Genomic DNA, 144,179 nt, shown 5'->3' on the forward strand with positions numbered 1-144,179 from the left:
TCATGCTACCACTAGAGTGAAAGCACCGCCAGCATTCAAAAGTGACCAAAACATCAGCCAGGAAGCATACGAACTGAGAAGTTGTCTGTGGTCACCACCTGCAGAATCACTCCTTTATTGGGGGTGTCTTGCTAATTGCCTATAATTTCCACCTTTTGTCTATTCCATTTGCACAACAGCATGTGAAATTTATTGTCAATCAGTGTTGCTTCCTAAGTGGACAGTTTGATTTCACAGAAGTGTGATTGACTTGGAGTTACATTGTGTTGTTTAAGTGTTCCCTTTATTTTTTTGAGCAGTGTATATATATATATACACACACACACACAAACACCAAACATTAGGACACCTTCCTAATATTGAGTTGCAGCCCCACCCACCCACGTTTACTCAGAACAGCCTCAATTTATCGGGGCATGGACTCTACAAAGGTGTGAAAAGCATCCCATAGGGATGCTGGGACATGTTGACTCATACACTTTTCACACGGGAAACTGAGCATGAAAAACCTAGCAGTGTTGCAGTTCTTGACACACACAAATCGGTGTGCCTGGCCCCTACTACCATGCCCCGTTCAAAGGCACTTACATCTTTTGTATTTCCCATTCATCCTCTGAATGGCACACACACACGGTCTCAACTGTCAAGGCTTCAAAATCCTTCTTTAACCAGTTTCCTCCCCTTCATCTGATTGAAGTGGATTTAACAAGTGACATCAATAAGGGATCATAGCTTTCACCTGGATTCAACAGGTAAGTCTATGCCATGGAAAGAGCAAGTGTTCTTAATGTTTGTATACTCAGTGTATGCATATATATATACATTTATATAAAAAAAAAGAGCAACCGTAATTTGATGTGTTTTTATTAACTGTGACATGAAAATAACATTCTAGTGTTGCTCTCTGGGTGCTGCTGTGAAGAAACAGAATATACAGTAATCGCATCAGCAAACCTCTTCACACTGAAAAAGATATACAAGTCATGCAACCCTGTGCCCACGCATGCCATCAGACGTCCTATAATATGATACTGTATATTGTTCTATCAAATAAACATTTACAAACATTATTATATATCACATGTATCTTTATATTCCCTTATCCAACAAAAAGCAATAAGAAAGCAAGTAATTATTTTATCATTCCAACTAAATTGCAAAAGGAAAACAAACAGGCTTCTGGCTGGAAAGATGAATCCACTAAAACCTTTCAATAGTGAAACCAGTAGCAGGGGAAATGGCAGCAATTCAGGCACTTATTAAACCATCACTTCAAAAGGAATTATCAGAACTCTTGCTCAAGTTGAAACACACACACAACTACAGTACAAACTTTGATGTAGATGAAATTTCCCCCTTTGTAGTTTGTCTTTTGTTTTTCAGACACCATGTAATTCAAATGAAGAGTTGGTTTCCATTCTTCTGAATGGGTCAGCAGGAGATTCAATGGGATTTAAAGGATTAAACGTTACGCTCCATCATTGATCTGATCCATACACCAGCAGGAAACCAGTCCTGTTGTGTAATAGGTTGGTGTAAATGTGTCAGGCGTAACCTACTAAGTGGTCTGAATAAGATACAGCTGTACATTAGAGCTAACAATAAACCTAAATCAGAAGGGCCTGGGAAAAGAATGTTCCATCCAAACCTCATCCAATTACAGGAAAAGTAAGTAACTGAATGCTATAACTGCAGAGTATAGTTAAATGCTATAGAAATGCCGCAACATCTGAAGTGTTGGCCCTCCCACTCCTGTTCCCTAGCCCATGGTCTATAACTGTGAGTCAGTAGAGGTGGGGTGCCAGCCCTCAGAGGTCCAGGGGAGGGGAAGCTGGGTGTCGCGGAGCCTCAGTGGCGGGGCGAGATGGTGGCACGTGGGGCAGTGCCCAGGCCCTGGTAATTCTCGTGGGCATGCTTCTCACAGAACATCTCCTCTCCCACCCAGAAGTGACCTCGCATCTTCAGGTTGAGACCGCACTCTGGTGTAGAACAGGTGTAGCACTCTGGGTGGCGGAAGCGGTCGTCCATGATGCGCACCGCCTGTGTACTGCAGACAGATGGACACAGTCATAAACACAAACATTGTTTCTGAATCTTTTAATCTTTCTACATTATGTACACAAACACTGCGTGAAGGCTCATTAATTCAGCTCCTCTGTGTTTATGAGGAACATCCTGCACCTTAAGGCAAGTTATCATTGTCAGAGCTTGTATTCGTCAGCTGCTTATTCATCTGTTATGCAATGACACGTCAAGTTACTCCTGTGGACAGAGAGAACATGTCACAACAGGTGACGTGTCATTATGGACTCTTACACAATGCTGGTGCCACACTTCTCACAGGTGTGGTACTTGGGGACTCCACCCCTGGGAGATGTGGGTTTTGGGGGGGTGGGTTTGGGGGAGAGCCCTGGGAACCGCACAGCTGCCTCTGCATAAAACAACAAAGTAGAGCACAGTCAGTCAGTGCAAATAGCAGATGGATTCACACACACACACACACGCAAGCAGCAGGGAATCAAGGCAGAGTTATGCCTCTGTCAGCCTGGTTATCACAACACTTTTTCATCTTTACTGCCTTGTGTCAGGTCTGTCCATCCAGTAGGAGACACTGCTTGTCTGAACACCACTAGTTTATGACCCGGTGTGAACAGTGTCCACGCGCTGGTCGTTATCGCTTCATAAAACTCTTATTACCAGCTCCGCTTGTTTTCTTTGCCAGTCCTCTAAGCAAAGTAAAAACACTCACACTGCTCTCCATCGAAAACAATGCTCTAAGTCAACTCTGGCCCAGGTTATGGCCAGATGCATCTATCGATATCAAATAACTGTCTTAGTAGCCAGACAGAATAAAAGTTTGATGAAACAATTCAGTAAATTGTGGCAAATTCTGTTGAATTTGCCATAATGACCTCTAGCCACCTCGGAGTTGACATCCAGTAGACCCATCAAATAGGTCTCAAACGGGACGGAGAAGAAAGCAAAACACAAAACACTTATGGCTCCAGTCCGTCCCACACAGCTGTTTATTACAACAGAAATGCAGCCTGACACAGAGACCAAGTGATGACGAGTGCGTTTATGGGAAGCTCTGCTCACCCTTCTCATCGGCCTCCAGAACCTCCTGCAGCATGCGGAAGGTGTTGGACTGTCGAGGGGCCGTGCGAGTCTCCTTGTTCTCCTGGATCATCTTGTAGACCTCTGAATCCCGGTCAAATCTCTGCATGGTAGAGTCAGAGCTGGAACTGCTGTGGGAGAGAAAGAGAGGGGATGTAGCCATTACCTATTACGTAACCACTCCAATAGACTATTCAGCCAATCCATATCTATGTACGTTCCATGTACAATCTGTCACATCTATGTAGCTACATATGTACATTCTGTGTACAGTCGATGGTGTAATCATGTCCTTATATGTTTAAGGTATATTGTGGAGGATGCATGTGTGGTTGGTTTGAGATAATCCAGAGGGTCGTTCCATGTCATTTCAGCAAGCTATGATGCCATCGTTAGCATCTGGTAATACCAGGATGTAGGATGGGACATACACCTAACAACTTCAATGACTAATTTCTCTGAACAGGGGGGGAAAACATAGCCAAATTCACTGGGAATACATTACATACATAGGATGAAGAAACGATACTCCGAGCAGCTGCTGCATACAACCTGGCAGACAGAGAACTGATACTATATACTTGTTGTTGGGGTGGGATTGGTGTAGGGGGTGTGTGAGTGGGATTGGTGTGGGGGGTTCGTGGGTGGGATTGGTGTGGGGGGTTCGTGGGTGGCTTTTGACCACTCCCTTGGACTCCTCATGTCTAACTCATTGTTAGAAATAAAGTTTGGTCCAAATCATATGTTAGGTACTATATTTACTGAATATGATATGAATCCTATTATTACAAATAGCACATTTGGATGCACTCAATTAGCTTAACTTCCAAAAATAATGTTGCAGGAATGCTAATGTTATTTGTTTCTAAAATAAAAGATTTCAGAACAATCTGAGCTGGTGGGTGTCGAAATCCTCGTGTTTGAGTTGGAACAACCCCAGAGGAAATGAAGACAGTGGCAGCAGTCAGCTTTGTGACTGACCTTGAAGCCCAAAGTCTACATTGCATACTGCAGGCAAGTCGCCAAACCAGCCTCTAATCTCAGCCTATACACTCATAACAGAGCTGTATCACCTTCCTATCTGCTTACAGCACGACCTGCTGAAGACATAATAATTTAGAAGACGCCATGTTATCAACTAGCTAGCATACATTATTGGTGTAGTGTTTGGGTATTGAGGTGAGGGCATTCCAGCGAATGGCTGCCTTTAGAAAGCCAATGTTATTTCTAGTAAAGTAGCACTGTGGCTAAACCTTCCCTGATACCCACCACCACAGCAGCCATGATTGGCCAAATAAAAGTGGGGAATCCTGCTGTTTGACTGCAGGCATTTCTGGATGAAAAAAAAAATATTTCTATCATGTACCACTATCCATCCCTCTCACACCATCACTATATTTATGACCCACTAGAGCCAAATGGGGACCTTTTAGATTTGAAGCAAGAGAACAATTCATGGTGTGGCTACTTTCGACCAATAGGAGTGCTTGTGGTGGGAAATAGTCTACAGAGAGTTGACACCTCAGGGTAGTTTCTCTGATGCCTAGCTAATTAGCGGATTAGCAGCAGCACAGTAGCACTGCACTTACAGGTTTATGAGCAGCACATTCTTAGCCACTGGGGTGGTGGAACGGAAAAGTGGTTCACTTTATTATTCATTCCATAGTAACTGTGTGTGGTTGCCATTGTTATCTTTGTCGCTGCCTGTCAACTGAGAAAAAAATAATAAATGGACCGAAAGATGACAGTCAAATGTACACATGGACACACACACACACCCACACAATGCTCTAGTAAACATTGTTTGCCTGGAGGGAGCCTTTCAGTCAGTCAGGTTGTGTGAAAAGTGAAAACCGGTCAGACAGACCTTCAAGTCCCTAGGTGCGGTGTGTTGCCATTCACCTGCAGCCAATTGAGCAGAACATCCCTGCTAAGATGTCAGTAGATGTCAACCAACTCACATCAGCTGGATCTAGCGCTCTGTTATCATATGCCAGGTTACGGTGTATCTGCCAAAATATTGACCATATAACTTTCTCCTATGCTGGTCAAATCTATGAAAATACCATGGAAAATAATGATCATTCACATGGCTAAGCCTGATTGGGTCACTATCAAAATTTAGAGATTATTTCATAGCATTTAATGTACGTGTGTGGACTGGAGTTTTGTGCCTGCCTTTCATCAGCATTTGGAACTTAGTTCCCAGTGATGTAACATGGCTGAAACAGGAGAAGACAAAACAATGAGACAATAAATCTCCAAGTGAACCCAATGCTCAGACCCTTTACATCACAGAACATGGTTCAAATTGAAAACAGACTCCCAAAACACACCCTCCAAGGCCAACTCATGCTACACTCCACCCTGCTCAAACCATTTCCCTTATTATTGACATTACATCTTCAAACCAATGGAAATACTGGGTCAAATGTACTAAGAGCACAAATGCATAGCACGCCAGAACAGCGAATGGCAAAATACAATATAGAGGGAGATCAGTTACATAAATAGCCATAACTTGAGGAAAGTGGAAACATGCCTAATCTATATCATAATGTATGCATACTCATACTTCTGAAAATAATATTGTCAGCTAGCTTTCATGTAGTACTGCAAGTTTTCACAACAGTTTGAATGTATTTAAGAAACCACTCTAGAAATGGGTTCATGGAAAAAGCCACCTTTTCATGTTTCCACAGCCACAGAGAAATCCTGATTACAGGTCGGTAAAGAATCCTCAGTCAAAACAGATGCTGTCAGCTCCAACAGCATTCTCCAATGTGAGAACAATAAGAGTGATGGTGTTGTTTACATTGCTTCCTATCATTTAAAAAAGCATACTAAATCAAAGCCAGTGTTCCCTAAACTCATGACCAAATACAATAAAAGTCAGACAACTTACCTCAGAAACAATGAGGGAACAAAGAGAGGAGAATTCCTTTACAACTAGCTAATCTTTGCTTTCGGATAAACAGTTGTTCCTGGCTGCACGCCTATCCTAAGCTGTGGTAACCCAGCAAGCAAAGGCACACACCTTTATCTACACCAGACCAGACACAGGAGAAGAGCGAGTTTCAGACTAAAAGCTGTGCCTTTTGACTGCCACTCATTGGACTGGAGAGAAAAGAGTAGTCTCAAGGGGTGTCTCTAAGCCTGTGATTGGCTGAGTGGGAGGGGGGAGAGGCTTGGTGTGTAGGCTGGGGACTACAGAGTGGGGGGACAATTAGGGGAAGAAGTGAAATAAGACATTTTGGGGGATAATACTAAGAGCTGGGTCTGATGCTTAAATCAGTTTTACCCAATTTTTACCAGCTTGTCACATGTGCAACCCGGGAAAAAAAAAATCCTTGACCACCTTTACTCCACACACAGATATGTATACAAAGCTCTCCCCCGCCCTCCATTTGGCAAATCTGACCATTATATCCTTCTGATTCCTGCTTACAAGCAAAAACTAAAGCAGGAAGTACCAGTGACTCGCTCAATACGGAAGTGGTCAGATGACGCCGATGCTACACTACAGGACTGTTTTGCTAGCACAGACTGGAATATGTTCTGGGATTCATCCAATGGCATTAAGGAATACACCACCTCAGTCATCGGCTTCATCAATAAGTGCGTCGATGACGTCGTCCCCAGTGACTGTACGTACATATCCCAACCAGAAGCCATGGATTACAGGCAACATCCGCATCGAGCTAAAGGCTAGAGCTGCCGCCTTCAAGGAGCCGGAGACTAATCCGGACGCTTATAAGAAATCCCACTATTCCCTCAGGCGAACCATCAAACAAGCAAAGCGTCAATACAGGATTAAGATTGAATCCTACTATACCGGCTCTGACGTTCGTCGGATGTGGTAGGGCTTGAAAACTATTACTGACTACAAAGGGAAACCCAGACGCGAGCTTGCCAGTGACGCAAGCCTACCAGATGAGCTAAATGCCTTTTATGCTCGCTTCGAGGCAAGCAAAACTGAAGCATGCACGAGAGCACCAGCTGTTCTGGATGACTGTGATAACGCTCTTGGTTACCGTTGTGAACAAAACCTTTAAACAGGTTAACGTTCACAAAGCCGCTGGGCCAGACGGATTACCAGGACTTGTACTCAAAGCATGTGCGGACCAACTGTCAAATGTCTTCAGACATTTTTCTCCCTGGCCGAGTCTGTAATACCTACATGTTTCAAGCAGACCACCATAGTCCCTGTGCCCAAGGAAGCGAAGGTAACCTGCCTAAATGATTACCGACCCGTGGCACTCACGTCGGTAGCCATGAAATGCTTTGAAAGGCTGGTCATGGCTCACATCAACAACATCCTGCCGCACACCCTAGACCCACTCCAATTCGCATACCGCCCCAAAAGATCCACAGATGACGCAATCTCAAATCGCATTCCACACTGCCCTTTCTCACCTGGACAAAAGGAACACCTATGTGAGAATGCTGTTCATTGACTACAGCTCAGCGTTCAACACCATAGTGCCCATGAAGCTCATCACCAAGCGAAAGACTCTGGGACTAAACACCTTCCTCTGCAACTGGATCCTAGACTTCCTGACGGGCTGCCCCCAGGTGGTAAGAGTAGGCAACAACACATCTGCCACGCTGATCCTTAACACTGGGGCTCCTCAGGGGTGTGTACATAGTCCCCTCCTGTACTCCCTGTTCACCCACGACTGCGTGGCCAAACACGACTCCAACACCATCATTAAGTTTGCTGACAACAACAGTGCTAGGCCTGATCACGACAACGATGAGACGGCCTATAGGGAGGAGTTCAGAGAACTGGCAGTGTGGTGCCAAGACAACAACCTCTCCCTCAATGTGAGCAAGACAAAAAGGAGCTGATCGTGGAATACAGGAAAAGGCGGGCCGAACAGGCCCCCATTAACATCGAGGGGACTGTAGTGGAGCGGGTCGAGAGTTTCAAGTTCCTTGGTGTCCACATCACCAACGAACTATCATGGTCCAAACATACCATGACAGTCGTGAAGAGGGCACAACAAAACCTTTTCCCCCTCAGGAGACTGAAAAGATTTGGCATGGGTCCCCAGATCCTCAAAAGGTTCTACAGCTGCACCATCGAGAGCATCCTGACCGGTTGCATCACTGCCTGGTATGGCAACTGCTCAACATCTGACCGTAAGGCGCTACAGAGGGTAGTGCGAACGGCCCAGTACATCACTGGGGCCAAGCTCCCTGCCATCCATGACCTATATAATAGGCGGTGTCAGAGGAAAGCCCATAAAATTGTCAGAGACTCCAACCACACAAAGTTAGACGGTTTTCTCTACTACAGCACGGCAAGCGGTACCGGAGTGCCAAGTCTAGGACCAAAAGGCTCCTCAACAGCTTTTACCCCCAAGCCATAAGACTGCTGAACAATTCATAAAATCGCCACCGAACAATTTACATTGACAACCCCCCCCCCCTTTTGTACACTGCTGCAACTCACTGTTTGTTTGTTACCTATGCATAGTCACTTCACCCCCACCTACATGTACAGATTACCTCAACTAACCTGTACCCCCGCACACTGACTCGGTACCGGTGCCCCCTGTATATAGCCTTGTTATTGTGTTACTTTTTATTTTAGTCTACTTGGTAAATATATTCTTCTTCTTGAACTGCACTGTTGGTTAAGGGCTTGTAAGTAAGCATTTCACGGTAAAGTCTACACTTGTTGTATTCGGCGCATGTGACAAATAAAGTTGGATTTGATTGATATCCTGACACATTATTACAGGGCCAGCCGGAGTAGCCAGAGGAAATAAGCCAAATTAAACCCAGCAGAATAGAAAGGTTCCTAAAGAACTGCACACAGACACGCTCCAACCTCTCCAGGAGTAAGGAACACTGAGTATGGCTAAAACAGATGACCTGAGAGGTTGTTAGGAAAAGTTGAACCGGTTTGAAGAATCTCTACTTTCCTCTAGCTGGTCTTCTTCACCGTTGAGTAAATAGCACTGTGAGAATAATGACTCTCAGCTTAAGGTACAATCTAAACGTGAATTTGATAAAGTCAGTGTTATTTCACAGTTGAATCCTCCAACACACATTGAAAAAGTCCGACTTGTAGTGCCAAGAGAGCATTTGCTGCAAATATCAGCCACATCTTTTGTGGTTAGCTACGTGCAGTCTTTTACATGTTCCACTGAATTGCTAAAGGAGTTTGATTTACCCTTAGCCGTAATTATTTCTAGTTCGACAGAGTTGTTAAATGTGTAGTGTACACCATGGTAGATCTCTAGAGGAGCTGATGGGTGAGAGACTGTTCTTACCTGCGCCTGGGGGAGACAGACAGCTCGCAGTCGACAGGGCTGTGGGGCGAGTAGCATCCTGGAGGGGTGGGCGTTCGACTGGACACAGAGTTACTCCTGAAGTCTGAAGAGGAGAACTCCTGGGGAGACAGAGCGAGATTAACAGGACGTCAGACTGGTCCGATGTGCATGGAGCATCTTCTGTTCAGCCAAACCACCTGTAGATGCTGAAACCCAGACATATACTTCATAGAGTAGAATGAGTTTACAGAGTTGAGCAATCTGATGAGAACATGAGAAAGAACCATGTGATGGAATATCGCCATAAAGCAGTCAGACAAAAAAAAAGAGCTATGTTCATTTGAATGCCAGGAATTGTATTAATGTTTGCGTCATCAAGGGTGGATTGGCATTGAAGAGAATGTTCTAAGCTGAGAAAGCACCAGCATAACTCGAGAGAGAGAAAAGGAGCTGGACACATGAATAGGGCCAGTCAAGGTCACAGACGGAGGGCTCTATGTGAACAGGTGACAGAAACTACCTGTTCAGGTGGGCTCCCTTAGAGCATTCAGATAGAAATGTCTTGTGTGGAACAGATGTGATTGTCAGTCAAATCAACATTTATTGATTGCGTACCCAGATTAGCAGATGTTATCGCAGTATTACATTACATTATTACAATCACATTATCCAAAAAGTAAAAAGAAAGAAATATCAGAATGAGCAGTGTCAGAGTCCGGAATATACAGTGCCCTCTAATTATTGGGACAGTAAAGCATTTTTTCTTCATTTGGCTCTACCCTTCAAAAATGTGGATTTGAAATCAAACAATGACTATGACGTTAAAGTGCAGGCTGTCAGCTTTAATTGGATGGTATTTTCATCCATATCGAGTGAAACATACAGTAGTCCCCCACATTTTAGACGAGCAAAAGTATTGGGACAAATTCACTTATGTGTATTAAAGTAGTCAAAAGTTGAGTATTTGGTCCCATATTCACAGCACACAATGATTACGTCAAGCTTGTGACTCTATAAACTTGTTGGATGCATTTACTGTTTGTTTTGGTTGTGTTTCAGATGATTTTCTGCCCAATAGAAATGAATGGTAAATCATGTGTTATTTTGGAGTCACTTTAAACCGAAAACATTTCTACATGAATGTTGATGCTACCATGATTAAAAATAATCCTGAATGAATCGTGAATAATGATGAGTGAGAAAGTTAAACACGCATGTACCATACCCTCCCAAAAATGTTAACCTCCCCTGTTATTTAAATGGTGAGAGGTTAGCATGTCTTGGGGGTATGATATGTGTCTAACTTTCTCACTCGTTATTCCCGATTCATTCAGGATTATCCGTAATCAAGGTAGCATCCACAATGTAGAAGTGTTTAACACAAATTATATTCTTATTTACAATAAAAGTGACTCCAAAATGACAATACATTATTTACAAAATAATCTGAAACAACCAAAACAAAGAGCAAATGCATCCAACAAATTTGTAGTCAAAGCTCGATTTCTAAATGGTTCACCCGATATGGATGAAAATACCCTCAAATTAAATCTGTTAGTCTGCACTTTAACCCCATAGTCAATTTCGGACTTCAAATCCAAACTTGGAGTATCGAGCCAAAAGAAGATAAAAAAATGCTTCAATCCTAATAATTACAGAGGGCACTGTATATATAATGGTGTGTAAAGAAAAGGTGTACAGCAATAGTTAAAGGAAGGATTAGCCATGACTAGAATACAGTATATACATAAGTGGGTAAAACAGTATGTAATCTTAGTTAAAGTTACCAGTGTTTAATGACTATGTACAGTGCATCCGGGAAAGTATTCAGACCCCTTGACTTTCCACTTTGTTACGTTACAGCCTTATTCTAAAATTGATTAAATCGTCCCCCCCCCACCCTCAATCTACACACAATACCCCAATACCCCATGAGATGCAAAAACAGGTTTCTAGAAATGTTTGCAGAAATACGTTATTTACATAAGTATTCAGACCCTTTGCTACAAGACTCGAAATTGAGCTCAGGTGCATCCTGTTTCCATTGATCACAATTGAGATGTTTCTACAACTGGACTGGAGTCCACCTGTGGTACATTCAATTGATTGGACATGATTTGGAAAGGCACACACCTGTCTGTAAAAGGTCCCACAGTTGAAAGTGCATGTCAGAGCAAAAACCAAGCCGTGAGGTCGAAGGAACTGTCCGTAGAGCTTAGACAGGATTGTGTCGAGGCACAGATCTGGGGAAGGGTAGCAAAAAAATTCTGCAGCATTGAAGGAACCCAAGAACATAGTGGCCTCCATCATTCTTAAATGGAAGAAGTATGGAACCACCAAGGCTTCCTATAGCTGGCCGCCCGGCCAAACTGAGCAATCAGGGGAAAAGTGCGTTGGTCAGGGAGGTGACAAAGAACCCAATGGTCACTGACAGAGCTCCAGAGGTCCTCTGTGGAGATGGGAGAAACTTCCAGAAGGACAACCATCTCTGCAGCACTCCACCAAATCAGGCCTTTATGGTAGAGTGGTCGGATGGAAGCCAATCCTCAATAAAAAAGGCACATGACAGCCCACTTGGAGTTTGACAAAAGACACGTAAAAGGACTCTCAGCCCATGAAACCAAGATGGAACTATTTGGCCTGAATGCCAAGCGTCACATCTAGAGGAAACCGGGCACCATCCCTACGGTGAAGCATGGTGGTGGCAGCATCATCCTGTGGGGATGTTTTTCAGCGGCAGGGACTGGGAGACTAGTCGGGAAAGATGAACAGAGCAAAGTACAGAGAGCTCCTTGATGAAGTCCTGAGTGCTCTGGAGCAGGTTCCCACACTGGGGCGAAGGTTCACCTATTAACAGGACAATGACCCTAAGCACACAGCCAAGATGACGCAGGAGTGGCTTCGGGACAAGTCTCTAAATGTCCATAAGTGGCCCAGCCAGAGCCCGGACTTGAACCCAATCGAACATCTCGAGAGACCTGAAAATAAGCTGTGCAGCGACGCTCCCCGTCCAACCTAACAGAGCTTGAGAGGATCTGTAGAGAAGAATGAGAGAAACTCCCAAAATACAGGTGTGCCAAGCTTGTAGACTCAGGCTGTGATCGCTGCCAAAGGTGCTTCAAAAAAGTACTGAGTCTGAATACTTGTGTAAATGTGATAGTTTTAATTTTTTCTAAAAAACGTTTTTTTACTTTGCCATTATGGGGTATTGTGTGTAGATTGATAAGGGGGAAAAACTATTTAATCCATTTTAGAATAAGGCTGTAACGTAACAAAATGTGGAAAAAGTAAAGGGATCTAAATACTTTCCGATTGCACTGTAGATAGGGCAGCAGTCTCTAAGATGCAGAGTAGAGTATCGGGGGGGTAGCTGGCTAGTGACGGTGTCTATGGTTCAAGGCAGGGTATTGGGTGGAGGCCAGCTAGTGGTGAATGTTTAACAGTCTGATGGCCTGGAGATAAACACTATCGGTCTCTCGGTCCCAGCTTTGTTGCACCTGTACAGTCTCCACCTCCTAGATGGCAACAGGGTGAACAGGCTGTGGCTTGGGTGGCTGAGGTCCTTGATGATCTTCTTGGCCTTGTGACACCGGGAGCTGTAGATGTCTTGGAGGGCAGGCAGTGTGACCCCAGTGAAGCCCTGTGGTTGCGGACGGTGCAATTGCCGTACCAGGTGGTGCTACAGCCCGACAGGATGCTCTCAATGGTGCAGCTATAGAAGTTCATGGTCTTAGAGGCCAAGACAAATTTCTTCAGCCTCTTGAGGTTGAAGAGGCGCTGTTGCCGTCGTCAAGGACCTTGAAGCTTTAGTTGTAGAACTGGGATTTATGTTAGCTCTATTCATTTTGTTCTACAGTATCTGTAATGTTTCACCCTACTGAAAAAAATCCCAGATGTTGCGAATAAAAACACACCTATAAGCCTTCACTTCCTAAATATGTAGAGTTAAGACCGTACAAACTCAAACATCTCCAAACAGCAGGAGCTTGTTTTTCCCCTCCACTATAATTCTGGTGCCCATAGCAAAGGCTTATCCCAGTCATCACGACTAGTGCTAATACATGCTCTGATTTGTCATGGTTTTGCTCCTGCTCCTCCCATACTGCAGGTTTCAATGGAGTGATCATGAGACACACCCAGCATTCCTGTCCTCTTACTAACTTGTCCCTCCTAATCAATCTCACATTTATCTCCCAGCCCTAACTTCATGTGTAGGCTGCCTGCGTCAACCTTGTTAGCTCTTGATTGCTATTTATATCTCAGCTGGGACTCAGCCCCCAGGCCTGATGACAGAGATGCTGTTTGCATGGTAACAGATGTTTGGCTTTGGCTCCCTTGTTCGTTTGAAGAGAATGGGAGAGCCAACATATACTTCCATCATGGACCCCAGATGTCCGACAGTTCACACAATTAGGCATGGCAGTTATGAACCATTATATTCTGACGGGAAAGAGAAAATGCCAAACTTCATTTACCTGGGTGCCAATGGTTTACTGACAATGCTTCCTACTTGAATTATCTAACTGCTCACATGAGGAGCTACTGCTTCTATTTGACCACAAGATGGAGCTAGAGTAACATCATTGGTGACAGCCAAGCAGTAGAGCCCTAGAGATCCTGAAACCATAGGACTGATTGGATATATACACTGAGTGTAAAAAACAACATTAGGAACACCTGCTTTTTCCATAACAGACTGGCCATGTGAAAGCTATGCTCTGTTATTGATGTCACTTGTTAAATCCACTTCAAAATCAGTGTAGATGAAGGGGAGGAGACAGGTTAAAGAAGGATTTTTAAGTCTTGAGACAATTGATAGATGGATTGTGTATGTGTGCCATTCAGAGAGTGAATGGGCAAGACAAAATATTTAAGTGCCTTTGAACAGGGTATGGTAGTAGGGGCCAGGCGCACTGGTTTGAGTGTCAAGAACTGCAACGCTGCTGGGTTTCACTCAACAGTTTCCTGTGTGTATCAAAAATGGTCCACTACCCAACGGACATCCAGCCAACTTTTTACATTTACATTTAAGTCATTTAGCAGACGCTCTTATCCAGAGCGACTTACAAATTGGAAAGTTCATACATATTCATCCTGGTCCCCCCGTGGGAATTGAACCCTGGTCCCCCCGTGGGAATTGAACCCACAACCCTGGCGTTGCAAGCGCCATGCTCTACCAACTGAGCCACACGGGACCACTTGACACAACCATGGGAAGCACTGGTGTCAACATGGGCCAGCATCCCTTTAGAATGCTTGACATCTTGTAGAGTCCATGCCCAGACGAATTGAGGCTATTCTGAAGCCAAAAAGGAGTGCAACTCAATATTAGGAAGGTATTCCTTATGTTTTGTACACTCAGTGTGTGTGCATGCATGCATGCATGCGTTTGTGCGTGTGTTTGGTATGCACACGTGTGCAAGTTTAAGGGTTTCCTGTGTGGTGTCGGTGTGTGTTCGTAGTGAATTTGACTCCAGGGACATGGGGCACGCAGAACACAGGGCACACCTGGTCCACTTCTGAGCAACTCATAACTCAGCCCAGACACTTTTACTGTCAGGAATCCCAACAAACTAATATATTTTATTATAGAGCTATGCACTATGACCACCTGAGATCCTATTCTAAGCGGCTTTCAGACACACGCAACAAAATATTTATTTTCTATGGGGTATTTAGCTAAAAAGAGTGAAATGAAGGTTGAAAAGCATAAGCTACAAAAAAAGAGATCAGTTTAGATCGGCAGCTGAATGAAGAATAAAGAGGAGATACTTCAACAGACTGAAGTCATTACAAAACACACTGCTGATGTTATTGTGGTTCAATGACTACTGTATTGTATACAGTTGGAATGAACAGCAGGTATGAATAAGATGGCTTACAGACTTTCCTAACCAGTATTATCATCTGTAGCTTTATGATGAGACTCCCTGTCCAGATTTGTCATCAGCTGGCATCAATGCCCTCAGAAGCCCATCCAAGAAAAAGCTGCGTCTCCACCCCACTCCAAACCACCCCACCTCCCAGCCCAGAACAGGCCTGGGGCTGACTGAGGCATGGGCACTGGTGGAGCCAGGAACTGTCTCCATAACCAACAGCACCCGCTTCCAATTCAGCAGCTCTTTGAACAATGGCTCTGCTCTCAAACGGTCCAGCATTTCCTTTTCCAGGGCTTGGGTAGATCACTGCTCAATGCCAGGAAGCTTTTACCGGGAACGATCAGTGAGCACTGAAACAGGGCCCAGATATTGTTAGGTTTTCACTCCCTCCATATCATCTTTGAATAAGTGCAGAAACCCTCTCCCTTCTCCTGCTATTAGCTACAGAAGTCAAAATGTCAGTCTTGTGACGAACATTTCCTATGGAAATACTTTCTAATGGCTACATGTCATCTTAGGCCAATCTGTAGTTGTACTTTTGATAAATCTTGCTAATGAAGTAGTAAGAGTCCAAATCAAAGATGGTTGCATCTTTCAGAACATAGTTATTCTCTCTGAGAGTCAATGAAGTCTGTCAGCATCAGTAAACAACTGAAGGCATGTTTCAGTTTTAGCCAGCCCAGTGATTGAGTGCTTTAATCACAGCTGTGATCAATGAGGCCAGAGGGGAATGAAGGAATTATGAAAAAAAGTTCAACAAAAGCAACAAACAGACAGCTGTGATTAAGTTGACCTTAGATGGGCTCAGCAGCTTGGTCTGGAGAAGCAGTGGAGTTTGGGCATCAACAACACTTTTCTATTATCCTCTGTGCTCCTGACCTTTTACAAAAGCAGCCATGGCATCTCGAATGGCAGCAATGCCCCCTGTGGATGCCCCAGGGGAGGCCACTCACTGGCAGAGGGGCACCGCCAGCCGGGCACAATGGCTGTGTCTTGGAGAAGGTGAATGGTGTTGTGAATGTCGAGAGGGAGGGGAACATAGAATCAACAGGCAATTAGTATTGGTTTCTCTGACTGGCTGGTTGACTGGCAGGCAGGGGAGGAAGCTCTTAACGAGCCCTGGATCACCAGAGACCACCGCTGTCTGCCTGTTGCACAAAGCCTGAGGTGAGCACAGGACAAATAACACTTCAAAGCCAACTCTGAAGTTAAAGGCCCAGTGCAGTCAACAATGTGATTTTCCTGTGTTTTATATACATTTACACACCGAGGTTGGAATAATACTGTGAAATTGTTATTATAATAATGCCATTAAAGTGTAAGAGCAGTTTGAAATGTCAGCCTGTTTTGGTGGGAGTTTCGGCCTGCCTGGTGACATCCCCAGGTGGTAAATTAGTTAATAGAGCAATAACCTCTGCCAATAACAGCTAGTTTTCCATTTTCCCCTCCCCACTCAGACCACTTCTAGCAAAATTCTTGCGTCAGGCACTTCGTTACCCAGAAATTATTTGAGAGAAACACGGCTGCCTTAACATTTAATCCACATGCCACTCGCCTTGCTACTATTTTCTGTTTTGCCACCGAAATCTGCTGTCATACTTGATTAAGCAAATCAACTACTTAGAAAACATTTATTTTCCCAAATGCTCTCGGAGAAATGGCTTACCCAAGCTATACTGCATCTCAATTCCAGGGCATGGAAGGAGGATGGAGTGAGTGAAATCAAGCGTGAGAACAAACAAGAGGGAGCACAAAGGACAAAACACACCTCAGTCTAGGATTGGAGACACAAACAAACAGAAAATGGAGAAATGAAGCGGGGGCAGCTGTTTCAGACAGGGCCAATGGGAGACGCGGGGGCATTGGCATCTCTTTTACATTTTGGGAGCGGAGGATCTCTCCGTCTGGCTCCAGTCGCAGCCACTCTGCATCATCTTCATCATCATTACCACCCTGCAGCTTCAATTACAGGGCATGGGCCAGCAAACAGAGGCAGGCTGACGCACACATCACTTTATTTTGGGGACTGCTGTATGAAAATACTTTACATGAACATAAATATGGGACAATCATCCAGGGGATGGCAGGAGTCCTGGGAAGGAGCAGAGTGAGAGATATGTATCGTATTTCCTCTCCAGCAGTGTACATGCATGGAGGACTCTTGTAAAGACCTGAGATACTTTATCCTCAGTCACTGCTTCCCCTACTTCACCTTTACAGTGTTCAGAGTGGAACTACTGTAAATAAGATATATGATCATGCTAAGTATTTGAGAGAAATTAAGTTATTCCCAATGTTTACACACAACAACATACATTAAGGATCAAAGCTTCCTTAGTGATAATGGCAGAACCCGTGCTGACTGCTGGTGGATTGAACGTTTCAGAAGGATGTGGACTCTGGCTGTGCTCTGACACTGCAGGGTGTGAATTCCCATTAACACAGCCACCATAGGGCCTCCACTATGTCAAAACACACTGAACCCCCATACCAGCACTGCTACAGACGTTACACTGACAGAACACAACCACGCTGAACTCCCATAGAGCGGCCTCCATATACATTTCATACACAGTACGTTAAGAATTCATAAGCTACACATTCATAAATGCTACCCACAGATAAATATGGAATGGGCTATACATTAGTGTTCAATAACACAGCTTACAAGTGCCAGAGATCCCTACAGTAGATCTCTATTACGTCAGCACTAATTACAGGCCTGCCCGGAAGCCACCCCAACCAAAGCCGGGCTGGGCCCCGGCCCACAGACACAGCGACACTGCCACTTGTCAGGGCCACACAGCCTGGCAGACAGCTCTGAATAGGAACCAGATGGAGGAGATTAGGGGCCAAATGAACAGTCGAGACAATGAGATGTCTGAGAGCTGACTTCAGATCCACTTCATGTGCTGTTGCAGTATATCAGTTCTGACAGAACCCTTCTTAGTCACAATGAGAACATGTTTAAAGGGCTGCTGGACTTGAAAGCCTGACACCCACCTGAGTGAGGCACTGCAATCTTTTCAGCCAACAAACTGTCTGTGTGTGGTAGCTATAGTACTTTGCACGTTTGTTCTATTACCATCATCAAGGTAGTATCATTACACTCCGTGATGACAAGGGGCCTTTCAGATCATAAATCAGTCCTTATGGGGATGATTACTTTAATTTTGCCCCAAACTTTGTGGCTAGCTTCTCACACACAGAACTTGAGCTCCCTTCAAACTCCTGTGTCAAGGCAAAGCCTACTCATGTGATGGTGAGATCATAGGTGGTCTCATAGGGGGGGCAGTGCACCCACCCATCCAGCCAGCAGTCGGCCAACAGGCACAGATACAGTGAGACACCGATGCCAGGCCGAGAGAGAGTTTATTTATCCTTAGAGGGAGCTATGAGCAACACATTTTTCATCCCTATTAAATTCCCCACAAGTCTCCAACTGGAGCTGCATATCAAACTCATTAAACATCTGGAGTTCATTATGGTTTTGTTAAATCGCTGGACTTCACGATACATTCAATTTATTATTGGCAGAATCCACCCTTTCATTTACACTGCATAACAATGAGAGGCACCATGGAAGAAAAACAGCCAAGTTGCAAACCTAACAATTTAAGATTTGGGAATCGTGCTCATGTGTTAGGAGGTCGGTTGAATAATTATTCATTTATCTGGACACCTCGTCAGAGGTGATAATGTTATCTAAACTAAGCTAATCGTTAGTGACCCCTAATTAGAGAGCTCTCGCTCCCTCTCTCTCCCTCATTAATCCCATGGCTAGTATTTAACTGGGTGGACATTTACAGTCTATGACTGAGTGTAGCAGCTCTAGATTTGTACCAGCCTAACAATTATGCTCTACGACAAACAAATGGAGCCATGGCAACCACTATACAAAACTCAAGTTGATGTCCCGCATAAAAAATAACAACCTAGCATTGACTTTGCTGATAGCTACTTTGACGAAAAATGTACTTACTATGACTGAGATGTGGTTTTCCCACCTAGCTATCTTAAGATGATAAAACGTACAAAATGTAAAACTGGACAATATACGCTTACGTGTCAGTTTCTACTGGACCGAATATATGAAGGTGCAGTTACCCACACGATTACCTTGCCAACTAGTTACAGAATTGTTTTTCCACTTCAGGGAAAAGAAAAAACGGTGCTGATCAATCAGTGGGGATGAGGAGAGGCATGCTGTCTGCCGAGTTGCCACAATGGACACCAGCTTAATGTCCACGTGAAAAGGCCAGGCTCTGTCTTCTCACAGCCCTCACTCTGTGGAGAAGAGAAAACATCCCCCCCTTCCCCTCGCCTCCCTCCACCACCCCACACTGTCTAGAACATGCCCCTGTCAGAGAGCACACCCCAGGCCTGCCAAGCCAAACAGCAGCTCTGCTCATGTCAGACGACGTCTTCTCAATCTGTTTGGATATGATACGCTTTCTGAATATTATTTTCTCGGGCTAAAGAAAGCAGAGAGAGCAATTCCAAGTAATTTTTTTTTACTCTACTTGAACAACATCTAGTGATATTCCTACTGCTGCATGCCAAGCCTCCATCTCTGCTCCACAGCAACAACCACAGCGCTGCACTCCAACCCGCCACACCCCCCCAAAATAGACTGGGGTGAAACCAGCGGCTTATGTGCAGGCTGGCCTGCTGCGAGCCTGCCTGCCCATCAGGACGTACAGTATGGGTTGAATGGATATATTGAGGGATGGGTTGTCCTCCCCTGGATAAAGAGCTTAGTGATGCATGTCATTTGCCCAAGGTCATACTGCCTAGTGTGGTCAGTGTGGGGCCCATGGTGAGTGTCACAGTCAAGTTGTCCATCCTCCAGTATCATGGTTATTTATACAGTAACTGTCCCATCCCCTACACAGGATGAGGCAGCCCACCAAGGCTACCCTCAGGAACCTCAGAGTACAACTGGAAACCCAGACTGGTGATCCTGCCCCTAATGGCCCAATGACAAGCCATGCATTCTGAAAAAGCAGCTTGGTTTTGGCCCCACTCATCTCAACAGGGATCCTGTTGTGGTCACTTCCTGATGTTATAAACAGATGCAGTGCTTCCTTCTGATTCCTGGAGGTGGCCAGTCGCGGGGCCAGCTCATCTACAGCTCCAGGCTTGGCTCAGGGTATCATAGGAGGAATGTGGTACCAGATCCAAGTTTGCCCTCTTTAGTAGGCTGGCCTCTTCCTCTTGTCATGGTGGTGTGCCGGGACAGCAGATAGGCTAGCTAGTAGCTAGCACAGGACACAATGGAGTCATGTTGTTCCATGGCGAAATGAGGCAACAGAAGATAATACTAAGCCCACTACTCAATTCAATGTCTATTCAATGTTGGTTCAACGCTGTTTCATTGAAATGACGTGGAAACAACATTGATTCAACCAGTGTGTGTGCTCACTGGGTAAGATTGCACTAACAACTCTAGTTAATTTTCATGTACTTATCTCCATCCATCAATTTGGGAGTAAGGCGATTGAACCATCCAACCCAAAACAAATAAAAAGAATGAAGCTTTTTTTGTGCATTAACATTACTGTATATTTGAATAGTTTTATTCCAAAACGCTATATACACACACCAATTTTTCAAATGTGTGTTTTTCATCAGAAATGATTGCTTATGTTTACCTTCATGTGTACTGTATGTAGAATATTACTGCTCCAAGTATTCAGACCCCTTGACTTTTCCCACATTTTATTACGTTAAAGCCTTGCTCTATAATTGATTAAATTGTTTTCCCCCCCTCAAAACTGCACACAATACCCCATAATGACAGCAAAAAAAGGTTTAGAAATGTTTGCAAATGTATTAAAAATATAAAACCGAAATATTACATTTACATAAGTATTCAGACCCTTTACTCAGTACTTAGTTGCAGCATCTTTGGCAGCGATTACAGCCTCAAGTCTTCTTGGGTATGACGCTACAAGCTTGGCACACCGATATTTGGGGAGCTTCTCCCATTCCTTGCAGATCCTCTCAAGTTCTGTCAGGTTGGATGGGGAGCATCACTGCACAGCTATTTTCAGGCATCTCCAGAGATGTTCGATGAGGTTCAAGTCCAGGCTCACCTCAACCCTGAGTAGTGTCCCAGTCCCTGCCGCTGAAAAACGGCAACATCATGCTGTGAGGCTACCACTATGCTTCACAGTAGGGATGGTGCCAGGTTTCCTCCAGATGTAACGCTTGGCATTCAATCTTGGTTTCATCAGACCGAGAATCTTGTTTCTTATGGTCGGAGTCTCGTTTCGGTGCCTTTTGGCAAACTCCAAGCGGGCTGTCATGTGCCTTTTACTTAAGAGTGGCTTCAGTCTGGCCACTCTACCATAAAGACCTGATTGGTGGAGTGCTGCAGAGATGGCTGTCCTTCTGGAAGGTTCTTCAATGCTGCAGAAATGTTTTAGTAACCTTCTCCAGATCTGTGCCTCGACACAATCGAGTCTCATAGCAAAGGGTCTGAATACTTTTGTAAATAAGGTATGTTTTTTTATTTGAATAGATTTGCAAAAATGTCTAAAAACCTGTTTTCGCTTTGTCATTATGGGGTATTGTGTGTAGATTGAAATGAATGTTTCTTCAATCAATCAATATTAGAATAACGCTGTAACGTAACAAAATGTGGAAAAAGTCAAGGGGTGTGAATACTTTCCGAAGGCACGGAGTGTATGCATGTACAGCACCAGTCAAACGTTTGGACACACCTACTCATTCAAGGGTTTTTCTGTATTTTTTTTTACATTGTAGAATAATCAAAGCTATGAAATTAAACATATGGAATCATGTAGTAACCAAAAAAGTGATAATTAATATATATATATTTGAGATTTCTTTAAAGTAGCCACCATTTGCCTTGATGACAGCTTTGCACACTCTTGCCATTCTCTCAACCAGCTTCATGAGGTAGTCACCTGGAATGAATTTCAATTAACAGGTGTGCCTTGTTAAAAGTACATTTGTGGAATTTGAGCAAATCAGCTGTGTTGTGACAAGGTAGAGGTGGTATACAGAAGATAGACGTATTTGGTAATAGACCAAGTCCATATTATGGCAAGAACAGCTCAAATAAGCAAAGAAATGACAATCCATCATTCTTTGTTTGGGAATGGTAGAGGCCCTCCCATGTCCCTCTACCCTTCTCCACCCCTCCTTGCCCATCTCCTACAGCTCCCCAAGCACAACGCCAGGCCTTGTAAGGCTGGGGAAAGCCAACACTAGCCTCCCACAACCCCTACCATCAGAGCCACCATTATCTTGACAAAATGACCTGTACATCTAACATCCCGCTAAATGGGGGATCCAGTCGCACATTCCACTCTCCTCACTTGGAATCAAACGAGGTTTGGAAAATACTTTGACGCTTTTCAGTTGGACTAATCACCTGATACAGCAGTACTCTGCACCTCTCAGGCGTGTCAGGGGAGCAGAGGCCCCGCTGCTCACTAGGCTGCAGTGTTACTGCCAGTCAGTCCGGAGCAGCACAACACTACAGAGCAGTTTGTCCATACCAACAGGGCAGGCCTCTTCCCAGCGGTTTACCCGCCGAGCACACTGAAGGGCTTCACTCACTAATCGCAGATCCAGGGTGAGAGGCTCGTCTCCTCTTCAGAACCAGAGATACCTCCAATGGAGGAAGAGCCCCGCCAAAATCACCCCTCATCCACTGGCCCTGTATCTCAGTAATTTAAACGTTTTCAGGCTTAGGAGGACGGGACAGAGAGAGCTCTCCAAGACGGGCTCCAGCAAAGCCACAGTGGAGGTGGTGAGTGAAGTAGTGACCGAGGGCTCCCAAGATAATGTCTTTAGACAGTAGGTCAGCCCTGTTAAACCACAGCAAGGGGAGGCCAGCGATACTGTTAACATGTGTTAGATGCACAGGTCTGACAAACTAAAAACATCTATCTGGCCTCTCTAGAATTTAATGTCTCTTCAGTTCAGAAACACAGTAGTGTGTGACTCCTAAAGAATTTGGTTAAACAGGGGAAAAAATAAAAAACATGTTCAGTGGAGTGAGACAGAAGGAATGTGATGGCTCCCAGACGGAGTGAGAGAGGGGATATGGATTCTAAAACTTGAGATGAAGAACAAGGGAGAGCTGATCTCCAAAATGTCAGAAAGTTTAAAAAAATAATCACCCCCTCAGAGTTGTGAGCAAAGGTTCCAGGCCGTTTGGCCCACCTGCCTTCATAAATACCACAAACATGTATGGTCATCCCAGACAGCCACGCATGATGGAGGAGCGTGTAAGTCAGTGCATTCCTAAAAAGCTGCTGATAAAGCTCTCAGCCAACTAGTACAGCTCCTAATAGTCTCCACTCCAGTATGCCTGAGGTACATAGCTTCAAAGCTCTCCACAGAAAATGAACATCTCATAACACAAGTGTCCTTATGAACTGTCTGTCTGCACAGAGATCCAACCAGGCACCCTCCCCCCCTCTCCTCCAGACAACTGTCCTGTTCTAGAAACAGGACAGACAACCCGAATAAGGGAAAGGATTGACCAGGCCCCCAAAGGAGTGTTGATAGACAGCTTGATACTGATGATACATACCTGTAATATCTGTCAGCTACGAGCTCTGAGATCATTAAAATACACTGAACAGTATAAGCTGCTTGGCTGGCGGGACCACCCTCACCATGAAAATATTCCATATTAGACAAGACGTTTATACTAGCCTCTGATCAAGTCATCAGCTCCTTAGATGAAGAGTTTAAATCTTCATTCTTCCGGCCAGAGAGGCCATATTTATCTAACTCCATGTAATGTTCACACAACATATAAAATTAATGGAATTCCATTCCCTGTCCCCCGGCCATTAGGGTCCTGCATGTTTTTTTCCTGCTGTCATCTCCCATGGTGTGTCTTGTGTGGGACCAATACTTTGGACTGGGGCAGTAAGACATAGCTGGAATGTCTCATGAAGAATTTTCCCACAACATTCTCTGTCCTCTAGCTTATTGAAATCTTTCCAGACACCTTCCGCGCTTTCCTTTTGTTGCTGGAACAGTAAATAAGCGAAGTGAATTCAAGCAGAAATCTGCCGATAACCCCAACCACATATTTTATTTACTGCAAGTGAGACAACCAGTGGCGATTACACTAATGAGTTTCATATAGTAGACCACTAAAAGGTCAAGTCTATTGTTTTACGGAGAGCTAAATCATTCTCCTCCTTAGTGATCTTTAAACAAACCGCTTCCAGATTGTATTCCAACTTAATGTCAGATCTTTAAAAAGTGACCTTTCAGTTCCCCGGCAATGAAAATATCAAATGCTGTCTGCATCCTGTCTTTCTCGCTGTAAAGCAATTACATGTAATGCATTATGGCCTTGGAAACTTACATCGTCAAGTTGTGCAGTTCTTTGGAGGTCTATGTTTATACTGATTGGTTACGCATGTTGAAATCACATAGGAAGTAAAGGGCCTGTGCAATGGGAAGACCTACCTGTGACAGTGGTCTGGACAGTTTGTAACTAGACGTCTTCTCTTCTGGAGACCACGAACACAGCTGGATGCTATGAAACGGCAGAGAAAGATTACACTGATAATGGTGTGTGCCATCTCATGGAAAAGAACCATAATGGTCTCAATGGAATACTTGACAAAATATCATAAACAAGCCATAACACTTCTCATTACCGTTCATATTCATTTATGAAATGTGTGTGTTCAAGGTCATGGGATCATATTTTTACTAGCTCTGCAGATTACTAGGACAGGAATATATAAGGATAGTCTAGCAGTACTAGACAGGCATTTGAACTGTGACCTACAAAATGATACAGGTGAATAGCAGCTAGGCTTACAGACAGAGCAGTGCAGAGTAGCGAATGTTCCACGGCCTGGCCCATTGATGCTGTCAATGAACAGGGTGGAATGTGATATGCTGTGCACATCCTTTGTTACTACCACACAATCCCATGGCTCCATTTTCTGCCAGTTACTATTGTACCAATTTAACTCTGGTCCAGTGTAGGACTCAAAGGAGCACTTACAGTAAGTGGATGCTCTAGTAGTCTACCCTACGCCCAACCAACTTAAAGGCCCAGCACAGTCAAAAAACATGATTTACCTGTATTTTATATATACACATTTCCACATCAAAATTATGATAATGCCCTTTAAGTGTAAGACCTGTTTGAAAAGACCACCTGAAATGTAAGCCTATTTTGGTGGGATGGAGTTTTGGCCTGCCTGGTGACATCACCAGGTATTAAATTAGTTAATAGACCAATAAGAGAGTACCAAACCACTGACAATAACAGCTAGTTTTCCATTCACAACTCAGACCACTCCCAGATAGTCCTAGCAAAATTTGTGCTTGAGAAATTACTCTTCGCTAAGAAGCGATTTGTTTCTTTTTGCCCATTTTAATTGAAAACAAATTGTTACCCATAAATTACTTGATATCGAAGTAAAAAATATTGCAGTGGACCTTTAACTAAAACACCTGGATAAATGTAGTAACCTCTCACTATCTATCCATTCTGGTATCTATCCACTTTTCATACTCAAGCAACGCATGATTTTCCTGGTCATTTAGAGGAGGTCAGATTGTGGTGCTGGTGGATGCTGTAGTGTACCTCTTGGTGCTGGTGGGTGTGAGCCTCTCTCTCTTCCCCTCAGGGCTGGAAGGGGGCTCAGGGGAGTAGGGCCCAGGTGACAGGGATGCTGGGCTGGAGATGGAGTACTCTCTGTAGTTCTGGTTCTCATCTCGACTCACCAGCACTGCTTCCTACAGAACAGAACAGGGCATGATCAAAACATTTAATGCATGTATCCACACACAAAATTGTGACAAACTGCTTATCCGTATTCCTAAAATAACTTGAATTGCAAGGATGTTTAAAAAATGTATTCACAATGTACAGTTGAAGAAGTCGGAAGTTTACATACACTTAGGTTGGAGTCAATAAAACTTGTTTTTCAACCACTCCACAAATTTCTTGTTAACAAACTATAGTTTTGGCAAGTTGGTTAGGACATCTACTTTGTGCATGACACAATACATTTTTCCAACAATTGTTTACAGACAGATTATTTCACTGTATCACAATTCCAGTGGGTGAGAAGTTTACATACACTAAGTTGACTGTGCCTTTAAACAGCTTGGAAAATTCCAGAAAACAATGTCATGGCTTTAGAAGCTTCTGATAGGCGAATTGACATCATTTGAGTCAATTGGAGGTGTACCTGTGGATGTATTTCAAGGCCTACCTTCAAACACAGTGCCTCTTTGCTTGACATCATGGGGAAATCAAAAGAAATCAGCCAAGACCTCAGAAAAACAATTGTTGACTTCCACAAATATGGTTCATCCTTGGGAGCAATTTCCAAATGCCTGAAGGTACCACGTTCATCTGTACAAACAATAGTACGCAAGTATAAACACCATGGGACCACGCAGCAGGCATACCGCTCAGGAAGGTGACGCGTTCTGTCTAGAGATGAACGTACTTTGGTGCGAAAAGCGCAAATCAATCCCAGAACAGCAGCAAAGGACCTTGTGAAGATGCTGGAGGGAGGTAACAGGTAAAAAAAGGTATCTATATCCACAGTAAAACGAGTCCTATGTCAACATAACCTGAAAGGCCGCTCAGCAAGGAAAAAGCCACTGCTCCAAAACCGCCATAAAAAAGCCAGACTACGCTTTGCAACTGCACATGGGGACAAAGATCATATTTTTGGAGAAATGTCCTCTGGTCTGATGAAACAAAAATAGAACTGTTTGGCCATAATGACCATCGTTGTGTTTGGAGGAAACGGGGGGAGGCTTGCAAGTCGAAGAACACCATCCCAACCATGAAGCACAGGGGTGACAGCATCATGTTGTGGGGGTGCTTTGCTGCAGGAGGGACTGGTGCACTTCACAAAATAGATGGCATCATGATGATGGAAAATTATGTGGATAAATTGAAGCAACATCTCAAGACATCAGTCAGGAAGTTAAAGCTTGGTCGCAAATGGGTCTTCCAAGTGGACAATGACCCCAAGCATACTTCCAAAGTTGTGGCAAAATGGCTTAAGGACAACAAAGTCAAGGTATTGGAGTGGCCATCACAATGCCCTGACCTCAATCCTATAGAAATTTGTGGGCAGAACTGAAAAAGCGTGTGCGAGCAAGGAGGCTTACAAACCTGACTCAGTTACACCAGCTCTGTCAGGAGGAATGGGCCAAAATGTACCCAACTTATGGAAGGCTACCCGAAACGTTTGACCCAAGTTAAACAATTTAAAGGCAATGCTACCAAATACCAATTGAGTGCATGTAAACTTCTGATCCACTGGGAATGTGATGAAAGAAATAAAAGCTGAAATCAATCTCTACTATTATTCTGACATTTCACATTCTTAAAATAAAGTGGTGATCCTAACTGACCTAAGACAGGTACTTTTTACTAGGATTAAAATTCAGGAATTGTGAAAAACTGAGTTTAATGCATTTGGCTAAGGTGTATGTAAACTTCCGACTTCAACTGTAACTAAAACATTTGTCTCCTTGAACTTTTAGATGGTGCTCAGACGCTGTTGACAAGTAGGCGCTTGGGATATATGCTTCATTAAAGTCTTCAAAAAGACGGAAATACAGTCAGTACACGTTGAGGTATAATGTACAGTCATGTTAGAGCTGCACATCCGGAGGTAAGTGAAACCAGGTTTGTGGGAATGAGATATGTAATATCACCATGTGAAAATGATGACAGTGAGTGTTCGGTCCTAGCCTTCAGCCTTGTGCCCTGCATGGGCTCGTATTCTGCCAGTGTTACCACGGAGACCCAGCAGTTGTTCTGTTACCATATTAAAAACAGAAAACTCTGCTGATTTACAGCATTCTCTGGTTCCTCTCCCATGTTTCTCTGTCCTATGGCCACAGAGTTATGGAGTATCTCTACAGTCACACGAGGATGTCTGCTTCCGGCTCATCTGGACCTCCAATAAATCATTGATAAGTGATCTGTAAATATGAAGCAGACCCAGCATCTACATGGCTCTCAGGCATCAGCCATTACACAAACCATTAGGACAGGATTCATCATGTAGAGATATGTTGCTGATGTAACCAGATACTGGAAGATATTGGGATAAACACTGTAGGAAAGAATGTCGTCTCGATGGGTCATAAAGTGAAGGCCTACGGAGTTTTAATAGGCCTTACATCCATCATATGCCCATCAACAAAAGTACTGATTCACAGATAATGTTTAAATACTTTACAGTGAGACTGTTTAGGGTGATAGCTGTCCTAAAGGGAACTTGCAGACCAAAGATGGAAGCCCCTGCACAAGGAGATAGAGGACATGATTGACTGACCTGGAAGCGTCCAGTGAGCTTTTCTGGGGTGGTAGTTCCATTGGTCTGTTCAGGGCTGGGGGGCTCAGGCCTGTAGGAAGACACTGGAGATCAATGGACTACACACACACACACAACCTAACCTGTAATAAATCAGGAGAATGGTATACACATCCCAGGAGAGTGCAACACTGGCCCAGTAGAGTAACACCGTCTTCAGTACCACATAATTCACCCATGTCAAGCCCTAAACAAGTACCCAAAACCACAATTGCTTAAAATGAGTTGTTAAAGGATAATGAGTAAGGAAGCTTGCATACGTCAATGCATTACAAGATACAAGCCAAAACCCCCACATGAGTTTTACTTCAAAGACATGGACCAAGGTCAACTACAGTAATTCTCACACTAATGATTCAAAATCAGGTCTGTTAGATGACTTGAGCCATGTCAAAGTATTCCCTACAATGATAGACTGGAAGCTCTGATAACATCATCTAATGTAATGTCTCATATTATTCATCAACATTTTAAGTAGAATGGTCTGATTTGATGTGGTTCGATACATTACACAAAAGGTTCAAATCAGATATTTTGTGAGCGCCGGAGGACTGGTGTGTGTACTTGCGTGCATATTAGGCAATATACCATTTATACCGTATACCGGGGTATTTCGAAATACCGACAGCGGTGTTGAATACTTGTTTCAGATTGGCTTTAAGGGCCTTCTAGAGCGTGCATTATTTCCCTATAATGCACGGTATATTTGCACAGTAGAAGTCAATGGCTATAGTTCAGATAATAAGTTGATTAGAGTTAACAGCCTCAGACTGCAGCCCAAATAAATGCTTCAGAGTTCAAGAAACAGACATCAACATCAACTGTTCAGAGACTGCGTGAATCAGGCCTTCATTGTTGAATTGCTGCAAAGAAACCACAAAGGACACCAATAAGAAGAGACTTGCTTGGGCCAAGAAACACAAGCAATGGACATTAGACCGGTGGAGATCTGTCCTTTGGTCTGATGAGTCTAAATTTTAGATTTTTGGTTCCAACCACCGTGTCTTTGTGACGCAGAGTAGGTGAACGGATGATCTCCGAATGTGTGGTTCCCACCGTTAAGCATGGAGGAGGTGGTGTGATGGTGCTTTGCTGGTGACACAGTCAGGGATTTATTTAGAATTTAAGGCACACTTAAGCAGCATGGCTACCACAGCCTTCTGCAGCGATACACCATCCTATCTGGTTTGCGCTTAGTGGGACTATCATTTGTTTTTCAACGGAACAATGACCCAACACACCTCCAGGCTGTGTAAGGGCTATTTGACCAAGAAGGAGAGTGATGGAGTACTGCATCAGATGACCTGGCCTCCACAATCACCCGACCTCAACCCAAATGAGATGGTTTGGGATGAGTTGGACCGCAATGTGAAGGAAAAGCAGTCAACAAGTGCTCAGCATGTGGGAACTCCTTCAAGACTGTTGGAAAAGCATTCCAGGTGTAGCTGTTCCAGGTGTAGCTGAGAGAATGCCAAGAGCGTGCAAAGCTGTCATCAAGGCAAAGGGTGGCTACTTTGAAGAATCTCAAAATATTTGTTTAACACTTTTTTGGTTACTACATGATTCCATGTGTTATTTCATAGTTTGTCTTTACTATTATTCTACAATGTAAAAATGAAGAAAAACCCTTGAATGAGTAGGTGTTCAAACTTTTGACTGGTACTGTATATGTTTTTTTAAATAGCACCCCTTGTGTGCACTTCCGGTAATACCGTATACACCGATATGGTATAGAAACGGTATGTCGGTATGAAAATCTGATTACCGCCTCCGAAGTGCGTATATGTCACAAGAGATCGGAGCGCAAAACTGAAGACTAACAGCAAGTATGCACCAATGTGCAAGTGCGCAGCTGCAAAAATCAACAGCGGATCTTCGAATCAGACACCTTGTTTTGGTTTCCCCTATGCCAAAGTGCTGTCAGTACAACCACTGGTATGTCGTTTTGATTAAAAATGCCTGCAGTCGACAGGTAGTAGAGAATTGTTTTGAAGATTCTGATGCTCTTTAACATGACGCTCCTAGCAGTCATCTTTCCAGCTCTTTCACTGTGCTCGCTTTAATAAAACATATACGCAGTTCTATCATTGAGTTCGGAAGGGAAATATGTAGGGACTGTACAAGCCAATGTAAACAACTAGTGACCCCCCACTGTAGGGCTGCCTGCCTCTCCTCTCAGCTGAGCCTCAGCCCAGGGTAATGAGGCGCACAGGAAGACCCTGGATGCCTGTGGTAAATCGCCCAGAAACACACCTCTAACAGCAGGAACAGAGTCTGGGCTGTATCTGAATACTCCACATGTGCAGGCACAAATCCAACCAGAGGAACAGCTGAAATAGAAAAACAGGCTCCTCATGCTACAGCAGTCAGAAAATATTACACTTGCAGGATAAAATGGGACATAATGGATGGTTAATTGGAGTTCAAAATAAGTTCCCTGTAAGGGAAGGCCTGTGTTCACTTGGAATGCCAACAGTTCACAGAAGAAAGCTCCTGTGGTTGAGAGAGACGAGGATAAAGTTAACTGATGTCCTTCAGACAATGAGATGCATCCAAGGTTAACTGCTAGGCCTTATGTAATGTGACCTTTGCCCTCTACCACAGACCTCATGTACAGCAGTAGATGGGTAGATGAGCATGGGCTGAGAGCAGTGGCTGTCTGAGGGGAAGATGATCGTCTCACCTCTAGAGATCTGATCCCTGCACGGAACTGGGACTTGTATTATGATCCAAAATGGAACAGTATGTTTATCTTTGTCATGTAGGGGACTTGGTAGTTTGCCAACCATGCATTCTTCAGTTAGATAGGAATCTATGCAATCGATTGTGCCTGCCGTCTCAACTTCACATTAATAATGAAAACCGAAAGAATGGCGACAATCCAGTGAACTAATATACAGTACATACCAATGTCTTGTCTTATAGACATCTTGACTTCCATTCGAACACTGTTCACATAGACCATGGCATGCCACTACTCTGGACAGTTCTGACTTAGAATGTGGACAATTACAAATACCTAGGTGTCTGGCTAGACTGTACTCTCCTTCCAGACTCACATTAAGCATCTCCAATCCAAAATTAAATCTAGAATCGGCTTCCTATTTCGCAACAAAGCCTCCTTCACTCATATTGCCAAACATACCCTCGTAAAACTGACTATCCTACCGATCCTTGACTTCGATGATGTCATTTACAAAATAGCCTCCAACACTCTACTCAGCAAATTGGATGCAGTGTATCACAGTGCCATCCGTTTTGTCACCAAAGCCCCATATACTACCAATCACTGCGACCTGTATGCTCTCGTTGGCTGGCCCTCGCTACAAATTCGTCGCCAAACCCACTGGCTCCAGGTCATCCATAAGTCTTTGCTAGGTAAAACGCCACCTAATCTCAGCTCACTTGTCACCATAGCAACACCGACCCGTAGCACGCGCTCCAGCAGGTATATTTCACTGGTCATCCACAAAGCCAACACCTTTTTTGGCCACCTTTCCATCCAGTTCTCTGCTGCCAATGACTGGAACAAATGACAAAAAATGTTTTAATAAAAAAACATCACTGAAGCTGGAGACTTATCTCCCTCACTAACTTTAAGCATCAACTGTCAGAGCAGCTTACCGATTCGCTGCAGCTGTACACAGCCCATCTGTAAATAGCCCATCCAACCAACTACCTACAGTTGAAGTTGGAATAATACACTTAGGTTGGAGTCATTAAAACTAATTTTTCAACCACTCCACAAATCTCTTGTTAACAAACTATAGTTTTGGCAAGTCGGTTAGGACGTCTACTTTGTGCATGACACAAGTAATTTTTTCCAACAATTGTTTAGACAGATTATTTCACTGTATCATAATTCCAGTGGGTCAGAACACATACACTAAGTTGACTGTGCCTTTAAACAGCTTGGAAAATTCCAGAAAATGGGACATGGCTTTAGAAGCGTCTGATAGGCTAAATGACATAATTTGAGTCAATTGGAGGTGTACCTGTGGATGTATTTCAAGGCCTACCTTCAAACTCAGTGCCTCTTTGCTTGACATCATGGGAAAATCAAAAGAAAATCAGCCAAGACCTCAGAAAAACAATTGTTGACTTCCACAAATATGGTTCAACCTTGCGTACTATTGGAAATTGCTCCCAAGTGTAAACACCATGGGACCAAGCGACCGCCATACTGCTCAGGAAGGAGACGCGTTCGGTCTCCTAGAGATTAACGTACTTAGGTGCGAAAAGTGCAAATCAATCCCAGAACAACAGCAAAGGACCTTGTGAAGATGGAGGAAACAGGTACAAAAGTATCTATATCCACAGTAAAACGAGTCCTATATTGACATAACCTGAAAGGCCGCTCAGCAAGGATGAAGCAACTGCTCCAAAACCGCCATCAAAAAGCCATACTACGGTTTGCAACTGCACATGGGGACAAAGATCGTACTTTTTGGAGAAATGTCCTCTGGTCTGATGAAACAAAAATAGAACTGTTTGGCAATAATGACCATCGTTATGTTTGGAGGAAAAAGGTGGAGGCTTACAAGTCGAAGAACACCATCCCAACCGTGAAGCACAGGGGTGGCAGCATCATGTTGTGGGGGTGCTTTGCTGCAGGAGGGACTGGTGCACTTCACAAAATAGATGGCATCATGAGGATGGAAAATTATGTGGATATATTGAAGCAACATCTCAAGACATCAGTCAGGAAGTTAAAGCTTGTCGCAAATGGGTCCCCAAGCATACTTCCAAAGTTATGACAAAATGGCATAAGGACAACAAAGTCAAGGTATTGGAGTGGCCATCACAAAGCCCTGACCTCAATCCTATAGAAAATGTGTGGGCAGAACTGAAAAGAGTGTGCGAGCAAGGAGGCCTACAAATCTGACTCCGTTACACCAGCTCTGTCAGGAATGGGCCAAAATACAACCAACTTATTGTGGGAAGCTTGTGGAAGGCTACCCGAAACGTTTGACCCAAGTTAAACAATTCCAAGGCAATGCTACCAAATACTAATTGAGTGTATGTAAACTTCTGACCCACTGGGGATGTGATGAAAGAAATAAAAGCTGAAGTCAAAATCAATCAATCATTCTCTCTACTATTATTCTGACATTTCACATTCTTAAAATAAAGTGGTGATCCTAACTGACCTAAGACAGGGAATTTTTACTAGTATTAAACGTCAGGAATTGTGAAACTGAGTTTGAATGTATTTGGCTAAGGTGTATGTAAACTTCCGACTTCAACTGTACCTCATCCCCATATTTGTTTTTCTGCTCTTTTGCACATCAGTATTTCTACTTGCACATCCTCATCTGCACATATCACTCCAGTGTAAATTGCTAAATTGTAATTACTTCACCACTATTAGCCTATTTATTGCCTTACCTCCTTACTTCATTTGCACACACACTGTACACAGATTTTTCTATTGTTATTGACTGTACGTTTGTTTATTCCATGTGTAACTCTGTTGTTTTTGTCGCACTGAGCTTTATCTTGGCCAGGTCGCAGTTGTAAATGAGAACTTGTTCTCAACTGGCCTACCTGGTTAAATAAAGGTTAAATAAAAAAAAAGAACTTCTCACTTGTAAACTAGTCAGACGTGAGACTTTGGCGCAATTTTTTAAAGAAAAATGACTATAGGGCTGCCTCTATAGTCACCTATAGAACAGCTGTTAGACAATTTCCGATGCCCATCTGCAGTTGCTCAGTAACATCACATTACAAGGACCAGCGGTACAAGACATGCACACAGGGTCAGTGAACAATTGATTCATTAAGAGACAGCTGAGGGCAATGGAGGCTAAATGACAAGATACTGCTGGTGTTTTTCTATTGAGCGTAACAGTAAAATCTCCACTGAGCTGCAGATTTCAAACTGGAATCAAGAAGTACAGCGAAGAGTCCACAAATCTGGTTATTGCACAACGGGTTGTTTGATGGGTTGAGCACTGGCAAGTGCATCTGCAATGGAGCAGTTCCTCAGTTTAAGACAGGCACGCCCTTAACCAACACTCCTATTCTAAGGGTGGGCTGATGCCAACCTCTGCCCATGTGCAAACCCAGCTGCTGTGATCAGCAGGGCTGTAAACCCATTTACCAGGGTCCTCTCTGTTTACACTTCAGATTATTAGGCATTACACTGCAGTGTGTGTGTGCTTTGAATGATGCCTTCTGGGAGTAAACTTCCATTTAAGAACAACATTGCATAATGCTGCAGGTTGACCCTACATGGGACCACATACTGTAGTTGATTGGAGGTGGCTAGAGAGGTGCTGGACTAGGATGGGTAAGAGAGACATGGTACTGCCTACCATCTAAAGACGGTAGGGCCTTGATAGTGCAGACCACCCTTCACCACCTTGCCCATCCTGTCTTCCTCTGCCAGTAGAACAGTGGGACTTGGGGCAGCTGGCGGAGCTACAGAGTGCCATTGTCCTGGGCAGCTAACGAGTCACGGTGTGTTGTCTCTGGCTCGGAAGGAGGCATGGGGTCAGCAGGAAAAAAATCCACTCACATGGGCCAGGGACAAGCAAAGAGGAAGTGTGTGCACGTCTGTCTGTATCTCACGGGGTGTGTGATATATATATATATATATATTTGTAAATGACTATTGTAGCTGGAAACAGCTGATTTTTTTATGGAATATCTACATAGGCATACAGAGGCCCATTATCAGCAACCATCACTCCTGTGTGGCACATTGTGTTAGCTAATCCAAGTTGATAATTTTAAAAGGCTAATTGATCATTAGAAAACCCTTTTGCAATTATGTTAGCACAGCTGAAAACTGTTGTTCTGATTAAAGAAGCAATACAACTGGCCTTCTTTAGACTAGTTGAGTATCTGGAGCATCAGCATTTGTGGGTTCGATTACAGGCTCAAAATGGCCAGAAACAAAGACTTTCTTCTGAAACTCCTCAGTCTATTCGTGTTCTGAGAAATGAAAGGTTATTCCTGGCGAGAAATTGCCAAGAAACTGAAGATCTCATACAACGCTGTGTACTACTCCCTTCACAGAACAGAGCAAACTGTCTCTAACCAGAATAGAAAGGAGTGAGGCCCCGGTGCACAACTGCGCAAGAGGACAAGTACATTAGTGTCTAGTTTGAGAAACAGAAGCCTCACAAGTCCTCAACTGGCAGCATCATTAAATAGTACCCGCAAAACACCAGTCTCAACGTCAACAGGCGACTCCAGGATGCTGGCCTTCTAGGCAGAGTTCCTCTGTCCAGTGTCAGTGTTCTTTTGCCCATCTTAATCTTTTATTTTTATTGGCCAGTCTGAGAAATGGCTTTTGCTTTGCAACTCTGCCTAGAAGGCCAGCATCCCGGAGTCGCCTCTTCACTGTTGACGTTGAGACTGGTGTTTTGCGGGTACTCTTTAATGAAGCTGCCAGTTGAGGACTTGAGGCAAAAAGGTCTTCTAATGATCAATAAGCCTTTTCAAGTGATAAACTTGTACGTTGTGTTAGCTAATCCAATTGGAACACAGGAGTGATGGTTGCTGATAATGGGCCTATGTATGCCCATTGTCTACACTGTCTTTTTGATCAATTTGATATTTTAATGGACCCAAAAAATATTTATTTGAAAAACCAGGACATTTCTAAGTGACCCCAAACTTTTGAGCAGTAGTGTAGGTAGAAGTTGGTGGGAGAGAGACACAGGAAAAACAGACTGAGCCATAATCAAAACACCAGCCAAGAATGGTCTCACTTCACAGGAAAAGGTCCAATGTGGAGCCAATTCTCTGCCACCCTAACAAGGTCTCAGCTAACTTCCAAACAAAGTTTATTAACATGGAAAATGTAACAGACAGTACATTTCGGCAACATCATTCTGACCCATTCTGGTATTTCCCCAGAATGAAACCACTGGTCCTTTGTAGGGAGAGAGAGCTGGGACATCTTAAGACATTAAAAAACAAAAAACAGCAGACAAGTGGAAACTCGGAAAGAGGATGTGGCGACTGTGGAACTGGCACATATACAAGCAATCAGCAGATCTAAGCTGACCAGAAGGCACAGATGTGGCCTCTATGCCACGTTGTGGTGACCCCATCTGATGTTTGGATGAGTGTTTCCATGACCAAGCTGTTAATGTAAGGACTTCCTACAGAATAAAAATAATCTAGGCAGCTAGCCTAGCAATTAAGAGCGTTGGGCCAGTAGCAAAAAGGTCACTGGTTCGAATCCCCAAGCAAACTTGGTGACAAATCTGTCAATATTCCCTTGAGCAAGGCTCTGGATAAGAGTCTACTAAATGACAAAAATGTAAATCTACGCCAAGATATGAAAACATCTTGACACTCTTAGATACCGTACATGAGGATACATCTGTGCAATGTAGTGAACCCTACCTCTCCACCAGCAGCTGCAGTTGAGTCTTGGAGTTCTTGATCTTGTTCTGGGCCTCCACATTGAGCATGTCCACTGTGTTCTCTCCATTGATCTCCAAGATGACATCACCAGGCTGCAGGGCAGCCAGCTCGGCTTTGCTGCCCCCGTTGACCTGTGGGCCAGAAGTAAGAGCTGCAGTCAGACTCGCTCTACTGCCTGTGGACTTGGTGCAGACATGGTGCCATCAGCAATGTAAATAACCAGCATGCCTGAACGAAAGGCTGCACATCTTATGAGTGTTGGACTATTTGTCAAGGGATGACAGATGTGAACGGTCATGACTGTAATAACATGAGGCCCAGCCAGGTTATGTGGCTGTTGTGAAGAGATGGGCTGTTTTCCTCAGTTTGCCTTCCAGGTGTCAATCAGGTCTTGCAGGACTCTAGCAAGTGATTCTAATGTTTATTGCGACCAAAATGTAATAGACACCACGGCTCGTCATGCGCCTGGAACACCTCAACAGTGAGGATTTATGACACCCGGAGGGAAAAGTAATCAGTGGGACAGTACTGGGGCTGTGGGGTTCACTACTCTGGCCTAACCTTTGATGCCAGCCCCCCCCATGTCAAGGCCAATGGGGTCTACTGCCTGCATTAGGGGGAATTCCAGCCTAATGGAAGGGTACATCTATTTGAATTCAATACCTTTGACAGCATCTCTTGATTTAAACAAACATTTCCCATACATGTCTGCTCATGAAGTGGCCAGAAAGTGACTTTTTGGACATGAATGCCAAAACATCAAATCAGTAAACTCTTCAAGCAGTGTGTGTTTGCGTGTAAACTAGACATCACATTCTTGCTTTCTCTGTCCTCCTTGCCTCTTCTTAAAAAGTGCATTGGAGCCTGAGGGGAGGAACCTCCTCTCCCCCAAATGTGCTTTGAGAGAGTTGAGGAATGGAGGAAACAAGGGGAGAATCTCAATTTCATTTCCTTCATTCCTCAAAATCCATTGGATAAGAAGGCGAGAGGGGAGGGACCTCTGACCTTCTTATCCAAATGGGTTTTGAGAAGGATGAGGAGAGAGGATGCAATGAATCAAGGAAATGCAATTGAGGACAGATGCAAGTATTTGACAGCAATTTTGGGGGGGGACAGTGCCAGGCTGAATGAATTACTGAGCTAACATAATATCTACTGCCTGTCCAGAAACAACCCCTAGCCTACTGCCCAAAGGAATTGATAGATGGTGACATGATGAGAGATCTACCTTACCCTCTGATACGCTTGGTGCAATTTTGGCCGTATTGCTTAAACCTGTCCAATTTTCTCATATTTCTATTCTCTCATACAACCTCCAGGTGTGTGGTGGACCTACAGCACTACACTTGCGGCATTGGTTAGATGTTTAATTCCTTTGATACACACACACAGATTTGCACAGGTGTATGCTGGACACACCCATGGCACCCGATCAGACAGGTCTGGCTAGCTGAGGACCTACTGTAAACAGTGAAAGGATACATTTACTATTTACACCCTTGCTTCATTCCAGCTAGTTAGATCTGCTCACTAACAAACTATAAGCTAAGGCAATATATACACTGTTTGGGCTGTATAGCATCATTTAATAAGATTACCCATGGTTAGCTAGATAGCTGGGATATATCAGTCAGCTAACCATTTACAGTAACAGTTCATTAATAAGTCAATACACACTCAATTGTATGCAGAAATTGAGAAATCTGCCCTCATCTTGGCACTGGTTGGGCAGCCATTAATCAATTCATTCATAGATAGATGTATAGAACAGTGTTAGGAGGGTGACCACCTACTTTGAAAGGACAGGTGTTGGCTGTGCACCAGGCATTCCACATTTAACCCCACCCACATTTGAACATCAAAATATCAGGTTGGTTTTCACATGCAATTATATATATATATATATATATATATATATATAAATAAAACACACATAGAGTACCAGTCAAAAGTTTAGACACACCTACTCATTCAAGAGTTTTTTTTATGTTTACTACATTGTAAAATAATAGAAGACATCAAAACTAGGAAAAAAAACATACATATGGAATCATGTAGTAACCAAAAAAAAAGAAAAAGAAGTGTTAAACAATCAAAATACATTTGAGATTCTTCAAAGTAGCTTTGCACACTCTTGGCATTCTATCAACCAGCTTCATGAAGTAGTCACCTGGAATGCATTTCAATTAAACAGGTATGCCTTGATAATTTGTGGAATTTCTTTCCTTAATGCGTCAGTTGTGTTGTGACAAAATAGGGTTGGTATACAGAAGAGAGCCCTATTTGGTAAAAGACCAAGTCCATATTATGACAAGAACAGCTCAAATAAGCAAAGAGAAATGACAGTCCATCACTACTTTAAGACATGAAGGTCAGTCAAGCTGCAAAATTTCAGGAACTTTGAAAGTTTCTTCAAGTGCAGTCGCCAAAACCATTGCGCGATGATGAAACTGGCTCTCAAAGGACTGCCACAGGAAAGAAAGATCCAGAGTTACCTCTGCTGCAGAGGATAAGTTCATTAGTTACCAGTGTCAGAAATTGCAGCCCAAATAAATGCTTCAGTGTTCAAGTAACAGACATCTCAACATCAACTGTTCAGAGACGACTGCCTGAAATCAGGCCTTCATGGTTGAATTGCTGCAAAGAAACCACTACTAAAAAGGACACCAATAAGAAGAGGAGACTTGCTTGGGCCAAGAAACACAACCAATGGACATTAGACCGGTGGAGATCTGTCCTTTGGTCTGATGAGTCCAAATTTTAGATTTTTGGTTCCAACCGCCGTGTCTTTGTGACGCAGAGTAGGTGAACGGATTATCTCTGCATGTATGGTTCCCACCATGAAGCATGTAGTAGGAGACGTGAGGGTGCTTTGCTGATGACACTCAGTGATTTATTTAGAATTCAAGGCACACTTAACCAGCATGGCTACCACAGCATTCGGCAGCGATAAGCCATCCCATCTGGCTTGCGCTTAGTGGGACTATCATGTGTTTTTCAACAGGACAATGACCCAACACACCTCCAGGCTGTGTAAGGGCTATTTGACCAGGAAAGAGTGGTGGCGTACTGCATCATATGACCTGGCCTCAATCACCAGACCTCAACCCATTCAGATGGTTTGGGATGAGTTGGACCGCAGAGTGAAGGAAAAGCAGCCAACAAGTGCTTAGCATATGTGGGAACTCCTTCAAGACGGTTGAAAACGCATTCCAGGTGACTACCTCATGAAGCTGATTGAGTGAATGCCAAGAGTGTGCAAAGCTGCCATCAAGGCACAGGGTGGCTACTTTGAAGTATCTCAAATATATTTTGATTTGTTGAACCCTTTTTTTGTTGCATACTACATGATTCCATATGTGTTTTTTCCTAGTTTTGATGTATTCACTATTATTCTACAATGTAGAAAATAGTAAAAATAAAGAAAAACCCTGAAATGAGTAGTTGTCAACTTCTGACTGGTACTGTAAATCCAGAAATTTCATAGGATCAAAGACAATGTTTAATTCAATTTTTAAATGTTTAGTATACATTGCAGTCAAAGTATTCAGACCCCTTGATTGTTTCCACAATTTGTTATGTTACAGCCTTATTGTAAAAATGTTACACAAAAATAAATAAAAATCCCCCCCCAATACCCCATAATGACAAAGCAAATACATGTTTTTAGAAATGTTTGCAAATGTATAAAAAAAATGGAAATATCACATTTACATAAATATTCAGACCCTTTACTCAGTACTTTGTTGAAGCACTTTTGGCAGCGATTACAACCTTTAATCTTCTTGGGTATGACGCTACAAGCTCATAGCGTATTTGGGGAGTTCCTCCCATTCTTCTCTGCAGATCCTCAAGCTCTGTCAGGTTTGATGGGGAGCGTTGCTGCACAGCTATTTTCAGGTCTCTCCAGAGATGTTCGATCGGGTTCAAGTCCGGGCTCAGGCCCTTCTCCCCAGATTATAGAATTGGCCGCCCGGCCAAACTGAGCAAAGAGTCTTGGTTGTTCCAAACTTCTTCTATTTAGGAATTATGGAGGCCACTGTGTTCCTGGGTACCTTCAATGCTGCAGAAATGTTTAAGTAGCCTTCTCCAGATCTGTGCCTCGACACAATGGGAGCTCTATGGGCAATTCCTTTGACCTCATAGCTTGTTTTTTTTCTCTGACATGCACTGTCAACTGTGGGACAGTTATATATAGTTATATAAGACAACTTATATAGACAGGTGTGCGACTTTCCAAATCATGTCCAATCAATTGAATTTACCACAGGTGGACTCCAGTCAAGTTGTTGAAACATCTCAAGGATGCTCAATGGAAACCGGATGCACCGGAGCTCAATTTCGAGTCTCATAGCAAAGGGTCTGAATACTTACATAAGGTATTCTGTTGTTCTATTTTAATACATTTGCAAACAATTCTAAAAACCTGTTTTCGATATGTCATTATTGGGTATTGTGTGTAGATTAATGAGGAATAAAATATATTTTATCAATGTTATAATAAGGCTGTAAAGTAACAATTTGGTTCTAAACCCAACAATGAAGTAATAAATAATAAATAGTAATAAATAAACAAACAAAAAAATAACAAAAAATAACATGAGACATACAAATTTTGCTGGTACACCATTGAAATGTTCAATTCTAATTACTTTCAATATGTTTCCCCATGGAAGATTGACAGTATAATTTAAAAACAGACATACCCATTCAAGTCAACATTCTCTGATGTGTGGACCTATCTTCTTTGTAGTAGCATTTGAGAGTTAAAATTTAAATTGTATTCACCAGCCAAAATATGACACCCACCCGGTATTCAAGAGCATGTTGTGTCTCAACCGATGGCGGGCACAACACAAAAACATCATATGAAAAAAATTGTTTACGCTTTTAGATAATTTACAAAATATTATAGAAATTATTAAATAGTTTAACAACCCTGTTTGTAAGCTTGTAAAATTATATATCAATCTGAACTGTTTATGTCACATGGTATGGTAGGCAAAAATAGGTCAACTTTATCGCTTGAATGTTTTGGCATTCAGGTCCAAAAAGTCACTTTGAGCACTTCTACAACAGGCAAATATATGAATGGGAATATTTGTTAAATTCAAAAGAGGTGCTATCAAAAAGTGATTGAATTCAAATGGAGTTACCCGGAACAAAAACACACCAGCAAACACTCAGATTAACTCGGAGTATTGAGCACTTGTGAACAACGGAGAGCAGCCCAACTTTTGCGATCGACAAGGCTGGCGCACAATTAAAGACAGAAATAGGGAAAAAAACAAAACCACATCAGTGAAGAGAAGAGGCCACCTTCATAAATCTCCAGCAGAAACATGGAAGACTGCAGAGAGAATGACAGGCAACAGGATGTTTGTCCATTTTGCAAAGCAAGAGGGCAGAGGTGCCATGTCTGTGGGTCCACTCGAGTGGCAATTACGTGTTGCTGTGGCGACCCACAATGGTGCCTGCCTTTTCTGATCAGGGCACGCTTCAATTCACATAAACTAAGGATGCAGCTTTTCTCAGGGGCTATGCCCGACAGAAAAAGGGGCAAGCTCTCTATTCAGGCCAACAGGACGGGAAAAGGAGGGGCCATCCATGTTGTTTCAGTGCCAAGATGCAACCACTTCAGACAGACCAAAGCCATAGCTGCATAACCAGAGAGGAGGGGGGGGGGGAATCCTGCTTCTCCAATAGGTTTGACAACCACTTTCACTGATGAGGTCTCCCTTCTCAGCATGGGTCCCTGTTTTTTACGTGACTGTTTGATAGTTGAGACAATTCCCTGTGTTTCCTGCATGCTGGTGTTGTTGACTACTAGAGTGAGGAAATTAGAAGGAATGCCCATCGTCACAAGAAAGTAGCTATTAAATGGGCTGACAAGAAATGATGCCTTTGAAGTCAACAACAGTACCCCAAAAACACTACAATTCACTTGCATTCAAAGGTTTGAGGAATGATAGAGAATTCCGTGGTAGTGAGGAATCAGGATGTGCAGTGGGCAGAGTGGCTGTGGCAGGCAGGGAGCAGTCTGCCCTGGGTTTCAGAGTGGCTGTGGCAGGCAGGGAGCAGTCTGCCCTGGGTTTCAGAGTGGCTGTGGCAGGCAGGGAGCAGTCTGCCCTGGATTTTCTGATTTGTTTTCAGAGGAGGAGAACTATATGCTAATGTCTTCCCTTCTAAAGCTCCTTCTTCCTGTTGCTTCCTCACAAGCTTGGAAAATCAAGAATAGAAAAACAAACACGTGCACACACAATGGTCTGACACTCAGCAGCACCCCCCCCCCCCTCCCCTGGTTTCCTCCTGATGTAGCTTTCATTCCAATCTGACTAAATACAGTAGTCAAGGAAACAGGTAGAAGGCAGCCAATGAAGATAAACAATGAGAGGAGCAGAGAAGTACAGCAGAGTGAGGAAGTAGAGTTGGCATGCCATGTTTTGCTTTACAGAGGATAGGGTGTGACAGACTAGCCGTAAGGTCATTAGCAATTACCTTGGAAATGGTTATCGCCTTCTTGAAGTCCCTTCCTCCGTATATTCTAAACCCCCATGGAGACGGACCAATCAGGTTCACTGTCAGCGCCATCACGTGACCAGAGGTTGCCACCTACTGCCTGTTCCAACCCGAGAGAGAGAGGAGACGTGAGAACTGCTGTCACCTGACATCCACTTAACATAACATTGTGTAACCACATCTAAAAGGAATGGAAGGAATCCGAAACCCAAAAGGCACATGACTGACATTGTTGAAGTTCCTGCAAACCAACAGTTTCAATAAATCCTTAAAATATCCTTATGACTTTTTTTAATAACATAGCAAAATGTGGTATCTTACCACAGGATACAAATCAAGTCAAACATTTCTGTTCAGCAGATATCTAATTTATTTTTCACCATGGACTTATTTCCATCTTATTTTAAAAGGGATCATAGCACAGGGTGCTGCCCTTTCCCTTAGGAAGTGTGTTTCACAGTATGTCAATGCATCCAATGGGTACAGTATACAATTGGCCCCCATAACTCCATGCCCTTCTCATGCACAACATTACTGTAGTGTTTATCATTTGCACATGTGTTTATCTTGAGACAGTGACAGCCCCCTCTCCTTTGTAATTCATGCTGTGTTGAGAAACAGCAGGGGCTCAAACTTTAGAACCCAGTTCCTACATTTTAATATAAAAATGTATTTTATCAAAACTATGCTACATTTTATCTCTGGGACACTCACGGAACCCAAACCGGCTGCGCGCGTGCGCCATCATGCATAAATGTATTTTGCCCCCCCACACCAAACACGATCACGACACACAAGTTAAAATATCAAAACAAACTCTGAACCAATGACATTAATTTGGGGACAGGTCGAAAAGCATTAAACATGTATGGCAATTTAGCTAGCTAGCTTGCACTTGCTCGTTAACATTAATTTGTCATTTTTAGCTAGCTTGCTGTTGCTAGCTAATTTGTCCTGGGATATAAACATTGAGTTGTTATTTTACCTGAAATGCACAAGGACCTCTACTCCGACAATTAATCCACACAAAACGGCCAACCGAATCATTTCTTGTCATCTATCCTCCTTCCAGGCTTTTTCATCTTTGAATTTATATGGTGATCCATCTAAACTTTCATTGTATTACCACGACAACCGGCAACAAAGTTAGTCTTTCAATCACCCACGTGGTCATAACCAATGAGGAGATGACACGTGGGTACCTGCTTCTATAAACCAATGAGGAGATGGGAGAGGCAGGACTCGCAGCGCGATCTAAATCAGAAATAGGAATGAGTTCTATTTTAGCCCTTGGCGTTGCAGACGCTCGTTGGCGCGCGCGAGCAGTGTGGGTGCAATAATTGAATAACATGGATTTCAAAATGTATTTTGCGACGCTCGCGCACGCGACGTGTCCGGTCTGGTCAGCATGAGGATGACAAATCAGAGCAATATTATTGAATATAAGTACATTGAATATAAGTGAATGTATAAAACCAGTTGCCATGATAAGTTTGTTGTTATGCCCTAAACAATAGCGTGGTATTTTTTCACCGTAATAGCTACTGTAAATTGGACAGTGCAGTTAGATCAACATGAATTTAAGCTTTCTGCCCATAAGACATGTCTATATCCTGGGAAAGTTTCTTCTTACTTACAACGTCATGCTAATTACATTAGTGCACGTTAGCTCAACCTTCCCGGTGGAAGGACATAGATCCCAAAGAGGTTAAAAGTTAATTTGTGGAATTTATTTCCTTCTTAATGCGTTTGAGCAAATCAGTTGTGTTGTGACAAGGTAGGGGTGGTATACAGAAGAGAGCCCTATTTGGTAAAAGACCAAGTCCATATTATGGCAAGAACAGCTCAAATAAGCAAAGAGAAACGACAGTCCATCATTACTTTAACACTTGAAGGTCAGTCAATACAGAACATTTTAAAAATCTTTGAAAGTTTTCTAGTGCAGTCGCAAAAACCACCAGGCGCTATGATGAAACAGGCTCTGAGGACCACCAGAGGAAAGGAAGACCTAGAGTTACATCTGCTGCAGAGGATAAGTTCATTAGAGTTAACTGCACCTCAGAAATTGCAGCCCAAATAAATGCATCAGAGTTCAAGTAACAGACACATCTCAAAATCAACTGTTCATAGGAGACTGCATGAATCAGGCCTTCATGGTTGAATTGCTTCAAAGAAACCACTAAAAGGACACCAATAATAAGAAGAGACTTGCTTGGGCCAAGAAACACAAGCAATGGACAGACCGGTGGAGATCGGTCCTTTGGTCCATGAGTTCAAATGGGAGATTTTTGGTTTCAACCACCGTGTCTTTGTGAGACGCAGAGTAGGTGCACGGATCTCTGCATGTGTGGTTCCCACCGTCAAGTATGGAGGTGGTGTGATGGTGTGGGGGGCTTTGCTGGTAACAGTCAGTAATTTATTTAGAATTCAAGGCACACTTAACCAGCATGGCGATAAACCATCCCATCTGGTTTGTGATTAGTGGGACTATAATTTGTTTTTCAACAGGACAATGACCCAACACACCTCCAGGCAGTGTAAGGGCTATTTGACCAAGAAGGAGTGAGGGAGTGCTGCGTCAGATGACCTGGCCTCTACAATCACCTGACCTCAACCCAATTGAGAAGGTTTGGGATGAGTTGGACCGCAGAGTGAATGATGTGGGAACTCCTTCAAGACTGTTGGAAAAGCATTCCAGGTGAAGCTGGTTGAAAGAATGCCGAGTGTGCAAAGCTGTCAAAGGCAAAGGGTGGCTACTTTAACGAATCTAAAATATATTTTGATTTGTTTAACACTTTTTGGTTACTACGTGATTCCATGTGTAATTTCATAGATTTGATGTCTTCACTATTATTTCACAACGTAGAAAATAGTAAAACTGGTACTGTGTGGGCACACACACATTATTTGTTTCCTGTTTATTTTTGGCATTAATACGTGTCACATATAAATTTGCAAACAATGTTTAAAAAAAAAAAAAGAGTTAATAAATCCATATACAAACATTTCATGGTCTATTTTATACTTTATTGAGTAAGGCAGCTCCAAAATACAGGTAGTTCAGCCTAGCTCAGTGCTTTCTGTGGTGGTGGGGCAGCCAACGGAAAATACGGAGCGTAGGGGTTGGTAATGTTCTCTAGTCGCACCGGGATTGGCTCAGTGTTCTGTCACTCATGAGGACACTACGTCGCCGCAGAATCTACAGGGAGAGCTCAAAAGGGAAGCCCCTTGGGTGCTGCCACAGAATTACATTTGCCAGAATTACAAGTGCCCATTCAAGAAGGCTCAATGTTATTGCCCACAGATAAAATTACGTCAAATCACGTTAATCTATCTACCGTAGCTTTGATTGGCCTGATCATCTCAACATCATTCTTTCAAAATCTTAGCTAGATAAGCAGTCATCATGAATCAAGTCTACTGGCAAATCCTTTTTCCATCCTTATCATATGAAGAGAAATCATAGATAAAAACATATCGGTGCTCATCAGCCATTAGACAAACATTACACAACAAGTTGGAAATCACAAATTCAACAATGAGTGGTTTGGAAGGAATCAGTGGATAACTGCAAGCGTTGCAAAGCAATCACTAGCCTGCTATTCAGTGGTGTGGGTGTGTGGTCCAAGTCTGTGTTTAAGGGTCTCTTTTCCAAGCTTAAAAGGATAAACATTCACATGCCATAAAAAGGTTGAATACATTGACCAGTCGGTCAATCCAGCATAACTTCTGCCGCATTCAAAACAACGGGAAAGGTGCACCGTCTGGGAAAATATGCTTTGAACGGTCATCCAACTCGGAACTCCAACTCAGAAGTTGGGAACTCGGGCCTCTTTCTTCAGCTTCGACCTGAAGATCACTGATGTCTTGATTCAACAAAGTTTTTTTTCCAGGTTCCAAGTTGTCTTGAAAGCACCATGAATCCAGAGAACAAAAAGAGTCACACTCCAAACTCCACTATGGCCAAGACCAAAGAGCTGTCAAAGGACACCAGAAACAAAATTGTAGACCTGCACCAGGCTGGGAAGACTGAATCTGCAATAGGTAAGCAGCTTGGTTTGAAGAAATCAACTGTGGGAGCAATTATTAGGAAATGGAAGACATACAAGACCACTGATAATCTCCCTCGATCTGGGGCTCCACGCAAGTTCTCACCCCGTGGGGTCAAAATGATCACAAGAACGGTGAGCAAAAATAACAAAGCCTACCATCAGTAACACACTACGCCGCCAGGGACTCAAATCCTGCAGTGCCAGACGTGTCCCCCTGCTTAAGCCAGTACATGTCCAGGCCCGTCTGAAGTTTGCTAGAGAGCATTTGGATGATCCAGAAGAAGATTGGGAGAATGTCATATGGTCAGATGAAACCAAAATATAACTTTTTGGTAAACTCAACTCGTTGTGTTTGGAGGACAAAGAATGCTGAGTTGCATCCAAAGAACACCATACCTACTGTGAAGCATGGGGGTGGAAACATCATGCTTTGGGGCTGTTTTTCTGCAAAGGGACCAGGACGACTGATCCGTGTAAAGGAAAGAATGAATGGGGCCATGTATCGTGAGATTTTGAGTGAAAACCTCCTTCCATCAGCAAGGGCATTGAAGATGAAACGTGGCTGGGTCTTTCAGCATGACAATGATCCCAAACACACCGCCCGGGCAACGAAGGAGTGGCTTCGTAAGAAGCATTTCAAGGTCCTGGAGTGGCTTAGCCAGTCTCCAGATCTCAACCCCATTAGAAAATCTTTGGAGAGAGTTGAAAGTCCGTGTTGCCCAGCAACAGCCCCAAAACATCACTGCTGTAGAGGAGATCTGCATAGAGGAATGGGCCAAAATACCAGCAACAGTGTGTGAAAACCTTGTGAAGACTTACAGAAAACGTTTGACCTCTGTCATTGCCAACAAAGGGTATATAACAAAGTATTGAGAAACTTTTGTTATTGACCAAATACTTATTTTCCACCATAATTTGCAAATAAATTCATTAAAAATCCTACAATGTGATTTTCTGGATTTTTTTTTCTCATTTTGTCTGTCATAGTTGAAGTGTACCTATGATGAAAATTACAGGCCTCTCTCATCTTTTTAAGTGGGAGAACTTGCACAATTGGTGGCTGACAATACTTTTTTGCACCACTGTAGCCTATAGCCTGTTTTAGAGTAATGTAATCATTGGATATTCTAAGAGCATTCATTGTCTGCTTATATGCCCCCTTTATTTATCCTACGGTTCGAACTTGGTGTACAGGGAGAGTACTGTATGGCCCATGTTCTGAATTCTGTCGCTGTACATTTAAAAATAACTAATAGTTATATTGACTACGTCCGTCGTAAAAGGCACAAGATGAGGCTGAATGATCTGTTTCGCTCCCAGACAAGACTCCGCTGATAGCCAGGTGTAGCGGTTTTAAGGATTCACTCCATGGTGCTGAAAAGAAGGCTCTGCTGCTGGGACAGCTTTATGTAGACCCTAACCGTTTGTGGGCAACGTTTGTCACCATTATAGTGCAATTAATGTATTGTTGTGTAGTGCCTTTGCTGGCATGCATCAACATTTTGGGGGAGCTTGCCACACCAAGATTTAAAATGCCAAAATCACCAGTGGAGGGCTCAATGAATGCAACTTCACTTAACTGACAGCAACCTAAATTGCATAACATCGAGATAAATATAGAAAAGAAAGCATGCTCAGTCTCGCAAATACTTGTCTTGTGTAATTAGGAAGTTATTGTGTTCAAGTCCCTGTTCAAATCTGTTCTATATACAGCCACAGAGAGTTGGAGTGGACTTGTGACTAAACATGTTTGACCCAGAAACAAAATGCTGACAAATCCTACATCAAAAGGCTGACATTTCCCAATTCTGGATTCAGAAGTCGTTATGCAACTATATAGCATTACTGTGTATGTAGGAATTTGAAATGAAACTTGGACATATCAATATCTGAACCTTGGCACACCACGTGGCAACCTTCCTAATCTTATGTCTAGCAGGACTGAATGAACAACTGATCGGTGGAGAACGCACATGTCGTCGTCCCTGGTCTTAAATCTTCCTGTAAATATGATCTGTCTAGTTCCATATACCATAGTTTTACATTTGAGGTGGTCATCCATCTTTAGGAGCCAAGGCTGGTTCCACAGCCACCCAGGCAGAAGCATGGCAGACAGTGAACCCAGTCAGTCAGGATCTGGGACATCTCTCCCTCCTTAAACTGGCCCATGTCAGCCATCTACAGCTGTCTGTACATTCCACAAGGTTTTGGGACAAGCAGCACTAACCAACCCAGTCATTAGCACAGTCAGGCAGTTAGTGGGGTTACCAGGCTCGCCATCATTTACAGGCCTTAATTGCTGTGGCCATGAGAAACAGCAGAGGCCCCTGCTGTTGTTCCTGCTGTAGTCCCTGGGGACAGACACTAAGGTTCCCAGCCTCTGGGCTGTTCAATTAGTCCGACGGACCAGGATCAGCAGCTCTCCCACTGGAGCCATTATCAACAAGGCACAGCGCTAATTCAGTGTTAATGGACCGACTTCTCTGTAAAACTGCTTGCCATTGGCAGCGTAAGGGTGATAACTGCTTGCTATTGATCATAGCTGTTTGCTATCTGTATAGTCTGTAAGTTATATCAGTTGAGGTGAACGTGAGCTATTGACCTGAAATTCTGTTGTTGGTAAACAGATCATTACAGTAATATAGTTACACTTCAGGTGTTAACCCCATCAGTCCAGAGACACAAGAATATATTTTTTTTTTAAATAAAAAAAATGATCTGCTTTTCATTTATCTGCATGTCCAGCCCTTATATTTAGCCACACAATGAAGTGTTTTACCATTTAAATGTTTAGGACAACCAGGGCTACAAGTAGAAAACAAAAAGCTATAAAAACAGCTGCTTTCAAGAGTTTTATTGACAAATGTCAAAACAAATAAGGGCCGCCAAAGCAAAAACCTGATATAAAGGAATTTATAGGAATGCTGTAAGTACAGATATTGTTTCCTGAATGGAAAATGAATATCCAACTAGTCAGTGACAACTGTGTGGAGTTTGTGACAGCAACTATAAGCTTATAACAGTTTTAGACACTATGTCCTGTGGTCTATGTAGAAGAACCCCTTCTCTTCAAAACACTCGTGTAGCTTGTGTGCATAATTGAGCATAACATGTTACATGTGCGTGTTTGTGAGGGTCTCAGCTTTCCATAAGTAGCTTTTAATAGTTTGTAGCGCAAAATCATTCGGACTCTACAATAGGGTTGGGCGGCATTCAGACTTTCATACTGTCCTCTCATTCCGAGAGTTACGGTATTACCGGCTTAGTACACACGGGGGTGCCAAAAACACAAGAAACATTGGCAGTCTTACCAGAATGTTAACAAAATTAGCACAAGTAATAGCGAATATCTGGAGGCTTAACGAGCACAAAATGAAAATAAACAAAATTGCAAAGACAGGCAATCCAGCTCATAAAGTTATACATATATTAGGTAGGAGCTACCGAATGTGATTTTTGGCGAGGTTGGACATTTACAAGCGAATGTAAACGAGAGACATTGTGCAAATTTACAAAATAGACGACTGAAGGAGGAACAGTACTGGCTCTGGAGCAGCACGTGTACACGCGGTGTCTGTGTTGCGTCTGACGTCGCTAGGGAAACAGGCATCCCTGCACTGCTCAGAAAAGATAGGGGAGAAGCAGACAGGGACGAAACCAGAGAAAAAAAACACAAGGAAATCAAAAGATTGCAGTGGCAGCTGTACAGATAACTCATCCAAAGGGCTTTGACTTCTCAAACACGGCAAAATGTGTACAATATTCTTCACCTAATTAAATTAAGCTACTCAGATAAGTAGCATGTTAAATTTAGGGGTCGCGTTAACGCAGAATAATTTATTTTTCATTAAGGAAAAAAAGATAAAACGCATAAGCAATACCTTGCTGCGTTTCGTAAACGCAGCTCTAAAATGCTTCTTATTGTAATTTTTGTTCCGCATCAGACTAATTTAGTGCTTCTGTTGCACTTCACTCAGATGAGAATTCAAGAACGGGCAGTCTATCAGCAGACGGTAGTGATCAGTGTAGCTACTTTTCTCAGTGTAGACAGCCTACTTTTCTCCAGTAAAATGCAAGATTAACTTTAAGCAAAACATTAGGAAATGTAGCTGGCTACATTCTTTCCATGATAAAGCTTCCCGAGACAGTTTCTGCAGAAATTCTTCCGTTGTGCAAACCCACAGTTTCATCAGCTGTCCGGGTGGCTGGTCTCAGACTATCCCGCAGGTGTAGAAGCTGGATGTGGAGGTCCTAAGCTGGCGTGGTTACACGTGGTCTGTGATGGGGAGGCCGGTTGAACGTACTGCCAAATTCTCTAAAATGACATTGGAGACGGCTTATGGTAGAGAAATTAACATTAAATTCTCTGGCAACAGCTCTGGCAGACATTACTTCAGTCAGCATGCCAATTGCACACTCCCTCAACTTGAGACATCTGTAGCATTTTATTGTCCCCAGCACAAGGTGCACCTGTGTAATTATCATGCTGTTTAATACATTTCTTGATATGCCAAACCTGTCAGGAGGATAGGTTATCTTGGCAAAGGAGAAATTATATCTAACAGGGATGTAAAAAAAAAAGTGTGCACAACATTTGAAAGAAATAAGCTTTTTGTGCGTATGGAACATTTATGGGATCTTATTTCTGCTCATGAAATATGGGACCTACACTTTACATGTTGCGTTTATATTTTTGTTCAGCGTACATTATGAAGCTTACCATAGTCCCTCAGAACATCTGAACTAGTCACGTGTTTTTTGTTGTTGTAAATAGCACAATGGGAGAAAGCAGGAGCAGGTGTATTGACAGGGGTCGTGTTTTATATTGAACTTTTTTTTTTTTTTTTTTTGCTTCAATTGAGTGACTATAGTTGCCATCAAAGAAAATACATTCGGCAGAAAATAACTTAATTTTCATCAGATGACAACAGAAGTACAACGTTACTTGGCTGGGAGCCACACAGGTAAAGGAGCTTACAATGAAAAACCAAGGTATTTTTTGAAAAGATTATGCATGGCCATCATATTTCTAAATGCAGTTTGCTGATGTCAAAGTTGTGAACAGAGTACCCCATGGTGGCAGTGGGGTTATAGTATGGACAGGCATAAGCTACGGACAATGAACACAATTGCATTTTGAATGCACAGAGATAGAAATATCGTGCCATCACCTCATGTTTCAGCATGTCACAAGGATTTGTACACAATTCCCAGATGCTGAAAATGTCCTGCATACTCACCAGACATGTCACCCATTGAGCATGTTTAGGATGCTCTGGATTGACGTGTACAACAGCGTGTTCCAGTTCCCACCAATATCCAGCAAATTCGCACAGCCATTGAAGAGGAGTGGGACAACATTCCACAATCAACAGCCTGATCAACTCTATGTGAAGGAGATTTGTCACCGCTGCATGAGGCAAGTGGTGGTCACACCAGATACTGACTAGTTTTCTGACCTTTTTTTAAGGTATATGACCAACAGATGCATATCTGTATTCCCAATCATGTTAAATCCATAGATTAGGGCCTAATGAATTTATTTCAATTGACCAAGTTCCTTATATGAACTGTAACTCAGTAAAATCTGAAATTGTTGCATGTTGTGTTTATATTTTGTTCAGTAAAAATAAATGTGACAGATTAAACCATACTGTGGCTATTTCCAAATCCCCTAGTATGCCACCCAAGCCTACTCTACAGACGTTTTTGTAAATAGACCTGACCCCGGGCCCCTTCGGGATCTGCCCAAGTCTCACAAACACCACTCTAGCTCAGCCCCTGTTAATCACAGACTTATATCGAAGGAATAGACAAATCCAAATGGTACAACCCAGAAGTATAGCTCTAAAACAATGTCTAAAAAAGGTGTTAGTAGTCCAAATCACACCCGTTTTGCGGGGGGTAAAAAAACAATGTGGATTATTTTATTCTGGTGATATCTCCCTGCAATGGCGGTGCAATAAAAAGCACCCACACTACGGGGAGGAATTAAAGTAACGAAGTAATACATCGGGCTCACATGTCTTCACTCATCAGGTAAACAGGAGTTCATGATTAATTGGCGGCAGAGTGTTGGTCCAGTAACAGAAAGGTCGCTGAGAAAGGTCGTTCAAATCCCTGAGCAGACTAGGTGAAAAATCTGTCAATGTGTCCTGTAAATCACTCTGGATAAGAGCGTTTGCTAAATGACTAAAATGTAAATGTACTTACAGTAGGAAATAGAAACTGGTAGGTCCAGCGAGTCAAATACCTCTCACTTCCGCTGTGCTACACCTGCCTACCAAATACCAGGGACATTTTATCAGCACTTTATATGCAGTATCATCCAGAGTTTCAGTTGTGAAATCTAGAGTCAAAGGTGAATGAAGCAATAATGAGTTTGATAAAGGCTGTGGAAATCAACTGCACAGACAGACTTGAAGGCTGCATTCAGTTTCCAAGTGGGGAATGATCCATCTGAGGAGAGTTAAAACTGTCATACTCAAATGAAAAAGCCCCCCAGGCACTTGTCATGTTTTTGAGTGAGCAGCCCCTCAGGGTAAAGGTAGGAGACACACACAGGACAGAGCAGAACAAGTATCTTGTGTTGGACTCCAGACTGTTCCTCACTGCTCAAACATGCACTGCATGGTGCCAGCGGTGTTCACCAGACAGGCAGATTAAAATCAATTAGCTTTAGCCACTGGTAAGCCTGGGTTACCGACGGTACACTCAGTGACTAGCCTCTTCTATACACAACATGGAAACGCTTTCTAGTACACAACATAACACCGGGGCAGGAGAGGGTCACTGCTGTCGACTTGGTAGAACGAGATACAGGAGTGTTCACTGGTGGCACTGAGTCTGGGGCTTGGTCTTGGGATGGGAGTAACCTGGAGGCCAATTCACCACCACAAGTGCCATACCTTTGACACAATGCAACTTGTCTAAAGTACTCCCTCCCTGTGAATTCTTTGTTTACCGTCACTTCAAAACTACGTAATTGTGAAAGTGGGTGTGGGTCCTGCTAAAACAGGTCTGTGATATCATCTACAGTTTAGCAGAACTAAGTATAGCAAGATAATGCTAACACACCTTTGGGTGAGTCTTTGGTTTCATGTGCACGTCACTAAACAACAATTATGCCAGGGTTTCTCTATTCTGATTGATGTGCTTTAAAGAGGAGTCTTGTTGGCTAGCACAGAGAAGATGCCAGGCCTGGATATGAACATGTCTGTTTATGCGCCATGCTCAGCTCACACTCCTCACCTTTCCCCCTGGTTACTACAGAACCAGGTTTTACACAGGCCTTTTTCCTGGAAGTCAGCGACAAGATTCATTGGAGCAGAACTTTTTTTGTGCTAATGCAGAGGGAATGGCATGATTCAATCTGCAGATGTACTTCATCTCAACTTGCTTCTGGCTGAACTTTAATGCAGAAAAACACACACATCCACTGCTGTGGTTGTAGCAGAATGGTCTGGGTATGATTCACACATGAAAATCTCTCACTTGTGGCAATTTAGCTCTGTGAACTTTCCATAGCCTTTGTGAGTGTTCTTTTTTTTGCTGATGCCCTGTAATGTTTTCAAGCACACTCCTTCGTGAGGACTGTGGCTGATGGACACCCGTCCTGCCGCCTGCCCCGACACACACCCATTGAATAGAGAGAGGAATGCCATGGAAAGCCTCTCCCTGTGTTAAATGTGGAATTACATTCTCAACATTCTAACACTAATCACACGCAGTGACTTCATCAAGTAAAATTGCCATCACTAGGGTGATGAGGACATATAAAACAATAACAGAATAGATAAGAAAAGAATGGGGTGTTGTTGAAGGGAGATAAGTGACTAAGATCTTCCTAGGTTGTGTGAGACTTACATTACCATCTAATACTGAGCTGCAGGTTACTCCCTCTTAAAAGGAAAACTTGACCGCGTTTATATTTAGCCTAACATATCTCCAATACATCTCTGGAATTTCAATGTCATTATGAATTTAACCTTCTACGCAAGCGACATAATTATTTTATCAAGGTTCTTTATATGCTATCCTAAAAACGACCATACCACATATCTGGCAGCTATTGTTACTACTGTACTTGGTACAGTAGCCATGGTTGTGTCAGTTGTGTGGCTTCAGAGTGCACTGGCTGCACTTCTCACTCCCTCTCAACAGCATCCTCTGAGTATCATGTTACTGGTGTTATCACTATACAGATTGCTGTAGGGAGTCAGACCCCCCTCACCACATCCCCTACACAGACCATATTAACTAGTGCTGTACACACCTTTTCTATTTTTATACTGTCCATACACAGTGCTCTCAGTAATTATTGGAACAGCATTTTTTATTATTTTGGCTCTGTACTCCAGCGCTTGGAAGTTAGACAGTGACTAAGGAGTTAAAGTGCAGACTGTCAGCCTTCATTTGAGGATATTTTCATCCGTATCAGGTGAACCATTTAGAAACTAAAGCAGTTTTTGTAAATAGTCCCCCCATTTTGAAAGGGACCAAATGTTTTGGGACACACATTTACTTTTTTTTTTTTTTTTTTTTTTGGGGTGGATCAGCTTAATATTGCGGAAAGAATGTTGCTTCCAATGTAATTGTCTGCATCATTTCCAATCCCCCATATTTTTTTGGGTAAATATATATATCCATACACGCATGCATACATATATACATATATACATACACATACCTATATAGACATACATACTTTTTTAAAGAATATACCTTTATTATTATTCCCCGCAACCCTACCACCGCTCCCCCAATTGGAGTAAACTAATAAACACTTCTGCTTTTACCTTCAATTTATACATCTTATACCTATTTTACAGACACAGACTACTTTATAATAGTTCTCTCTTGTTTGTTCTTAGTCCTTCCTCTATTTCTGTTGTCCATCCAATTTTATTTCCACTTGTAACTGTGCTATTTCACAAAAGCTCCGCACCTATACACATTTCACAGATCCCGTATGCCCTACATTGTTTATCTTGTTATTAGTCCCACCCTTCAGTTCCACTCAACCCTTCCCATCTATCTTCCAACATCATCCATTTCGGATTTTTATTTGCCATATATTTTTCAACTGTGCTGTGATGCTTCACAAAAGATTTGAACCTTCCTATTCTCATAGCTTCTACAGATTGTAAATTAAAAATAAACATTTTTGCTAAAATAATTATTATATTATTGATTGATTGACTATGGCTTTTCAAATCCCCCAGTATTGCTATCTGTAGCGTTAGTTCTAGGCAAATGTTGCAATTCTTCAGCCATTCCTGGACCTGTGACCAAAAACGAGCTACATATGGACAATACCAAAATAAATGGTCTAATGACTCTGCCTCCTCACAGCAGAATCTACAGAGCTGGGAAGATTGTATACCCCATATATATAACATTCTATTAGTTGCAAGAATTTTGTACAATAATTTAAATTGAAAAATTCGAAGTTTTGAATCCGGCGTTGTTTTGCGTATCAATTCATAAACCATGTGCCATGGAATGGGTACATCGAACATCTCTTCCCAACTATTTTGCAATTTATATGGCACAGCTGTCAGTTTTTTGGTCCTTAAATGAAATTGGTATATGTTTTTATTTATCACACTTTTCTTTAACCATTTATGTTCTTTAATACAGGGCCGACATACAAGTTCCTTACTTTTTTCCCCTTCTACTTGCCTCTTCCATTTTTGTGGTAATGCTGCAATTAATTGGTTGTAATTTTGGGTAGAGCAGACATTTCCATATGTCTGTGTGAGCTGCATGTGTGACATAACTCCACCAGTCCTATTTATGATATCATTCACAAAAATTATACCTTTTTTAAACATTTCTTCGATAAATACAGTTTTTTTATCAATTACTATATTTGAATTTAACCACAATATTTGTTGTACTATTTGTTCCGTCCTTTCAGGTGGATTAAACTGAAATTGCAACCAACTTTCTAAGGCTTGTTTAAAAAATAAGGATATTTTGGAGATTATTTCCTTTTCAAACAACCGAAAGTGAGCAGGTGTAATCTGAATAAAGGGAAAAAGGCCCTTCTTGAACATAGGATGAGACATTCGTACCAATTTACTAGAGAACCAGTTTGGATTTAAGTATAACTTTTGTATGACTGATGCCTTTAGTGAGAGGTCTAATGCTTTAATATTTAATAATTTCTGCCCTCCGAATTCATATTCGTTATATAAATAGGCCCTTTTAATTTTATCTGGCTTGCCGTTCCAAATAAAATGGAATATTTTTTGTTCATATAATTTAAAAAGCAGGTCACTAGGTGTAGGCAAAACCATAAGCAAATAGGTAAACTGTGATATGACTAAAGAGTTAATCAGGGTGATTTTTCCACAAATAGACAAGTATTTTCCTTTCCATGGTAGCAAGATCTTATCTATTTTTGCTAACTTTCTATAAAAATTTATTGGAGTGAGATCATTTCTTTCTTTTGGGATTTTTATACCGAGTATGTCCACATCTCCGTCAGACCATTTAATTGGTAAACTACATGGCAATATAAAATGTGTATTTTTTAGTGATCCAATACGTAATATGGTACATTTATCATAATTTGGTTTTAATCCAGAGAGGATAGCAAAGGTATCTAGATCCTCTATGAGGCCGTGGAGAGACTCTAGTTGTGGTTTTAAAAGAAAACATGAATCATCAGCGTACAATGACACCTTAGTTTTTAAGCCACGGATTTCTAATCCATTAATATTAATGTTTGATCTAATTTTAACAGCTAACATTTCGATGGCAATAATAAATAGATATGCCGATAGTGGACAACCTTGTTTTACTCCTCTAGATAGTTTAAAACTTTCTGAGATGTAGCCATTATTTACTATTTTACACCTAGGGTTACTATACATAATTTTAACCCATTTTATAAGAGATTCCCCAAAATTGAAATATTCTAGGCATTTATATATAAACTCCAGTCGTACTTTATCAAAAGCCTTTTCAAAATCAGCTATGAAAACCAGACCTGGTGTCCCCGATATTTCAAAGTGTTCTATTGTTTCCAGTACTTGCCTTATATTATCTCCAATGTATCGTCCATGTAAAAAACCTGTCTGATTAGGATGAATAATATCTGACAAAACTTTTTTTATTCTATGCGCCAAGCATTTTGCTAGGATTTTTGCATCACAACACTGAAGTGTAAGAGGTCTCCAATTTTTTAATTGGACTGGATCTTTATATATACCACTTGGGTCCTGTTTCAGTAATAACGATATCAGACCTTCTTGTTGCGTGTCTGATAATCTACCATTTATATAGGAGTGGTTAAAACAAGCTAATAATGGTCCTTTGAGTATATCAAAAAAAGTTTTGTATACTTCCACTGGTATGCCATCCAGCCCTGGAGTTTTCCCATCCTTAAAGGCCCCAATTGCATCAAGCAGTTCCTCCTCTGTAATTTGGCCTTCACATGAGTCTTTCTGTACAGATGTTAATTTTACATTATTAATAGGAAAAAAATCCATACAATTAGTTTCAGTTAGTGGAGATGGAGGAGCCTGAAACGAAAACATATTCTTAAAGTACTTTACTTCCTCTTTCAAAATATCATTTGGTGAATCATGCGTGACTCCATCATTTGTAACAAGTTTTAATACATTTTTTTTGGTAGCATTTCTATATTGAAGATTGAAAAAGAATTTGGTGCATTTTTCCCCATATTCCATCCAGTTCGCTTTATTTTTATAATGTATTACACTGGATCTTTCTTGAATAAGTTCCTCCATTTCTTTTTGTTTTTCCTCTAACTTATTCTGTGCCTCTATGGTACTGTTTTTATTGCTATCTAACTGTACTGTTAGTCCTTCAATTTCCTTTGTTAATATGGACTCTTTTGATCTAAATTGCTTTTGTTTTATAGATGAGTACTGAATTGCATGGCCTCTAAAGGCACACTTAAAAGTGTCCCATACAATAAGGGGATCTGCTGTACCTATGTTATGTCTGAAAAAGTCAGTTATAAAATCTTCTGTCCTAGTTCTAAACAATTTATCATCTAGTAGACTTTGATTAAATTTCCAATATCCTCGCCCACGTGGAAATTCTGTAAGAGAAATATATATGCCAATTATGTGATGATCCGACCGCATTCTGTCCCCTATCAACACTTTTTTAACTTTTGGTGCCAGAGAGAATGGTATAAGAAAGTAGTCAAGACGACTAGCTTGATTCAGCCTCCGCCATGTATATCTCACTAAATCAGGGTATTTAAGTCTCCATATATCCACTAATTCCAATATATCCATGACATTCATGATTTCCTTAAGTGCCTGAGGGTGATAGTTTGTAGTGTGATTTCCTTTCCGGTCTATAGAGGTATTTAAGACCGTATTAAAATCTCCCACTATAATAATAGAGTCTAGTGTTGCTTGTAGAGTTGATAAATTCTTATATATATTTTCAAAGAAGCTTGGATCATCATTATTCGGACCGTATAGGTTAACAAGCCATATTTGTTTATTGTCCAATAACATATTTAAAATAATCCATCTACCTTGAGGATCTGTTTGGACAATTTGCACATTTGGATCAAAATTATTGTTAATTAAAACCATCACCCCTTTTGAATTTCTTTGCCCATGGGAGAAATATATTTTGCCCCCCCAGTTCTTTTTCCACAAAACTTCATCTAAAACTGTTGAATGGGTTTCCTGTAAACAATAGATATTATAATCCTTCTCTTTTAGCCAGGTAAATACTGATCGTCTTTTCTTATTATCTGCTAAGCCATTACAATTGTAACTGGCTATACTTATTTCACCACTTACCATAATGAGACACACCTTTCATTCTTTTAATCAGAATATATTTTTGTAAACGTACTATTAAAAAGTAACATAATGATTGAGTGTCTATATAGTTGTACCATGATATTTGCATTTCTACTAAGTAAACCTCCAATTGGTCCCTACTATTCCACCCGCTAAAAGGCCTCATCTCGAGATGGCTTGTCATCCCAATGCCCGGTAGACCACCCTCGACCCCCTGTATCCCATAGCCCTGAACCGACTGGGATCCATTCTTTGAAAAGAGCATACAGTGCCATTTACCGAATTGAAGAAGATCAATTACCATATGCATTTCCATTGCCCTCACCTCGATTTGTATTATATATATCTGTGGATCATCCTCTATTGTCCCTAACATCTTTTACTTCTTCCTTCGCAACAGTTGTGGGATACACACATACACCCACACACACTCAGCCCTTACCCCCACACAACCATAAGCTCACTTTCTCAACAATTGCACCATCCCAGAGCCCAACTCAAGATGGGTCATGATTTACAAATGCACTTGCAGTTGCAGCTGCATGAGAAGGCCTGCAAGACCGCACAAAAAATTAGCAAAAATTGAGAGATTTATTTACCATTGTCATATCCTAGATAATGGAGGTCAAATGTACACCTTATTCCTGAAACACCCACAATACGGCCACCCGTCATGACCATGTCCCCACGCATCTCCATGCAGTCCGACTTTGATTTTGTGCCGCCAGGGCCACGATAATATACCCCCTCTCTGAATGTCCGAGTGTGACCCCCTCCCCATGGGTTACTGCAGCTAGTGTTGCCAGCACTGCCACTGCCTGGGTGGGGGCACCCCACCGGAATCCCCACCGGCTAGGTACAAGGTCGTCAAGGTTCTCATTAGCAGCTTTGAGAATTTCCTTGTATATTATGCTCTCCCTTATTGGGGCTTTGGCTTTGCAGGACCAACCCTGCCAAGCAGGCTCAGAATCTTGAGGGGGCAGTGCTGCTCTTGGTCTCTGACCTCATTTTAGCTGCATACAGACCGCTTACAGCGGGCACATAAAACAGTTAGGGACTTCTCCTTAGTATCTGGGTCATTCAGGTGGGTGTCTAGGGTATAGTGCCATGGACCGTACCATTAAAATAGGATAATAAATAATTAGATATAATTTATAAAAAAATAAATAAAAAATGTAGTTCTCCATGATAGGACAATAAATAAATAAGACGTATAATTCATTATAAAAGTATATCCATCATCTGAACAACATTGAAAGCCCTCTCATACCCGGCTCACAGCAATACATTGGCTCTGGGATATGCAACCATTTCATTACTCACTCACTCAACTTTCCAAACATAACAAATAAAATAAAAAATAAACACAAACCATACCATCCACACATACTGTGCCTTCTGTTTACTTAGTTTTTATCTTCACTATGTTGAATTAGTGCTTGTGTGTTCAATTAGTTATATGTGAAGATTTATAGAAAAGCTATATTTTTTATTGTATTGTTACAATCAGTAACCGGGCTTGAATTGTGTTTATTTCCCTCGTCTATGAGAACTTTGTAATTTTTAAAATAACCATGGAGTAGTCTTTGTGTCTCTGAACAACTGGTTATCAATATATAGTTTATCAACGACGAGAGCTACTCGTTTCGCTTTTAATCTATTTTCTTTGAAAATTGGATACAGAACTTTGCGCCGTTCTGCAATTTCCTTCGGAAACTGATCATTCATGCCAATTTTGGTCCCAGCAAGTCTTTTACCCAGGCTTTTAACCATTATTTTATCTTTAAATGAAGCAAATTTGGCAACGATTGGGCGTTCGTACCTCTGCCCTCTCTGTCCGAAGCGGTGAACGCGTTCAAGTTGGATTTTGTCGATAACTTCGCGTGGAATCTGAAGCGCTGTAAGGAGGAACTCTCTAACTATAGATTCAGGAACTTCTCCTTCTTTTTCTTGGATACCTGTAAGTACCAAATTCTCTCTCATGGATCTAGTTTGTATGTCTAGTAAGGTTTCCTTCAGAACGGTGTTCTCCTTTTTAATTCCATTCATTTCGGTTTCAATCTTATTGACTGTCCCTTTTAGCGCGTGTGTTTGCTTCTCCAATGTCGCAGCTTTTTCATCACTCATCTCTAGGCTTGCCTTCAACTCTTTTATATCCTTACTAACTAATTCAAGTATACCCAGTTTGTCATTTATTGATTTTAACAGATCGGTTTCGACCTTTACCATTCCGGGTGGTGAGAATATTAAATCATCAGTGTCTGTAGAAGAGTCACGTTTTCGTTTTGTAATCGGTTCCCCTGTCTTACTCTCCGTCATGTTTGGTTGTTGCCTGTTTTCGTAATATTTGTCGATAAATGTCTCTAGTTTTAGGATTTGTTTTGTGTTATTGTCCAGATTGAAGGTTATCACTCACCAGATTAAGTAGTGCTAATATTTTAGTCTAATTTAGCAGATATTTCGAATATTATGTTTTATCTTGAGGTGCTCTACATAAATCCCTTCAGTCCGCCATTACCCTTACGTTACCTTTACGTCATCTGCAGGTCATTTCTTTGTGAGTATGATTACAGGGAGTGTAAAGGGCCTGGGACACACATTTACTTATATATAGTCATTAAAAAGTAGTCAACATTTTCTATTTGGTCCCATATTCCTAGCACGCAATGATTACATCTGGCTTGTGACTATAAACTTTTTGGATGCATTTGCTTTTTGTTTTGTTTGTTTCAGATTATTTTGTGCCCCCCCAAAATTATTAATGGTAAAATAGTATGTTTTAAAACACTTACGTTAATGTGGATACTACCATGATTACGGATAGTCCTGAATGAATTGTGAATAATGATTATTGAGGAAGTTCGACGGACAAATATCACCCCTCCAAAAATTTTAAAATTAAATGCTAACATCCAGTTATTCTAATGGTGAGAGGTTAGCATGTCATCATTACTTGTAATGGTATCTATCGAACAACATTTCCACTAGATGTTGGAACATTGCTGGGGGGGAACTTGCTTCCTTTCAGCCACAAGAGCATTAATGAGGTCGGGCGATCAGGCCTGGCTCACAGTTGGCGTTCCAATTCAGCCCAAAGGTGTTCGATGGGGTTGAGGTCAGGGCTATGTGCAGGCCAGTGAAGTACTTCCACACCAATCTCGATAACCCATTTCTGTATAGACCTCACTTTATGCATGGGGGCATTTGTCATGCTGAAACAGAAAAGGGCCTTCCCCAAACTGTTGCCACAAAGTTAGAAGCACAGAATCTTCTACAATGCCATTCTATGCTGTAGCATTAAGATTTCCCTTCACTGGAACTAAGGGGCATAGCCCGAACCATGAAAAACAGCCCCAGAACATTATTCCACCTCCACCAAACTTTACAGTTGGCACTATTTATTCGAACAGGTAACGTTCTCCTGACTGCCAGATGGTGAAGCGTGATTCATCACTCCAGAGAACGCTTTTCCACTGCTCCAGAGTCCAATGGTGGCAAGCTTTACACCCCTCCAGCTGACGCTTACCATTGCGCATGGAGATCTTAGGCTTGAGTGCGGCTGCTCAGCCATGGAAACCCATTTCATGAAGCTCCTGATGAACAGTTATTGTGCTGATGTTGCTTCCAGAGGCAGTTTGGAAATCGGTAGTTAGGACAGAATTTTTTACGCGCTACGTGCTTCAGCGGTTCTGTTCTGTGTGCTTGTGTGGCCTACCAATTTGCGGCTGAGCCGTTGTTGCTCCAAGACATTTCACAATAACAGCACTTAGTTTGACCAGAGCAGCTCTAGTATGGCAGAAAATTGACGAACTGACTTGTTGGAAAGTTTGCACCCTATGACAGTGCCACGTTGAGTCACTGAGCACTTCAGTACGGGCCATTCTACTGCCAATGTTTGACTATGGAGATTGCATGGCTGTGTGTTCAATTTTAATACACCCGCCAGCAACGGATGTTGTTGAAATCATTGAATCCATGGCCAAAGTATGTACGTACATACATACATACTTTGGCCATGGATTCAGCTTAGAAATGTCCTTGTTTTTGAAAGAAAAAAAATGTGCTTTTGTCCATTAAAATAACATCAAATTGATAAGAAATACAGTGTAGACATTGTTAATGTTGTAAATGGATACTGTAGCTGGAAACGTCAGATTTTTTATGGAATATCTACATAGGCGTACAGAGGCCCATTGTCAGCAACCATCACTCCTGTGTTCCAATGGCACGTTGTTAGCTAATCCAAGTTGATCATTTTAAAAGGCTAATTGATCATTCGAAAACCATTTTGCAATTGTTAGCATAGCTGAAAACTATTGTTCTGATTAAAGAAGCAATAAAACTGGCCTTTAGAAAAGTTGAGTATATGGAGCATCAGCATTTGTGGGTTCGATTACAGGCTCAAAATGGCCAAAAACAAAGACCTTTCTTCTGAAACTCGTCAGTCTATTCTTGTTCTGAGAAATGAAAGCTATTCCATGTGAGAAATTAGCAAGAAACTGAAGATCTTGTACGACGCTGTGTACTTCTCCCTTCACAAAACAGCGTAAACTGTCTCTAACCAGAATAGAAAGAGGAGTGGGAGGCCCCGGTGCACAACTGAGCAGGAGGACAAGTACATTATAGTGTCTAGTTTGAGAAACAGACGCCTCACAAGTTCTCACCTGGCAGCTTCATTAAATAGTACCCGCAAAACACCAGTCTCAACGTCAACAGTGAAGAGGCGACCAAGGCATAGTTGCAAAGTAAAAGCCATACCTCAGACTGTCCAATAAAAAGAAGAGATTAAGATGGGCAAAAGAAGACAGACACTGGACAAAGGAACTCTACCTATAAGGCCAGCATCTCGGAGTCGCCTAATGGGCCTCTGTACATGTTTCCAGCTACAAAAGTAATTTATAACATTAACAATATCTACACTGTATTTCTGAAAAATGTGATGTTATTTTAAATGGACAAAAAAAAGTGATTTTCTTTCAAAAACAAGGACATTTATAAGGGACCCCAAACTTTTGAATGGTAGTATGTATGTAAGTTGAAGTCGGAAGAATACATACACTTAGGTTGGAGTCAATAAAACTTGTTTTTCAACCACTCCACAACTTTCTTGTTAACAAACTATAGTTTTGGGAAGTCGGTTAGGACATCTACTTTGTGCATGACACAAGTCATTTTTCCAACAATTGTTTACAGACAGATTATTTCACTGTAATCACAATTCCAGTGGGTGAGAAGTTTACATCCACTAAGTTGACTGTGCCTTTAAACAGCTTGGAAAATTCCAGAAAATTATTTCATGGCTTTAGAAGCGTCTGATAGGCTAGTTGACATCATTTCAGTCCATTGGAGGTGTACCTGTGGATGCATTTCAAGGCCTACCTTCAAGCTCAGTGCCTCTTTGCTTGACATCATGGGAAACTCAAAAGAAATCAGCCAAGACCTTAGAAAAAAAAATTGTAGACCACCACAAGTCTGGTTCATCCTTGGGAGCAATTTCCAAATGCCTGAAGGTACCACGCTCATCTGTACAAACAATAGTACGTAAGTATAAACATCATGGGACCACGCAGCCGTCATACTGCTCAGGAAGGAGATGCGTTCTGTCTCCTAGAGATGAACGTATTGTGGTGCGAAAAGTGAAAATCAGTCCCAGAACAGCAAAGGACCTTGTGAAGATGCTGGAGGAGACAGGTACAAAAGTATCTATATCCACAGTAAAACGAGTCCTACATCGACATAACCTGAAAAGCCGCTCAGCAAGGAAGAAGCCACTGCTCCGAATCCGCCATAAAATAAACCAGACAACGGTTTGCAACTGCACATGGTGACAAAGATCGTACTTTTTGGAGAAATGTCCTCTCGGATGAAACAAAAATAGAACTGTTTGGCCATAACGACCATCGTTACGTTTGGAGGAAAAATGGGGATACTTGCAAGCCAAAGAACACCATCCCAACCATGAAGCACGGGATGGCAGCATCATGTTGTAGAGGTGCTTTGCTGCAGGAGGGACTGATGCACTTCACAAAATAGATGGCATCATGAGGCAGGAAAATTATGTGGATATATTGAAGCAACATCTCAAGACATCAGTCAGGAAGTTAAAGCTTGGTCACAAATGGGTCTTCCAAATGGACAATGACCCCAAGCATACTTCCAAAGTAGTTGCAAAATGGCTTAAGGACAACAAAGTCAAGATATTGGAGTGGCCATCACAAAGCCCTGACCTCAATCCTATAGAAAATGTGTGGGCAGAACTGAAAAAGTGTGTGTGAGCAAGGAGGCCTACAAACTTGACTCAGTTACACCAGCTCTGTCAGGAGGAATGGGCCAAAATTAACCCAACTTATTGTGGGAAACGTGTGGAAGGCTACCCGAAACGTTTGACCCAAGTTAAACAATTTAAAGGCAATGCTACCAAATACTAATTGAGTGTATGTAAACTTCCTACCCACTTGGAATGTGATGAAAGAAATAAAAGCTGAAATAAATCATTCTCTACTCTTATTCTGACATTTCACATTCTTAAAATAAAGTGGTGATCCTAACTGACCTAAGACAGGGAATTTTTACGAGGATTAAATGGCAGGAATTGTAAACTGAGTTTAAATGTATTTGGCTAAGGTGTATGTAAACTTCCGACTTCAACTGTATGTGTGCATACACACATATATAACGCTATCCCAGACTCTGACAATGCTCATTCTGACAATGCTCATTTTCATATTTCTTATTGGTCTGTGTGTATTGTTAATGTGTTTCTAGATATTACTGCACTGTTGGAGCTAGAAACATCAGCATTTCGCTGCACCTGCAATAATGTCTGCAAATCGGTGTACGAGACCAATAAACTTTGATTTGATTTTAAGACTTCTGAACCACTGAGGTAGTCACAGGAAAGTTTACCACTGCTTTGTCAAGTTGATCACATGCACATTTTTTTTAAATATCCTGTTGCAACGACAAGTCTCCACAGCTCATTCAAAGTCTAAAGCCATCTCAGGCAGTGGTTTTACACACACAGCTCTTACAGAGAGCAGAAAATGCTCAGAAAGGAGAAACAGACCGAAAGACATGGCAATTGATGTTTCAATTCAATAGAAATGTCTAAGTATTTAAAGGATGTCAACATGAGCCAGTCAGTCACCCAGTGACACTCGTCTGTTTCAGCTAAAACAGCAACTGAGAAAACCACAATGCTCGAAACAAGAGAACAAGCAACAGTGAAGCTTTCATCATACAAACTCCACCAGATTACATCTGTGTGTAACTTCCTCCAGAACTGCAACTTCATGCATGTTGCTTCTTGTGAGTCAGGAGAAAAGCTCTACACAATAGAGCCTATAGCAAACATCATTAGTGTTGTTCATATAAAGAAAAACAAGAGGAATGGCCAAATATATATATAATGTTTCCACAGCAGCTAAATTAGATGGCTACTGTCCTACATTCTCCAAAAATGTAGGCTACTACTTGTCCAAAATTACTGTGGTCTGTTTTGTCCCTGGACTGTTTGTCTGAACTGTTTGTGCCATGGCCCTGCACACTAAGAACAGCAGAACCATCAGGAAATAGACACAATTGAAAACAAGAGGGGAGTTGGGGGCAGCAAGCACATGAAAGGTTGCAGAGAACAAACACAATGGAGAGTTACAGGTACAGTGCAAACAGCAGGGAGGGGGAATGGGGCAGGGGGGTTGAGTGGGGCTTGGGTTGAGAGCAACAGTCCTGGGAAACACTTCCAGCTTTTTCCCACCCATTCAAAATGCCCAATAATTAAATCTACCAGTGTTAGCGGGGTAAAACATTTTTTGTGGCAATGGTCGCAGGCGGGAAGGGGGTTGTGAGTTTGGCTGAAAAATCAGTCCAGCAGAGAGAAAAATTTCAGTTTTTCAGCAAATTTCCTGCAACTCTACATATTTTGCCATGGCTATTTCTGTGTTCTTATGCTCAAACATAACAAAACCAACAGGGACTCCAATCGGGGCCCCTGGGCATGTACCCTGCATGCCCTGTCAAAAATACTCCTAAATTCATCATTAGGGAATTTTCATATCTCCTTGACTGTCTAAATTTTATTTATTTTGGTTATTTCTAGTTCTTAAAAAGATGACATTATTTCAATATATATATGCCAACTATATTTTTCTACACACTTTCTGTCTGGGTTAAGTCATTTAAGTTTACACTGAAGCCTTTTTCTATCCCGAAAATGTGTGTGTGTGGGGGTGCAACAATTTAGCAGTGGAAGTATAAATGGTAGGGTATAAATCTTAACTCAAAATATTAGATTGCATTTGTGTTTACACAGAAAGCAATCAGATTGGTATCAGATACACCAAAGAATTGGCAAAATATCTAAATTAGGCCACCTGTGTAAACACAGCCAATGAAATCTAAAATGATGTTGGTGGCAACAATTCCTTCTTTTCAGTGACAGTTAAGAAAACTCTGTCAAACCACTGGGTGGAGGTATGAGACAGGCACAGTCAAGCCTGTTGTGAGTTCAGGTATAAATCCAAGATACACAAAAGATTGTTCAGGTTCAGATGGCTTGGGGCACTGTGGCTACATTAACACAGGCAGCGCAATTCTGATCATTTTTCACCAATTGGTATTTTGACCAATCAGATCATTGATTGGACAAAAGTTCAGAAATGGGCTGCCTGTGTTAACGGAGCCTTAAATTAGCAATCAAGTGAATAATTACATAAACCAAGGTGTACAGACAATTTGACAGCATCAACAAGAACACTTGGATCTCATGTTTATAGGTATAGGCCAGCATAAATTGCATACATGATTTCTTATCGTTTGTCTAAATAAAGTGAATTGAGGCCTAATTGAATCAAATGATTGATTCCTAGCCGATAGCCTAGTGTGAATTGACCGGTAATGGGAGACATACAGAAAGTAGCCTATTACACTTACCTAAATCAATGCAGTTGGTCAATAAATCAGTGTTAGTCGAATTGTGTCCGTACACCGGCAGATCCAACACCGGGGCTCTCCCGATGAATAGCCTATCACAAGTCAAAAACTCATAGACAGACAGCACTAAACTCACAGACAGTACTAAAAGAGCGCAGGACCAGAAACACTCCACCCCTTGCGCGCAAGTCGCCTCCAAAAATACAGAAAAAATGAGGTTTTCAATGTCCGTTCTTTCTGCTCACATGTATCGCAGCCTTCTCTGAGAGCAATTCGCGCTACTATGTTGTCAATGTGAAAAGCCTCTGGGTCTGAAAAGACTTCTGAAATGTACTCCTATTGCTGGGTATTGGATACAGAAGTGATATGACACCACCTGTGGTCACCCATATAATGGCTCATAGTGCCACGTGCTGTTATGAAAATAAAGGTATGAGCGCGCTGGGCGTGTCGGGGATACTGGAAGGGTGGGTGATAATCGAGATATTACATAGGGTAATGGCTAGAAGAGATCCAGCTTTTGTCAAATGAATGCCAAAAGGTGCGTTTTAGCTAACCCTAACTATTTTTCTAACCTTAACCCAATTCTCCTAACCTGCTGCGTAAATTCGTCTAATCTGCTACGAAAATTTAAATCAGACTTTAATTTGACAATAACTGGATCATTCTAGCCGTGACCAGGCCATAGGGCCTTGCACATTTGTCTTAGTGCGCCATCTGCAGATAATACATAGCATTACAAAATTCAACTGATCCATAGGGATCCCAAAATACAATAGGCCTAAATATGCCTACGCCTACACATGCCATCCAGCCATAGGATAACCTTGAAGAACCCTTTTTGGTTCAATGTAGAACCCTTTTGGCTTCAGGTAGAACCTTTTTAGCTTCCATGTAGAACCCTTTCCACAGAGGAACCAAAAATGGTTATCCTATGGGGACAGCCAAAGAACCCTTTTGGAACCCTTTTAAGAGTGTAGGAAAGCAAAACATGACAAACACTATTATGAGAATTGCAAACTTTTCTCAAAACTAACCTCCCCCTTGGCTGCAGGGACAATGGATACGCTGGCAATCCCCTGGAGAACAAAGAATGTCCAAAGTGATTGGCCACTAGATAATTAAAGATGCGTTCCAGATCGAGGTTAGTTTGACTTTTAGCCATTAGTTCTGAAAGTAGGGCACACGAGCCAAAACAGACCCCCGAAAAATTGTGCACAATTGTGTATAACGTCATCCATTTTGTATGATATGTTACATCCTGCTTTTTTTTGTGTGTGCATGACATGTTACGAATTCCAAATTGTACAATATGTTCAGAATTTGTAAGTGCATTTGTACAATATGTTACTAATTTGTGTAAGTGCTTAAGGTCCCATTCTACTGTGTCTTGAACGCTTTTCTTGAGCCGCCTACTGTAATGGTTAGTGAAATTACTTTCAGAGTGGTTGCAGATCCCACTTTTCTGGACCCCTCTTCCCAACAGCCAAAGGTCCCGAAGCTTCTGCTCATGTGTGGGATTCTCTACTTTAGTTTACAGGCTACTCTGGCAATTGGTGCATAATTTAATAAAGTTAGATGAAAAATGAATCAATGTCTACAAGTTCCCATAATGATAGTATGCCTATTCTACATAACAGAACTGAATATAATAGCATAGTGTAATGTCACTGTATGAAGAAAAAAGAAAAAAATAGATTTTAGGATGTTTGTGTGAATGGTCGCATTTTTCTGGCATGCTGCCAAACCACCGTCGCGACCCGCTACCAAGGACTGTGGGCTCTCCCTCTCCGTGGCCAAAGTGAGTAAGACATTTAAACGTGTTAACCCTCGCAAGGCTGCAGGCCCAGATGGCATCCCTAGCCGAGTCCTCAGAGCATGCGCAGACCAGCTGACTGGTGTGTTTACGGATATATTCAGTCTCTCCCTATCCCAGTCTACTGGCCAAAGTTGGCCACCATTGCTCCTGTACCCAAGAACGCAAAGGTAACTGAAATAAATTACTATCGCCCTGTAGCACTCACTTCTGTCATCATGAAGTGCTTTGAGAGACTAGTCAAGGATCATATCACCTCCACCTTACCTGTCACCCTAGACCCACTTCAAGCTGCTTACCGCCCCAATAGGTCCACAAATTATGCAATTGCCATCACACTGCACACTGCTCTATCCCATCTGGACAAGAGGAATACCTATGTAAGAATGCTGTTCATTGACTACAGCTCAGCATTCAACACCATAGTACCCTCCAAGCTCATCATTAAGCTTGAGGCCCTGGGTCTCAACCCCGCCCTGTGCAATTGGGTCCTGGTCTTCTTGAGCCGCCCCCAGGTGGTGAAGGTAGGAAACAACATCTCCACTTTGCCGATGCTCATCACTGGGGCCCCACAAGGGTGTGTTCTCAGCCCCTTCCTGTACTCCCTGTTCACCCTTGACTGCGTGGCCATGCACGCCTCCAACTCAATCATCAAGTTTGCAGACGACCAAACAGTAGTAGGCTTGATTACCAACAATGACGAGACACCCTACAGGGAGGAGGTGAGGGCTCTCGGAGTGTGGTGTCAGGAAAATAACCTCTCACTCAACAAAACAAAGGAGATGATCGTGGACTTCAGGAAACAGCAGAGGGAGCACCCCCCTATCCACATCGACAGGACAGCAGTGGAGAAGGGGGAAAGTTTTAAGTTCTTCAGCTTACATATCACTGACAAACTGTCAGGTCCACCCACACAGACAGTGTGGTGAAGAAGGCGCAACAGCGAAATTTGGCTTTGCACCTAAAACCATCACAAACTTTTACAGACGCAGAATTGAGAGCATCCTGTCGGGCTGTATCACTGCCTGGTACTGCAACTGCACCACCCACAACCACAGGGCTCTCCAGAGGGTGGTGTGGTCTACACAACACATCACCGTGGGCAAACAACCTGCCCTCCAGGACACCTACAGCACCCGATGTCACAGGAAGGCCAAAAAGATCATCAAGGACAACAACCACCCGAGCCACTGTCTGTTCACCCCGCTACCATCCAGAAGGCGAGGTCAATACAGGTGCATCAAAGCTGGGACCGAGAGACTGAAAAACAGCTTCTATCTCAAGGCATCAGACTGTTAAACAGCCATCACTAGCACAGAGAGGCTGCTGCCTGCATACTGACTTGAAATCATTGGTCACTTTAATAATGCCACTTTAATAATGTTTACATATCTTGCATTACTCATCTCATATGTATATACTGTATTCTATTCTATTGCATCTTAGCCTATGCCACTGACATTGCTCATCCACATATTTATATATTCTTATTCCATTCCTTCCTTAGATTTGTGTGTATTAGGTATTTGTTGTGGAATCTTTAGATATTACTTGTTAGATATTGCTGCACTGCATTTCACTACACTCACAATAACATCTGCTAACCATGTTATGTGACCAATAACACGAATTCAAAACAACACTGTAGGCTACTTCGAAACAACACTATGACTCAAGAAGATCTAAATGCATATCCCCATGAAACTGAGACTCTGTGTTTAAAGTAGAGTCCCGCACATGTGCAGAAGCTTCGGGACCTTTAGATGTCTGGAAGAAGGGTTCAGAAAAGTCGTATCCGTAGACTCTGCCAATTCATTTTGGCAGGGAAATTATCTCTAGCAATTTGCTGTAGGCCTAACGAGCTAGGTGACAGGGGATATGGCTGAGACATGAATATGTTTCCAAAACGCAGTCTACTCAGACATGAGTCCCATTTGCGTTTTCAGAAACGTCATTTGCAATTGCAAAATCAATGCAACATGAAATCAACTACATACACGTTAACGGAAATAAACGCTGCAAAAAACTAGAGAATGTCCAACTGTATTTAGCAACATGAGATAACAGTCACGTTCCTTTACTCAGCCATTGCTGATGGATGCCAGATCTTATAACACCTGGATAGGCATTTTACGTATCAGCTAAGCACGTGATGGTCGTGTTTCTCTCATCAGACGTTGCTGACCCATGCCAGATCTTACAACGCCTTGATAGGAATTTTAGATATCAGCTCATCACATCGTATGTTATAACAATCTGGTGCCCGGCAGCACTGTTGATGACGTGGCACCCATTGGTTGATCCACGCAACTCCTGAGCAGGGAACACGGCCACTTTGTAAGAAGAGGAAATGGAGCGCTAGCTATAGTCACATGTGCTGATGGTTGTCTCTGTGTTCATGATCACACTTTGGAATAAAATAGTCCTCCTAGAATAGGCCTACACATTTGTGGGAAATCTGCCTTTTAAGAGAGCAGAAACAGACTGTAAACTCATATTTATGAAGGAACTAGAGGTAGGCCTAGCTCAGGGCTCTCCAACCCTGTTCCTGCAGAGCTACTGTTCTATTGGTTTTCACTCCAACCCTAATCTAGCGCAGCTGAATCTAATAATTAGCTGGTTGATAAGGCGAATCGGGTTACTTCCAAATGGGGTTGGAGTGAACACCTTCAGGAGTGTAGCTCTTCAGGAACAGGGTCGGAGAGCCCTGGCCAAGCTACTTCACAAACGTCAAACCGCTCGGGAATCAATTCGAGTCACACATCAAAACCGTTTTATGACTTGATATGGTTTATTTGAATTACATAATGTATGTGTATCATAGATTGAAGAACATTGGTTGGTATTAAATGAAATATATTATGTTTAATCTGATACATGGTTAAAACCCTGTACAATCATATGTTGTGGCTAGAAAAGGTATGTTGCATTTCGACAATACCGTTAATGAACAAAGCAGAGAAACATTTAATTTGGCAACATAATGATAGGGGTTCGGGTAAGTACATAAAATTGTTTAGTTGTTTCGTATTGACTTACAAACGTATATTTGGCATTGGTTACACTTGTATGCAGACCTTCGATTCACTGTTTTAATGTATACTGTATGTCAAAGCAAATTGGTTAATTTTTAAAGCGACAGATTATAGAAACAGTAGTAAACAAACACAGTTTGCAATAGAATTGAGCTATCAAATCAAATGTACAGTAGCCTAAGGAATCAATCTTCTGGTCCATCTTACTGTTCACGCCTTTCTTTCTGAAATGTTTGAACACCATTGTGGGTTTTGATGTTGTAGTTGACAAGCAGGATACGTTTCAGAAAAGATATGTGCTCCAAAGTGAAGCAATGGCATCTCTTTGCTATCCCTTAGGTCATGGCCTAAAAATGTCAGTAGTTCCACTGAATTGATACAATTGGTGTAGCTCCACTTCTGCTCTGTCAAGACATTCCGTGTTGCATTCACTTGGGGGTTAACGTCAACATACCTCCTCCTCCTCTTCTCCACCATCACATTCAACTTCCACTATAACACTCAACACCTCCTCTGTTCCCAACAGAAATACAAGCTGCACAAATGGCTGGCTGAATCATTACATGTGAGATTAATTAAAGATGTAAGTAGCGAACAATAACACACTGAAGGACATGAAGACGTTGCCTTGATTGTATTAGTACTCTATGCAGCAGAGCAAACAATCTTGAACAAATGGAGAGTCAGCAGAACTATTTTGTAACCAAGCAACAAATATTTGATGCCATTGTTTGGAATAATAAAGTAAATGATCCATTCATGTATATTGGACGGTCATATCAGTGCTGTAGCCTCGGCACACCCAGGATGCTATTATTGATCTGAAATCAAAGTGTAGGAAGACATTTAAAAGGCAACATTCATTCTGTCTACGTTATAGAGAACATAACATTCTCAGACATTTGTGTCTGTGACGGCACTTGGGTGACAAAGTGCAGCAGGTGCATGCTAAGCCGAACACATAGAAGTAGCTGAACTGTACTGAAGGAATGTCATTTTAGTTGTAGTCAATGAGGACAAAGTTCTTTCTTTATACTGTACCTGGAACAGTATCATCAGCATTCATTCTATCCATTCAAGCAGTGTCTGTGAAAATCACTCCAAGACTATTCAGTGATGGACCACATGCTGGGGGTGAGGTGTCAAACCACACAGTGTTCCTACCTCCAGACTAACTGCACAATGGTCAACAGCTGTGGTCACTGGCTGATGTGAACATGCAGACCTGACTAAACCAGGTTGGTGACAGTGGGTGTTGGGGTAAGGGGTTGATCATATGGCTGCTGGAATGATCTGATGTGCTGGTTTATCTAATAGTCATGTGTCCACTACAGTCCATGTGGTTGTGGAGTGGACAGGTAGAGTGAAGCAGTTACACTGGTGTCACATAGTTCCCCGGGAAAGTCCCAAAGGCATGTGTCCTTTCTGACGTACCTAAGGAAAGAGCAGAGCACATTGTAAACCAAAAGTTCCCTCCTACTTTACATCATATAGCCAAGACAACCCTGGTCCATTCATCTGACTACATAAGTAATACTTGTAATATCATTTGATGCCCGATAGGGGGCACACTTGTATTTCATTTGACTTAACTTAAAAGTGGCAATCAGCTGCCGAAACAATAACAAAGTGTCCTCCCCAGCACATTCTGCTAAAAAGCTGAGGGGTGGGGCTGGAGAAATGTAAGCACTCTAAAATTCATAGACAGAGCTATGGATGCAAGGACAGACCATCCATGAAATAAACACAGTTTTAACCATGTTTTGAGGCTATATAGTGTTTGTTTACATTTTAGTTTGTTTACAAACATTTGTGTAAAACAAGCTTATATTTTGGGTGCTGATGGGGTATGATAGTTGAACTAAGCTCATGAGGCATTTATAAGTTACATTCTTCAAGAATCAATGGGTACATATCATTAATTTATAAAGTCCAAAAATAGATGTAGCTACTGCAGATTGCCCCTTTCAAGTCTTGTGTAAATGTCTTACCTACAAACCAGCCATCATCACACTTCTCCATCACTTGTACGATGTCCCCCTCTCTCAGTTCCAGCTCATCTCTGTTCTGTGGGTTGTAGTTGTAAACTGCTTTGTATCTGAGTGAGAGCACAGGCCAGGGTTTGGGATTTGATTTTTGGCAAGGTGAGTAGACTGTGGCAATGAAAAATGAGATAAACAGTACCTCAATCACGTTATATAAAATCACATTTTCATTGACAAAAACATTTGACTCACGGTTGGCGTTGCACTACTGTTGAGCCAGCATTGTTGGTAGTTCTTGTTTTGGGGATGTTGTTCGGGGCTGCTCCTCCCCTGTGTGCAGATGGGGACATCTGATTGGACGGTGAATCAGCTCTGCCAATGGAGTTGTGCAAAGCCGGTTGTGCTCCTCCCCAGGGGTTGTTCTGGGGGGTGGGGGAGGCAGGCCATGAAGTGGGGTGTGGCCAGTGATTGGGTGCTTCTTTGGATAGTGAGGGCTGGAGGGATGAACGTGAATGGGAAGCTACTGTCCCATGGGGTATGGGTGAGGACGGCTTCAGGGGGGAAAATCCTGGTTCAGGGCTGCGGGAGGAGGGGGTCAGACTCCGAGGCGAGCGGGTCAAAGGAGAGCAGGGTGAGTGTAGAGGGCGCCCTGGACTCATTGGCTCTGGGGATGTGGGTGACATGGGGCAAACTGGGTAGTCGTCAGAGGATGATTTGGTGCGGGGCAACTTGTTAACCTGGACGTAGTTGGTGGGGAAGATGCCACTCCTGGTAGTCCCTGGGACCCGGCCCTCCAACCACCTGTCATCCACACGCCTGGTTACACTGATCACCTCGCCCTGAGATAGAGGAGCAGGGACATCATGGTTCATGACAAAAGTACCATAACTCTCACGTAATACATTCAAACCTCAGGTAATTGTCACTATCTATGTAATTATGAATACAGCTGTGTATCAACCATAAAGAAGAAAACACAGGAGGTGTGAGAGAGACACAGTAGAGGGAATACTTTGAATGATTAAAATATTCTAAAAGAACAGTCAACATCCTAAAGCTAAAGATGAGAGAGTATTACTATTAATCCCAATTTGGGAAATTGTTTTATCACAGCATGCATCAATGACTTACAATTACAGGACACGCAACAATCACCAACACATGATAAAAAACAAGATACAGAAAGGCACATGTACCATAGTATCCCAAAAAGAATAGTCTGATTCAAGTGCTGTTTTCTAACCTACTCTGGGGAAGAAAAAAACAGGCAACAACATTTTCCAATAGGAAGACCTCATAAAACAGTTAATCAATTACACTCATTAAAAAGGCTGTGGGTAGAAATGACCGTCTAAACCTCTATGTGGAACTGGGCAGGATGGACCTACAACTGAAGCTGCTCCTGTGTTGCATTACTGTGCTGTGGTGTGTCATGGTCCAGTCATGGTGTTTTTACTTGCAGCCTTTTTATGAACATGTCCTGCATTGATTCCAGGCTGCAGCATGTAGCACTGGCTTTCTTCATGATTTAATACAGGTATTAGGGTGTTAAAGATAGAATACATAGTAGGATGCTCACTTTACGGAAGGACAGCTCAACAGGCAGGTCTGCATTGAAGGTGAACAGAGCCACTGCTTGTCCGTAATCCAGCACCTGGATGGTGGGAGACTTGATGGGTGTGGGCTTCTCTGTAGGAGGGACAATCTGGGGCGGAAATGAGTGAGGTTCAGAATGACATGTGGAGCGCATCACATAAATCGACACTGAGGTTAGTTGGATGCACACCCACCTCCACATAGGTTGTGGGGAAGATACCGGCTCTCCCATGATGCTCTCCTTCAAACCAGTTGGCGTCTACCTGCCTGAGGATGTAAACAATGTCTCCCTTCTGTAGAGACAGTTCCCTAGGAAGAGGAGGAGAAAAGTCAGACTGTGGCTCGAGGGACATGCATTAGATTAATTGAAGAGCTCAGCTTTACTAACTCGATATTAACATTATTGGGCTTTCTGAGAAAATCGGTTTGGTCAAATTAGGTTTGACTGGCCTAAATGTGATATAATTACATTGAGTGTGTTTCTTTTCACTGACAATACAGTTAAACGGACATGTGAGAGGGAATGGTTTGCAGCCGATCAGCAGGAATTATAACTCACTTGGGTGACTGAGCCTGGAAATTGAACTTGGCTCTTGCTGCTTTCATCTGCACAAACAAACACAAAAAAAGTGTATTGGTGAGATGTGAAAGTCTGCTTCTCACAAGGGCACAGGCCTGTTCCAGCTTGCAGTTGTTGATAGTTATAGCAAGATCCTAATCAGGGCAGCTAAAAGAAAACAAAATGTTCATATATACAGATTATTTTCAGACCACAATACATAAAGCACTAAAACCTTCCGATGAACCTCACTCCTCAAAGATCAGAGATACATTTTCAAAATGTTTTCACATTGTGTACAGTATACCAGGTATGTATAGTAATTGCATATCCCAACACCAAGAAGGAGAAAGACATCTACCTGCTTCTCCGGTCTTTTGGGTGGGAACTCCATGACTTCAGGTGCAGGGGAGAGGCGTTCTATTGTAGAACAGCATGGAGACATGGAGAGTAACAGAGATGAGAGTGAGGAAACAAGACACGGGTCAAAAGAGTGGAGCAGAATCACAAGGTTTATCAGGAAATTGTATAGCCTCCCAATCCAGCTTTTGATGCTTTAAGAGTAATTATATCAAGTCGGTGGGAAGATATGTAAAGATTGAATGAACCCTCTCCAGTTCAATGTATGTTCTTCTAAAGAAGCCAAACCTTTGGGCTGGTTCTCAGACTAATCTCCAAGAAAAACAGTTGGATAAAGCTGATCTATAATCAACGTTTCCGGCCCGCAGTCCCTTTTCTGTGCTACCTCCCCACCCATACACTACAGCTCTTTCCATGCTAAAAGTAAGAAACATCTCCTCTCACTAACCCATATCAGTTTTATATCAAATTCATTCAGACAGATCAGGAAAGTCTGCAGGAAATGACAAGGAATCACAAGACTTCAACAGTAGTCCCAATTACTGTATTCCGTTAGTAGAGGCTGTTTTTCCATGAAGTGTCACTGATTAGATTTTAAACATTACCCACTATTAAAATGAATCAATTCCAACTACAGCATTCAAGTACACAGCAGTATTATACCTAACCTACTGTTACTAGTCTTTACTGGGCCATTTTACTGAGACTGCATGTTGAGTGGCCTAGCCTTAGCACCACTCTTTCTGAATAAAGGTTTTCATGTATGGATTGGATCCAGGATCAACTCCTACATAGCCTTACCATGTGTGGGACTAGGGTCTGCCCTCTGAGCAACAGCTGTTGTGGGGACAATGGGACGATGGAGAGGTTGCTTTGCTCCAGTCAAAGAGCTGGAAAAAAATACAGGAAAAGAGAACAGGTTTACTGTATGACTGTATGCTCCTACAAACTCCAGTCAATTAGATGTTTCCCAACATTAACAGCCCACATGGTGGAGCTCCACACTGTATAAGGACAGGGTACTGTGTGCAGTAGTATATACATTTGTCATGCAGATTTGGCCTTTGGCCACAGCTGCTGGTTTGCATATAAAGATCAAACAAAGTTGAGAGAGCGAGAATTACTCTGGGGACCTTCTGTCTTTGGAGAACTTATAGTCATCATCATAGTCGCTGACTTTATTACCATGTGTAAATGACAGGGAAACATCATGCAGGGTTCTCCAATAAATGTGAAGTTAAAAGACATAGCAGCATGAGCAAATCAGTATCATTATTAAACAAACATGTATCTGAGAAAGTGCATTAGATCAGTAAACAGCTGTCCACTGTCTGAACCAGATAAACACAGTCACAGAAAGGCATCACACCTGCCTGTTGATCCAGTCAGAGTCTGGCAGCTGGCTGTGTCTGCCTGCAGCCAAGCAGGAGGCCTGGACAACAGGAAGCCGTAAAAACCTGCCATATTCTTACTGTTGTATGTTTCCATTTTACATCTCCTTAGCAACCGTCTCAGTAACCGGACTCTGAGGTCTCGAGGTAGGAAGGAGGTCACTTGGCCAAAACACATGAGCTCAGTTTAGCAAACAACAACTAGGAGAGATCTGTCCAAGAATGTATTACACAGTAGGAAAGAAATTAGCTGAACTTCAATTTGTTTAAAAGGTATGTAGCTCAACTATTAAGTATTCTATAAGAGTGTCTACTAGGCAGCAAGACTAACTTTACTTTGCTATGTTTTCTCATTTCTAACTGATAGGGAACCAACGACTGTAAAGACTGTAACGTATTGCAACAGTTGTGTGATGGACAAGTGCATGTATCCATAGTGGATGAAGAAATGTGTAACTGGATTAAGAACGTGGGAGTTGGGCTCAGAGGAGGTCTGGTATGTGGCCTCCAGCCAGCCTGGGGCTCAACCATTAACCTGGCATGTCCTGGTGTTACCTCCCTCTGCATTTCACACTGGCTTCATGCTGAACATTAACCACACAATCTGGGATCATTTTGGAGAATATCTTTAGAAAGTCACAAGCTTTTGAATTGCATTATCTTTAAAAACGGTATTGTTACTGTAGGGCGGTTATTTCACATGCCTGCAAAACTGCATTGACTGCAATAATTTGAATCATGGCTTAGACTTGCTTCATCTCTCTGCACTGGTCATCAAGCCGCAGTCTAGCTAGACTCTTCAATGACCAACCTGCCAGTGCACAGACACAGATACAAGCCTGGGGAAGTGGGTCCCAGCTGTTAGTATCAAGACAACAGCAATCCAAATGGTTGTAAACAGACTTGTAGATGCTTAGTCACTGAAGAGGCATCAGTCATCCAACTGTAATGCGCAAGCAATAGTCTCAATACCATTGACATACATGTATCTTATAGAAACAACGTGTGGATTTTCTACTCATACCCAAGTGGTGTGTTGTGTCAGAAATGATGCACACAGGTCAATAGTGCATTATCTGTAGCCTCTGTGGGACAATAAAGTTGTAAAAAAAAACCTTAATGGTCTAAAAACAAAGCACAATTCATGTCAGTGAGACCAACTGCCAGATTTGATCTTTGTCCAAAACAAAATATTGTCTGGATAAGGAAGCTTAAGAAATGATTTGAAAAAAGGCTAAAAGATTTGCTGAGTCAATCCATTCTGTCATGAACAGATTTGTCAGAGCAAATGAAATAATGGTGCGTGAATCAGTTGATGTTGACATGGTTTTGGGGACGCAACTATAGTTAGAGGATACAACAATGAACAGTATAATAACTGTTTCCTGTATCGACAACAATTCCTGTACATATTTCTCAACATCAGAAAAGTGATGCAGCTACACCCAATGACCTACCCTGTACAACTTGAGACATCGTTTTACTGAAGGGATAAAACCATTGTATGTACAATCACACCAACAGACAAAGCAACAACGTTGTCCCATTACTCACCTGTTGTCCTGTGTTGTCCCTGTCCCTGTCCCTGCAGCAGTTCCTGGATCAGCGTTCCTGGCACCCTGGAAGCAGAGATCACATTGAAGGCTGTTCTCTTTTGGAGGAAATCTCACAGCTACTCAGACAGAGCAGAGGTGGTGACCACTCCCAAATAAGCCAGAGGGAGAGAGAACTCCCCTGGGTCCTACACTCCATTGAATACAATGACAAGGTTGGTAACAGTATCTTTCTGTGGCATCTTTGATTGAGGAGTGGCAGTATACAACCACATACAGCTGATTAGATGAGGTGCAAATTAAGGTTGTGAAGAGAATCAGCATCAACTTTTGAAGAGCGAAATGAAATCCTTCAATTCAGCATTAAAAGCATACAAGGCATACAGTGTTGCAAACAGTTAAGTTCTTCATTGAATTGAACTTCTGTTTCTACGGAAAGCGTGAGGGAAAAACATAACAAATGCTTATTGGATTTGCAGTCTGATTTAGGTTTGTGGGGGGTTTAGATTTGTAGGCGTGTGATTTGAGGCAGACACATCCAAGTGCAAGGCAGGCAGGTCCTGGGGGTAGCAGGGTCACAGGGCAGTGTCGGGGTTGGCATGCAGGGCTGTCTGTCTTTCAAACAGTCCTCACAGGAGGGGGAGATGGGGAGATAACAGGGAGGTATGGTATTGACATTATCCATGCAAGCAACCAGACCTCCTCTCAGTGTATTTCTAGAGGAGTGTGAGAGTGAGGAGAGGGTTACAGGCAGGGTAGCAGGGAGGAGGGTTGCTTCAGCAGAGTCACAAGGGGGGCCTCAGTACCTCACCCCGGCCTCGCCGCGTCTGCTTCTTCTGGGAAAGCCTCCTCTCCAGGCCCTGGATGTCCGAGTCCAGCTCAGCCTCAAAACAGCTCAGCTCAGAGAGCAGAGACTCCTGGTCAACGCAGCATGGTGGTTGGAAGGAATGAATGAATCAAATTTCCAACTAAATACAGTAACTCATGGTGGCCACATACTTTCATGCTCCTGGCATGATTCAATCTGTCCATGCTAACTTTTCCTTTTTCTTTGCTAGCTCATTAAAACAATCACTGCCTTTGGCCATCATGGTGGAGGTTATGACAACTATCATATCACTGTGAGCACTCACCTCGAAGGCGGATGGCTTAGACGGCTTCTCTATGGGGGACCAGGGTTTCTCTGTGGGTCTGTGCTGTGGCGGCTGCTGGGCCAGCTGTATGGGAGGGTGCTGGGCCAGCTGTATGGGAGGCTGCTGGGCCAGCTGTATGGGAGGCTGCTGGGGCTTCTGGGCTGGCTGACCCTGAAGCTGGGAAACACAAACATATAGACTATAGACTCTGAGCACACAGTCATACAGGGAGACCTGAGAGTTGGTCATATAGATAGATAACAGTTGGTCATAGTAGATGTATTGAACAGTAAACGACTGTATTGGTTATTTATAGCTTTCCCATTTGATCCAACTGATATCTAACTCTTCTAAAAGTTCTTAAACCCTGCAGTTTGATTTACAGTAAAGCATGATCATAGTTTGTGATACATACAAAACCTGTATTTTTTATGTGAGCCCAGCCAAACACAGAAGTGCGTTCCTGTAGACTACTTTATAGTCAGTCAATCTCATTCACTTCATTAACTCTACATTAACATAAACAATTTAACAGTCAGATGAAACAGAACTCATTCCCTCATTAAAGGCTCAATGCAGATATTTTTATATCAATATCAAAAAATTTGGGGTAACAATTAAAGGTCCATGTCACCAGGCAGGCCAAAACTCCAACCGAAACAGGCTGAAATTTCAGGTGGTCTTTTTAAACAGCTCTTACACTAAAAAGACATTATCATTATTTTCACAATTTCACAGTATTATTCCAACCTTAAAGTGTGGAAATATATATAAAACACAGGAAAATCACATTCTTGACTGCACTGGGTCTTTAAATACCTTACTATAATAGTTTTCCAATAAAATTGACAAAAAGCTATTTCTCAAGCAATAATTTTGCTAGGACTGTCTGGGAGTGGGGACGGAAAACTAAAAACGACCTGTTATTGGCAGGTTTGGAACTGTCTATGTTATTGGTATATTTACCAATTTACCACATTGTGATGTCACCAGGCAAGCCGAAACTCCAGCCCAAACCTGGAGATTGTGTAGATTGTATTTTCAACCAGCAACTATCGGGAAATAACAGAGATCAAATTTTTTCACACTTTTACAGTGTAAGTGTCATCAGCCAATGCAAAACACAGAAAAACTGGATTTTGACTGCACTGGGCCTTTAAGAAGACATATGGCCCAGTAACTTACAGTAGAAAGAATTGCTACACTACTTTAAAAGGGTATAAACTTAAGAAACCTTCAACTCCCAGCCCCTTTTTCATGTTCCTTGAAATACCTTGGCAGAGTGAGATCCTGTGAAAGCCAAAGTATTCTCTTAGTCCATAGTCATCACTACAATCACAGGCAATGATTGTGATTGATATTACAATCACAGGCAATGATATTACTGAACTCAGGAGTTCAGCACTTGATTTGGTCTGTCCTCTGTAATTGTGTGATTCTCTGTACACAGGCTGGCCTGAACTGAGGAGAGGAGTTGCTGGAAGTAGAAGCTGTACCTAACCACAGATCTAGAATCATATTACACTACCTCCAATCCTTAACCATTAGTGGTATTAAACACATCTGACCCTGTATCAGTTGGTGAGGGACAACTTCTACCTAATCTAGAGCAAGCCTGGTGATGACCTTCAGAGTAAATGAAATACGCTTCCATACTGTGAAACATTACGCACCACAAGAGGTTAACAGGCATAATCAGTATCACAAGACGCCTGGGCCCCGTATTTATTTTCTTCCCGCTGTGAGACGCCAGGCTCAATTTGCACCAGATCTGGGGCTTGGCGACAAGAGCCATTCAAAACGTCAGCCCAGAGACAAACACACTCCTCTCTAAATCACTCAGGGTATTTTAACAGACAGACATACAGTATTCAAAGGGCCTCATGCATGCACACACACACACACACACACACACACACACACACACACACACACACACACACACACACACACACACACACACACACACACACACACACACACACACACATACACACATACAGACAGACAGACACACACACACTCATGGGTAGTTCCGAGTCACTTACTCATTTTAGTAAGGGCAGAAAAGTTAGATACATTTCCAAGGGAACACATGCATCACAGACAGCAATACATACACTGTTGACCATCCAGTAGTTTATGGCAGTTCATGGTTAACAAACAATGTCTTCATGTTCTTTTGTTTGTTCTACAAATTATGATCTCAAAATTAAGAAGAAAGCCGGAACACAGCTGGTGTGGGTTTGCCATTGTAGCAATGATCGCATTAACAACTTCCTGATTACCTGGCGTGAGATGCTTTCAGCTGAGAAGCATTCCAGGATACTGACACAAACTAATCCTAATAAGAAAGGGATAAGGTGTTTGCCACCACGAGCAGCTATTGTAGGCAGCCCACTCCACCCTAACAAATACAGTACAAAGAAAAACTCTCAAAAATAGTTCTGAAGCTAAGCCACAAATCTTTTGAAAACCTCAATGAAAAACATCTTGCTTTAAAATCAGGAATTATTTGCCACAGTGCAACCTTTAAATACAAACAAATATGTTCAATCCATGTACCATCTATATTAAAATGTGTGGTATTGCTCCATGTTAAGCACCCTGGTAAAGGAGGGCAAGGCCTTACCTGGCTGTGGACCTCTGAGGTGGTGCTCTGTCCAGGCTCAAAGTCAAATATGCTCCTGGGTTGTGGTGGCTCCCCCCATCGGTCTGAAAGCTTATCTTCAACCCCCAGCTCACTCCTGAAACACAATCCCCAACAACATGCATGCACGAACACGCACGCACGCACGCACGCACGCATGCATACACACACACACACACAACACAACACAACTTAATCATGGTTTCATTGCCAATGCCTGTAGGAACAGATCCAAACGTGTCTACCTGGCACTTGTTTTTGTCTCTCCCCACACTCCTTGTCTTGGGTCTGGGTTTGGAATTCACACTTATACCATTCACCCAATTACCAGGTTGACTCAAGTAGCACGAACTAGGTGTTTCACAATGACTGACCACATACTTCTGATATGCTGTGAACTTGGTCATGGTTATACAGTAACAGAAACAAATACATTCTAACATTCTCAACATGAGTTCTTCCACCTCACTGAGCTCTACTGTTGGTTTAAATGAGGAGGTCTTATTCGTCAATCTCTCCCAGTCTCACCAGTCAGGGAGGGCTCCGTAATTGTCCATATGGGTCTGAGTCTGCTGCCCACCGGCTGAGTCAGCAGCAAGGGCCCGGCTCCCTGAGGATCAGTCAAAATTAGTGTTAGCAAAGACTGGCCATCTGACAGAGTAGATAAGTTACACCCCAGAACATGGCTATGTTATTTCCACTTTACTCACTTTCAGCAGACCATCGCTCAGAGTCCTCGTCAGTTTCTAACAAATGGGCAAAGATAGCAAAGAGAGTTAGAGGGATTTAGAGAACATTAATCATAACTAGTACACTCACCCCAACTAAGGGGCCTAGCCCGAACCATGAAAAACAGCCCCAGACCATTATTCCTCCTCCACCAAACTTTACAGTTGGCACTATGCATTCGGGCCGTTCTCCTGACATCCGCCAAACCCAGATTTGTCCGTCGGACTGCCAGATGGTGAAGCGTGATTCATCACTCCAGAGAACACGTTTCCACTGCTCCAGAGTCCAATGTTGACTTTACACAGCTCCAGCCGATGCTTGGCATTGCGCATGGTGATCTTAGGCTTGTGTGCGGCTGCTCGGCCATGGAAACCCATTTCATGAAGCTCCCGACGAACAGTTCATGTGCTGACATTTGAGGTAGCATGGAACTCGGTAGTGAGTGTTGCAACTGAGGACAAACAATTTTTATGCGCTACACGCTTCAGCACTCAGCGGTCCCAATCTGTGAGCTTGTGTGGCCTACCACTTCACGGCTGAGCTGTTGTTGCTCCTAGATGTTTCCACTTCACAATAACAGCATGTACAGTTGACCGGGGTAGCTCTAGCAGGGCAGACATTTGACGAACTGACTTGTTGGAAAGGAGGCATCCTATGACAGTGCCGCAATGAAAGTCACTGAGGCCGTTCTACTGCCAATGTTTGTCTATGGCGATTGCATGGCTGTGTGCTGGAATTGCCTAATCCAGAAATGTTAAGGCATGTCCATGTACTTTTGTATATATAGTGTATATTCTTTTCGGTAGGGCCCTGATTCCGAATTCCGACTCAAATTAAGCTCACGTAAATGGAACGTTATTTCCTTTTTATGCACTTTTCTCTATATATGTGTATTCTGACGTTAAACTTAAGCATGAGAATAGTGTGCTATTCATCTACTATTAGTTTGGGGTGGAGATCAAATAAATGAAGTAGTGGCGTGTGTCTACAGATACGCCGTATTCTGACCTTGACTTAATTCCCTCATAATTCCACCACCGTTACACGTGAGGAAACCATGAATAAGGTCGAGCAATCTGCCGGATCCAGGTAGAAAAAGCATCTACTTTATTTTTTCTGATAGAAATAACAGCATTCTCCATGCACTGTAATTTACAACTTGATAAGAGCTATTGACAAGAGCTATGTAAATGAGTAATCTGATTGGATAAGGGAATTGTAAATATAAATGACACTTGTGTTAGGTCTATTTTACCTTATAATTGCTGGAGACGTGAAACAGTCATATGGCAGCAAACTGAAGCATATCAACATATCAACTTTCCCACAGTAAAGTTTGTGAAATGCTGTGCCATTATGCTGAATTTAAATTGTACGACCTTTTAACTTGCAAGGATGGGCACTTTCAAATGTCTTAGTTATAGACTACCCCGACTTTCTCTGTTTCCTGTTTCTATCATGTTAAATATTAGCCACTATCGGTACCGACCGTCAGTAGGCCTAATAACAACATATATTCATGTCACGTTCCTGACCTTATTTTCCTTTGTTTAGCTTTGTTTAGTTGGTCAGGACGTGAGCTGGGTGGGCAGTCTATGTTATTTGTTTCTATGTTTAGGTTCATGTTTAATTAGCCTTATATGGTTCTCAATCAGGGGCAGGTGTTTGACGTTTCCTCTGATTGAGAACCATATTAAGGTAGGCTGTTCACACCGTTTGTTTGTGGGTGATTGTCTTCCGTGTCAGTGTATGTACCACACGGGACTGTTTCGTTTGTCTAGTCTGTTCCTGGTCGTGCGTTCTTCGTGTTCTGTAAGTTCTCATGTTCAGGTCGGTCTACGTCGTTTATTGTTTTGTAATTTCTCAAGTGTGCTTCGTGTTCGTCTTGTTTAAATAAATTCATCATGTATTCCACACAAGCTGCGTTTTGGTCCGATCCATGCTCCTCCTCAGACGAGGAGGAGAACAATCGTTACAATTCAACTGCCAATTTATCATTCCATTTAATTACATTGTTTTAGTTAACTTCATTTGCTTCCTCTGTAAATGCCATCACGGTCATGTGGTTGTTGCTGAGGATGATAAGTAACAGTTAATAATATAAATATATATATATGCTAATTGTATTGTTTATTCCATGTGTAACTCTGTTGTTGTCTGTGTCACACTGCTTTGCTTTATATTGGCCAGGTCGCAGTTGTAAATGAGAACTTGTTCTCAACTAGTCTACCTGGTTAAATAAAGGTGAAATAAAAAATCTTCTAACATTACCATGGGTCAAAGAAGGGAATATGGCCATTTTCAGAAGGAATCAAACCACTGTATCTTTGATTCATCAATATATTTTGTGCGTAAAGGCTCTCCAAACCATTTTTTAAAAATTCTTACGTACTTTCCTAACCCCAAAATTTGCCTATATAATCTACAAGATCAGATACTTTTTTAAAAATCTAACAGTTGGTGTTGAAACGGAGACGAATATGCATATATTTGGATTTCTTTCATTGACCCCCATTTTCTGAACCCGTTCTCTCGATGTTTTCTAGTCTGACAAATTTCTAATTAAAGGTACACTGTATTTAAAGGGATGGCTTAAGATAAATGCACTGAAAACCCAATTGAATGAAAACTCAATGAGAAAATCTGTTGGCCAGCTAGTGGGAGGGTTATCACCGGTTCAATTACATTTATTCAGCGGAGCAAGGTAACCACACCTGCAAAGCCCGTTACACACCTTCATAAGGTAAGTCTGAATAACAACTACTGAGAAGGGCTGAAAGGCGTGCCTACGAAAGGCGTAATTTCCTAAGTCAGAATCGGGCCCTATTGACATTCCAATGCAATTATGATATGTGACTAATGCAAATATTTTCTGTACTCTGTCAAAGGAATCCATCACCTGCACATTAATCAGGTTGGTGCCTATGGCACAATGAACCGGCACACTAGACACTGCTCTCAGGAGGGATCAGTGGCTGTGAAACCTGTAGTGGGTTAAAAGCCAACTGCCTGGAGAGTGGTGACACCTGAGAATCAGTTTTAAACTCCATCCAGGCCATTTCTGTCCTGTCACTCTGAGGACCTGAGTGCTGCCTGTCAATACCACCAAGCAGACACATAACCAGAAATAGACTACTGATATACAACTGGATATAAGAACTGGTATGAAGGAATACATTTAGGATGGGGCTAGATATGTGGAGATACTGTAGATAAATTGGAATGATTGGGTATAGATATCAAAACATCTTGAGAGTTCTCCTGTCCCTGGAATAATCTGCCTTCTGGATCAGCTCTCTGGAGGCTGATATTGATAGAAAGGAATTCTCTGTCTGGGCTGGTGTGTGTGTGAGAGAAGGTGAGAGGGAGGAGAAGTCATACCTTCTGGTTTCTTGTGGATCTGCCTGAACATGCTCCTGTACCAGTCTTTGGGCTTGTTCACGCTCTGGTGTGAGAAAAGAAGGAAACATGACAAAAACATCTTGTTAGACATATGAGAAAAAGCTCTCAGAAGTTTCAAAGTACATGAATGAGGACATTTTGGCTCCAGGTAAATGACAACTACAGATGTTGGATTTTAATTTGACCACTCTTTTGTTGCTGAGCATTTTGCTGTACTGCAGGAAATGCAGATGAGCTTCATGTTTTACATAAATTCACTGAGAACACCCAATAACACATTTTTTAAATGTATTTTTGTATTTCTCCTTAATTTAACTAGTCAAGTCAGTTAAGAACACATTCTTATTTACAATGACGGCCTACCCTGGCAAAACTCGGACAACGCTGGGCCAATTGTGCACCGCCCTATGGGACTCCCAATCACGGCCGAATGTGATACAGCCTGGATTATATTAACAGTATTGCACTTTTCATGTAGCTTCATTTTGGACAGCTAATAGCCTAACCATCGATCAAGCAACATTATAGACTAAACGTTTAAATCCTGTTTCTGCAGGATTATTTTGCTGCGACAACACTGGTCAAATTAAGATCCTACACCTGTTTGAGTGTACCAAGGAGTTTTTATTATCTGCATGACCAGATTAAGAAAAAGTCTGGGCCCTAGGGCGATATATGGTTATAATATAATATATAACAGTAATATATGCCACTTAGCAGATGCTTTTATGTATGGTTATGCATGCTGCTATCTGTCTGTGTTCATCTTACTGATCTTGAGGCGATGGGCATCCCTGTTTCATCCACTGGGCCGATCCCAGAGAACTTGATGAGGCGCTCCTCCCTTGTAGCAACACTGCGTGGCAGAGTGGAAGAGCCCCTGGTCTGGACTCCATTAGAAAGACCCCCTGTTACAGAAAGACAGGACAGATCTGTTATCAAAAGCAATTCTAACTGTCCTCATTTTTCTATTACATTTCAGCTGAGTAGCAGTATGAACAGTCAAGCCTTCTTCACCACCATTGCCACTGGGTGGCCACAGAGTGCCACTGTGAAATTGAGTTTGTTTTAATGTATTTATGTGTGGTTAATACCCTGCATCATATAATACATTTTAGGGTGATAATAACATGATTGTGAAGGCTTCATTAAAGCTGATGATAAAAAATATATTATATATACATTAACCCTTGACATTTGAAACACAGAGTTCTGAGAATCTTTTAGCAGAAGATTGCAGACTGCGACCGCAGCACATATCAGTCATGTCTCCATTGAGGGTATTCCAGAGTGTTCTGTATTCTCTCCCACCAAAGATCCCATGATCCCATGAAACACAGAGTTCTGAGAATCTTTTAGCAGAAGATTGCAGACTGTGACCGCAGCACATATCAGTCATGTCTCCATTGAGGGTATTCCAGAGTGTTCTGTCTTCTCTCCCACCAAAGATCCCATGATCCCATAATGCACATTCATGACTTAAACATAAAACATATTTAAATCAAACTCAAACTGTAATGCTCTATATGATCATTTCAAGAAAACTATAATCCTACCATTTGATGGAGCAGGGCCATAGTATGATCCAAAACGAAGAGGGTCGGTAAGAGGGTCACTCCCATTGACCTCTGAGACCTAAGATGGAAAATAAATTAGTCTGTTATAAATATTAACAGTCGGAGAGCATGTGACTGTATATATGAATAGTGTGTAAATAGTATTTTTGTTGTCTCTTTGTGTCTTTCCTATATATAACTCTTTATTTATAAAACAAAATGTAATATCTTATGTTGTTCTTGTCTATTACTGTTCTGTACTTCGTCGTGTACATGTACGTTCTAAACTAAACTGTGGAGATAGTCTGTAGTGCAGGACACATTATCATATATTGGATTAACCAACACAAATTCAGGTCCTCTATCAATATCCAGTATATTCCAATCCAGTGGCATAACACTGAACCTGTGATACTAGACAACTCCACAGAAAGGAGCCGTTGTCTCTCAATATAACGTGTGATCTACAGTGTACAAAGTGTACAAAGCATTAGGAACACCTGCTCTTTCCATGACATAGACTGACCAGGTGAATCCAGGTGAAAGCTATAATCCTTATTGATGTCACTTGTTAAATCCAATTCAATCAGTGTAGAAGAAGGGGAGGAAGACACGTTAAATGATTTTTAGGCCTTGAGACAATTGAGACATGGATTGTGTATGTGTGCCATTCAGAGGGTGAATGGGCAAGATAAAATATTTAAGTGCTGTTGGGCTTTCACACTCAACAGTTTCATTTAAAACCTGTAGTGTATTTGAGGTTGAAAAAGGCCTCTGAAGTTTGCAATTTACACTTAGAAATGTCAGACTTGATTTTCCCTTAAGAAAAATGTATCAACCCCTACATAAATGTAGTAATTAATTATAATTCATATAATAATTCACATTTCCTATTGCTGCAGGATTATTTTCCTGCTGTAGCAAATTGGCTCAAATTAAGATTCTACATCTGTACAATAACCATGTGTATCTCCTTAACAGTTTTGTTTGCCTTAATGAGCTCCACGGGTGGCAGTCTTGTGGAACGGAAGGGGCTGAGAAGGGGGGTGGGGAGCCCCGGGGAGATGACCACCACCTCCTGGGTCAGGTCTAGAGGGGACAGGTGATGCTGCTGGTTGGAGGGAGGGCCATCGTCAGAGAAGACGATACGAGAGCCGTTCAGATGGTCCAGGATGTCCACACGTTGCTACAGGAAAGAGGCAGTTGAACACTACATCTAAACACAGCCATGTCATGTTGTTAATGCTCTCTCTCGCGCTCTCTCTCTCTCTCTCTCTCTCTCTCTCTCTCTCTCTCTCTCTCTCTCTCTCTCTCTCTCTCTCTCTCTCTCTCTCTCTCTCTCTCTCTCTCTCTCTCTCTCTCTCTCTCTCTCTCTCTCTCTCTCTCTCTCTGAGGGAGGTCAGGTGAGCTTGTTAACGACATTGTTTTTATGTGGACATTAATTGGCCCTAACAGTGGGGCTCCTGGTGAAAAGGCCTCTCATTTATTTAAAGCAGAGCAGCAGAAGGATGTGCTGTTCCACCCACTTCATCATCTCCCTTGCAGAGGCTGTAGAAAGGGCCCATTCAGGACCAGGATCAGGGGGCTGAAACAGGAGAGGCCTATTATAAGCCCATTAACCATCCATTCAGCTGGGCCTTGTGTTCTCCAACTAGGGGGAGTGGCCCAGGCCGAGGGGGTCGAAAAGGGGTCGCTGATGTTGACCGCAGTGAAAGTGCACCAGCGTTAGTGATTCTCCCAAAGCCCTCCCCTGCTCTCTACGTTTCCGTGTCAACTGGTCAGCCTCCCTGTTACGAATCCCGCCGAGGATGGTGCCTCTTCCCGTTCGGGCGGCGCTCGGCGGTCGTCGTCTCCGGTCTACTAGCTGCCACCGATCCCTTTTTCTGTTTTCTTTTGAGTTGGTCTAATTTGTATCACCTGTTTTGTGTTTAGGGTAGGGGGTTATTTAAACCCAGTTGGCCCGCCGACTTTTGTGCGGGCTTGTTTTTCTGTTTGTGTTGGTGGTGTTTTCGTATAGTGGATTTCAGTCCTACTTTTATTGGACAGTATTTTGACGCGCCCGTTGTTTGTGTGGCGTCGCCGTTTATGTACTTTATTTCTGGAAGAAATAAATATCCACTTGTTGGAGATTACCCTGCTCTCTGCACCTGACTCTTTCATTCCACCATTGGAACTGTTACACTCCCTCCTTACTGCCCAACACTGCCCCTCTTATCCTACTCCTGCGTGTTTGAGTCCACAAGGGGCGTTTCAGCTCTCTCTGTGTGAACTCTGGGGGTCATGGGAAGCTCTTGTGCCTCTCACACAGATGAAACTGTATCTAGCTATTCCGAGAGATACCATTATGGAGCTAGGACTGGGGCATTTTCATGGAAATTGTAGCCTATAAATACAGTAAATAGCTGTTATTTTCATTCTAACTTATAAGTGTTGTTGTTTTGCCTTGTTGTATAACATCTTTAAAAGGCACCTCTCTGTATGCTGTTCATGCCAATTCTGCCAAGACAGACTTCAAAGATTATTGTCTCTGACACAGCAAAATCGATTTGTTTTTAATATCTCTATTCAATCTTCAATACTTTGGGTCTGCCTGAATATGTTCTTTCATAGAATTCAGTTCTACTAAGAATCTAGCTCTCTTCATGTGGAGTTAGAGAAAGATGTCAGTTTTACTCTCAAATCCTAAATGAAATTTATGAGACAAAATGCCTGTACCTGAGACTGCATTTCATTTGTTATGATCCTGGCTGGTCTCTGACGCCAAAGTCTTCGTGTTATGATCCTGGCTGGTCTCCGACGCCAAAGTCTTTGTGTTATGAGCCTGGCTGGTCTCTGACGCCAAAGTCTTCGTGCAGCTGCCAAAGTATTCACCTGTGATAAACAAAACACACATACCGGTTAGATGGTGAGCAAATAATTGATATCAAGTCACTCACATGCAGAGAACACCACGGTAGCATATTCTCTTACACAACACCCTACAAGGAGACAAACATTTATGGTCAATTACCTCTTATTCCAGATTTATGGTCAATTACCTCTTATTCCAGAGACAATTGCATTATGCCTTTTAGTTGGGTCACGTCCAAGTTTTGAAGGCAAATAACCCACACTGGTTGAATCAATGTTGTTGTGAACCAATCTGGAATACACATTGAATTGACGTCTGTGCCCAGTGGGAAGGGACTGACCAAAGAGCTCAGGAGCTGCCTGCACTGATAAAAGTCACTTACAATGCAACAAACTGTACTTCTTCAGTTATTGGATAATTTTTTATAAATGCCGAACATCACTCCCAGAGATCTGAACGTTGATGCAATTCCCGGCAGAAGAGCAGGCAGGCATTCAAGACTGAATTGTGTGTTCTCTAAAGACGAGTGAACGCATTCCATATCAAAATAGCATTACTATCTAGAAAACGTTGCACATCTATATTACATGATAATGTGTAACGTCCTTTGTTGGGTCTCTGTGGGATTGATTGATTCATCCTATGCCACAGACCATTCTTTTCAATGGAACATTTAACATTTAATCTCTGAGTCATTAGTCTGTCTGCCAAACAACCTTTTCGTCCATAAATCAAAACTAAGTCATGAGTTGAGTTGACTGGGGTTCTATTAACCCACTGTCAAGGCATTCTGAAAGGAGAACGTTTGTTATCCTCCTATCCCTGTTACCACAGCAGAGGCCATTCAAAACATGAGTCACAACTCTCCCTAAACTCTTCCATAACATACAGTGAAAGAGAGCTGTGGGAATGGCCACCGTGGAGAGAGTGAGCCATGTCAGGCTGAAGTCAGGTCCTAATCACCAGCACCTTGGAAAATCAGATTAGCTGTTTCTACATCAAAGGCCTTGGGAACTCAAAGGGAGGTCATTTCCTCTTCTCTACAGTGGCTCCAAAAGCCCATAATAGCAGGGTTGGCATGGAAACGCAAGACCTGAAAAGATCTACAACTGCTACCATGGGACTTGAAAATTGATACGTGATTATTAAGGCTTTCCATTTTTGATCAACTTTCTCCGACTTGTGCCTTGGCCAGGCGAGGCTGAGAGCCTCGGGTTGATGGGTTTTGGGTTGATGGGTTTTCCATGTGGCCCGTAACTTTACAGACTGTAATCATTATGGTCAGTGCTCAGAGACAGATATATGCACTCTGTCTGTGTACAGTACAACAACACAAGACCAAATGTAGCAGAGAGATCCAATCAGTGTTTCTGGTTCCAGACAATGATGTCACTCTTTCTGACTCATCACCTCCGAATAAATCAGGTTACGTAAGAGGGAAAATATGGGAAATGGGGGGATCATTGTCTACAATAATACCATTACAACTCAGATACAACACAGATGTTAAGACTGCACTAAAAGTAATGATGTTTATGTGAGGGACACTTTAACAGTATATCACACTTGCCAACAGTGTAAATCAGTTAGGCTTTCTGGTTGTTTTCACTGTGGTATTTCAACATAAATATTCACACTTCCAGCATTATAGATGTTTGACATCATGTTGGTTTCTCTTGATTCTGGGGCCATTACAACCCTCAGGTCAGGCTGTATGTGGTGCTCTTTGGGCTAACATTCACTCTGAGATCCCATCTCACTGATGGACAACTGGACGTGGAATTCATTGGCATTTTGGACAAATAATCTTTCCACATAGGAGGACTGTTCAATCTAATACCCTAAAGGGCAAACAATTGAGCTCCTTTTTGTTCCAAACACTGCTGCCATTCATGTCTCAACGTCAATCACTGCAGCAATAGGGCTGTCTCTTATTTCTTCTTTTCATGTATAAATATTATAAATTGTGTTATCACTGGAGAGACATATCTAATCATGATACATGAAGAGGGGGATCAACATGCATTGACTGTTTTGTTACAGACTTTGTAAGAAAGCAGCTGCAGACAAATGTCCTCTCAGTTCACAACAGAACACCATTACAATATCTGCTCTGAGGGTGGGATTCAGTGAAACAGCCACTGTGGCACACCCACCCCACTGCATACTGCATAGACATACATAACTTATGCACTGCAAAAATGAATGCGTTCATTCACCACATTACTACAAATGCACTTCCAATTATGGCAGTAACAATATCGCTTCCTTACTGCAGGTTTGAAAGAATTCCAGCCTAGGTACTTTTAGTATCTTTGGCATCACAACAAAAACAACTTTAAGATCCAATGCAGTGGTTTTTTTATCTCAATATCAAATCATAAGTACCGTATTGTGATTGTTCTCAAATTAAAATGGTCAAAAATAAATAAAAATAGCTTCTTAGCTAAGAGCAATTTCTCAAGCAATAACTTTATTAACTTGTGATGTCACCAGGCAGACCAAAACTCCATCCCAAAACAGGCTGAAATTTCAGGCAGTCTTTTCAAACTAAAAGGGCTTTATCATAATTTTCACAATTTTACAGTATTACCCCAACCTCATAGTGTTGAAATATATATAAAACACAGGAATATCACGTTTTTGACTGCGGTGGGCCTTTAAAATATAAAATCATAGGTAGAATTATCTCCATCAGTATGCATTAGAAGCACAAAAAAAATGCTTCTCCCTTTGTCTGTGCATTTGGCCTCCACCATTCTCATTACCTAAATTAGTCTGGATGGAGGATGCAGGTCTAACTCTATCAGCCAGAGCTACACATATTACCACTACTAGAGCACCAAACATGATCCAGCCTAATAAGGCAAAATCAGCTGTAATATCTGGCAAAAAATCCTGCTCCAGAACCTTGCTTCTCCCTGGGATATGTTTACTTTGAACACCCCACATATTCTTATCTGATTACTAACGTTCAAATACCACGACTATCTCTTTCACACGGAGCAGATTCCTCCAACAGTATTAAACAAAGTCATATACAATTCTACTAATCTAAATGCAATATACTGTATATATGAATAAAAAACACCTGCAAAGCTCATCATGTCTGGTATACCATATAGGGTTGAAAATCCAAGATCAGGGCTGGTTTACTACTAGTGAGGAATGTCAGAGTCTGTCGACTTGACTTTGATGTCCAAGATGTTTCTTGTACTCTGGATACCATGATTAAGTCACACAGGTATAATTTGGAATGCTCTATTCATTTTGGACATTTCTCACACATGCAATATCTTATGTCAGATTGCTAGAGCTGCAGTGTGCCTTGTGTAATGCCCTCACCATGTCTTCCAGCATCTGCCTTGTGGCCTTATGGGACAACAACCAGGCTGCTTTGGGACAAGGAAAGAGGATAGATAATTGAAGAAATATGACAATTGGAGACAGGGAGGATGCCTGTGTGGTAATCCCTCTCACATGGCCTCACACATCTCTGCTCAATAGAACTCATTTAGTCCCTTTGAACTTTGCCAGATCTCGCCCACGCCTTCCCCATTTCTCTTTCTCCCAAATACAGTCAGCTGATGTTCTGAAAGAGCTGCAAAATCTGGACCCTTACAAATCAGCCAGGCTAGATCATCTGGACCCTTTCTTTCTAAAACTATCTGCTGAAATTGTTGCCACCCCTATTACTAGCCTTTTCAACCTCTCTTTCGTGTCGTCTGAGATTCCCAAAGATTGGAAAGCAGCTGCGGTTATCCCCCTCTTCAAAGGGGGGGACACTCTTGACCCAAACAGCTACAGACCTATATCTATCCTACCCTGCCTTTCTAAGGTCTTCGAAAGCCAAGTCAACAAACAGATTACCGACCATTTCGAATCCCACCATACCTTCTCCGCTATGCAATCTGGTTTCAGAGCTGGTCATGGGTGCACCTCAGCCACGCTCAAGGTCATAAACGATATCTTAACCGCCATCGATAGGAAACAATACTGTGCAGCCGTATTCATTGACCTGGCCAAGGCTTTTGACTCTGTCAATCACCACATCCTCATCGGCAGACTCGACAGCCTTGATTTCTCTAATGATTGCCTCGCCTGGTTCACCAACTACTTCTCTGATCGAGTTCAGTGTGTCAAATCGGAGGGTCTGTTGTCCGGACCTCTGGCAGTCTCTATGGGGGTGCCACAGGGTTCAATTCTTGGACCGACTCTCTTCTCTGTATACATCAATGATGTCGCTCTTGCTGCTGGTGAGTCTCTGATCCACCTGTACGCAGACGACACTATTCTGTATACTTCTGGGCCTTCTTTTGACACTGTGTTAACAACCCTCCAGGCGAGCTTCAATGCCATACAACTCTCCTTCCGTGGCCTCCAATTGCTCTTAAATACAAGTAAAACTAAATGCATGCTCTTCAACCGATCGCTGCCTGCACCTGCCCGCCTGTCCAACATCACTACTCTGGACGGCTCTGACTTAGAATATGTGGACAACTACAAATACCTAGGTGTCTGGTTAGACTGTAAACTCTCCTTCCAGACTCACATCAAGCATCTCCAATCCAAAGTTAAATCTAGAATTGGCTTCCTATTCCGCAACAAACATCCTTCACTCATGCTGCCAAACATACCCTTGTAAAACTGACCATCCTACCAATCCTCGACTTCGGTGATGTCATTTACAAAATAGCCTCCAAAACCCTACTCAATAAATTGGATGCAGTCTATCACAGTGCCATCCGTTTTGTCACCAAAGCCCCATATACTACCCACCACTGCGACCTGTACACTCTCGTTGGCTGGCCCTCGCTTCATACTCGTCGCCAAACCCACTGGCTCCAGGTCATCTACAAAACCCTGCTAGGTAAAGTCCCCCCTTATCTCAGCTCGCTGGTCACCATAGCAGCACCTACCTGTAGCACGCGCTCCAGCAGGTATATCTCTCTGGTCACCCCCAAAACCAATTCTTCCTTTGGCCGCCTCTCCTTCCAGTTCTCTGCTGCCAATGACTGGAACGAACTACAAAAATCTCTGAAACTGGAGACACTTATCTCCCTCACTAGCTTTAAGCACCAGCTGTCAGAGCAGCTCATAGATTACTGCACCTGTACATAGCCCATCTATAATTTAGCCCAAACAACTACCTCTTTACCTACTGTATTTATTTATTTATTTTGCTCCTTTGCACCCCATTATTTCTATCTCTACTTTGCACTTTCTTCCACTGCAAACCAACCATTCCAGTGTTTTTTACTTGCTATATTGTATTTACTTCGCCACCATGGCCTTTTTTATATTTTTATTTATTTATATATATATTTTGTTTGCCTTCGCCTCCCTTATCTCACCTCACTTGCTCACATTGTATATAGACTTATTTTTCACTGTATTATTGACTGTATGTTTGTTTTACTCCATGTGTAACTATGTGTTGTTGTATGTGTCGAACTGCTTTGCTTTATCTTGGCCAGGTCGCAATTGTAAATGAGAACGTGTTCTCAATTTGCCTACCTGGTTAAATAAAGGTGAAATAAAAAAAATAAAAAATAAAAAGATGCTTTGCAATAGACTCACATTTCAAGCGAATGGGGTAGTCAATAAACGTGACTTTACCTTTAATACATAAGCAGTTGTCTCCCATTTAATGAGATAATGGTTCACAAACTCAGATGTTAGATACAGATACAGAGATCAGTAGAGACCAGTAGACTAATTAGATTGAGACAACAGACTACTGTACTTTGCAGAGAGAGGAAGTAGGAGGTGGTGTTAGTTACAGTAACAGTGCACTATGATGCAGTGAGACAGAAAAGTGTTAGTCAGCATGGGGTCACTGAACTTCACCACTCCCTGCTGCTGATTCCCAGGAAATCTATGGGACGTTTCCCTCACGGCCCAGAATAGCAACCGTGTAACTGAATAGAATGGAGAAGCACTGTTACATAGATCAAGGAACCGACTCGATAACTAACAGCAAAGCTGCTGTATGACTATATCAGTGACGTGCAATCAGGGTAGGCAGGGTATTTAATGCTGTGATAATCAAATAAAAAAGCTGTTATGAAAAGCCAAATAGAAAAAAAAGGTATATTTTTTTAGCATTCTTTTTTGTTATCCAATGTTTTTTCCCAATGATTCTGGTGGTTTTTAGGCTCAAAATCAAAAAATATGCTAAGAATGCTACAAAACCATAGGAAAGGTGTCACGGTATGCATACCTTCCATTCAAATCCATTCAAATTGTTGACGGGCGTGGTCGTTCCTGACTCCAGTCACTTTTGACTAGGCCTTGCTGCTTTGCCTAGCTTCCTTCGTTGCATTGAGACGATTTTATATTTTGTGCATGCATATTAACTAAACATTTGGGCGTGTGTACATAATTTGGCGCTTGCATCCCTTGAACTGAACAAAGCTAGCGAGCAAGCAAAAACAGTCTGACGAATGGACACTATACTGCACCTTCTAGGCAGAGTTCCTCTGTCCAGTGTCTGTGTTCTTTTGCCCATCTTAATCTTTTCTTTTATTGGCCAGTCTAATATGGCTTTTTCTTTGCAACTCTGCCTCGAAGGCCAGCATCCCGGAGTCGCCTCTTCACTGTTGACGTTGAGACTGGCGTTTTGCGGGTACTATTTAACGAAGTTGCCAGTTGAGGACTTGTGAGGCATCTGTTTCTCAAACTAGACAGTCTAATGTACTTGTCCTCTTGCTCAGTTGTGCACCGGGGCCTCCCACTCCTCTTTCTAAACAGCAGCCATCCTCTCCTGCGCCATTCTTTCATTTCTCATGTTTACTCAACAGTAGCCTAACCCTGAAATTGCAATGGAAAATTCATTTAGGCCTACATTTACTTGTAACTGAAGTCCCTTTGTCTGTTCTTCAGGGTGAACCTCTCAGTGACAGCGTTGTAGAAGTCTTCTGTTTTACTTTTGCTTTTGAAAAGTCTCTCAGCCTCGATTGACATGATGGCCAAGGATGACAAAATGTTCATATCTGGCTTTCATTTGAACACTGATATTGTCCAAAATGTTGTAAAACATTTCTCTCCTCTCATCTATGCTCCTGATTGCTGTGTCTGTCAGGCCGAGTGTGGTGCATTTCTTTCCTCAAACCGAATAATAGAAAGTGTCAAACTCTTGTCTCTGGGAATCCAGAACTTTCATTATGCCACTGATATGTGCACAGCAGAACCCCATGTCCGTTATTTTATTCTGCAGAACACAAAAGATTGCATCAATTCCTCTGAAAATCTCCCCATAGACCATCAGCAGAAAGCCGGTTGATGCCTTTGGCAGCCAGGTATCATATCCAGAGGCCATCAGCAGAAAGCCGGTTGATGCCTTTGGCAGCCAGGTATCATATCCAGAGGCCATCAGCAGAAAGCCGGTTGATGCCTTTGGCAGCCAGGTATCATATCCAGAGGCCATCAGCAGAAAGCCGGTTGATGCCTTTGGCAGCCAGGTATCATATCCAGAGGCCATCAGCAGAAAGCCGGTTGATGCCTTTGGCAGCCAGGTATCATATCCAGAGGCCATCAGCAGAAAGCCGGTTGATGCCTTTGGCAGCCAGGTATCATATCCAGAGGCCATCAGCAGAAAGCCGGTTGATGCCTTTGGCAGCCAGGTATCATATCCAGAGGCCATCAGCAGAAAGCCGGTTGATGCCTTTGGCAGCCAGGTATCATATCCAGAGGCCATCAGCAGAAAGCCGGTTGATGCCTTTGGCAGCCAGGTATCATATCCATAGACCATCAGCAGAAAGCCGGTTGATGCCTTTGGCAGCCAGGTATCATATCCAGAGGCCATCAGCAGAAAGCCGGTTGATGCCTTTGGCAGCCAGGTATCATATCCAGAGGCCATCAGCAGCATGTCGTTGTCTCGATCGCATTATTTTCTGTCCCTTCCTCTAATGTAGGTCATGAAGTGCAGGTGTTGGTCTCCCTCAAAATTATACCAAGTGTCCCTTGGAAATCCAACTTGGGAAATTTGGGGTCACTTAGAAATGTCCTTGTTTTTGAAAGAAAAGCACATTTTTGTCCATTAAAAGAACATAACATTGATCAGAAATACAGTGTTGACATTGTTAATGTTGTAAATGACTATTGTTGTTGGAAACGTCAGATTTTTTATGGAATATCTACATATGTGTACAGAGGCCCATTATCAGCAACCATCACTCCTGTGTTCCAATGGCACGTTGTGTTAGCTAATCCAAGTTGATCATTTTAAAAGTCTAATTGATCATTAGAAAACCCTTTTGCAATTATGTTAGCACAGCTGAAAACTGTTTGTCTGATTAAAGAAGCAATACAACTGGCCCTATTTAGACTAGTTAAGTAACTGGAGCATCAGCATTTGTGGGTTAGATTACAGGCTTAAATGGCTAGAAACAAAATACTTTCTTCTGAAACTCGTCAGTCTATTCTTGTTCTGAGAAATGAAAGCTATTCCATGCGAGAATTTGCCAAGAAACTGAAGATCTCGTACAATGCTGTGTACTTCTCCCTTCACAGAACAGCGCAAACTGGCTCTAACCAGAATAGACAGAGGAGTGGGAGGCCCCGGTGCACAACTGAGCAAGAGGACAAGTACATTAGAGTGTCTAGTTTGAGAAACAGACACCTCACAAGTCCTCAACTGGCAGCTTCATTAAATAGTACCCACAAAACACCAGTCTCAATGTCAACATTGAAGAGGCGACTACGGGATGCTGGCCTTCTAGGCAGAGTTCCTCTGTCCAGTGTCTGTGTTCTTTTGCCCATATTAATCTTTTATTTTTATTGGCCAGTCTGAGATATGGCTTTTTCTTTGCAACTCTGCCTAGAAGGCCAGCATCCCGGAGTCGCCTCTTCACTAGTGCCCACAAAGCTAAGGACCCTGGGACTAAACACCTCCCTCTGCAACTGGATCCTGGACTTCCTGACGGGCCGCCCCCAGGTGGTAAGGGTAGGCAACGTCACATCTGCCACCTTAATCCTCAACACGGGGGCCCCTCAGGGGTGTGTGCTTAGTCCTTTCCTGTACTCCCTGTTCACCCACGACTGTACTCCCTGTTTACACTGCTGTTACTCGCTGTTTACTCTCTATACATTCTCACTTTACCCCTACCACCATGTACAAATTACCTCGACTAACCTTGACCCACGCATGTTGCCTCGGTACCGGTACCCCCTGAATATAGCCTCATTATTGTTATTTTATTGCGTTACTTTTTATTTATTTTTTATTTTATACTTTAGTTTATTTAGTAAATATTTTCTTAACTCTATTTTCTTAGAGCTGCATTGTTGTTTAAGGGCTTTTAAGTAAGCATTTCACGGTAAGGTCTACACTTGTTGTATTCGGCGCACATGACAAATACATTTTGCTTTGATTTGACAACATCCTTTGATGCATTTGATTAATCAAGCTCAAATTTTGTTTTGATGAGACACTTTTTTGATGTTTTGAATTGCGTTTTTCAGTCATTTTGATTGTTGGACATTTCATTAGAATCGTATTATATATGTGTGTGTGTAATAATATTTCACATAATATTATTATTATTATTTGTGTGTGTGTGTGTGTTTGTGTGTGTGTGTGCGTGTGTCTGTTCGCAGTGCTTGGAAGAATTGTAAATCTATTGTGAAAGGCAATGGAGTTTGTGTTGTAAATTATTCTGATTAAATGTGTCCATATATTGCTATTTTAGTGACACCTATTAGTTGTTTGGTTGTAACTGTGGATGCTACATCGGTCTATGGCTGAGCTGAGTTAAGCAGTGTTTCATTTCGTCGGATGATACAAAATATGATGCCATCGTAGGCTATCGCTTGTGTACAGTATCTTTGCTACATTGGTATTTACATTTGGTGAAAATTGTTTGTCAATCTCAGTTAATAGCCTATGTCACTCTGGTTGTTGGAGCGGTCTGTCGTATGGTTCATCAAGGTTTATCTGTGAGTAAATCTGTCTTCGATAATAGCTAGTGCAGCGTTTCCCAAACTCTGTCCTCGGGACCCCAAGGGGTGCATATTTTGATTTTTGCCCTAGTACTACACGGCTGATTCAAATGATCAAAGCTTGATGATTAGTTGATTATTTGAATCAGCTGTGTAGTGCTAGGGCAAAAACCAAAACGTGCACCCCTTGGGGTCCCGAGGACCGAGTTTGGAAAAACCTGATAGTGCCTACACAGCCAACGACTTCACAGTACATCACTGGACTATATTAGCTTTCATCATAGCCGATAACGTACAGGGACATTTTTCATATATTTGCTTTAATCTTCAATCCCATAAATAACTTTTATTACTAGAAGGTGTTTCACAACAGGATTTCTCTAAGCACCAGTATTTTTTTTATGGTCAAGTGTTGCAATAGGATGATCTCATGAAAAATAAGTTGGCACTCTGTTTCTCTGTCACCCAGATTTCTCCTCTGATCCTCTCCTCCTCTTCTCTGCTGTAGGAGGCCACTGGGCAAAAACTGGTTGAATCAACTTTGTTTCCACATAATTTCAACAAAAACATTCAATATGATGACATTGAATCAATGTGAAAAACTGATTGGATTTGGAAAAAGTCATCAGCGTAAAGGTGGTGCAAGCTCCTGAGTGGTGCAGTGGTCTAAGGCACTGCATCGCAGTGCTAGAGGCGTCACTACAGACCCGGGTTCGATTCCAGGCTGTATCATAACTGGCCGTGATCGGGAGTCCCATAGGGCGGTGCACAGTTGTCTGAGTTAGGTGAGGGTTTGGCTGCGGGGGCTTTACAAGTAGGGCGTCATCGTAAATAAGAATTTATTCTTAACTGACTTGCCTAGTTAAATAAAAAGGCAATGTTATCTTTTTTTCACCCAAAATTGAACCTACATCCATGGTGAAATGTATTGTTGATTTCACATTAAATTCATGTTAGTTGACAACTCAACCAAATGTAAATCAAAACTAGACGTTGAAATGACATCTGTGCTCAGTTGGAGTTTTCCTGTGACTCGGCCCAGCTCTGACCTCTTCCACATCACGTCCACCAACTCCTCATCCATTGCATTGTTCTCCCAGGGAGTATGGTTGTCAGGACAGCGATAAAATACACCTCATGAGTTGTTGTTCTGGTTGTCGCGGTGGCGACCCCTGAACTTCTGCTACCAACTGTATCACCACAACAGGCAGCCTGCCAGGGCCCCAGCAGGCGAGAGGGAGAGTCTACAGTCAGTTGGAATAACAACAGAAAAACTTGTCTTCATGCCAAACATCATGGAAGCATTTTTCAGCTTGAAAGAGAATGGACGAAACTCAACAATTGAATTGATGCATTGATTCACACAATTTAGACATTTTTCATGTTATTTGACATAAACCAAAAAGTGCAGTTCATGGTAGTATCATATAGGGCTGGGAATTGCCAGGGACCTCACAATACAATATTATCACGATACTTAGCTACTGATACGATATGTAGTGCAATTCTCACGATTCTATATGTATTGCGATTCGATACTGCAATTTGATGTTCCGAAGAGAGTGCATGAGAGAAAAGAGAGAGTATGAGAGAAAAGAGAGAGTATGAGAGAAAAGAGAGAGTATGAGAGAAAAGAGAGAGTATGAGAGAAAAGAGAGAGTATGAGAGAAAAGAGAGAGTATGAGAGAAGAGAGAGAGTATGAGAGAAAAGAGAGAGTATGAGAGAAAAGAGAGAGCATGATAAAATGAGTTTTGATCAGTCATGGAAATAAAAGTGCTGAAAACATGTTGGCTCACTTTTTAAAAGAAGATAGAGAACAAGCTATAAGAAAATACAGGAGTTTGGTGTAGGTACATCTAACTAGCCCGATTTAACACTATCTAGCAAAACATTTTTATAACATCGCAATATGTAACTGTATCGATTTTTCCCCCATCACTAGTATCATAGCTTGAGTATAGTGAAATTGGTGTGCAAAGTCAGTTTATGGATAACTCGATTTGACACATAAAAAAGTGCACACAACTAATCAAACTAGTGACATCCTCTCTATTCATTGTATGTCTATGACTGACCACCTCCATTGGCCTCTGTGTGTGGGGCTGTGTTTAGCAGAAGGAGCATGTTAATCATTGACTCCATAATGTTGTTCCCAGCCATGAGAACGGATCTAATTCCTGCTCAGAGTTAGACTAATAAGGACAGACCAAAACACAGACATGTCTGCTTAAGGTGGTAATTTTGTTTGTTTGTGTGTTCCTGTAGTGTAGTGCAACACAGGTCCTGAAAACATCTTGGCTTTCTTTAATATCAGACAGCATAAACATCCCTTCATCTGCATGTATCCTTTAATGGAAATATATATATATAAAAAATACGTTTGGGCAAAAACTGATTGAATCAACTATGTTTCCATGTCATTTCAACCCCAAAACTCTATGTGATGACATTGAATCAATGTGGAAAACTGATTGTTTTCAACAAGTCATCATCGTAAGGGCATTTTGTATTTTTTCACCCAACTTTTAACCTAAATCCAATGATGTTGATTTCACAATGAATTCCAGTTAGTTGAAAACTCAATCAAATGTAAATCAAAACTGACGTCTGTGCCCAGTGGGCCATGTCTGGTCTCGCACAACTACTCTCCGGATGAGTAGGAGTCAGGTAATGCCTTATCAAATAATCTCACACAATGTAGTAAATTCCAGGGGATAAGTTTCGTATGAATAAACCTGAAAAGACTGTCAATATCTTTTTGCTTGAACAGGATGTAAGATCATCGCAAATCCTTTTCAAAGACCTGAAGGGTGACTCATCATCAGGTTGTTATTATAAAGATGTTCTCTAAAGTATCCTACAAGGTTAATCACACACTCCTGCCTTGTCTCCAGACTGCAACTTGGCCCATGTGAACACACAGCCGTAGACCATACAAGGACCTGGACCCGGCCTGTTTATGACATGCGTTTATTGAGCGATACACACATTTATCAGAAGGAAACTATTCAGCCTCCTTGTATGGTGATCCCTCCCCTCAGCCTGCTGCTTGGGGGAAACATGGCTTCAGTGTTACTTGTCAATGGAGATACTACATGTTCCCTGCTGGATTAGATGCTCTTTATCAGACATACCATAGCCTCACTTTGAGGGGGCCGCTAATAATATGACGGCTGAACCAGAGAGTGTTTGGAGTTTTCACAGAGGTTACTGTACTCACATTAGGGCTCATGCAGTGCTATGCAAGGTAGTTCAGCCTTTACACTCGTTTATTTTTGTAATTATGTAATTATTTTTGTAATTAATTTGTAATAATTTTTTTCAGAGTGAGTATAGGCTGTGGTGATGGAGCAAGAGAGATCTCAGAAGAGCTCAAAGAGGATCAGTGCAGGGTGGAGAAATCCTCCTGACATCCACAATAACCCCCAAGGTAAAGGGTGAACAAGTCTGGAGCCAGTGGGCCCTGTGTTAGGGGCAGTGTCCCAGGGTAGTGTCCCTGACAGGGATGTTTATTTCCACGTGTCACATCATGGGAATCACACCTCTATACAGAGTTAATAAGAAAGCCCCCATGATTACAGTATATAGTATTATAGTATTTCCAAACCCGTGGGCAGAGCAGTGAGTAACGACCATAATAACACAGCCCCCTCCTCTCATGCCCACCCTCTGTGTTTCTGTAATGTGACAGGGGGTGCCTCAGAGCTGCCCTCTCCTCTCCTCCACTCAATCATCCACATGCCACAACTCAGACTGCTACTCTAGGACAGTTCCTAAATCACAGCATTGACGTCATCACGGAGGGTAGCAGAATAAAACAGCCTATTTTGTCAGAATGAGACAGCCTTAACGTAAGTATATTTATATTGTACTGGGTCTCGCTGTATGGCCATCCTCTCAGTTTACTGAGTCTCTAAAAAAAAACACTGACAAATTCCTGGGAAAGTCTGCCTCACTAATCCTGTGAAGCAAGTAAGCAAGGAGCAGACAGGCCGACGGGCAGGTTAATCAATTCTTCAATAAAAACAGAGCAAAGCACAGCCTAGCACAACCACGTGATTACATAGTTACATAGTTAGTGCAAAATATCTGTCTGGCTATATCGGACAAGTGTATCTAATGCTATGTCATCCTACAGTACTGCCTCATCATAGGATAAATGTAGGCTACTCACCTCTGATGCAGAATCCCAGGGAACAATACACCTCTCAAAGTCCTGTCTGCTCCGTGGTGCATGTAAGCCCAATATGTTGTGGGCAGTCACTCTCTACTCGCACTCTCTCTTTCCCGCTCGCCCGCCCGCCCGCCCTCCCTCCCTCCCTGTCTCTCTCTCTCTCTCTGGACTTGCTCCGCCTGTGAAGGACTTCCCGGTTGACAGGCATAGCCATGGCAACCCCTGGGCCGTGTTCAATAGGCACCCTCCTCTTGGCTTGTCAGTGTGGGGCTCCTTCAATGAAGAGGGCCCATTGTTGTGATAAGGTGATATTTCACAGCGCAGGGTTAACCAAAGGGGAATGCAAATAGTTCATCACCTCCACCTCCCCAACACCCCACACTATCACACACCCCTCTCTCTGTCGATTTCTCTCCCATGACTCCCTCTCTTTTGTGCTGCTGTTTGTTTGTGTCTGTTCTGGGGGCACAAACAGGCCAGGTCTCTGTCCAGTCAAAGGGATGGGAGTAGAGAGGAGGGGAGGGGAGAGAAGGAGCTCTCTCAGTCCAGGAGGGTTCTCTGATGATCCTCTGGCATCATTAGTCTTTTGGGGGGTCCACCCCATGTATCCTACTGACACTGGAGCCACCACTAGACCCTAGACAGATAGACAGAGCTGGTCTCTCTCATATCCCCTGCCCTTCCACACATCACTGATATCCAACTACAGCACGTTAGTACGATGACTAAAGAGGAACTATATGTGAGGGTAGGTGAATACATTTTAATATGCTTCAGCCACTGATAGCAATCCAGAGATTCTGTTTTCAAATATCTAATTTGCCTTTCATAATATTTATCCCTTGGGGCACACAGGCCATACATCAAGTGCATGAGATATTACAGTACATGGCACTATATTGTGTTAAAGTGAAGAGAGAAGCACACTCTCATATTCCTTAGTTGTTCTCTCTACCATACATGGAAAATTAGAACTGGGTTCTCCAGTTTGTCTGCAGTGTTTGCCAATGGAGAGAAACTGGATTAAACCCTGAAGTTTTGTATGCTGACATAAATGTGTCTGTCACATGTTTCTCAGGTACTGAGTTAACCTTTACACATTCCACGTTGCAGGTGGAAGTCCACTCACCTTTATTGCACTTTCCAGACAGACCAGCTATAAACTAGAAATGATTTGATAAGCTGTGTGCGTGTGCGTGTGCGTGTGCGTGTGCGTGTGCGTGTGTGTGTGTGTGTGTGTGTGTGTGTGTGTGTGTGTGTGTGTGTGTGTGTGTGTGTGTGTGTGTGTGTGTGTGTGTGTGTGTGCATATGCGTGCGTGCGTGCGTGTAAACCCCTCTCCTTGGCCAGTTCCAGGTTGGAATTGAAAAAGTCAACTCTTTTTTAATAACTCAGCGGTTTGGCTTGGGACAGTGAATCTCAGGCAAATACCAGGCAGTATCCACTTACTGAGTCTGCACCCCTTCTATGGAGGTTGTTTTTGCTAAAGGAAAGCAGAGTTTTTCAGCCCTAGGAGAAGAAATGGTTCTGGATAGTTTGGCCTGTAGTGGAGTAGGCTATAGGTCCCAGTTAGGGAAGTCAGGCAGGCACAGTCCCCCGCTGTGACCCAATCCTGCACCCTGTCACTCTGTGGCTCAATGAGGTGCAAGAGGTGATCGCTGCTTTGGCCGAGGACCCAGCACCTCTCTCACAAACACCCCCCATAACTCTTCTCTCCTTCTCTCTCCCCTATACACATACATATCTTTCTCTCTCACTGCCATCTGGCCTGTACCTCCCTCCAATGACAAATACTATATTTGGAGAGATGGGAACTGTAGCTTGTTTCACTATCCCACTGAGTTCATAGCATGGTTTTTGTAACAGTGATGGGATCCTAATAACAATCCTAGCAACTCTCAAGCTCTGTACCAGACTGGTAAATCCCACCTAGCAACTTTCAACTGCAGCAAAACACATTCAATCCTGTCCTGTCTCAGTGGTATGTCACTATGTTCCAGTATGTTTCTATCAAACCCTGTCCAAACTCAGTGGTATTTTCCTGGATGTTCCAGGATGTTTCTATCAAACAATCGTGTGGGTCATTAAAATCCCAAATGCCAAGCCAAGTGAGTAAATACATCATGACATAAATCTCTGTCACATACCAGTGAACTACCTCACTTGATGATGGCTATAGGCTGCATACTTTTACTACTGCTTAGGAAAAACATTTCCTAGTATAGCACTAGACTTCAGTATCTGAATATATAGCAAAATGAATCATGCATTTGGAATTAAACAATCAAAACTTCCCATAAAAGGAACTATTTGGTTTCCATCAAGCCTTTAAGATTTAATACCTAGTAGTATAATCCTATTACTAAGTATTGCTGAACACTGAAAGACATTTAACGTTTGTAAAGACGTTTGTAAAGACGTTTAACCTTTGCCTAAATGATCATCACTGTCTCCCATACAGCCTAAATGATCACCACTGTCTCCCATACAGCCTAAATGATCACCACTGTCTCCCATATAGCAAAAATGATCACCACTGTCTCCCATACAGCCTAAATGATCACCACTGTCTCCCATACAACCTAAATGATCACCACTGTCTCCCATATAGCAAAATGATCACCACTGTCTCCCATATAGCAAAATGATCACCACTGTCTCCCATACAGCCTAAATGATCACCACTGTCTCCCATATAGCAAAAATGATCATCACTGTCTCCCATACAGCCTAAATTATCACCACTGTCTCCCATATAGCCTAAATGATCATCACTGTCTCCCATACAGCCTAAATGATCACCACTGTCTCCCATACAGCCTAAATGATCACCACTGTCTCCCATACAGCCTAAATGATCACCACTGTCTCCCATATAGCAAAATGATCACCACTGTCTCCCATACAGCCTAAATGATCACCACTGTCTCCCATACAGCCTAAATGATCACCACTGTCTCCCATATAGCAAAATGATCATCACTGTCTCCCATATAGCCTAAATTATCACCACTGTCTCCCATACAGCCTAAATGATCACCAATGTCTCCCATATAGCAAAATGATCACCACTGTCTCCCATATAGCAAAATGATCATCACTGTCTCCCATACAACCTAAATGATCACCACTGTCTCCCATACAGCCTAAATGATCACCACTGTCTCCCATACAGCCTAAATGATCACCACTGTCTCCCATATAGCAAAATGATCACCACTGTCTCCCATACAGCCTAAATGATCACCACTGTCTCCCATATAGCAAAATGATCATCACTGTCTCCCATACAACCTAAATGATCATCACTGTCTCCTATACAAGTTGGCTGGATGTTGTTTGGGTGGTGGTCCATTCTTGATACACACGGGAAACTTGAAGGTGAAAACCCAGCAGCGTTGCAGTTCTTGACACAGTCATACTCCGTTCAAAGGCACTTAAATATTTTGTCTTGCCCATTCACCCTCTGAATGGCACACATACACAATCCATGTCTTAATTGTCTCAAGGCTTAAAAGCCTTCTTTGACTCATCTTATCCACTTCATCTATACTGATTGAAGTGGATTTAACAGGTGACATCAATAAGAGATCATAGCTTTAATCTGGATTCACCAGGTCAGTCTATGTCATGGAAAGAGAATATCAGTGTACAATGTGACAGTGTTCTTATAATGCCTTTCAGAAGGACACAACAGCATCATGGGGGTTGTTGGTTTGTTTTGCTTGTACACAAACCTTTGGTGACAGCGGTTGGTCCATCTCCCAACCCTATCAGCCATAATGGTGACTGATGGTGAAGCCAACCATTCCCATGCATACCTCTGCTTAGACTCTCCTTAGGGGAATGCTCTTCTGGGAGTTAATCTATGATAAGAAACCTCTATTTCGTTCTCTCTATCAGCACTAAGATGCACAGCACTTATGCACCCGGAGTATCAGAGTAGAGGAATGAACAAAAGAACATATGCTTGTGGTGGTTTGCCCAAAGAAGAATCTGAATAATCATTATCCATTTGGAGCTCTCAAGGTTATCTACTACTAGGATAAAAACAACCCAGCTAGGGCCTCCTGAGTGGCACAGCGGTCTAAGGCACTGCATCACAGTTCTTAATGCATCATTACAGACCCAGGTTTGATCCCAGGCTGTGTCACAACCAGCCGTGACCGGGAGTCCCATAGGACGGCGCACAATTGGCCCAGCGTTGTCCGGGTTAAGGGAGGGTTTGGCTGGGGGGGCTTTACTTGGCTCATCGTGCTCTAGCGACTACTTGTGGTGGGCCGGGCGCCTGCAGGCTGACATCGGTTGTCAGTTGAACAGTGTTTCCTCCGACACATTGGTGCGGCTGGCTTCCAAGTTAAGCGGGTGGGTGTTAAGAAGCGCGGTTTGGCGGGTCATGTTTCGGAGGACTCATGACTCGACCTTCGCCTCTCCCGAGCCAGTTGGAGAGTTGCCGTGATGAGACAAAATCGAAATTGTGGAGAAAAAAGGGGGTACATTTTTTTTTTAACAAGCTAAACAGAGAACAAGCACCAAAACCACAGAAGTGGAAATGATAGTTAAATTACTAGTAAGCCCTTCACATACGGTATGGTAACAAAATGATCATGATAAAACACTGGCATGTTGAATGAACGAATGAACAAATGAATGTATACAGTATGTGTACATGAACATGCACAGCATAACCAGAAGTGCAGTACTGAAGTGGTTTCCTTCAGCATAGCTCTTAGCCCAAAACAACAGCCACTGAAACAGCAGAAACCTGTTTTTCCGTGGAGTTCTGATTCCTATCTGCTCAACCATAGACAGTGAAAGATAGCTCCTCCCTAACACAACGTTAGAACTCTACCAGAACTACTCGGCTGTTACTGTTTAACAATATTCAGACAAAAAGTAATTGACACACATGGAGAACTAAAGATAAACAGAGTTCCAGTTCCCACAATTCAAGTGTATAATCCTGTCATTACGCTCCTGATCTCTTTAGTGCTCTAAGTGATAGAGCAAAAGAGAGAGAGCGGGAGTCTCACAATATGAACTGTTTTTTAGTCTTGGTGTGGAGCAGCAGAGACAGACAGAGAGAGAGTTGTACTTACAGAGCAGTGCAGGCTGAGTAGAGAGGTGTTCTTGGTTCTTGAGAAAGAAAAAGAAGGAGGGAGGGAGAGAACCACTGCTGCTCTTTCTCACTCTCTGCGAGCTTGAGTTTGAATGTTTTTGTGTGTGTCAGTGAGTGACTGTATGTGTGTATGTATGTGTGTGTGGGTGTATGTTTGAGCATGCACCCCCCCCCCCCCCCCCACTCCACTATACAGCGACTTTGTAATAGTTTCCATCTGCAGCTGGAAATAATAGAAATTCCCATGCAGGCACAGCCTCAGTGGCACCGACCTTTTGTGTTTCATGAGCAGGAACCGAGGAGGCCATTTCCATAGCCATCTAAATAAACATACTTTTGTTTGAGATAGATCCAGTAATAGCATGGTGCTCCATTCACAGTCTAAGGCCTGTGTGAGCAGCCTGGTCTCATAGACTAGACGTTACATAGTAAATGTAAATCTGACTTGCATTAGTATGATATGTTACGTTTGGTGTGGTTACAAAAGACAGAAGGTTACTTGGTTGGGGTGGATGGGTGGGAGTATAGCGCGAGCGTCTAGCAACCCAAATGTTGAGAGTTTGAATCTCGTCATGGACTACTTTAGCATTTTTGCTAATCAGCAACTTTTCAAATACTTACTACTTTTTAGCTACTTTGCAACTACTTAACATGTTAGCCAACTCTTCCCCTAACCCTAATCCTAACCCTTACCTTAACCCTTTTAGCTAACCCTTCCCCTAACCTTAACCTTAACCTTTTTAGCTAACCCTTGCCCTAACTCCTAACTTAACCTCAACCCTAACCCTAACCCTAACCCTAACCCTAACCCTAACCCTAACCCCTAGCCTAGCTAACGTTAGCCACCTAGCTAGAATTTGTAAAATATCATACGTTTTGTGAATTTGTAGCATACAATACGAATTGTCATTTTTAACATATCATACGAAATGGGTGATGAACATCCACAAATGAATACATACCGTACGAAACGTAACATATCATACTAAATGGAGTGTCTCGGATTTACGTACAGAATAATAAGAAATGCTCTGAAAAAATGTTGGTGTGAGAGAACAAGATGTAGATTTGCTAAACTAAACCTTGAGTCATAATATAAGTTGACACAAAGCAATGCATACACGGCTAGGGTTGCTATCTCTGCACGAATACACAAATTCAAAATATAGACCTGGGCTCACACTAACACACTTAGTCACACATTTACATTGTATACACATGCCCAAAGCTGGAGGAGAGGAATCAGTGTTTCCATGGTCTCCTCCAAAAGCAGCCATCCCCATGCTGCAAAGGCAGGCCTCTCTTGCCCACCCAGTTTGGGAATTAGTGTGTTGCAGAGGAAAGTACTGTAGTATGTAGCAGGACAGCAGTGTAAAGTGGACACATTGGTAACTGCTTTCTACTTTAGAATATCAAACATGCTGAAGAACAAGAAACTCATGGAATGTGGTAGTGGTTGGAGAAATGACCTTTAATCTGTTGTAATGACAGCTGTTATGACAGCAGTATAAACAACCTGTTTCTCAACATAAACAACCTGTGCAGAAGTAGAGATAATCTGGTCCAGAAAGTGTACTTACAGTACAGGTACAAAGTTATTCCTCCTGTTTCGGTTCACAGAGTTCCTTAGTTTTGTTGTTATTCCTGACAACCTGTGGTAGAGAGGCTGGCTGGCCCCTCTGTCTTTCCCAGCGTCTGACTCAGTCCTCAGATATTCTTCAGGCCCATGGTAGACTAGTGGATTCCTCCTCTCTCTGGCTCTCTCTATCTCTCTCTGTCCTGACTGCAACCCAGCTCTGCTCTGCCATCCAAGATAAATATTTAACAGCCTGGCTGTGCTGTGAGATCAACAACCCTCTCTGTTCCCCTCCCTCCACATTATCTCCCTCATGAAAGAAAACCAACTGTTCCAGGCTTCCAGCATCATGTCACCTTACCATCAGCTGAGTCACACCAACCATAAATTAAGAAGAAAGGTGTATAAGAGATTGATATTTAGTGGGTTATGGCATTGGTTTCAATGTGGCTCAAGTCACACAACTGGTCGTGTTAAACTTGTGGCCTGTGATCTGCCTCTTGAATTTAGAAGGTGTAGCCTAGCTCTTCAATAACAGTGTAACACTGCCACATAGTGGTCAGATTAAGTATTAACCCAACATAATTTCCAACATGTTGCCTAAAGTAGGAATTACGGGTTAGGGTTTAGGGTTTAGGGTTATGGTTATGGTTAAGGTTGAGCCAGGGTGTTGACATGGAGATTAGGGTTGGGGTTAGAGATTTTGGGGCCCGTTTCAAAATGCCTTTGAGGGGCCCCCCATACCCTACAAAAGAGAAAAATGTCCATGGACATTATCTGCTTTGATTATTATTATCCCACAATTGAAAATATCTCTTTCAAAACCTATTTTAGAAGAGAAATTATGCTGCCACCATAATACATGAAAACACAAAGGGTTTCAATATGTGTTGTGTTGTATTAGATTTAACCCAAACCGGTAGTTTTTCATTTTGGCCAAAAAGTAAGAATATTTGTCTTGCAGTATTAGTTAATGGCCTTGTTGCAAAAATAATGAATGATTTGGAGTGGATATTTTTAAAACACAGGCTTCCTCCTTTTAACTTTGGCATACAGGCCAGTAATGTGGAGTGAATACAATGTTGTTGATCCTCTGTATTTTCAAGTCTTGTGGTGGCACTGGCAGCATCATATTATGGGTATGCTTGTAACCGGCAGGGACTAGGGAGTTCTTATCAAAATGAAATGAGCAAAGCCCAAGTAAAAAGTTTGAGAAAAACCCTCTGTAGTTGTCACGCCTGCTCCCGCGCCCCCTCCCTGGTGCTCGAGGGCGCCAGGCTGCCCATCGTTTATGCACACCTGTCACCATCGTTACGCGCATCAGCGCTTCATTGGACTCACCTGGACTCCTTCACGTTTTTGATTGCCTCCCCTATATCTGTCTATTCCTCAGTTTCATCCCTGTGTCAGCATTAATGTCGTTTTGTTTCCCCTGTCCAGACGCTGTCCGTGTTCTGTTTCATGTCCGTTATTTATTAAATGTTCACTCCCTGTACTTGCTTCTCATCTCCCAGCGTCTGTCCTTACAGTAGTCTTCTAAAAATCTAAGACTGGGATCGAGTTATATTTTTCAGAAGGACAATTACATAGATTTGAATGCCAAAGACACACCAGAATGGCTTTCCAGGGGGTATTGAGTGTTCCCGAAGGGCCCAGAATCAGTCCTGACTTAAATCTGCTTGAAAATCAGAGAAACAGAGTTTGAATATTGTTGTTCATCAATGATTCCCAACCAAATTCACTGAGCTTGAGCAATTTTGACAAAAAACAATGGAGATATGTTGCCCTATGAAAGGGAAAGGGGGATACCTAGTCAGTTGTACAACTGAATGCCTTCAACTGAGTTGGGCAAGGTTGGTAGAATTGTATTCAGAATTATTCACAGTTGTAATGGCTGTCAAAGATGCTTCCACCAAGTATTAGCTCTGGGGTGTGAAAACATACGCAATCAATACATCTTCATTTTATCTTTTTTATTAATTAAAAAAATCTATAGTTTCCTTTCACTTTAAAAATGTGGAGTAGATTGTGTAGATCCTTATGAAAAAAATCCAGTAATCGCTTTTTAGTAATTTGGACACAGCCCTTAGCCATGGTATATTGGCCATATACCATAAACCCCCGAGGTGCCTCAGTAAAAATACATGTTTTGTAATAGTCAGCCTTCAGGGCTCGACCCACCCAGTTTGTAATTCTGATTATAACATTTCTTTACAAAGACATCTGATAACACAGAGTTACTGGGTAGATGTGGGTGATTACCTGCATGGCAACATACAGTCGCTAGTGACAGTCCCTTGCACAGTCTTCACATTTTGCCAATCAGAAATACTATCTGATCCCTAAATGGGCACATTTATATGCCTACATTTGCGCACAGGCCAAGTATATATAGGCCTACTTCAATGCATGTGCGTCCTTACTCAACATTGACAGGAGCGCTCCAAACAAAATACAATGACTAAATTGACAGAACTTGTAAATGGGATTTAAAAAAACAAAATTTATTTCTCACAAGTGTAGCATACATTGTGCACTCTGCAAACAATGTGTCCATTCCGACAATGATAACGGGAAGACTGGAATAATAATATTAAATGCATTAAAATGAATGACCGTAACCAATGTAACAAACATTGTAGAGTCGAAAGGATAGGAATTAACTGTATATTTACTACTGGTGATATATGTAATGGGGAATTGATATACACTAACTAACAATCAAAAGTAAACAATTCACACAGAGCCCCAGCTGTTTTGAGCCCCACCTGTTCAGCTAAAATATATATCTAAAAAAGTTGAATGACAAAATTTGCCCACAAAGGACCACCATGCCACCTTCCTGTTCAATTGAGCACAGTACAACCAAGTGAGTCCAAAAATGACGTAATATGCCAGGGTGATATGTATACTGTAGTTAAGAAAGTAATACTGATTGTATGTTGTGTAGTAAGCTGTTAGTAGCCAATGTGCCTCACCCTAATAATTTGGTCTCTTTTCCACTGTTCTGACTTGGTGGTGTGCATGTAGCCTATAGCCTGTTTTAGAGAAATGTAATCATAGAATATTGTAAGAGGTTTCATTGTCTGCTTATATGCCCCCTTTATTTATCCTACGGTTCTGACTTGGTGTTGTCACGGATCCCTCCGGAACACCTGTCCCCTATTCCCACTGATTAGTAGTGGTATATATGTGCCCTTTGGTTTCCATTTGGAGGGTCGATTATTGTTACTATGTCCGTTGGTGCGTGTGAGTACCTGTGCTGTGTGTTTTGGCTTTCGTGCCATTGTGGATTGCGTAGATGCTTACGGGTCTCGTCCCGTGTGTTAATCATTGTGCGTGTGTGTTTTTTATTCAAGGTACTCCTCACTCTTTTGTTTGGGTTTCAACCCTGTGTTTTTGTTACGTGTTTGTTTGGTCTTCGTTCCCGTGCCTTTACACGGCTCGCCGTAATGTGTGCTAAATGAAAAAAACTATTACGCATTCCTGCGTCTGTCTCCCAATCCTTCATGCCAACTAACAGGTGTACAGGGAGAATACTGTAAAAACGGCCCATGTTTTTAATTCTGTTGCTGTACATTTCGAAAGTGCAGAACAAATAGTTAAATTGACTACGTCCGTCCTAGCTCGCTCATTCATGTCTTAATCGGAATTATGGATTGCCTCTTATCCGCTCGCCGTCCCCTTATACCATAGTTTGTACATCTCAATTGTCAGTAAAAAACACATTTGTTTAAGAAAGTCAGCCATATCAGCTATGTTTTTTTAAAAGGCAGTAAATGAGTCTGAATGAAGTGTTTTGCTGCCAGACAAGACTCCGCTGATGGCCAGTGGTGTTGTGGTCAGGTGTTGGGACTGCTGTTGGAACAGCTTTATGTAGGCCCTAGCAGTTTGTGGGCACCGTTTGTCAACGCTGTAGTGCAATTCATGTATTGTTTAGTGTTGTGTAGTGGCTTTGCTGGCATGCATCCCAATATGTTTTGAGGGAGCTTGCCCCACCAAGATTTACATGCTAAAATGGCCACTGGCACAAATTGGCAGGGGAGAGCACATTCTGGAGAGAGAAGTGCATTGTGCATCTGGGCGCATGGTCAATCAGACGTCTGCGTTAGCCATGCAGCATTTATGGTGATACGGCCTCAGCAAAAGTCATGGCAGGAATGGCCTCAATAGAAGTCAGGGCATTCATACTTATTGCCCTTCGCAGAGCAGTGCAGAGCTGTTGTCAAGGAAGTGAGTTTGTGTTTATACAGGATGTACCGCCCCACCTACCGTCAACCAATCATGCCAATGCTGAATTATACAGAGCCCGCCACATTGTTAAACATTTTTGGGAGGCGCATGGCGATGCGGTACAGAGCTCGAATTGGCCTCTGCATGCCTCTGGAGGCTCCGCAATTGTCACACCCTCCATATGGAGCCTCCGACCACATTTTCTAATCAAACATAAATGGGCTTTTAGTCTAGGCCTCCTCAATGGATTAAGTCACTGAGATGGGTGCAAATATATATATGTTACTGCTCGACTAAAACAATCTCTGTCGAACAACAGCCTAATGACCAAACAATCGACCAGTCGAGTAATTGGGGTTAGTCCTACTGGGTCATTTAGTTTGCAGGAAGCTCTTGATGTTCTGGCGACACAGAGGGCAGTTTCCAAACTCCTGGATCACTCTGGTGGCACACTGGAGACACAGGCACTGGTGGCCACACTGCAGGCTGATACAGGCCTTCTGGCTCATACACACCACACAGTCCTCCACGCTCTCACAGTCTGCAATCAAATGAGATAAACTCAGTTACATGACCTATAAGGTCAAGTGGGACTTGGCTCAGCCTCACTTTGAAGTTAGGGTGGCTAGTGTTGTTGTGTCCATAAGGTTGATCCGGGTGTCATATCTGCTAAACCTAGGGTATGGCAAAGTTACAGGGCAGGGGGGTGGTATTTTTTTTTAAATAGTTCAAGCTCATTTACTGCACTTCTACACAATTTCAAAACTCTAAAATACTATTTAGAGGACAGCAAAAACTAGCTAAACTGACTCCAGCCATTATCACCTTAGCTGCTGTAGCTTAATTCACCTCAACACATGTCATACAGCAATTAGCTGCTACACCATAGCTCAGCACCGGGATTAAAAACGAGTTTAGTTTCATGTCAAGTCAAACATCAGTTGCCTAGTGTCCTAGTCATCTTCAGCCACCTTCCACCTCTGCACTGTTTTTAAAAGAAAAGTCGCGCTGTCCACCAGCCAGCTCCGAGGTGTCCACATGGGCCTAAAACATGCTCTATACTACCGTGCCAGTCTGCTCTGAACCATCTGCATGGTCCTAAAGCCAGCCCACTGATACCACTAAACTGCATTTGCCTTTTAATGGGGATTGAAATTGTTGGTATTGAGAGCTAAGGTATGGCAACCGCCACACTCTGCCATACCCAATAGACGCCCCTGAGTCCTACAGTACGTGAGGCTAACATATACTGTATCTATGTCCTTGAACAAATGTGGCTTAGATGTTTCTGTAAATGTTAAGCTACACAAGTAGTATGTGTGTAAAATGTAAACTTGTAGAAATTGTAGGTTTGCCAAGCATGTGACAATAGAAACATATATATTTATTACATTTTTTAAAGAATACCTTAGATTAAATATCAAGATATTATACTCAAATTAAGTACCATTTTCATAAAAAATATCCAAAACAAGATAGCAGGAATTTATTGTATAATTGTGATGCTTACCTGATGTCTGCTTATTGGCTGGACGGGGAAGAAGATAGCTGTCATGAATGTCATCACAAATCTGTCTCACATTCACATAGTTGTCAAAATTGAGTGAGGTGTGTCTCTGAAGAGCAGAACAGGAGGAACGCCGTTGAGGAGCAGGACAGGACTTTTGATTCCCCAAAAACTCTTTCTTCTCCGACCCTACAAGAAATAACCAGATTTGTGGTTAGTCACTGACACTGACAGATGGACATCATTTCAAACCAATAAATCAAATTAGGACAGACTGCACTGTTCATTCATACATGTTCCATTGATTTCTGAACTTACCCAGTAAGAGCACAGAGCAGGTCTGCCCATACATGTCAATCATGGCCCACAGGGGACAGCTGAGGTCCACTCCCTTCAGCAGTTTGTGTTTTCGGCTGTTTTTTCGGCTGTTGGCATTTCTGAAATACACTCTACCGCCATGGGAGACCCAGAAGTCCAGCTCTGAGCCTGGCAGGCAGCAAGTCTCAGGGACAGGAGCGGCCCAGTGGCCAGGGAGGTCTGTGAGGTCTAGGATGGCCAGGGAGGGCAGGGCTCTGGCAATAGGAAGTACATTGGTGAAGCCCACACGCATAGCTCCATGCCAGGTCAGCTCGCACAACTCCACTCGCAGACGCACCCTCTCCTGGGGCCGTACCGGGCGGCTGCTGAACACCAGGCCGTGTCTGAAGGTGACCCCAGTCCTGTCTGCCCGCCTGGCCCCCTGGCTCAGGCTCACCAAGGCCCCCACCACCTCCTTATGGAAGGTCAAGGGGCCCAGGCAGTGGGGTCCACAAATGTGTGCTGACTCAGACTCTAAAGGAGATTAAAAAGAGCAACTACAGTTAATCATTGGAATGCTACAGTACCTCAGTCATGATAAAAAAGATGGTTGTGATCAAACAAAACTAACAAAGAATGTATGTCTGAAGGTGACTGAGAATGAAACTGAAACTGCTTTACTGAAAGATTTTTTTTTTTGTGCCAACAAAGTAGATCAGTATAAAGAAGTCTAGTCAAGGGATCTGAGTGACAACAATTTGTTTCGCATTCAGTAACTTTAAATCCCTAATGATATCTGGTGCCATTCTAAAGTGTATAGTGGCTCATGATAACAATGATCAATACTAAATGTTACTTCTAAAATAAAAAATTAGATGAGTGTTATTAGCTAACTAGTACAGGGTGGATCCTTTGAGTTTTGCATTGACACTGCCAGCAGGAAAGGCAGTTATAGGCATAGACATAGATACATAAATACAGGAGAGTAATCTGGTTAAGGAAGATGCTTGTTCACATCACATACTTGTTTACAGTGCACTCACCAAGTTATCTGATTTTGACGCCCATTACATCATATGTCTTAAACTTGTTTCAATGTAATTGTTCAACAAAACATAAGCCGTGATTGAATATCACATGAATAATTACGTAACCCTCCTTTCAACCCAGATCAGACAAGCCTTTGGAAAGCAGATCTTTGGTCAGTAGTAAATTAACTTGCTAGTCATGCCAAAAAAGTAATAAAATAAAATACTTATCCAATCAACTGAATAGATGACTGGTTGCCGCACAATCTCTTATTCTACTGTCCTCTCAGAAAGGAAGTAACATCTGTTAATGATTTGCACAGCCATCTGTAACTGGCCATGTACAGTATGCCAGTGCTGTGAATTACTGGCTGTACTGTCATCTGTGCCTACCGGAATCCCTTGACGAATATGTGTATGATTAATTGAAGGAAAAATACAAAATCTTTGAGCGGTTTCAGAACTGCACAAGAAAGTTTTTCTGATCTACTTAGAAATAAACTCAGCAAAAAAAGAAGTGTCCTCTCACTGTCAACTGTGTTTATTTTCAGCAAACTTAACGTGTAAATATTTGTATGAACATAACAAGATTCAACAACTGAGACATAAACTGAACAAGTTCCATAGACATGTGACTAACAGAAATGTAATAATGTGTCCCTGAACAAAGGGGGGGGATCAAAATCAAAAGTAACAGTCAGTATCTTGTGTGGCCACCAGCTGCATTAAGTACTGCAGTGCATCTCCTCCTCATGGACTGCACCAGATTTGCCAGTTCTTGCTGTGAGATGTTACCCCACTCTTCCACCAAGGCACCTGCAAGTTCCCGGACATTTCTGGGGGGAATGGCCCTAGCCCTCACCCTCCGATCCAACAGGTCCCAGACGTACTCAATGGGATTAAGATCCGGGCTCTTCGCTGGCCATGGCAGAACACTGACATTCCTGTCTTGCAGGAAATCACGCACAGAACGAGCAGTATGGCTGGTGGCATTGTCATGCTGGAGGGTCATGTCAGGATGAGCCTGCAGGAAGGGTACCACATGAGGGAGGAGGATGTCTTCCCGGTAACGCACAGCATTGAGATTGCTTGCAATGACAACAAGCTCAGTCCGATGATGCTGTGACCATGACGGACCCTCCACCTCCAAATCGATCCCGCTCCAGAGTACAGGCCTCAGTGTAATGCTCATTCCTTTGACGATAAATGCGAATCCAACCATCACCCCTGGTGAGACAAAACCTAGACTCGTCAGTGAAGAGCACTTTTTGCCAGTCCTGTCTGGTCCAGCGACGGTGGGTTTGTGCCCATAGGCGACGTTGTTGCCGGTGATGTCTGGTGAGAACCTGCCTTACAACAGGCCTACAAGCCCTCAGTCCAGCCTCTCTCAGCCTATTGCGGACAGTCTGAGCACTGATGGAGGGTTTGTGCGTTCCTGGTGTAACTCTGGCAGTTGCTGTTGCCATCCTGTACCTGTCCCATAGGTGTGATGTTCAGATGTACCGATCCTTTGCAGATGTTGTTACACGTGGTCTGCCACTGCGAGGACGATCAGCTGTCTGTCCTGTCTCCCTGTAGCGCTGTCTTAGGCGTCTCACAGTACGGACATTGCAATTTATTGCCCTGGCCACATCTGCAGTCCTCATGCCTCCTTGCAGCATGCCTAAGGCACATTCACGCAGATGAGCAGGGACCCTGGGCATCTTTCTTTTGGTGTTTTTCAGAGTCAGTAGAAAGGCCTCTTTAGTGTCCTGAGTTTTCATAACTGTGACCTTAATTGCCTACCGTCTGTAAGCTGTTAGTGTCTTAACGACCGTTCCACAGGTGCATGTTCATTAATTGTTTATGGTTCATTGAACAAGCATGGGAAACAGTGTTTAAACCCTTTACAATGAAGATCTGTGAAGTTATTTGGATTTTTACAAATTATCTTTGAAAGACAGGGTCCTGAAAAAGGGACGTTTCTTTTTTTGCTGAGTTTATATATATATATACACTACCGTTCAAAAGCTTGGGGTCACTTAGAAATGTCCTTGTTTATGAAAGAAAAGCAAATTTTTTGTCCATTAAAATAACATCAAATTGATCAGAAATACAGTGTAGACATTGTTAATAGCTGTTTGGGATAGGGGGCAGCATTTTCACTTTGGATGTATCGCGTGCCCATAGTGAACTGCCTCCTACTCTGTCCTAGATGCTAATATATGCATATTATTATTACTATTGGATATAAAACACTCTGAAGTTTCTAAAACTGTTTGAATTATGTCTGTGAGTATAACAGAACTCATATGGCAGGCAAACTTCCAAACAGGAAGTGAGAATTCTGAGAAGGGTCAATGTTAAAGTCATCGCCTATTCAATTCCCTGTAATATATGGATCTGTTTGCACTTCCTACGCCTTCCACTAGATGTCAACAGTCTGTAGAACCTGGAATGAAGCCTCTAGTGTGATCTGGGGCCGGATGGCAGCTATTTGAGTCAGTGGTCTGGCAGAATGCTAGTTCCTGGTCATGTGCGCTAGTCATGATATGGCCATGTCTTCCATTACTTCTACAGACATGAAGAAATGCTCCGGTTGGAACGTTATTGGATATATATGATAACAACATCCTGAAGATTGATTCTCTACTTAATTTGACCAGTTTATTCGACCTGGAATATAACTTTTTGAAGTTTTCGTCCGAGTTCGCCTGGCCCGGCGCCAGCGTTTGGACATGTGAACTAAAAGTGCTAGCAAAAGTAGCTAATTGGACACTAGTAATGGACATTATCGAACAAAACAACGATTTATTGTGGAACTAGGATTCCTGGCATTGCATTCTGATGAAAGATCATCAAAGGTAAGGGAATATTTATGATGTAATTTCGTATTTCTGTTGACTCAAACATGGCGGAGAAATGTTGTGTATTTTAAAGTTTTAAAAAAATCTGACACAGCGGTTGCATTAAGAACCAGGGTATCTTTAATTCTATGTAAAACATGTATCTTTCATCAAAGTTTATGATGAGTGTTTCTGTTATTTGACGTGGCTCTCTGTAATTACTCCGGATATTTTGGAGGCATTTCTGAACATGGCGCCAATGTAAACCGAGATTTGTGGATATAAATATGCACATTATCGAACAAAACATAAATGTATTGTGTAACATGATGTCCTATGAGTGTCATCTGATGAAGATTATCAAAGGTTAGTGATTAATTTTATCTCTATTTCTGCTTTTGTGTGACTATCTTTGGCTGGGAAAAATGGCTGTGTGTTTTTTGGATTTGGTGGTGATCTAACATAAATATATGTTGTGTTTTCGCTGTAAAACATTTTAAAAATCGGACACGATGGGTAGATTAACAAGATGTGTATCTTTCATTTGCTGTATTGGACTTGTTAATGTGTGAAAGTTACATATTTCTAAAAAATAATTTTGAATTTCGCCTTTTCAGCGGAATGTTGTGGGTGTTCCGCTAGCGGAACCCCTGGGCTAGAAAGGTTAATGTTCTAAATAACTATTGTTACAAGAAACGGCAGATTTTTAATGGAAAATCTACATACTGTAGGTGTACAGAGGCCCATTATCAGCAACCATCACTCCTGTGTTCCAATGGCACGTTGTGTTAGCTAATCCAAGTTGATCATTTTAAAAGGCTAATTGATCATTCAAAAACCCTTTTGCAGTCATGTTAGCACAGCTGAAAACTGTTGTTCTGATTAAAGAAGCAATAAAACTGTCCTTCTTTAGACTAGTTGAGTATCTGGAGCATCATCATTTGTGGGTTCGATTACAGGCTCAACATGGCCAGAAACAAATGACTTTCTTCTGAAACTCGTCAGTCTATTCTTGTTCTAAGAAATGAAGGCTATTCCATGCGAGAAATTGCCAAGAAACTGAAGATCTCGTACAACGCTGTGTACTTCTCCCTTCACAGAACAGCACAAACTGGCAGGAGTGGGAGGCCCCGGTGCACAACTGAGCAAGAGGACAAGTACATTAGCGTGTCTAGTTTGAGAAACAGATGCCTCACAAGTCCTCAACTGGCAGCTTCATTAAATAGTACCCGCAAAACACCAGTCTCAACATCAACAGTGAAGAGGCAATTCCGGGATGCTGGGCTTCTTGCTAGATTTGCAAAGAAAAAGCCATATCTCAGACTGGCCAATAAAAAGAAAATATTAAGATGGACAAAAGAACACAGACACTGGACAGAGGAACTCTGCCTAGGTCAGCATCCCGTACTGAAGGGAGAAGTATACAGCGTTGTACGAGATCTCCAGTTTCTTGGCAATTTCTCGCATGGAATAGCCTTCATTTCTCATAACAAGAATAGACTGATGAGTTTCAGAAGAAAGTTATTTGTTTCTGGCTATTTTGAGCCTGTTATCGAACCCGCAAATGCTGATACTCAACTAGTCTAAAGAAGGCCATTTTTTTTGCGTCTTTGTCTTTCAGTAAAGCAGTTTCAGTTTCATTCTCAGTCACTTCAGACATACATTCTTTGTCATTTTTCTTTGATCACAACCATCTTTTTGCGTCTTTAATCAGCACAACATTTTTCAGCTGTGCTAACATAATTGCAAAAGGGTTTTCTAATGATCAATTAGCCTTTTAAAATAATCAACTTGGATTAGCTAACACAACAAGCCATTGGAACACAGGGCATGGTTGCTGATAATGGGACTCTGCACGCCTATGTAGATATTCCATTGAAAATCAGCCGTTTCCAGCTACAATAGTCATTTACAACATTAACACTGTCTACACTGTATTTCTGATCAATTTGCTGTTATTTTAATGGACGAAAAATTCTATTTTCTTTCAAAAATAAGGACATTTCTAAGTGTCCCCAAACTTTTGAACGTTAGTGTATATATTGTACTACTCTAATGTTTGTAGATATAAAGATCAACTTCACATGAGACCATTATAATATAAGTAATAGGTCTGTATCTATGAAAATGTACATATAGCGTTATCATTTTCCTCCTATAACAATTACAACACAGTTGTCATTATTCATCAATAAGAGGCCATCCTTACCAAGGCTTCTGCTGACCATCTCCTTCACCATCTTGTACAGGTTGCTCTTCGTATGCTACGTACACCTACAATAGGTTGAGTATAGTTCTAAGATGGTGGGAGTGTTTGCTGCTTTTATACTCCTCTCAGTCTGCACATGTGCCTGTAGTTTATACACAAATCATAACTCATCACATAAGGAAAGAGAAAGGGGATGGCTAAGGGGAGGGACAGTTCTCTGGAAAATACCTACGTTCTAACAACAGATGCTGCTTATTTTTTCTGGTGCCAACACTCACTTGACTCTACTGAGTCAACACTCACTTGACTCTACTGAGTCAACACTCACTTGACTCTACTGAGTCAACACTCATTTGACTCTACTGAGTCATGTCAAGTCAAAAGGAAAATCTATCATATGATTACTACGAGTTAGGTATTGTACTAAAATTGACAATTTTTTAAAATGTGTTTTATGCAACACCATTTCACATTTTATGATATCTTTGAAAACAGTACAGATCATTTTTGGAAAGCATGATCAAACCGTTGTAGGAAATAAACCACATTTTCTAACATCTATAGCACATCATATAGGTATCAAGTTAGTGGTATCACTTTCATTTCACATCATTCAGATCTAACAAGGTTCTTTATGTACAGTGCCTGCAGAAAGTATTCACACCCAATGTTCCCTCTGATTGTTTTCGGCACTGAGCAAATGTCAGGTTTGCTATGCGCAAACTTGAACATTGTGAAAGTTCTATGCAACTTCCGGTGTGTGTTTACTGTGAACACTGAGTCTGTACCCACTTTAAATTACAGTTTTAACAGTGGCCAAGTAGGCAACTGTGGCTTTTTGGTCATAATGTAGGCCTACCAGAGTAGCTTACCATCATAAACAATGGGGTAAAAGGCATCCCATAACATTTTCACATGGAAATAGCTGTTCTGTCAGTAGCAGCAAATGTGTGGTGTTCAATGTAGGCCTACATTCCATGAGATTTATGAAAAAAATATGCAGGGCTTGACATTAACCTGTTTGTCCACGTGTCCTTCAGACAAGGAGGTGACTGAAAATGTTGTGTTGTTTGATGCAAGAAACCACTTTACAAAATAAAATGCATTATTATTCTAATACCAATTTTAGAGAAAAAACAGACAAATGATGCTACCCTCTGCCTATTGACTACTTAGCTTATTTAAGACCGTCTCAAAATACAACACTGTCCCTTTAAGACATAAAAAAGCTCTTTACCTGACTCGCTTTTCAAAGATGGCTAGAGATGTACACATTCTGTGCTCTTGTAGGAAGCAACCACTCCCCCATTGTTGACTAGAAATTAGCCATAACTGGGCTAATAACTCACTAACCAGCAAAGAATATGAACAAATGTGCAGAGGCGGCTGGCTACATGCAGCTCTTGATTTGATATCAAAACAAGCGCATCTAATCGTGCCCACTCATGCTATAAACACAGTCCAGTTCAAAGTGAAGCACAGTTCAAAGTGAAGCACATATCAAATCAAAGTTTATTTGTCACGTGCGCCGAATACAACAGGTAGACCTTACAGTGAAATGCTTACTTACAGGCTTTAACCAACAGTGCAATTTTTAAGTAAAAAAAAAGGTATTAGGTGAACAATAGATAAGTAAATTTATAAAAACAGTACAAAAGACAATGAAAAATAACAGAAGCGAAGCTATATAGTAGCGAGGCTATATACAGGCACCGGTTAGCCGGGCTGATTGAGGTAGTGTGTACATGAATGTATAGTTAAAGTGACTATGCATATATGATAAACAGAGAGTAGCAGCAAAGTAAAAGAGGGGTTGGGGAGTTGGGGGCAAGCAATGAAAATAGTCTGTGTTGCCATTTGATTACCTGTTCAGGAGTCTTATGGCTTGAGGGTAAAAACTGTTGAGAAGCCTTTTGGTCCTAGACTTGGCGCTCCGGTACCGCTTGCCATGCAGTAGTAGAAAGAACAGTCTATGACTGGGGTGGCTGGGGTCTTTGACAATTGTTAGGGCCTTAAACTGACACCGCCGAGTGTAGAGGTCCTGGATGGCAGGCAGCTTAGCCCCAGTGATGTACTGGGCCGTACGCACTACCCTCTGTAGTGCCTTGCGGTCTGATGCCGAGCAGTTGCCGTACCAGACAGATATATATGGCAATGGCTATTTGCATATAAGCCTACTGCAGCTCTGATTGGTTACCAAATTAAATTAAATGTTATTGATCACATACACATATTTAGCAGATTTTATTGTGGGTTTTGTGAAATGTTTGTGTTCCTAGCTCCAACAGTGCAGCAGAATGGTCTGTGTACAGGCCTGAATCCTGCCTGTCAATAGAGTAGAATCCTACTCCAATGTTCGCTGCTTACAAGAAAATCTCTAGCACAGTTAGGTTTGCACAATAAGTCTTGCATAGTTCGTTTTGTTTCGGTATGTTACATTGAAATGGCTAATATTGCGTTGATTCGAGCACAATTCCCACAGTAGAGTGAAACGTTAATAGTGATAACTAAAGGGGAAAACTCTAGAAAGTTGAGTGAAGTTCAATCTCAATTGTTTTTTTCCCCCTCATCAATCTACACACAATACACCCATAATGACCAAGTAAAAACAGTTTTTTTTTTTTTTTTTTTTTTTAAATGTTTGCTAATTTATCAAAAATAAACAATTGAAAATCACATTTAAATAAGTATTCAGACCCTTTATTCAATACTTTGTTGAAGCACCTTTGGCAGCGATTACAGCCTCGAGTCTTTCTGGGTATGATGCTACAAATTTGGCACACCTGTATTTGGGGAGATTCTCCCATTCTTCTCTGCAGATCCTCTCAAGTTCTGTCAGGTTGGATGGGGAGTGCTGCTGCACAGCTATATTTAGATCTCTCCAGAGATGTTTAAAGTCTTGGCTCTGAATGGGCCACTCAATGACATTCACAGACTTGTCCCAAAGCCACTCTGGCATTGTCTTGGCTGTGTGCTTAGGGTCATTGTCCTGTTGGATAGGTGAACCTTCACCCCAGTCTGAGGTCCTGAGTGCTCTGGGGCAGATTTTCCTCAAGGATCTCTCTGTACTTTGCTCCATTCATCTTTCCCTCAATCCTGACTAGTCTTCCAGTCCCTGCTGCTGAAAAACATCCCCACAGCATGATGCTGCCACCACCATACTTCACCGTAGAGATAGTATTGGCCAGGTGATGAGCGGTGCCTGGTTTCCACTAGATGTGACGCTTGGAATTCAAGACAAAGAGTTCCATCTTGGTTTCATCAGACCAGAGAATCTTGTTTCTCAAGGTCAGAGAGTCCTTTAGGTGCCTTTTGTCAAACTTCAAGTAGACTGTCATGTGCCTTTTACTGAGGAGGGGCTTCGGTCTGGCCACTCTACCATAAAGGCCTGACTGGTGGAGTCCTGCAGAGATGGTTGTCCTTCTAGAAGGTACTCCCATCTCCACAGAGGAACTCTGGAGCTCTGTCAGAGTGACCATTGGGTTCTTGGTCACCTCCCAAACCAAGTTCCTTCTCTCCCGATTGCTCAGTTTGGTCGGGCGACCAGCTCCAGGAAGAGTCTTGGTGGTTCCACACTTCTTCCATTTAAGAATGATGGAGGCCACTGTGTTCTTGGGGCTTCAATGCTGCAGACATTTTTTGGTACCCTTCCCCAGCTCTGTGCCTCAACACAATCGCGTCTCGGAGCTCTATGGACAATTCCTTCGATCTCATGGCTTAGTTTTTGCTCTGACATGCAATGTCAACTGTGAGACCTTATATAGACAGGTGTGTGTCTTTCCAAATCATGTCCAATCAACTGAATTTACCACAGGTGGACTCCAATCAAGTTGTAGAAACATCTCAAGGATGATCAATGGTCTTCCGAGTGGCACAGCATCTCAGTGCTAGAGGCGTCACTACAGACCCTGGTTTGATTCCAGGCTGTATCACAACCGGCCGTGATTGGAGTCCCATAGGGCAGCGCACAATTGGCCCAGCGTCGTTAGGGTTTGGCCGGGGTAGGCCTACATTGTAAATAAGACTTTGTTCTTCACTGACTTGCCTAGTTAAATAAAGTTTTTTTTTAAAATGAAACAGGATGCACCTGAGGGTCAATTTGGAGTCTCATAACAAAGGGTCTGAATACTTATGTAAATAAGGTACCTGTTTTTCATTTTTAATACATTTGCAAACATTTCTAAAAACCTGTTTTCACTTCGTCATTATCGGGTATTGTGTGTAGATTGATGAGGGTAAAAAATAATTGTATCCATTTTAGAATAAAGCTGTAACGTAACAAAAAGCGGGTCTGAATACTTTCTGAATGCAATGTAAATGATAGAGCTAAAAGAAGGAAGCCTGTACAGAATCCAAATATTCCAAAACATGCATCCTGTTTGCAACAAGGCACTGAAGTAATACTGCAAAAACTGTGACAAAGAAATGAACTTTGTCCTGAATACAAAGCATTATGTTAGGGGCAAATCAAACACAACACATCGCTGAGTACCACTCTTCATATTTTCAAGCATGGTGGAGGCTGCATCATGTTATGGGTATGCTTGTCATTGGCAAGGACTAGGGAGTTTTTTTTAGGATGAAAAGAGACGTAATACAGCTATAAGCACAGGCAAAATCCCAGAGGAAAACCTGGTTCAGTCTGCTTTCCAACAAACACTGGGAGATTAATTCACCTTTCAGCAGGACAATAACCTAAACACAAGGCCAAATGTAAACTGGAGTTGCTTACCAAGATGAGATTGAATGTTCCTGAGTGGCATAGTTACAGTTTTGACTTAAATCGGCTTGACAATCTATGGCAAGACTTGATAATGCCTGTCTAGCAATGATCAACAATCAACTTGACAGAACTTGAAGAATTTAAAAAATAATAATGAGAAAATATTTTACAATCCAGGTGTGCAAATCTGAAAGAGACTTACCCCAAAAGACACAGCTTTATTCGCTGCCATAGGTGTTTCGACAAAGTATTGACTCAGGGGTGTGAATTCTTATGTAAATTAGATAGTTTTGTATTTCATTTTCAATAAATGTGAAAACATTTCTAAAACATGTTTTCACTTTGTCATTATGGGGTATTGTGTGTAGATGTTTAAACCATTTTGAACTCATGCTGTAAGACAACAAGAATGGAAGAAATCATGGGGTATGAATACTTTCTGAAGGCACTGAATCATGTTACAAATCATACACAATTTGAAAATTACTGCTTAACCAGAAATGACAGTCTTTCTATAATAATGAATCATGGGGGGAATCATTTGTTTCAAACAAGGTTTTTTTTAAGCAGTTGAATCAGCGGTACCAATGCTGTTCATACCTGGAGCATACTCCACATACCTGGTTCACACTGGGATGAGATGAGCAAGATCTACCATCTACGGCTGTGTCAGGAGCCTAGATGGAATTTCCACTGATAGAGATTTACAGTTATCTAGGATCTATGGGACAGGTGAAGAACATGGGGGTTTTTCCTTCTCTATGTTGGATCCACTTTTTGTCTAGCTCCTGTGTTGTTGTTGTTCTTGCAAGAATAAGGCTGCATTGTTGGTGCCACTTTATTTATATTACCATATCCACCACACAATTTTTGTTCATAGGAAGAAGAACACTTGCAACAGTTACTCGACAATTGTAAAATTCACAAAAGAAGTAATCAACTAAAAAGTATATGTAATCAGGGATGTAGTGGAGGGTACACGCACGTAAACGCAGTTTATGCATCTTTTTATTTGTGAAATAGCGTTTAGGCCTAACTCACCTTTTTATTTTGTTAATGATCATTTGCCCACTTATTACTGCATTTCCAGCATTGATCATTGATCATTTGATCATTTGATCATTTGATCAAATGTTCTAATCAAGTTCTAATCATGCCTGCTTCTGCAAATTAGTGGAATCATAAATGATTCAGGCATGCTCATTATGTTCACTTTTTCCCCGGATTTACCTTGTTAGCACCACATTCATAGAGCTCGCCAGCCCGGAAATAAGTTACCTCTGGTTCGTTCAGGGCCCTCACCTCCTCCCTGTAGGCTGTCTCTTCATTGTTGGTAATCAGTCCTACTACTGTTGTGTCGTCTGCAGACTTGATGATTGAGTTGGAGCCTTGCGTGGCCACGCAGTCATGGGTGAACAAGAGGTAAAGGAGGGGGCTGAGCACGTATCCTTGTGGGGCCCCATTGTTGAGGATAAGCGAAGTGGGGTGTTGTTTCCTACCTTCACCACCTGGGGGCGGCCCTAAGAGCTAGGAGGGTACTATGGTGTTGAATGCTGAGCTATAGTCAATGAACAGCATTCAACACCATAGTACCCTCCATAAAGTAGATGTTGCACGTCAAAAGTCTGATTTATGACCCTATGTCATGATGACGTGTGCACACCCATATTTGGGCTTCCTGTCAGGACATCCTGGCAGGAAAGTGACCATGTGGTTATATTAGGTGCATCCTGTTCCTGTTCTCACGGCTTAGAACGAGTGCGAAAAAAGGTATATAATGTCTTTGAAGTTGTCATGATGCTTGATGTCTAGGGTCCTCTTTGAACGGGGTGGAGGGATGAACATTTCAAAGAGTAAGCATTTCAAAGAGTAAGGCCCCCCCCCCCCTATTTTATTGCCCTCAGGGTTGTTGTCTATGAAACACGAATGTCCTGGGGTATTGGGCTTTGCAGACGCCTTATAAAGCCCAGAACAATACATGCGTAAGACTAAACAAGATAACCCCCGGAATATTAAACAAAAAATGACACCTATGCCAATTCTCGGTATGTTATGCTCGTCTTGTCATGAACCCAGTGACCAAAGCCTCGAGGAAGTTCTGTGTGAAGCTCCAGAATGTTTTAAAGGAGTTTTGCGTACGAGTGAGGGACATATGTCTTACATATTCCAACCGGAGGATTCTACAGTAAAGATATTCACAGACAGTGGCCCCAAACCCCTTTATCAGGCAAAACCTGGGAGTTTTTCTCCTGCTCTGCGGATGAGAGAATGGCTGAAGATTAGGCTAGCGCTCTGTAAAATTGAACAGGCCCTGAGTGGTACAAATGTGCCCGGATATGCGTTGGAAGAACAGGTCTGCGGCCGCAGTGATCTGAAGGCCCTAAGAATCGCTTCAATGGCCTATAGCCCTGACGTCAAAGTGACAATTTTAGCCTGTGAACAATATGATAGTCTGTCAATTCTCATGTATCTTCCATAGCCTGCAAGGATGTCAACTTTTTTATTCCTGTGTTTAGTTTTAAATGGGTGGATTATCCCATTTTCATAACACTTATGAATAAACTGGACATTCTTTTCCAAAATCGTGAACAATTACGGCGCTGGCCGCAGCTATCCTTGAGACATACCCAGGATCTAAATGCCCGACGGATTATATACCCATGGAGTGAAAATTTACGGAGTTTTGATGGACCTTGCAAGAGAGCCAGGCAGTTTGATGGGGAATTGGACACAGATAATGGGGATGGTTACCCAGGGCCTTTATCTGTAAGAAAGGCATAGTAAAAAGGCGACATTAATTATGAACGGCTATAAACTGTATGTACTTGATTTTTTGAATGAAATAAAGGTGTTTTTAAAAGCAGTATCTCACCACTTAATGAACTACCTTTGTAATCAAATATACCGCATACCGGATAACGCCCGAAAAAGAAAAAAAAACGTCACCCCCTGCTCTGTAAACTCTTTCCGTACTATCACTACTTTTGAGCCAAGGCCGCAAACTTCTCAAAGAGTCTATTGACAAAAGGTCCACTCTGTTAGAACCGTTTTAGCGCAGCTACACACCTGCAGGACAGCAGCCCCGAATAGTTATCGGACTGAACAGTTAAAAAGATCATCTGGGAATCCCGCCTAATGGAGCTTTCTGAAGGTGAGCTCGTGAAAAAATTATACTATATATTAGATTTGGCTGTTGTGGAATTGTTTGAACATTATGGATATTATAGTAATATTAAACATGCGTTATATGTGTTGTAAACGTGGACCAAGGGCCCGTATTCTTAACGTATAACATGTTAATATTAGCTAAAGTTAATATTATATAGCTTTAATATTATCTAATGTTTTGTAGGTTCTCAAACATTCACGCAGCTCCTCCGAGGTATAAACGATCTGGAACAGACCTTGTTAAACGGTGGTTCTCCGGAACAAATTGCCTGCAGCCTAACTCCGTCACATTATTGTAGACGTAAATACAATAATCCCATACACAAGAATATTTATACATTAAAAACCAAAAAAATGTGTGCACCTTATATTAAAAGTTATTTTATGTGTTTACAGCTGACATACAGCCAAGAAGGATAACGGGCTCCATATGGACCCTGAACGGCTTCGGAAGAGCAGAGGACACATCAGAGGATTCGGATGCAATTCTACCTTTCTGTGTGAATGTTTTTTCAAACAGCCGAGAACAGAGGCTTTAAACTGCCGGTCAACTCCCCCGGGAACATCCACCAGCGCGCACCACATTCCTAACCCACCAAACAACGCACAATTAGGGCCCAGATACACTACTCAGAATCATCCCCTCCCGAAAAGTACTACTGGGCAGGGCTTCACGAGACAGTGCTCCATGGACACGGTGTGAATCCATTATATATATATTATTATTTATACATATTTTATTATTTATACATTTTTAGGCTTGAATATGTTAAAACAAGGACAAATAATGTTTTTTCAGGCTCCAGCGCTACATGGATTCTTCAGAACAGCCCTCGTCAAAAAAGCTGAGGGATTTTATTAATGTATTGTTAATATATAGGATTATATCTGAAATGTATTTGACATTTTTATCTAACATATTTTAGGGTTAATAACCTATTTTGTATGTATAATTTTATTTCAGACTCCTCTCCGGCGTATAACGGCACAGAAGACCATACACATCGAGAGCACGCGGAGGATTTCGGCGCACAGGCCACCATCAATAAAACAACGAAACCGGATGATTTCAAAGTTTTAAATTACATTTCCGAGGTAGACGATTTGAGGTTATGTGAAGCGGCCAACCTTCTTGATTCTGCCAATTCTGTGGGGGCACCAGACGGTTCTGAAATAGAACAAGCTAGGTTTTTCAAAGCTGTTACCCAGGGTTTAAAATCCTGAAGTGTTTTGCTCCACAGATGTATGGGTGTTTTACTAGAGCGTCAATACCGTCAGGATATATCATTCTGGCGTAGAGCGATTCCCCGTATGTTAAACAACAATCAGGTTAAAACACGCAAATACCGGCGTTAAAAGCATATATGTAACACAGATCAATCCAGAATAACACAAGAACACACATCCTTAATTATCCAAATGGCGCCCCCAATAGACCTAGGAGAGACAATTGAAAACCTCTTAGCCCAGATCCCGCCAGAACTCCAAGCTATAATTAATCAGATGAATGATGCGGGGGTAACAGACATAATGGCGATAGATGAAAACATATTATCACAGATTCCAGCCGAACTCATAGAAATTATTACACGTATGAATGAGTCAGGGCCGTCCGATGAAAACATGTTATCACAGATTCCCGAAGCCCTCATATCACTAATTACCCAGATGAACGAGAGCCAGATGTTTAATTCTGCAACACATACATCTCTAAACCAGCCGTTAACACCCTTGTCCGAAGAGTCTGAAACGCAATACGATGTTTTTGAACAGTTGGAAAATTGTCTAACAAATCTGGAGGGGGAAGGTCTTGATCGCAGTGTACGTGTTGTGTACAGAAATAAATTCAACAATACCGAGGTTCGACAGTTTTTCAATTTCGCATGGGTGAATCAGAATCTTGACTATGCTGTGTTTTACGTAATGATTTTGGACACTTTGAACGAACTGAGGGGTTAATGCAATTCAATCTGCTACACTTGATCATCAAGTTTTATTTCATAACATTTACAACTTTTGTAAATTTCATTGTTTTGTACATTTCTTTATTATCTATTGTTTGCATGCGAGTATGTATTTTTTTGTCGGTCCTGTCAATGTTGAGTGTTCACATATGCCTCAGCACGCATAGAAGGTTACTTTTCCTGCTTGCAAATGTGTGCTAAAAGTGGGGATGTTTCATAGTATTTCTGATTATCTTAACTCTCCACCACCAATTTGTTTTACAGAAACCACAGAACCACCACTGCAATATAGGCCTAAACTCAGAAAAAAAGGTGCTATTTAGAACCTAAAAGGATTCTTCTGCTGTCCTCACAGGAAAACTATTTTTTGGTTCCATTCCACAGAGGGTTCTACATGGAACCCAAAAGGGTTCTTACTGGAACCAAAAAGGGTTCTCCTTTGGTGACAGCCAAAGAACCCTGTTGGAACCCCTTTTTCGAATAGTGTACTCAACAAGTTCAACCAGTTCAGTTTCCCCCATTTCATTCTGTACTCAAACATATGCCTGGTATTCAAGACAACACGGAACATAGCACCACTACCTTTGGAGGTTTTCGTCAACCTCTGCTCAGACTTAAATAGCAGTTCCAAGGGGTGACTGTAGTATCCTCAAACGGACAAAAAGGAGACAGAAGAGGGCACCCAACACTCATTTTAGATCCAGAGGTCTTTATTTTCTTACTGTATGCTTTCTCTCATCACTATCTCCTTAGCCATCTTCCATTTATGGCATTTCAACAATGACACAGAGAGGCACATCACACGTCTTTCCCATCCACACACACTACTGTTGCATCTTGTTTACATTTCTCACATTTTAGGGGGTCCAGCTGAGGCCATGGATGGATCGTGTTGCACTGAGATGGGCACAGGGGTATGTACAGTCCTTTTAAGTGTGGCGGCAAAGTAGTACAACAGGAGAAGAGGATGTGGTTACTTGTGGCGGGAGAGCAGTGGGGGTGATGGGTTGAACAGCAGCAGTGATGCTGATTGGTTGCTCTGGCTCATCACATCTTCTTGACTAAAAGAAAGATACATTTAGAAATGTATTTGACATTGCCATAGTTCAACAGCTGAAAAGCCTTCATTAACATACTCCCAGATATAGCAAGACATTCAGTATTCACTCAATAAAGTAGCCTACCTATCCCCATTTACAATTTAATACATCAATGAAATAAATTATACTACAGTACATTCAATTACATTATTAGTGTAGACTATAGGCTACTCCTGTATCTACCTTGTACAATACCATCATCATTGAATGAAGTAGCTTACCCATCCACATTTACAATTTAATACATCAATGAAATAAATTATACTACAGTACATTCAATTACATTATTAGTGTAGACTATAGGCTACTCCTGTATCTACCTTGTACAATACCGTAATCATTGAATGAAGTAGCTTACCCATCCACATTTACAATTTAATTGACCAATTAGATAAATAATACTAGCACACATAGTTAGTTACATTATTGTAGAATAGTCTACTCCTGTATCCTCACTATATTAGGATACCGTTATGATTTCATTGGTCTTGTCAGACATGATTTTAGGTCTTCAATCGAAGTTGTATGTTGTACCTTGTTACCCTTCTTCAGTGAGAAGTAATTATGCATCCCCCATTCAATTCAGTTTGAGTGTGAATGTTTAGACCTAGTGACAGTGGAAAAATAAACCCATAGCTCCAGCACACAATGGCATGTAAGGGTTTTGTATTACAATGTAAAATATGTATATATCCTGTAGCACCACATGTGTATATTTTCATTTACAATTTAATTCATCCATGAAAAAAATCATACTAGCATATCAAATTACGTTATTATTGTACACTAGCCTACTCCCCTATCGACACAGTAAATAATATTGCCTACGTGCCTTCGACAATACCTTATCAACACAGCAAAAATAAATAATTTTCAAATAACCAAAATTGCCTTAACACAGTAGGCCTAAATATTTCCTAACGATATCACAACTTAATAAATATAGCATAATTATTTTCATTGTCTCTGAGGAAACTATATGGAGCAGACACTCTCGAAAATTGTGTCTGCCACTTGTAAAAAAAAATAAGGAATGTCTCAAATACCGTGCCTGTCTCTCACTCTATGAACGGTCACTGCTATCCGGATTCCTTGGGACGTCCCTACCCTGAACCCTAAACCCTAACACTAAACTGAACCAAACTATTTTACGTTTCTACTTGATTGGGGACATTCCAAGGATTCCGAATAGCACGGATCCTCTGGGAAAGCCTATGAAATCGTCTATTCGACTGAATGCCACGGACACAACTCTTATTGGTTGTCTGATATAGGCTACTGGGAACTGGTATCAAAACAGTCTGTGATTGGCTAACAATGTTTAGATGTGTATACAGCGAGATAAGATGACATACCATCCCATGAGCTGTTGAGGGGAAGACAGATTACCTATAGATTGGACATCATCTTTTCTAGGCCATAAGTGATAACATGAAATACATTATAGCTCAAGGTGGTTACATCAGAATGTCGGCTTGCATGGGAAAAACGGTACGTTTCTAACATTTATGGTTGATATTTAATATAAACTATGCACTGTATGACTTTCATTAACACGCAGGCGTCACACAGACGTTAGTAAGGCTTTGGTATCATGTCATGTCAGTCAGACGTTCAATGTTAGGCGACATCCCCATGGTGGTACTGTTGCCTTGGCTGAATTTAGGCCTGTATCTATGGGGGGTGATTTATGCCAGAATTATGCCTTGTGAAGCTACTGATACCTTTCACCAAGTAACCCAACGCCTTCCTAATGCCATAAAATAACTGCATGAATTAACAGACTGTCAATGGAGACAAGTTTGTTTCTAAGGTGTCAAACTGCCGACACGTTCATGTCACGTGACACGTACACGTTATGTAAACGTAGTGTTCACGTCGCGTAACGTGTCACTGATACGTCACGTGTCAGTTTATTATGAATGATCTTACCATGAACGCCTTTGAAAACGTCTTCATGAGTTACACGTTACGTGTTAGTTTAAGTGTCTGTTTAGTTCATCAATTTTATTTGTCGATTTAGCTAAAATAGGCCTATCACCTCAATGCAAAAATGATTAGGCTAGTTGATATCACAGCCACCATTACTGTGTAGATATGCCTATTTCTCGCATCAATACAAACGCGAGGGCTTCTTGCTAGCCTAGTGGTTAGAGTGTTGGGCCAGTAACCGAAAGGTTGCTAGATTGATTCCCAAAGCTGACAAGATAAACGTTTTGGTCGTTTTGCCCGAGTAAGGCAGTTAACCCATTGTTCCCCAGGCGACGAATACGTGGATTTCGATTAAGGCAGCCCCCCCGCACCTCTCTGATTCAGAGGGGTTGGGTTAAATGCGGAAGACACCTTTCAGTTGAATGCATTCAGTTGTGCAACTGACTAGGTATCCCCCTTTCCTTTTCTTTGTTGGAGGTCTCTAGTGGCACATTCAAAACAACTCAGAAGTCAGCAATCTCTGTCTTCCGACTTCAGTGCGTTCAAGACAACTGGGAACTCTGAAAAAAACAAACTCAGATTGGGATTTTTGTTTTGAACAGTCATCCAACTCGGAATCTCTGGCATCTTTCTCTGACCTGAAAATCACTGATGTCATGATTTGACCTCGCCCCCACTTTACCAGATTAACAGACACAATCACTGTCACCATGCATTCCTTCGTCTATACATTTCTGTGGCGATGTCTTATGGTTAAAAGCAGGGTTCGAATTGAGGGGGTATGTGCAGATATAGGCCTTGTTATGGAGACGTGCAAAAGCATATGCTACCACTTGTTTGCTGAGCCATAAGAAAAGAAACGGTCCAGATTTTATAAAGGATCTAGGTTATAACAATGATAAACTCCACGATTATTTCCACAGTCTACTAGCCTATCGAACGTCTTGCGCAGCCTTACTTAAAACCTCTCTGAACCACCCATCCCGGATCCGGGATCATTGTCATCAGAAACGCTGACTAGCATAGCCTAGCCTAGCCTAGCGCCACAGGGATATAATAAAATATAATTTCATGAAATCACAAGTCCAATACAGCAAATGAAAGATAAACATCTTGTGAATCCAGCCAACATGTCCGATTTTTTAAATGTTTTACAGCGAAAACACAATATATATTTATGTTAGCTCACCACCATATCCCAAAAAACACAGCCATTTTTTCACAGCAAAGATAGCTTTCACAAAACCCACAAATAGAGATAAAATTCATCACTAACCTTTGAACAACTTCATCATGACAGTCATATGACATCATGTTATACAATAAATTTATGTTTTTTTCAATAATGTGCATATTTATAGCCAGAAATCGTGGTTTTACATTGGCGCCATGTTCAGAAATGGCTCCAAAATAGCGAGAGTATTTACAGATAGCCACGTGAAATACACAAATACTCATCATAAAACTTTGATAAAGATACATGTTTAACATATAATTAAAGATACACTGGTTCTTAATGCAACCGCTGTGTTAGATTTAAAAAATAACTTTCGTAAAAAGCACAGCATGCAATAATCTGAGACGGCGCTCAGCCATTCTCCGCCATGTTGGAGTCAACAGAAATACGAAATTACATCATAAATATTCTCTTACCTTTGAAGATCTTCATCAGAATGCACTCCCAGGAATCCTAGTTCCACAATAAATCGTTGTTTTGTTCGATAATGTCAATTATTTATGTCCAAGTAGCTACTTTTGCTAGCGCGTTTAGTACACATATCCAAACGCTCGTACAAGTCCCGCATAACGTCGGACGAAAACTTAAACATTTTATATTACAGGTCGAATAAACTGGTCAAACTAAGTAGAGAATCAATCTTCAGGATGTTGTTATCATATATATCCAATAACGTTCCAACCGGAGCATTCCTTTGTGTCTGTAGAAGTAATGGAACGCAAGGCAATATCATCTGGAATGCGCGTGACCAGGAACTGGCAATCTGCCAGACCACTGACTCATTCCCTTCTCATCCGGCCCCACAACACAGTATAAGCTTCATTCAACGTTCTACAGACTGTTGACATCTAGTGGAAGGTATAGGAAGTGCAAACAGATCCATATCTTACTGGGACTTGAACAGGCGATGAGTTGAATATCGACCAGCCTCAGAATTTCCACTTCCTGTTTGGAAGTTGGCCTGCCATATGAGTTCTGTTATACTCACAGACATAATTTAAACAGTCTTAGAAACTTCAGAGTGTTTTCTATCCAATAGTAATAATAATATGTATATATTAGCATCTGGGACAGAGTAGGAGGCAGTTCAATTTGGGCACGCTATTCATCCAAAGTGAAAATGCTGCCCCCTATCCCTAAAAAGTTCCTCATTGCCAGGAAAGGTGACAGGATTCTGTGCTTGTCCCATCTCCCATATCTGATTGTGGGTCAGATTTTGCTCGGTGTGCAAAGAATGTTTATCCCATCCATTAGTAAAGGTGTCTGTCTGCTTGGAGGCGCGGGAGGAATACAGTGCGCCCAGAATAGGTGAAGGCTGTTTGACAACTGTGTAGGACATTGTAAAATATGTTTGACACGGTCATCCACACGTTCCGCCATAACTGTTCAAACCTGTAAGCATATGAGAGAACATTTGAAGCAACATAACATTCAACATCATACCCAGTCCTCTGTTCTACACAACTCATTACTATTATTTTAACCTTTCTGAGCATAAGAAGATGTAATTGGTCAAAGTATTCTAAAGCACGTTGCATTTCTACTTCACCGTCTCCTGCTGAATTTAACGGTTTCTAAATAGTTGTCAATGCATCTGAGAGATTAAATTGACATTGGATTCTATAGCTAGGTTTCCATTCAAATTTTCATGCAAATATTATAAAGTCTGCCTAAAGAAAATATGCAAATTTGCCCAACACTGGTGATTCCACCAAACGGACTTGTTGAAGATACGAAATCAGTGCGTGATGACGTACTCTACACAAAATCCATCACATTTTCAACTCTCCCAAAGGTTTTTTAACAAATGGTTGCATTAAATAGCAAACGTGCCCACTAGCTAACAGCTTGCAGATAAAACAACTTCACGCAATGTAGACTGTGTGGGTAGGCTAGTCTACATGACGAGATTATTATGGATAAGAATGAGATTATTTTTATTTGTCAAATGGCAGCCAAGTATCGATCATCATGTCACCAGAATAAGACCCTAAATATCTATTGGAAAAGAGCGTCAAGATCACTGTGCACTTTCACCACCCTGTGAAGTTCATCATTTATTTCATCTGTAGCCTAATAAACTCCATGGTTTCCCGAGGCATAGTGGGAGGACCACAAGACGTGACTAAGTTTAATTCGATATGATGGTTATTATATCAATATTTGCGCATAAAGGCATTTCCACCGCCATTTTTTGCAAAAAGGTTGTACCATATCCAACGAATAAATTATCTGTCGGTATTTATCAAATTTTACCAAAACCTACTGTTTCCATCACAGCTGTCATTATTTTATAAGGTATGACTTTACTTGCCTAAATGTTTTTAATGGAATCGTGGTCTATAAGGCACTCCTTGATTGAATAACGCACTCTTTTGCAAAGCATTTAATCTCCAGTTATGCATGAAACACATAATCTACTCAGTGCAGGGATTATAATTTAGGTATAAGCCACCTGCCTAACTAGACTCTAGAAAGTATAGCACCGTTCAAATTTCAATAATATGTGGTCATAATCTATGTATTCAGCACACACAAAGTGGTGGAAATTACTGTTGATTGCGAACACTTTTACCAGAGATAAAGCTTCCCCTGCCACAACCACGAACATGAAACATGCATCTTGCGATGTCCACATTCTCCATGCCTTGGTCTGCTCTCACCCTAGATGTTGACATACATACAGACACTAGGATTATAGTCAAGACAACTGTTCATCATAATTCAAGGTGTAATTCAATCACGCTCTTCTATTTGGTCAAACTTGGTCAACATAAATATATATTTGTCTTGATAGACAAGGCCTCAGGCAGACCTGGCATATGGTCTAATTCGAGACCATATACAAAGCAACCAACGGTGTCCATATACAAATGCCTGATTCCACACAGCACTACTTAGGGAATGATGCTGTTACTTTAATGGAAAGTCATGCTTCTCTACAGACTCCAGGAAGAAACAAATGGCAGTTGAGGCTTTGTTATTGGTTGCTGCACCGAGGTACATGATAATAATTAAAAATTGGATGTAATAAATGTATCACTAGTCACTTTAAACTATGCCACTTTATATAATGTTTACATACCCTACACTACTCATCTCAAATGTATATACTGTTCTCTATACCATCTACTGCATCTTTCCTATGCCGTTCGGCCATCGCTCATCCATATATATTTTT

General features: G+C 42.1%; 3 protein-coding genes across 7 annotated transcripts; all 3 read right to left on the minus strand.

The window, feature by feature from the left end:
* Window positions 1–861: 861 nt before the first annotated feature.
* LOC120062744 (PDZ and LIM domain protein 2-like) lies at window positions 862–69,725 on the minus strand. Its single transcript, XM_039012808.1, has 10 exons — window positions 69,350–69,725; window positions 43,540–43,660; window positions 37,021–37,172; window positions 28,618–28,687; window positions 25,890–26,041; window positions 24,752–24,821; window positions 9,402–9,520; window positions 3,100–3,248; window positions 2,317–2,431; window positions 862–2,047 (listed from the first exon to the last, which is right to left on the minus strand). The coding sequence occupies exons 2-10, from the start codon at window positions 43,630–43,632 to the stop codon at window positions 1,849–1,851; spliced, it is 1,119 nt and encodes a 372-aa protein (XP_038868736.1). The 5' UTR covers window positions 43,633–43,660; window positions 69,350–69,725; the 3' UTR covers window positions 862–1,848.
* A 4,208-nt stretch (window positions 69,726–73,933) lies between these two features.
* On the minus strand, window positions 73,934–114,973 carry LOC120063235 (vinexin-like). 5 transcript variants are annotated; one of them, XM_039013473.1, is made up of 20 exons: window positions 114,780–114,973; window positions 93,830–93,985; window positions 92,106–92,300; window positions 91,115–91,193; window positions 90,330–90,466; window positions 89,538–89,601; window positions 86,138–86,173; window positions 85,956–86,037; window positions 85,410–85,524; window positions 82,778–82,954; window positions 82,451–82,561; window positions 81,646–81,710; window positions 79,502–79,590; window positions 78,702–78,760; window positions 78,341–78,387; window positions 77,976–78,090; window positions 77,765–77,890; window positions 76,438–77,024; window positions 76,192–76,298; window positions 73,934–75,021 (listed from the first exon to the last, which is right to left on the minus strand). In XM_039013473.1, the coding sequence occupies exons 2-20, from the start codon at window positions 93,839–93,841 to the stop codon at window positions 75,014–75,016; spliced, it is 2,211 nt and encodes a 736-aa protein (XP_038869401.1). In that variant the 5' UTR covers window positions 93,842–93,985; window positions 114,780–114,973; the 3' UTR covers window positions 73,934–75,013. The 5 variants fall into 5 exon arrangements, with proteins under 5 accessions (XP_038869401.1, XP_038869399.1, XP_038869400.1 ...); XM_039013471.1 differs by having other exon boundaries at window positions 73,934–75,634; XM_039013472.1 differs by lacking the exon at window positions 114,780–114,973 and adding an exon at window positions 108,083–108,156 and having other exon boundaries at window positions 73,934–75,634.
* Window positions 114,974–119,379: 4,406 nt separating this feature from the next.
* Window positions 119,380–126,893, minus strand: LOC120062876 (E3 ubiquitin-protein ligase NEURL3-like). Its single transcript, XM_039012944.1, has 4 exons — window positions 126,875–126,893; window positions 120,834–121,346; window positions 120,519–120,704; window positions 119,380–119,549 (listed from the first exon to the last, which is right to left on the minus strand). Exons 1-4 carry the CDS (start codon window positions 126,891–126,893, stop codon window positions 119,380–119,382), a joined length of 888 nt encoding a protein of 295 aa, XP_038868872.1.
* Between the last annotated feature and the right edge of the window lie 17,286 nt (window positions 126,894–144,179).

Source organism: Salvelinus namaycush, chromosome 18 (assembly GCF_016432855.1).
Source record: "Salvelinus namaycush isolate Seneca chromosome 18, SaNama_1.0, whole genome shotgun sequence".
Taxonomy (NCBI): Eukaryota; Metazoa; Chordata; class Actinopteri; order Salmoniformes; family Salmonidae; genus Salvelinus; species Salvelinus namaycush.

What these genes read in the sequence shown, in the direction of transcription:
- LOC120062744 (XM_039012808.1), bottom strand. Translation starts at nt 43,632, where the DNA reads ATGGCGCTGACAGTGAACCTGATTGGTCCGTCTCCATGGGGGTTTAGA. An exon ending in CTGCAGCTGCTGGTGGAGAG is followed by an intron (nt 28,688 to 37,020) that starts GTAGGGTTCACT and finishes GTCTTCCTACAG; the next exon opens with GCCTGAGCCCCCCAGCCCTG. An exon ending in AAGTGTGGCACCAGCATTGT is followed by an intron (nt 2,048 to 2,316) that starts GTAAGAGTCCAT and finishes ATCTGTCTGCAG; the next exon opens with TACACAGGCGGTGCGCATCA.
- LOC120063235 (XM_039013471.1), bottom strand. An exon ending in TACGGAGCCCTCCCTGACTG is followed by an intron (nt 85,525 to 85,955) that starts GTGAGACTGGGA and finishes ATTGTGTTTCAG; the next exon opens with GAGTGAGCTGGGGGTTGAAG. An exon ending in TTGAGCTGTCCTTCCGTAAA is followed by an intron (nt 77,025 to 77,764) that starts GTGAGCATCCTA and finishes CCTCTATCTCAG; the next exon opens with GGCGAGGTGATCAGTGTAAC.
- LOC120062876 (XM_039012944.1), bottom strand. An exon ending in CTGCTCTGTGCTCTTACTGG is followed by an intron (nt 120,705 to 120,833) that starts GTAAGTTCAGAA and finishes TATTTCTTGTAG; the next exon opens with GGTCGGAGAAGAAAGAGTTT. An exon ending in AGCCAATAAGCAGACATCAG is followed by an intron (nt 119,550 to 120,518) that starts GTAAGCATCACA and finishes ATTTGATTGCAG; the next exon opens with ACTGTGAGAGCGTGGAGGAC.